The sequence below is a fragment of the Megascapheus bottae genome, unplaced genomic scaffold (genome assembly GCF_031878675.1).
Source record: "Megascapheus bottae isolate mThoBot1 unplaced genomic scaffold, mThoBot2.hap1 HAP1_SCAFFOLD_53, whole genome shotgun sequence".
NCBI classification, from domain to species: Eukaryota; Metazoa; Chordata; class Mammalia; order Rodentia; family Geomyidae; genus Megascapheus; species Megascapheus bottae.
The window spans coordinates 1,210,821-1,321,643 of record NW_028327559.1 but is presented as its reverse complement, the minus strand read 5'-3'; the positions used below and the strand labels follow the sequence as shown (position 1 = coordinate 1,321,643).

General features: G+C 43.2%; 1 protein-coding gene, 5 long non-coding RNA genes and 2 pseudogenes across 8 annotated transcripts; 4 read left to right on the top strand and 4 right to left on the bottom strand.

Moving 5' to 3' along the window:
• The first annotated feature begins 13,753 nt into the window (after positions 1–13,753).
• On the top strand, positions 13,754–16,336 carry LOC150039668 (uncharacterized). Its single transcript, XR_016534289.1, has 3 exons — positions 13,754–13,809; positions 15,498–15,551; positions 16,304–16,336. It is a non-coding gene; the product is annotated as an uncharacterized LOC150039668 (long non-coding RNA).
• Positions 16,337–18,024: 1,688 nt separating this feature from the next.
• Positions 18,025–22,127, top strand: LOC150039667 (uncharacterized). Its single transcript, XR_016534286.1, has 4 exons — positions 18,025–18,080; positions 18,873–18,929; positions 20,910–20,963; positions 22,074–22,127. It is a non-coding gene; the product is annotated as an uncharacterized LOC150039667 (long non-coding RNA).
• Positions 22,128–28,501: 6,374 nt separating this feature from the next.
• Positions 28,502–33,409, top strand: LOC150039666 (ral guanine nucleotide dissociation stimulator-like). Of its 2 annotated transcripts, none has more exons than XM_090327653.1 (10): positions 28,502–28,817; positions 29,475–29,690; positions 29,964–30,067; positions 30,474–30,534; positions 31,087–31,155; positions 31,541–31,630; positions 32,120–32,152; positions 32,403–32,524; positions 32,647–32,751; positions 33,035–33,409. In XM_090327653.1, the coding sequence occupies exons 1-10, from the start codon at positions 28,644–28,646 to the stop codon at positions 33,291–33,293; spliced, it is 1,233 nt and encodes a 410-aa protein (XP_090183779.1). In that variant the 5' UTR covers positions 28,502–28,643; the 3' UTR covers positions 33,294–33,409. The 2 variants fall into 2 exon arrangements, with proteins under 2 accessions (XP_090183779.1, XP_090183778.1); XM_090327652.1 differs by having other exon boundaries at positions 30,474–30,537.
• A 3,318-nt stretch (positions 33,410–36,727) lies between these two features.
• Positions 36,728–54,605, bottom strand: LOC150039665 (uridine phosphorylase 1-like; annotated as a pseudogene).
• A 6,804-nt stretch (positions 54,606–61,409) lies between these two features.
• On the bottom strand, positions 61,410–65,814 carry LOC150039664 (uncharacterized). The gene is made up of 3 exons (XR_016534271.1): positions 65,600–65,814; positions 63,954–63,968; positions 61,410–62,443 (listed from the first exon to the last, which is right to left on the bottom strand). It is a non-coding gene; the product is annotated as an uncharacterized LOC150039664 (long non-coding RNA).
• Positions 65,815–71,446: 5,632 nt separating this feature from the next.
• On the bottom strand, positions 71,447–82,542 carry LOC150039663 (uncharacterized). The gene is made up of 3 exons (XR_016534272.1): positions 82,383–82,542; positions 77,198–77,383; positions 71,447–71,483 (listed from the first exon to the last, which is right to left on the bottom strand). It is a non-coding gene; the product is annotated as an uncharacterized LOC150039663 (long non-coding RNA).
• A 5,906-nt stretch (positions 82,543–88,448) lies between these two features.
• Positions 88,449–103,024, top strand: LOC150039662 (SUN domain-containing protein 3-like; annotated as a pseudogene). The gene is made up of 7 exons (XR_016534270.1): positions 88,449–88,713; positions 91,148–91,209; positions 94,919–95,023; positions 97,213–97,253; positions 97,787–97,958; positions 99,380–99,464; positions 102,990–103,024. The product of XR_016534270.1 is annotated as an SUN domain-containing protein 3-like (transcript).
• On the bottom strand, positions 101,164–108,701 carry LOC150039661 (uncharacterized). Its single transcript, XR_016534274.1, has 6 exons — positions 108,644–108,701; positions 107,983–108,105; positions 107,796–107,898; positions 106,450–106,563; positions 101,799–102,130; positions 101,164–101,198 (listed from the first exon to the last, which is right to left on the bottom strand). It is a non-coding gene; the product is annotated as an uncharacterized LOC150039661 (long non-coding RNA).
• Positions 108,702–110,823: the final 2,122 nt, after the last annotated feature.

Genomic DNA, 110,823 nt, shown 5'->3' with positions numbered 1-110,823 from the left:
AACAGGCATTATCTTTGAGAGTGTTCTCTTGTCTTTCCCTTTCTCTCCCTCAGCATTATCTCTCCATCGTATGGTTTTGTATGGCTTTAATTGGAAGATGATGATGAGAAAAGTTGGTGGACATTAAGAAAGAGTTCACAGAAGGTCAAATAAAGAAAGATAAACTATTCAAGGAGCTATAATCTAATAGCTCCGGGTATCTCTATTACTCCCCACAGAATTGCAAGTGACTTTGATCTTCACAAATATTTGTCATTGCAGACCACTTTCTAAAAGAAAACAAAAGTATTCAAGGTTGTCCCCACTGTTGGGATTCTAAAATAGATCAAATGGAAAATTGTATTTCACTTTTATGTTTGACCTAAGCTCAGAAATGATGTTTAAGACTAAGTCACGAGTACCAACTTGTCTGCTTCATGGAGTGAAAGAATTTCCATTTCTTGGAAGGCTAATCTTTATATTAGCTCCTTCTGCAGAAAGTATTAAAATAGATCAATTTCAAACTGTATCCTCAAGTACAACAGAGTGAAGTCTATGAGATAGAAGGTAATTGAACCAAACACCAATTTGGGAAGTTCTTTCCACATTAACCTGTGGCCCGCTGATTTCTCTTCTTTGTCCTAATCCTGGGGTTAGAACTCAAGACCTGGGAGATATCTGTGAGCTTTTTGGCTCAAGGTTACTATTCTCCCTCTTGAGCCATAGCTTCACTTCTGGCTATTTTTGCTGGTTAATTGGAAATGAGAGTCTCATGAAGTTTCCTTCCTGGGCTAGCTTCAAACTGCTATCCTTCTATCTCAGTCTCTCAAGTAATTAGAATTGCCACTGCCCCCAGCCTAACTGGATGGATTGATTCTGGATGAAGACTGGTGTAAAAATAAATCATGAAAGGATGTGAGGGCAACCTCAGTGTGACCTGTCACTGCCTTGATCAGCAGGTCTGATTTGGCACATTTGGCTGGATAGGTATGTATCCCCTTCCCCCCTTATCACTCCAGGTGCTTCAGGTACATCCACAAATAAAGTACCTCATGGTAGGTCTGCTACAGTGTTTCCAAAGACAATTAGAGCACCAGGAACTTGGCTAATCCATGGACTGATCACTTCTTTAATTTTTCGAATATGATGGCATTACTGTGAGGCCACGGTATATGTGAGAAGAGCCTTCCTGAGGGAGTGCGTCACCAGCCATCAATTTCTCCTGAGGTTGAGATCTGAGGATCATGATTCAAAGCCAACCCACATGAGAAAGTCCATAAGACTCATCTCCAATTTACCACCAGAAAACTGGAATCAGAGCTGTGGTTCAAAGTGACAGAGCACAAGCCTTGAGCAAAAGAGCTCAGGACAGTGCCCAGACCCTGAGTTCAAGCCCAACAACGAGACCCAAAACACACACAGACACATACACACACACACACACGCAGGCAGGCATGCACACACACATGCACACAGAAAAACTTGCTTCTAGGGTAGGTTGAGGGAGGCTCTTCCTGTAAGATAGAGGTCTAAACTGTATAGCACATGCAGCTGAAGGAGCATGGGCTCTGCCCAGAGAAGGGCTCACTGACCTGTCCTTAATGATTCAAAGCCTCCCTGAATCCCCCCAATCGAATTCCTTGTATACTTGTACCACATTTGGAAGGTACTAGATGATCTATAAGCTCAGTAATTGTCTTAACTGTGCTCTGTTCGTCTGGAGAGGTGGGAGGAGAAAGACAGATGCAACACTTCTGTTCTAATCATTAAAGCTACCCAGTGATACTTTGTTCTTCAAAACAGATCTTCCTCTACCAGATCACTGAAGAGTCTTTGCACGTCATTAGATTGCTATCTTTGGTTGAGAAGAAATACTGTGGTGTGTGGATGTAGAAACTGCAGATGGGCTAACCAGGAAGCATGAAGCAGATGGGGCTAAGATCCAGCAGAGGCTCCTTGTTCTCTACAAGCTGGGTCGTGATGCATTGTGACAGGAACTCAGGCCCAGGTGCTGGTACCCCTAGGTAATAGTGCTGGCATTTCTCGAGGTGGCGGGGGCCATCTGTCTGTGGATGATTTGGGTGGCATATTTGGACAAGTAGCAAAGTGGGAGCTTGGATGATGAGAAATAGATGGTTGGTGAAATGAAGCTTTCACTTGGGAACCCAAAACCTTAATTTCTTAAACCTTGAGCCACATACTCTGCTTGAACTGTATGCCTTTTCTGGTAGATTTTTACTGAAGCTTATGGTACTGAAATTGAACTTAGTCACATTGCCTACTGTACTAGAAACCTGAAAATCTGCAGCTGACTTGAATTCTTTTTTCTATCATTTAGAAGACTTTTTCTTTTACTTTTTCTTTTTTTTGCCAGGCCTGGGGCTTGAACTGAGATCTGAGGATTGCAGTTTGAAATTAGTCTCTGCAAGCAAGTAAATGAGACTTTTTAGTTTTTGTGCTAGTGCAGGGGCTTGGACTCATGGCCTACTCTCTGTGTCTGAGCTTCTTTTGCTCAAGGCTAACACTTTACCATTTGAACCACAGCACCACTTCTGGCTTCTTTTGAATATTGTATTGGAGAGAAGAGTGGCATAGACTTTTCTGCCCTAATTGGGTTTGAACTGTGAGCCTACAGATTAGTAAACTAATCAGGAAGCCTACAGAGTGGGAGAAGATCTTCACCAACCAAACAACGGACAAAGGCCTCATATCTAAAATATATCAACAACTCAAAAAATTGAATCACTCCAAAACTAACCTCCAAAGTAACAACCATCCCATTAAAAAATGGGCCAAAGACTTAAAGAGAGTCTTCTCTGAAGAAGAAACAAAAATGGCCTATAGACACATGAAGAAATGTTCAACATCTCTGGTCATAAAAGAAATGCAAATCAAAACAACTCTAAGATTCCACCTCACTCCAGCTAGAATGGCCAGGATCAGGAAAAGGAATGACAACAGATGCTGGAGGGGATGTGGCCAGGAGGGATCACTACTACACTGTTGGTGGGAGTGCAAACTCATTCAACCACTATGGAAAGCAGTGTGGCAGTGCCTCAAAAGGCTAAACATAGAACTCCCCTATGACCCAGCAATTCCACTACTTGGCATTTACCCAACCACCCAGAAACAAGGACATACTAAACCCACTAGCACAACAATGTTCATTGCAGCACTATTCACCATAGCAAAGATATGGAACCAACCTAGATGTCCCTCAGTTGATGAGTGGATCAACAAGTTGTGGTATTTGTACACAATGGAATTCTATGCTGCTGTCAGAAAGAATGACATCGCCCCATTTGTTAGGAAATGGAAAGACTTAGAAAAAATCATATTAAGTGAAGTAAGCCAGACTCAAAGGAACTTAGGCTCAATGGTTTCCCTCATTTGTCATAATCAGTAGAAACCTTGGGCTCTACTAGCAGAGATTTGCAATAGAGCAAAATATTGATACATAAGAACATGTAATGTGAAGCTAATTGAAAGGACCTCCAGGATAGTGAAACAAAGGCCATATAATGAATGATTGTTGTCCTTAATGTACTATGTTGTCTCTCATCTCCTTTGCTGTCCCTTGGTTATCTCATATTGGTATAGTATCTCACTTTGTCATCTGATATATTGAATTTATTTGTATTTGGATATTTGAAATTTGATAGGGAAGGGGGGAAATCCAAGACGGGTGGGGGGTGTGGGGGGGGAGGGAAATGGGTACCAAGACATGTGAAAGGGTATCAATGTATGTGAATTAATGCACCTTCTATCTGGCAAATATCATGTAACCCTTTTACTAATTACAATAAAAAATTTTAAAAAAAGAGAAAGACACTGAGATAGCCTGCGAAAATCATAGTCTGAGTATTAAAAAGTAATGAAGATAAAATGCTTTTTCTTCTAATTTATACAAGACAATGTTCAGGGCAGGACATATGATTATTTTGTTTGCAGGTAGGCTAAAGTTCCTGGTGATCCAGCAGCATGATCAACAGGAGCAGAACTCAAAGGCACACCTGAGCTTGGAAAATGGGTGAAAATAAAGTGCACCTGTTAGAACTGTTTGTTTCATCTTCTTTAATAATATAGGCTCAAAATATTGAAGTCCTTCCCGATGGCATTAGTAATTAATGTATGCTTTGGTTTAAATACTGTATGATGGCCTTACTTATTATATGCCAGGCATTATTACCTGAAAAGAATATTAGATCCTGGCTAGGAGTATGGCCTGCTGGTAGAGTGATTGCCTACCATGCACAAAGACCTGGGTTCGATTTTTCGGTACCACATACAAAGAAAATATTTAGGCACAGTGCCTCACAACTGTAATCCTAACTACACAGGAGGCTGAGTTCTGAGGATCAGGGTTCCATTACTTTACATTTCAGTCAACACCCTTTTAATATCAACTCCTGAAAGCACAGTGTTTTCTTACAATAAGACAAAATGCATCAAAATCCTTAAGACATTAATATTTCTAAATTAAATAAATTTATATATGCATATATAAACTACATATGAAAGAGTAGAAAATATTACAAAGCAACCTATAATTATCTAGCAACACTCAATTTTCTAATCTTAAGCTATTCAGTCTTGTACAGGAGATTCTCATCAACAGTATAAGGAAAGAGGCAAAGTATACATATGTTTTTAAAGAAAAGATATAAGTAGTCTTTAAAAGCAATCTAAGACGTCTATGAAGAGCAAATAAATTTAAGTGAATTTGCATGGGCTTCATTATATAATATTAGAATAAAAATAACATTTACTTCTTTATACTCACAAGAAATAATCAAGTTATAGATTCTGAAATATGGTAGTTGAATAAATAATAAAATATATACAGTATATAATATGATACACATGTTAAAATCTGTTAAAGATTCCTTAGAATCTTAAAGGGAAACTGAAATATAAGGAGAAATAACCCATGTTCAAATGTTCAATGATATAATCGTGACAAGCAGTTAATTTTCATCAGGTTTATCTACACTTACGTTGCAATTTCTATACTTCTACATAGAAATAAGCAAACATATTTCACATTTTATGTAGGAATTGAAAGGATATAGATTAAAAAGGTTTTTGCAAAAATAACCAAAATATATTTATACACAGTGGAATTCTATGCTGCTGTCAGAAAGAATGACATCACCCCATATGTTAGGAAATGGAAAGACTTAGAAAAGATCATATTAAGTGAAGTAAGTGAGACTCAAAGGAACATAGGCTCAATGGTTTCCCTCATTTGTCATAATCAGTAGAAACCTTGGGCTCTCCTAGCAGAGATTTACAATAGAACAAAACCTAGATACATAAGGCCATATAGAATGTGCTAAATGAAAGGACCTCCAGGATATAGAAGCAAAAGCCATATAATGAGTGATTGTCCTTAATGTACTATGTTATCTCTCATCTCTTTTGCTGTCCCTTGGTTATCTCATATTACAGTATTTCACATTGTTAACTGATATATTGTACATATGCGTATTTGGTTATTTGAAGTCAGATAGGGAAGGGAGGAAAACAAGATGAGAGGCGGGGGGAGGGGGAGGGAAATGGGGACCAAGACATGAGAAAGGGTATCAATGTATGTGAAGTAATACACCTTCTATCTGGTGAATATAATGTAACCTTCTATTAATTACAATAAAATATATGAAAAAAAAGAATTCTTTTTTTTCCTAATTTAGTGTGGTGGCCAAAAGAAATTTAGTGTTTTGTTGTAAGATTCAGCAGGTTAAACATTCTGGTGACTCCGTTGTTTCTAGTTAGAGGATAAGACAAGTTAAAGGTGGTCTCTCTGTCTGTTTGTCTGTGTGTCTGTCTGTGTGTGTGTCTGTTTGTCTCTCTCTCTCTCTCTCTCTTTCTCCCACACTGTCTCTCTCTGTCTCTGTCTCTGTCTGTCTGTCTGTCTGTCTGCCTGTCTGTCTCTGTCTGTCTGTCTGTCTGTCTGTCTCTCTCTCCCTCCCTCTCTCTCTCTCTCTCTCTCTCTCTCTCTCTCTCTCTCTCTCTCTCTCTCTGTCTCTCTCTCTCTGTCTCTCTCTTTCTCTCAATGAATGAGTAAAGGCTGATCATTAGGAGCTTTTTAATTTGTTATGTATTTTCCTAAAATGCTTTGCTGATAAGGTGCGTTTTTGGCCCCAATCAAAAATTTGCCCAATTATGTGATGGATGTCTATCTCAAGCGATGATGATGATGATGAAAAGACCAGCAAATCTCTTCACGCCCATGTTCATCCTTGATGTGTCTCATTCCATTGCTGTGAGAAGGAGGCTGGCTAAAATAGAATGACTTACCTAGGTTTTCAGATGTTCATGGGAGACGTGACAGCTGAAGAAAGCTCCCTCATAGCATTTGTGATTTATTTAGTGAATGAGAAGTCTTTTACCATCAAGTCAGGGTTGGAATTTTATGTGAAAGGCAAATATTACTAAATAGCCAAAGCATGTCTGTGTGTTAGTTTCCACATATATTCTGTAGTTTAAGGTGAATAACTCATGAAGTACCAATCCTATTATGAATCAGAGAGGCTGGACAGACAGAGGAAGCAAGGAAGGGAGAGAGGAAGCAGAAATGTAGATAAATGATCAGCTCAATTTCCTTCATAGCAAGGGAAACGGAACATCAGGAAACCCACGAAAACAGTGTAAACAGTGCTTTAGAGTCATAGGAAAAGAACTCCTTGTGAATCTTACATAAGTTTTTATTTAGCACAGGTAATCATTTCATTGGAGGGAGAGGCCTCATTTCTAGGAAATACCCCCTTACATATGTAGTATATGTAGTGTTCATTTTCTGGGTATTATAGCAATTTGGGAAGAAAAAGTCTCTTTAGGAACTTCCATAGTATTTGACTGTGCATAATTTAATGGTTCATGTTGATAATGAGGAGCGGAATACACATACATTGACAGACGAGAGCCATTTGTTGTCAGATACTCAAATGTAGACAGATTTGTGTAGAAAGCTGTACAGAGACTAAGTACCATGTTTGTGGGAACCCTTTGGAAGGTCAGGGAAGTGAAATTTTTCTGTGCCATTCCGTGTTTTCACAAATTGGGTAAAGAATTGAGGCTCCTTTAAGGAGAGGGAATTCTCAATGTCCTGGTGAACAATGAAGTGTTCTCTGTTTCTGGCCTGCCACCCATTGGTCCAATCTGAGAGTAAGTCAGTAAAGACATCTAGGATTACTGAAGGTAATGAGGGAATAGAAGGAACAGAGGAAGCAAAATATTAGCTATGATCTCAGGTTGAGTTCCCTTGAAGAGTATTGTATTGAAATTCGTACAAGATGTCAAGAGGTACTATGGTAGGGGTACTGGGAAAAATTCTTCTACCTTGCATGAAACCGGTCCATATTTAATTTCCTGAACAGATTCAACTGTATTTCTGTGGTAAAATAAAAATACTGCTTTTCATTTGGTTCTGGTCTCTTAGTTCACACCGGAGTACCAGAGCAAAGAGCTACAGGGAACAGAGGAGCTGGAGATGGAGCTGTAGCTCAAGTGGCAGAACCTGTTCCTAGGATGAACGCAGTTATGGTTTTAGTACCGAGCCCACAGAAAAAGTTTGATTTCCTCTACAGTTTCCAACTCAATTTTCTGTGTCTTTTTTTTTTTTTACTTACATTTTAGGGATGACACAACGTTAACCGCCATTGCGGTTTGTGACTCGAGCATTAACATTTGGTGAGTTATCTGTCATCTGAATGTAAATTCATTTGTGGTGTGAGTTTAGTACACAGTCTATATGACAGCTGATCGTTGTCTTCATTATTCCTCCTCCTGTATTGAAACTAAATAGAAAATGACAGCATCTGGCAGCAGATACTTGGTCATGGTCTACTGTGAATTCAAACATAGCAACCGTATCTTTCTTTACCTATTCTCTACCTTATTTACTTATTGCCTACATGCAACTTTTACTGAGCCAATGGAGGTAAGAATCACAGTCAGGCACAGTGAGGTGGTTTCCGTGTTTCTGAGGTGAAAGAGCTGGTGGGCCTTTTTCATTCTCCAGAAATCTGATACTTGGACAGGCCCACTGACAGTTATGATGAGAGTCCAGCTTCTAAGCTGTTGTTCCTTGTCCTTTGGTGAGAAGCAGTTAAGAATACAGCCAAGTATGTGAAAAGAAGGAGGGAGAAGAGCAGACTTAGAAAGCTGAAAATCAGATTGTATAGTGGATTGATTTCTTCTGAAGTGAGTTACACGTACAAATGAACTAACACATACCAATAAACAGTGTGTTAGGTTTACTAAGAGAGAAAAATTCTTTGACCATGCATAAAAGCTTTCTTTTGTAGAGGTAAAAATATAAGTTCCTGCATACGAATTTCCTTTCTAGGGAAAAAATGGAAATACCTTGTTCCTTTAGCTAAATATGTAAAAGTTTCAATTTCTTCAAATTTGTCAGTGTTAGATTAACTTACTACCTTGAGTAAAAAAGTAAAACTATGATTGCACATGGTATTTGACTGTATATAATTGAATTCTCTTTAGCTTGGATAAGAATGACCCAACAGAATTTGGGACAGAAGAATTCAAGCAAAGGTCAGATATCTATAAATCGAAAAACATACATAAATATATATGTTATGAAACAGACTGATCATTTCTGGGTAGTTTCCAAATATTGTCAGTGTACCTTCTGTCTGTCATATTACTCCTTTTCATTTTGATGAGTAATTGAGAAATGAGTTGCACAAAATGTTTTGCTATTTTAGGTAGCAGTGAAGGAATACTCCTAAACCCCCCACTCAGATTGCCAGTGTATAAGATCCTACTACAACTGGTTGTGTTCCTTTGGTTTGGTGGCAATGACATACAATCCTTTGCATTTATTTCGTGCCATAACAGTTTCTTCACAGGTGAAGAAATACAAGTGTCAGATCAAAGTGACTACAAGTTTGTTCGGGCCTTTCCATATTTTATTGGCTATGTCCAGTTCTTTGATGGGTATACTCTTTCTCTATATCTATTCTTTTCATTGTGAACTTCATGCCAACTTTTCAAAACTGTGGTTCTAAGGTTTGTGACACTGTGAATACTTTATGGACACCATTTATATTGTATAGACAGATGACTCCACGGCGTTATGACAAGCTCCTTACTGCTCACACCTGTGAATACAGGGTTTGTGAATAAATTTATGTTTGCAATGAAAGAGCTAGGAGACTAAGAGAGAGAGTGTGTGTCCACATGTGTGCTTTAGGTAAAGGGGCTCCAAATCAGGTTTCCAGGATTAATCTGTTTTCTTGCTTATCATTGGGCCTCTGCTTCTTGATCCACACATGAAGTGCACCCTTTTGTTGATTCCGTGGAGATGTACTTCTGCAGAAAGGAATACCCTGGATGGCTTTCTATTGCTATCCTGTCTTATTTGCCCCGTCTGTAAACCAAAGGTCTGCACATCTATCTAAAATTCTGTTGAAAGCCTAATGGGAAGGGTCATTGATCAGGCAAGCCTAGGCATGAAGGATCAACATGCCATGATCATGGGAGTAGCAAGGACAGTGCTCTGAGTTCTGACTTCAGGAAAAGAAGGGTTGACAGAGATAGAAGACCTAGACACATAGTACATTTGACAGACCACCTGTGTAGAAAAACAAGGCCACAGTTTTCAAATCGAGTAGTGTTAGAACATTGTATCATTTCCTCCCACATTTTCCCACTTAATTTTTTTATGTTTTGATATGTCCACAACAAGGACAGCAACTTAACAACTGTTATTGTTCCTTCAAATGAAGACATAAGTAGTGTGCGAGCTGATTTTTTTTTTTTTTGGTCGTGACAAGGTATAGAGGGGTTACACTTACATTCGTCAGGTAATAGGAAGATTACTTGTCACAAACTGATTCCTCTTTTTCATGTTTTTCCCCATTTCTTTTCCTCACCCCCTCCCAATCATCTTGTCTTCCCTCCTTTCCTTTCCTATTTCAAATAACCAAATAAGAACATATACAATATACCAGATAATAAAGTCAGATACAGTCCCAATAGGAAATTAACCATAAAGAGGAAAAGGGAAAACAGAAATAACATAGTACCTTGAAAACAACAATCACACAAAATAAAGCTCTTGGTTCCATTTTTAAAGTTCCTTTCATTTAGTGTAAATTGATTTTTTTGTCATCAAGTGATAAATCAGAATTGGACAGTGGTCACTTTTGAGGATACAGAGGACTACCTATGAATATCATATGTAATCCAGATGTGTTTTGAAACTAAGCAGGATATGAAGAGCAGATCAAAAGAGAGTGGTTCATGGAGTGCTGTGATGTCAAGAACTAGCACCTAGAATCCCTAGGTGCCTGTCAGCTACTCACAATGAGCCAAGGTCGCAGGGAATCCTTTTCTGAAACAAAAAGGTACTCTCATTTGTCTGTAGTTCCCAGGAGGTAAGACACTGATAAAACACCAGCACAATGCAAGGGACATTTCACAATCCCTCTACCCACACTGGCAACGCCTTATCTCTGACTACTATTCCATCTTACACATCTGGAATATCAGCTTTACTACCACATCAAAGTTAGTGTGTTTTGCAATAGTATCAATTTTTTCCCATTTCCTTTAAGTAAGTTAAACTTTCTTTCTTGGTTTATCAGTCCTCTGATTGATCAATTACTTATCAGTTAACTTTCATATCTAATATAATCTCTAATACCTTTAGTATTTTTGTAGCTCTATGTCCTTAAATAAGATACACTGCTGCTGTCATTCTGGCCACTCAGCAGGCAGAGATCTGAGGATCACAGTTCAAAACCAGCCCTGGCCTGTGAGACTCTGTGAGTCTCTTACCTCCAATTAACCACTAGCCAAACCATAAGTGGTGCTGTGACTCTAGGGACAGGGTAGTAGTAGTCTTGAGCTGAAGAGCTCACGGAAAGAGCCGAGGCCTAGTGTTGAATCCACATGAATTGAAAAAAGTAAGATACACTTTTGATTTCAATTTTGTTTTTCGATTTCTTCAGACTAGGGTAGTAGCTCAGCATCCGAACTTCTGATAGAATATATATTCTTCAGCTAAAAGATGAAATGTTTTCAAGTGTCTTCTAAACAAATTTGGACTGTAGTAAACTTTGATATTTTTTGATTGATATTTTTTGTCTAACTGATCTTTCCTTACTAGCAATGGATAGAATGCATCTAATGTCATTCAAGTGTATGTCTCCTTGAAGATTTCATGCTGTTGGTTTTATAGAAGAGCAGTTTCCTGCACTATATACCTATATTGTTACAATGACTATTCATGGTTGTTGTTTTTTTGTCGGTCCTGGGGCTTGAACTCAAGGCCTGGGCAATGTGCTTGGACTTTCTCAAGGCTAGAGCTCTTCCATTTAAACCATAACACCATTTCTGGCTTTTTTCTATGTACATGGTACAGAGGAATCGAAACTGAGTCTTTCTGCATGCTTGGCCAGCACTCTACCAGTAGGCTAACCTCCCTTCCCCCCCTTTTAATACACTTATTTGAAATAGAGAAGAGAAGGGGAAAACAAGATGGGGTTTCTATTTTTGTTAGTTTTATATATTTTAACCTCCATAAAGAAAGTCTAGAGACAAGAACTTATGACTAATTTCCTTCTTTGGGAATAACACCTCAGAAAAGCAGAAATCAGGAGATATCTATGCTGCCATGGTTGTTTATTTGATATAGTTCACAAAATTTCCTGCCAGTCTTGATAGTTTTCCACTGTTTACTGTGCTGTTCTTTTAACTGCATAACAAGAATTTTCTGTCATTGCTTACATTTGATTGTTTTCCAGAAATAAATTCCTCCATTCCATACTCACTCATGAAATGCGAGTTTAGTGGGCAGTGTATCATTGAGTCAAGTTAAATTCATTATATTTAAACCATTAAAACCATTGGCATCTTTCATTAAAGAGAATAGTCCGTATCACCCAAATTCTGCTTGATCATAAGGGACATATTTCTCACATTTCTTTTTCTTTACTGTATCCTTGTTTCTTTCCTCCTTTGTTTTTTGGAGAAAGTGTAGAGAAAGTTTTATTCTCTTCTTCTTTGTGTATCTGGCCTATCAATTTACTCTTTACTACTGGCAGTAGTTAACTTAATGAACAACAGGAAGCATATGGTTAAAAGATTTAATAATCAGTAAAATCTGTGTGGGTGCAGAATTTACACTCTAACTTTCCAAGTGATACATGCCTTCATGTGCATATATGGTAATACTAAGAGACTGTTGTTAAGTAAGGGACAGTTCCACTATTAGTAATCATTAACAACATACTTTCATTCGAATCAAACTGATGACCTAGCTTCATTTATCTACTGATTTTAATTACTTATATGTATACTGAAGTATGAAGTATCAGCGTTATAGCAGTAGAGAAAATTGATCACTTCATGTATAAAGTAGGTAGCTATTTGACTGAAAATGTAGAGTATAGTTGTGCCTTATGATGAGACTTTCTTATCCTGGAAGAAGTGTCTGTAGAATGTTATGTGGGATCTAGCACTGAAATGTGAGTTCAAATCTAGGAAGACTCTCTGAATATATATATATATATATATATATATATATATCCACACATATTTCTAAAGGCAGCATGAAGGAAAGAAATATATTTGTGCGTACACCAACAGATGTCAAAATGTGAAATAAGAAGTATGGGAAGCAACTAAGACACAGGCATGACAGCCCAGCTACTGAGAGACAAATGTACATCTTTCTTCCTTCTTTGTAACAGCTAGGGTAAGGGAGGAACAGGTCATGAGGAGAATTTCTTCTAGTCATTATGTCAGCTACACTTCCCAAGATGTTACAAATGCAGTCAACTAAAGGATAGAATCCTTTCTGGAAGAAAGCAGTGGCATTCTAAATAGGAATATCGGCAGGAAACCCTATGAGATTCTTATCCAGTTTACTTCCCGAAAGCCAGAAGTATGGCTCAAGTGGTAGAGTATTCATCTTAATAGAAAAAGCTAAAGTAGAACACCCAGGCCCTAAGAGGAAACCCAATAGTACCTGCAGAGAAACATAATAAGAAAGAGAAAGAAGGAAGTCCACCTCCCTAGCAGAGACAGTCACATGCTTGATGTGAATGGATGGAAAGAGATATTCCAATATGGCACCCAAAAGGAAGCAAATGTAAATGTACTCCTATCTGGCAAAGAAAACTTGAAAGTATTACAACATGAAAGTCATTTCATTTTGCTAAAGACACTGTAATGATTAACAACAAAAGGCAACTAATCCTCAATGCACCCAATTTGACACAACAGACATCGCTGAACATAAATGAGTTGATGGATCCCAACCATGTTAGATCCTTTCCAAAGAATCCGCAAAAACCAGATTTAACTGAAGACCCAGAGCCAAAGGTAGCACATATCTGCAGAATATTCCATCCAGCAGTCCCAGAATAAGTATCATCCAGGCAACCCCAAGCTTTCCCCAAAGGAAATAATATTTAGAGCATAGAGGCAGCATTATTCTCTTTTTTCCTTTTCCTTTCTCTAATACTCCTCCGTAGTAATTCTTCAAAGAGGTTTCTTGGCAGAGTCTAAAGAAGTCTTAACAGGACATGTAAGAAAAGATAATATTACCATGTGCTATCATACTATGGTGGAATTCAACTAGAAATAGACATGGAAGTAAACAATAGAAGAAATTAAAATACATAGAAATGGAACAAAAATCTGAATATTTAATGGGTTATGGAACAAAGAAAGGAGGGACATGAAATCAAATGTAGAAAATCATTGGAGACTCTGACTATATATTTTGGTTTCATTCTTTAGCGATATTTTATCTGATACCTCAACTGAACTTGACAAAGGAACCAACAATGAAGGGTAAGGTCCAAATAAACATACAATGTCACCCATGTGTATTTATGCATATTTACATGTATGTAAATACAGTCATCCATGAAAGGACAGTCACAGAAAAGAAAGTAATTGAGATTAGGGACCCGTAAGTGTAGATGACAATTGAAGGTCTTTGATATTTTTCTAATTTACTTTGGCCATAATATCAGTAGTTCCTTTCTAAAATGTTAGCTATTTCTAAGAAGAAATATCAAGAATGTTTCTTGATGGTGATGAAAAGACCAGAGAATCTTTTCATGCCTTATTCATCCCTGATGTGTCTCCTTCAATTGCTGTGGGAAGGAGACTGGTTAAAATATAATGACTAGGATATCAGATGTTCATGGGAGACGTGACAGCTGAAGACACCTCCCTCATACCATTTGTGATTTATTTAGGGGATGAGAAGGCTTTTACCATCAAGTGAGGGTTAGAATTTTATGTGAATGTGAAATACTACTAAATAGTAAAAGCATGTCTGTGCGATCATTCCAACATATATTCTGGATATTAATGCGAATAACTCATGAAATACAAATCCTTTTTATCACTCAGAGAGGCTGGATGGATAGAGAACAATAGTGCCAGCATGGAGGGAAGAGAGAAAGCAGAAATGTAGGTGGTAGATCAGCTTGATTAATTCCATAGCAAGGGAAATGGAAGATAAGGAAACCCATAAAAACAGTGCTACCAGTGGTTTAGGAAAAGAATATTTCAGTCTTGCATAAGTGGTTGTTTAGCACAGGTGAACATTTCATTGACGTGAGAGGCCATATTTTTAGGAAAGCACACGAAATACCCCCTTGCATATACAGTATATGTAGAGTTAGTTTTCAGGCAGTTATAGCTATTTGGGGAGAAAAAATAGGTTTTGGAATTCTCACAGTATTTGACTGTGTGCAATTTAATTATTGATGTTGATAATAACTAGCAGGATGCACATGGATGCACACAAGACAGCCCTAAGTGGTCAGATACCCAAATGTCGACAGACTTGTGTAGAAAGCTGTACAGAGACTAAGCACCATGTTTGTGGGAACCATTTGGAAGGTCAGGGAAGTGCAATTTTTTGTGCCATTCTTTCTTTTTGCAAATTGGGCGAAGGATTGAGACTCCAGAGGAGAGGGAGTTCTCTCTGTCCTGGTTAGCAGTGGAGAGTTCTCTGTTTCTGGCCTGCCACCCATTGGTACTCTCTGCAAGTAAGTCAGTAAAGACATCCACGATTGTTGAAAATAAGAAGGGAATAGAAGGAACAGAGGAAGCAGAATATTGGCTGTGACCTCCGGGTTGAGCTCCCTTGAATTGCATTGCATTGAAAGTCATACAAGATGGCATTAGGTACTGTGGTAGGGGGAACAATTCTTCTATCTTGTGTGAAAACTTTACTTTTCTAAGTTCCATGTTTAAGTTCCTGAAGAGATTCAAATCCATTCTATTGTAAAATGGAAATACTGCTTTTCATTTAAGTACAGGTCTCCTACTTCACACCATAGTACCAGAGCAAATAGCTAGAGGGAACAGAAGAGCTGGAGATGGCGATGTAGCTCAAGTGGCAGAGCATGTTCCTCAGATGAACACAGTTATGGTTTTAGTACACAGCCTTGTAGAAACAGTTTGATTTCTTCTAAATGTTCCAACTGATTTTCTGTGGCTGATTTTCTATTATTTTTTAGAGATGACACAGCATTAACTGCCATTGCAGTTTGTGACCCAAGCATTAACATTTGGTGAGTTGAATTTTCTGTCATCTGAGTGTAAATTCACTTCTAGGGTGAGGTTAGTACCCAATCTATATGACAGCTGATCAGTGTCCTCATGTATCCTTCTCTTGTATTGAAACTAAATTGAAAATGATAGCGTCAGGCAGCAGAGACTTGGTCATGGTATACTGTGAAGTAAAACATAGTAACCGTATCCTTATTTACCTATTCTCTACCTTATTTACCTATTTCCTACATGCAACTTGTACTGAGACAATCGAGGAGAGAGTCCCAGTCAGGAACAATGAGGTGGTCTCAGTGTTTCTGAGGTGAAAATGTTGGTGGGCCTCTTTCCTTCTCTAGAAATCTGGTACTTAGTAGACAGGCTCATTTTCAGGTATGATGAGAGTCCAGCTTTTAGGCTGTTGTTTCTTGTCTTTTGGTGAGAAGCAGTTAAGAAATCAGCCAAGTTAGTGACAGGAAGGAGAGAGAAGAGCAGACTTAGAAAGCTGAAAATCAGATTGTATAATGGATTGAGTTCTTCTGAAGTGAGTTGCATGTACAATTAGACTACATGATACCAATAATCAGTGTGTTAGGTTTAGTAAGAGAGAAAAAGTCTTTGACCGTGCATAAAAGCTTTCTTTTGAAGTGATAAATATGTAAAAGTTTCCATTTCTACAAATTTGTTAGTGTTAGGTTAACTTACTACCTTAAGTAAAAAAGTAAAACTATGATTGCACTTGGTATTTGACTGTCTATAATTTAATGCTCTTTAGCTTGGATAAAAATGATCCAGCAGAATTTGGGACAGAAGAATTCAAGCAAAGGTCAGATAAACATATACATCAATGTGTATAAGTATATGTTAGGAAACATATTGATCATTTCTGGGAAATTTCCAAGTATTGTCAGTGTATCTTCTGTCTGTCATATTATTCCTTTTTCATTTTGATGAATAAATGAGAAATGAGTTGCACAAAAGTGTTTTGCTATTGTAGGGAGCAGTGTATTAGGTTTACTAAGAGAAAAAAATTCTTTGACCATGCATAAAAGATTTCTTTTGAAATGATAAAATGTAACTCCCCTACCCCAAATTAAATTCCTTTGTTCATTTAGCTAAATATGTAAAAGTTTTGATTTCTACAAATTTGTTAGTCTTAGATTAACTTACTACACTGAGTGAAAACGTAAAACTATGATTGCACATGGTATTTGATTATCTATAATTTAATTCTCTTTAGCTTGGATAAAAATGACCCACCAGATCTTGGGACGGAAGAATTCAAGCAAAGGTCAGATATCTACAAGTAGATAAACATACATAAATATAAATGTTATGAAACAGATTGATCATTTCTGGGTAGTTTCCAAATATTGTCAGTGTACCTTCTGTCTGTCAGATTGCCCCTTTTCCATTTTGATGAGTAAATGAGAAATGAGTTGCACAAAAGTGTTTTGCTATTGTAGGGAGCAGTGAAGGGAAACGCCTAAAACCCCCCACATTGCCAGTGTATGAGATCCTACTACAACTGGTTGTGTTCCTTTGGTCTGACGGCAAAGACACAGAATCCTATGCATTTATTTCCTGCCATAACAATTTCTTCACAGGTGAAGAAATACAAGTGTCAGATCCAAGTGGCTACATGTTTGTTCGGTCCTTTCCATATTCTGTTGGCTATGTCCAGTTCTTTGATGGCTATACACTTTCTGTAGGCCTAGACCTTAAATTATACATATTATTTTCATTGTGCATTAATGCCAGCTTTTCAAAACTGTGGTTGTAAGATTTGTGACAGTGCGAGTACTTTATGGGCACCATTTCTATTGGATAGACAGATGGCTCCACAGCATTATGTCAAGCTCCTTACTGCTCACATCTGTGAATACAGGTCTCGTGAATAAATTTATGCTTACAATGAAAGAGGTAGGAGACAGAGAGAGAGAGATCGATCATGTCCACACGTGTGTGGCAGAGTCGCAATACTCTGCTACTATGGCTTCAAGTCAGGGCTCCAGGAATATTTTACTTTCTTGTTTATCACTGAATCTCTTCTTCCTCATTCACACATGCAATGCATTTTGCTCATTCAGTGGAGATGGACTTCTGCCAGAAGGAATACTCTGGATGGCGTCATATTGCTGTCCTCGGCTGTTCACCCCCACTGTAGACAGAATCATACCTGTGAACCCAAGTCTACACATCCATCTACCATTCTGGTGAAATCCTAAGGGGAAGTGTCATTGAACAGGCAAGCCTTAGGTAGGAGGGATCACCATGCCATCACCATAGGAGTTGCAAGGACAGGGCTCTGAGTTCAGAGTTCAGTTCTGGAGAGAAGTTTTGGCAGAGACAGAGGAGATAGAGGCATAGTACCTTTGACAGAGCATCTGTGTAGCATGCACAAGCTATGGTTTTCTAACTTAATATTGTTATAAATACAACATTCCTTCCCACATTGTCCTACTTAATTTTTATATGTTTCAATTTGTCCACAGCAAAGGCAGCAACTTAACCACGGCTGTTGTTCATTCAAACGAAGACATCAGTACTGCGTGAGTTAATTTTTTTTTATTTTGGGGATCATGTATAGAGTGCTTACACTTATTTTCCTCAGATAGTAGGTGAATTTCTTCTCACACATTGATAGCCCTGTTTATGTTTTCATCCCATTTCCCTTCCCCTACACCTTTCCAATCAACTTGCTTTATCCCCTCCCTCTTCTATTTCAAATAAACATATGTAATGCTCCAGGTAAATTTTCAGATACAATAACAATATGAGATTAACAATTAAGGGGAAAAAGGAAAAGAGAAATAACATAGTACATTAAGAACAACTATCACACAAGGTAAAGCTCTTGTTTCTGTATTCTAGAATTTTTTTTCATTTACTGTAACTTGATTCATTTTTCATCTAATTGATAAATCATTTTGGAAAATGATGGCTTTTCAGAGCACAGAGGACTGCCTGTTCATATCACACATAATCATGACATGTTTTCAAACTAAGTAGAAAATGATAGAGCAGATCCAAAGACAGTGGTTCTTGGTGTGCTGTGAAGACAAATACTAGCACCCAAAACCCTTAGATTATCATATCTCATTATAGGCCCAAATTGTCACCATACCATGAACAAAGGAGTAGCAAGGACAGGGCTCTGGGGTGAGATCTCAGTAGTGGCAGGAGTGGCAGGGACAAAAATGGTAGAGATGAAGCTCTGTTGGCAGCATTTTTGTGTTGCATTCACAAGACCTTAGTTTCCTAACTTAGTGTTCTGGAAAAAATGCATGATTAATTCCCACATTTTCCCAGTTAATTATTGTGTGTTTTTAATATGTCTACAGTGAGGATAGTGGCTTAAGAGCTGTTATAGTTCATTCCAATGAAGACATCAGTAGTTGGTGAGTTGATTTTTTTTGTCATCTAAGTGATAACTCATGTTGCACAATGATATCTTCAGGGTACACAAGCACTGCTTATCGATATTGAATGTAATCATGATGTGTTTTGAAACTCAATAGAAATGATAGAACCTGTCCAAAGACACTTGCTCATGGTGTGCTATGAAGGCAACTACTAGCACCCAAAATTCTTAGATTATCACGGTGCCTGTCAGCTACTCCGAATGTGGCAAGGGACCTGGGAATCCTTTGCTGAAACCAAAAGTAGGCCTAGCACCAGTAGCTAAGAGGTGATCCTTCCTTCTTTTGAATGCTTAAACCCTGAAAGGCCCACATTCATACTGAAGGGGAGCCTTACTTCTAGACTGCTTTTTCTTATTCCTATCTGAATAGCAGGAGCAGCAGCAGGGAATATTAGATGATATGAAGTCTTGAGTTCTTCTGAAGTGAGTTGAACGTGAACAAGACGTCATTATCTACTAGAGTAGGTAGATTTGTTGGGTTATGGTATACTTTTCTTTCTCCTTCTCTCTCACTTTTTATTTTTTATTTTTATTTTTTGGTAATCCATTGGCTTGAACTGGGTGCTGTCCCTAAGTTCTTCAGCTCAGGGCTATTAGTGCTCTACCGCTTGTGCCACAGCGCCACCTTGGGTTTTCTGGTGGTAAATTGGACAAAAGAGTCATGGATTTTCATGGCTGGGTTGGCTTTGAACCATGGTGCTCAGATCTCAGCCCCTGAGAGATTTGTGGATCACTTTCTTTTCTAATACCATTGAAGCGTTGGAGAAAGACTCAGTCATGACAATATGCTTCAAGTACATTGTTAACATTAGTAACATATTCCCCTAGAAAACATGACGTTTCCAACTTGTGAGTCTGTAATTGATTGGACCAAAGGAGCAGATCCGATGTGCAGAAAAGTAAAAGAAACAAAAATAGAGGCTACCGAGTCTGCACAGAACTGCATGTATAAGATCAAGATCATGCATGCATCCCTGATAGTTCAGAGCCCTGTCATTGTGAAATTAGTGTCTAAAATGGCACTGTGTCTTGCTCTGCCACCATGCAAGACTTGTTCTTATCCAAGTCTGTTACACACTGAAAAGGCTCGATCTTGTGCCACACATAGTATTCGAGCAAGGTAGATATTTATAATGATGGCAATAAAAAGTTGGCACAAGGAGTGGAGAACCTGGAACTTAACTAGGAAGAAAGAGGAAATTTGGACTGAGAAAACAGAGGGCCATTAGGGAGAAAACACAAAAAGCTAAGAGCACTGCTTTCACTTAGTTGTAAGTCATGAACATAAAGATTTTGTTCTATCTAATCGTCTCAGATTAAATTTTTCCCTTCCCCTAATACTCACACTTATTTGCATGGAAAAGTGGTTGATAAGTTTCAAAGTGATGGATTGACATGGGAATAAATGTTCAATAGAGGGACTACACAAAAGTTCCTTGCTCCAACAGTCACTCTGATGATTTCCCCAGGATGTGAATGGAGGACACTGAAGTTTTCAGATCAGAAATGAGTCTGTAGCTACTTTTTCTCATCTAACTGTAGTTACTTGGAAAAACTGGAGGTTTTGATTAGATGTGAGGAAGGTCATGGATAGTCGACGAGCCCGCCTTCCCCTTAGTGATTTGAGGCCCAATTTCTTTGGTGGCTTGGTGAGTAATGTGGTTGTTTTCTCTTTTGGAGATGACCTTGCACCTGTCCTCCTTAATGACACACTGAACTAGAAACACACTCACTCCCAGAATGCCAGTCATGCTAACTGTCATTTTTGTGTCATCAAGTGTATTTCTTCATGGTCTGAAACTGTAAGGTTGCATTTATTTCAAATCAACGTGAGAAGAGAACCAGTTATAGGGAAAAAACAGTGCATGAATGTAGGACCTGCATCAGAATTTGACCCAGAATTTGAACTCCTCCGTATTCATGTGATATGTGACCATAGGTGTTTTTGTTACTTTAGCACAACTGCACATGATCCTTGTCCAGCACCTGATGATGGCAATGTGACAGAAAGGTAAGATATAAACCAAGACAAGTGTAGAAGTGGAAGTTTATGTTTATATTTTATATATATATATGTGTACAGACACATGTACTCATAAGTATGCACATACACATGGCTGGAGCTGAGCACTTGGACACAAAGAAACACCAACACCATGAAAGGACTGGTGGCAGGCGTGATGCAGCACATGGCAGAAAGTAAAGATCCTGTGTTGGAACACCAGTGCTGCTAGGAAAATGAAAGAAGCATACATCAGGAAGGGTCAGCCTGTCACACATGCCTCTCACATGGCTGTGTGGTGAGTGGAAGTTGGATGTGATCTCATTTAGAGGCCTGCTTGGGAAGGCACTTATCTCAAGCCGTATCATTTTTATTCTAATTAAATGGTGACCCAATTCACTTATCTTCTGATTTTAGCTACTAATATGTATGGTGTCATATGAAGTAGCAATATGACATGAGCAGTGAAAATCGATTGGTTCATATGTAATCAGTTTTTTGACTGAAAGTTTATGCTAAAAAAGAATCCTTTGTGGAGCAAAGTCGAGGATCACACATAAGCTCTTCTTTAACCAGTCCTAGGTCATCTTGTGAGCCTGTCTGCCTAATTCCACATTATGGTGAGAGTTTTATGAATATGACGATACTTTTTCTTCCTATGGCATTTTGTCATCAGAGTCATGTAGTTTGGTTTCTCTTCAGATTGTATAAATCTTTCACTTTTTAATAAAGATACTTTTATAATACTATTTTCTGAGGTCCTCATTGCTAGCCTATAAAGTCCTATTGTAGTAAAAATAAGAAGTTCAACAATACATCTTTCGGCATTTTGCTGCTGCTGTTAATCCATGGTCTCAAGGTACTCTGAGCTCTCCTGGAATGATCTTTCTTCTCCTGCGTTCAGTGTGCATTGATTACAGGCATGCAGAACTATAACCAGGCTGAAATCTTCTGTCTTCACAGGCCTGATATGATCAATTAGAATCATTTTCTAGAACAGATGACATGGTAGATTGCTACGTGTAAAGTTTAGAAGATCAGCTTGCTAGTTAAACATTAATTATAACTAACTTGACCCAAACTGACATGGTTTCTTTTGCATTCCTTTTTATTCTTTAGCAAAACTGAAGTAGAAACCAAAAGAGTACCTACAAGTGGATTACCAATTAAAATGTAAGATAGAAAGTACAGTGTGTGTGTGTGTGTGTGTGTGTGTGTGTGTGTGTGTGTGTGTGTGTGTAAAGAAGCAAACATGGAGATCACTGTATTGGCATCCAAGTGTCCATAGATTTCTTTCAACACTGTTCTTAAAGTCTTCTCACAATTAAGATTTTTTAACAACTGCTCTTTGAATTTCAAATATAGGAGATTATAAATGAGCAAGGCACATTGAAAAGTTTGGGTGCTGAATAAAAAAATACAACGAAAATAGGACTTGGTTTTAATCCTTGCTCCGATGGGGGTAATCAACCCTTTCCAACATTTTTGAGACTCACCAAACTCACATTTCTGAGTTCAGGTTTGTAATCAGAATAAAGGAAAGGTAAGAGCTCTGGATATAATTTTTTCTAGTTTTCCTTAGCTAGATAGTCCCTTTCCTTTGAGTATCTGTGACTACTTTTTATCAAGACTTAGACATCTGAGAATGTGGTAGAGCCAGAAAGAAAAAACAGGGTGCACATACCAACATCTATAAGTAGATGATAGAAGAAAGATGGCCTTCCATTCTGTGATGTCACGATATCACCTTCTTTAGGAGTTAACCTAAATTTGGGAGTTTTACTCTGTGAATTAAGAGAATATTTTATGTGGTTTTTAATATAAACTATATGACTCACCAATGTGATTGGTAAAAACTAATCTTCAAAGTCTACGTAATGGCTTTGAATAGCACTGAATTTTGTTTTCTTTTGTCATGATTGAAGTTTCTCTTCCCCAGACTACCAAGTATTTATTGGAATATAAAGAATAATTTATGAATAGATCTACTGAGCAAAGATTAATCTTTTTCTTTGTTGCAAAACCCTAAGTCCACTGGAGTGAAGCTCTAGGAGAATTAGAATGCAAGAGCTCATCAGCTTCTGTTGCAACTATAAAGAAAATGACACAGCAGCATGAATGATGAAGAACTTAAAAGGAAATGCAGTAGTTTTTTTTAAAACCCTATTTTAAAATTTTACCTGTGTGATTTCACCAGTGGAGAATAAAATTCTTGGGATGAAAGCTTGCAAAGTGAAATGTTATATGGTTCACGTTTTGTAAGAAGAGACTGCATTTCTGATCTGCTTTTTAAAGATTCAGATAGCATTTTTGAAAAGTTCCTCTTCATTCTGAGGTTGAAGGTGGAGCCCTTGTGCTGTGTCCAAGGGGTGTTCTCTGAGAATTGCATGAACAAGCAATTCTCACAAGGACATAGGACAGTCCAGAAAAGAAATGTTGCTTATATTTTTTAACTCCTAGTTTACCACCTTCCACATCTTGTATACCTGGGTAAAAGGGAACTTTGTGGCCATGGAACAATCAGCCCTTTGAGCCCTGGAAGTTGAAGGTTTTTTTTTCCCCAATGGCCTCTAGTTTTAGTCATTTCTGGAGGATAAGAGGAAATGGTCCCTGCGCATGCATGTTTCTATAGCATGATCCTGATGTGGTGTCAGTTTCACAATCTGTATAATCAGGGGATTTGAGCCTGTTGCTGTTTACAGTTCCTTTTCCCTAGAACATTCTTTGAATTTAAGGTGAGTTTCTTTGTTTTGGTGCTGGCACTAGGATTTAAACTTAGGGACCTAGCTCTGTTCCTTGTAGTTCTACCCCTTGAGCCACAGCTCCACATCTGAATTTTGGTGGTTAAAGAGTCTCACAGACTTTCCTGTCCCATGCTAGCTTCCAACCTCCATCTTCAGATCTCAATCTCCTGAGTAGCTAGGATTACAGGTGTAAGCCTCTGGTAAGGTGAATTCCTCTTTGTCTCCTTACCTCCCTCCCTCCCTCCATTCCTTCCCTCTATTCCTCCTTCCCTTCTCCCCCCCTTTATTTCTTCCTTCTTTCTGTTTTCCCTCCAGATCAACTTGCCTTGTGAAGATCTAGGTATGAAAGCAAGGAAAGAAAGGTGACAATGGGAAGGAGATAAAAAAAATTCACAGCAATCAAATCCCTACTGTGTTGCCAGAACTTCACAAATAACATCTCATTGTTTTTCTTACCGGACCCTATGAGGGATCTGATTATTGGCACTGTTTATTTTTAATGTATAGAGACACGGTAGGTCAGTAGTATGATATAATTTGTGCAAAGACAGGCACTGAAGTAGTAGAGTTGGGTTTTGGACATTCGTCAATCCAATTCTAAATTTGTGTTTTTGTTCCATTGCAAATAAGGCTTTGTGTATATTTGCAACAGAAGATGTAGCCAATCATCTCCACCCCCTCTTGGGGTAAACGGAGGATCTAAATTAATAAAACATAGCATGGATTTAAATTATGTGAAGATGTTCTTTATCCAACAGTATCCTATTTTTGCCATGAGCATGATAAAGATAATTAACAGACTGTTTTAACAAGTGGCACTGTCATGCTATGCATTGATTTTCTCAGTATTTCACATACTTGAGAAACATTCAGGAATTACTTTTAATATTACTTGCAAATATCTTTGCTTACTTAGTTTATACAGCATTCCTTTTGATATCATGTCATAATTAGACATATCTTCTCTAATTCGAATCAAAGAAGTATCTGAAATACCTTCTAACATTTTTATGTTTCTGAAAAACTTTATACTTTGTGATATTGTTAACTGTTATTATTTAGTAATAGTCTGTATGCTAGATATAATGTAAACCATTTGGATTCCTTGAAGATGAAAATAAGCAAATTTTATTTTATTTAATGATTACAATTTTGAAAGAAATCACAATTCTTATCTTCTTTCTCCATTTTGTGTTTGTCCAGCTCTTTCTTTTTTGTTGTTTTTCTTGCTACTGTAGGTCAAACTTTTCATCTGTATTGGGGAATAAACTTTTTCTTAGCAGTTTTTTTGGCCGATATAAATCTCATGGTATTTTTGAAGGTTTGCTGCCATGTTAGTTGTATTTCTTTTCCAGGTCACAATGAGGTACTGGTCAGAAAAATAAAGGGTAATTTGTTAGACTGTGTTCTAATAAAGTAAGACTTCTGAGCAAGACACCAGTGGCTGACATATGAAATCCTACCTACTCACTATGCTGAGACCTGGAGGATCAGTTTGAAGCTAGTCCAAACAGAAAATTCTTCATTTCCAATTAACCAGCAAAATGTTGGACTGGTGGTGTGGCTCAGGTGATGGAGTTCCATCACCAGTACCAGAACAAAAACCCAAACGATGATGTTGATGATGATGATGATGATGATAAATTATATGGCAGACAGCATCATAATGATTTCTACTCATAAGACATTCTGAGATGAGATACTTACTATTTATGAAGTTTCAAGCATTTATTCAGTTCAGTGTGGTGATCGTATTGTTCTTGCTGTGTGGGCGGGAGTGAGTAACTTCACTTTTGAATCATAGTGAAACAATGAAGGCTTTAAAGATAGGGCATGTGAATAGTAGGTGCTATTTTGGCTCTGAAAAAAATATACCAGTGAACTCTGCTGCCATTGCAAAGGCACCTGGTGAGAAACACCTGGTGCTTTTCTTTTCTATTATTAAAGAACTTGATGTCAGAAAATAAAATGAAATAAAATGCTGCCAGTGACACTTTCTGAAAAGATGGGTATCAAATCTTTGGCTTACGGAATTCATAAGGACTTTGAGATAATAGATTATATTACTTATGAGTGTTTCCTTCTTACAGTGGTATGTGTGGCTATTTATAATGATTCTGTCATAAAATATTTTATATGGACTCTGTACTATACTTCAGCAACAAATAGTAATTAATACTTTGGCTGATGTCTTTCAAAGTATTTCCCATGTGCATACATAAACATATAAATACTTTTCTAACACAACAACCCTGCTAACCAGATTACTTTTAGGACTTGTGCATATGAATGTTTTGGCGAATATTGCTTTTGCACATGTAAATAGGAAGTGTGAATTTTTTTCATATAGTTATTCTTTTGAAAAAACGTCATGCTAGTAGCCACAGAGCTCTGTAATTTATTGAGTCTTGGACTACTCAGCTATTACAAATTGCACTGTGATGAACATATCTGGCTCGTCATTCATCTCTGACACCTCTTGATTCTCCCTCCACAGCACTGTGGGTATGTTCTTGGACTGTCCTGTCCACGTCAGAATATTAGCATCCCTCGCTTCTACCAAAAGATGAGAGGAACCCTGACATCTCCCTGTGCCTCCAGACAACCCAAATTTCCCCCTCCTTCCCATGTTGCTAAGGATCCCCTTGGGAATCCGAAGCTTCTCTCTGGCGAGCGATGGACCCAGAATAAATTCAGTCAAGAAAGGATTCTTACACAGTTTGCTACTGTTTTGTAACTAGCCAATTCTAAGGTACATTAGTCCTCAGTTTCTTTAGCTGTTAACTGGGAAGATGATCTACCACATGGAGTTTTAGGGAAAATTATACACAAGACATTACAATGCCTCACACCTGGAAAGCACTCAGTTAGTATCGTACCTACCCAAATTGAAAGAATCATTTAGGGTCTCAACTTATTTCTGTCCTTGTAGGCTCTCTAAAAGAGGCATGCCAGCAATAAGAGTTGTCTTCAAGTTTTTTGTTTTCAGCTGTGTGGAAGGGATATTTAGGGAGGTAGAAATTTATAGTTATGCACGAGACATCATCATAGTCAGTATTTGAGTTATGTGGAACAGTATGTCAGGCAATGTGGGGAAAAATACTGAGATGCCTAATATGCTATGCATTTTATATCTCATACAGTTTATATTTCAATTTTTATATTTGGCAGCATGTTAGTAAAGTGATGTGATGTATATAATTTGTAAATAAAAACACACTGTGCTTTCTTGCCCCAAGTTATTTCTTTGCTCATGGGTGTGAGAACAGCATTCATTTTGGAGACCACTTGCTGGGAAGATAGAAATTCTTTTTTTATTTTGGAACAGAGGAAAGGAGTTGTAAATTTCACTGCCATTCAGAGTGCCTACAATTCATTGTGTATTATTTCAACATCATATGCATGAAGTTCATCATTCTTGGGGTTTTCAATAACCGCAGAGTTATGCTTTAAGTGTTCCCACCCCAGTCTTTCTTTCAAGATTGATTAAAATAGGAAGGAAAGTGAAATGTTTCCTATGTTGTGGATTTCCTTTCCTTCTGCTTTGAAAATGGGAAATCAAATATAATATGTTGTCCCTTTTGCAATGTCAACAACAAATATCTCGAGAAATACTGCCCTAGTTAATTAAGTCTTTTCCTGGTCCCTCTGTTCAATCCTCTTTGAAATAAGGTGCCTAAGAGATGTGGACTTGCTATAGACTTCAAACCTGCAACCTAATAACAGGTTTTAGGAGCTGCTGGAGGGAGTGAGCTGTGTATTTGGCAGTGTATACCATGTACATTTTCAGTTCTGTGTGTATGTGTGCATTCATATTTGACTAAGAGGAGCACCACTGGGACATGAACTCAGGACCTTGAGCTCTCACTTGGCTATTTCAACTATTTCATGCTCTACCACTTGAGCCACATCTCCACTTCTGAATTTTTTCTTTTTGCTGATTAATTAGAAATTAACATTTCATGAACTTTTCTGCCTTGTCCCCAGCTTATGCTATTTATTATTTTTATTGATGATGATGATGATTTTAGAAAATACTTGGTTGGAACTTATACCTTTATATTTGCTCAGCTTGCTTGCACATCTGGTGCTCAAGTATTTGATCCAAACCTCCAGACCAATATCTATTTTTATTCTGATATAATCAAAGAGAGAAGAGAGTCTCTCATCTCCCAGACAAACCCAAAATTTGAAGAAATAAATGAACAATAAGGTAGAAAGTTAATGAAACAGGACTGTTTCATCCAAATTAATTGTCCCCGCCCTTTCATGTCCAGTGTAGCTACCCTACCTACTATGTAGAAAATATTTTGTGAATAATTTCTATGCCTGCAAGCAAAACAGTGCACATGCTTTTCATTTATTTATTTATTTATTTATTTATTTATTTATTTATTTATTATTGTAATTAGTAAAAGGGTTACATGATATTTGCCAGATAGAAGGTACATTAATTCACATACAGTGATACCCTTTCACATGTCTTGGTACCCATTACCCTACCCCTCACACCCCCCACCCATCTTGGTTTTCCCCCCTTCCCTATCAAATTTCAAATACCCAAATACAAACAAATTCAATATATCAGATAATAAAGTGAGAGACTATAACAATATGAGATAACCAAGGGACAGCAAAGGAGATGAGAGACAACGTAGTACATTAAGGACAAAATCGTTCGTTATATGGCTTTTCTTTCAATGTCCTGGAGGTCCTTTCAATTAGCTTCATATTATATGGCCTTATGTATCAAGATTTTGCTCTATTGCAGATCTCTGCTAGTAGAGCCCAAGAGCAGGATGCCGAAGGTTTCAGGGAGGTTGTTTATCCACTACCTGGCAACGATCAAGGCCATGGCCTGTCGATCTCTGAGGATACCAGGGCTACACTGCTCAGTGCTGCAGAGCTAGAGCCATACTCTGTACCCCTGGCTAGAGAGGCACACATGGGAACTGAGACAGACCCAGCTCCCTGGGAATCCCTCACAGTGGGGGATTTTCAGATTTCCTCCAGGGGGCCATCCAGGATTTCTTTGTTGAAGTTAGAAGAAATGAGTACAGCACACTTGGTAGAGTGGCTGCCTGACCAGAAGGCCGAACAGTTCGCAATCATGGCTGTGGTGAGTAGCTTGGCATGCAGTCTTTCCCTCTCTCCTCTACTGCCCACACCACCATTTCCCTGGGCAGAGGACATTTGTACTGCACATTCCAGCTTGGTGAGTGCAAAACCCAGGACCAGGTCTGGGTTCACCAAGTCAAGCCATCTTGATTTCTTGAGGGACAATTGGAATCACTGAGGGTCCAGGGATCCTGATGGCTCAGTTAGTAACAAGGACAAGCAGACAGAAGCCCAGGTGCCTTGATCTGTCCACTGGCCTTTGCATCCTTAACCCTCAGTGGGGGCCTGGGGACTGTTGAGATCCCATGGCATTCACAGGACATGCCACAGGGTGAAGGCCAATGCCTGTGGACCGCAGACAGAAAGGAAGTGTGGTGGGGAAAGCAAATGTGCCCTGCCTGGGACATGCAGGCTGAGGCACCTCATGATTGGCAGAATGAAATTGGTCCATCCCTGCCCTCCTCTCTAGGCCCTCATGCTCTTTTTAGGGACACACATATGCCAGGGGCTCTCAGAGGTCCAGGAAGGAGCATGGAGACACACCTAGACATGCACCTCTGCTTCCTGAGACCCAGTGCCTAGACCTGCCTCACATGCCAGGCAGAGGCTCTGGAGGCCTCAGGCAGAGTCCCACTGACCATTTCTTTTCCCTTTCCAGAGGCTCTTCAAAGAGCTCAAACCTTATCATTGTTTGAGCTACGTGTATTCCGACCCGGATAAGAAGTGTCAGGAGCTCCTGGCACCTACAGTGCTCGCAATTTTACAGTTTTGTGAACGAATAAAAACATGTGTAATAACAACATCGGTGTTGGACCACAGCGCCGAGGCAGCAGACAGGGCAGAGGTCTTGGAGCACTGGATTGAGGTGGCATTGGTATGCTGCAGGAGGGGCCTGGGACCCTTCTTCCCTCTCCCATCCCAACCAGCAGGCTGCCTGCTCACTCACAGCTGCTGCCTGAGTCCCCAAACCCCTCCTCAGGCTCTGCCCAGCTTCCTGCCATGTGGCCTCCTGCTCTGCTTCCTCTAGGATGGAGTCATCTCCCCAGGCTCCCTAGCATTCATCCCAGTAACCAAGGTGGAGCCCTAGGGTCAAAGCAGGACCCGGGGGGCTGCTCCAGGGCTCACCTCACACATTCCTCATCTCTAGGAGAGCCACCACCTCAAAAATGCCATCTCCGTGTGTGCCATCTTATCTGCCCTGCAGAGCAGTGCCCTGCAAGGCCTGAAGCAAACATGGAGAGCTGTTTCCAGGTGGGTGTGCCTTGTTCCTGGGTAAGTGAAGTTTGGTCAGCCTAACACCCCTCCTCCAGGAGCCCTGGGACACTGCAGCTGCACAACTCAGATATGAGGGGACTTGATAGGACTTGCCTGCTAGGATCAGCTTCCTCTCCAGGCACACAAGACCCAAGGCCACAGGGGACTCTTGACACATTGAGGCCATCCAGTCTTTAGAAGCTCTTCCAAAGGAAACCACTCTGGTCTTTGGCCCCTAGCCTCACAATGCTCTGCTCAACTCCAGGTGACCTAAGTGTCATTGTGGAGCCACATGCAAAGCTCTTCTCCATTAGGGTGAAATCTGCCTCAACTTGAAAATCCACTGCCTCTCTTCCTCTCCCTCCCTCTACCATCTCTCACCTTGTCTCTGCCCCTCCTCCAGGGGGAGCCTTGAGGTATGGCAGGAGCTGAGGAAGATCTATTCGATGGAGAAACACTACAAGGTGGTATGAGCCCAGGAAGAAGTTTACTCCAGAGGAGGGAGGGCGAGGAAATCCTCCCTGATGGGGTTTCCAAAAGTTCTAGTAGGCATCATGTGGGAATTTAGGATGAGTCATGGGAAGGCTGGAAGCATGGGTTCTGTGCTGGGGTAAAGGGCAGATTATGTGGAGAACCAGTGACTCCCCCTTGCTTGGCAGTCCAGTGGAGTGAGTGCAGGCCAGGAGGCATCCTGGGTGTGTGAGGAGGGGAGGAACTGTCAGGATGGGGAATCTCCAGCTTCCTCCTTGTGGCAGGTCTGTGATGGGGCTGCCTCCTCTCCACCCAGCCAGCCTCACACCCAGAATCTCAGAACCAGACCAAATAGCACCATCCTCTTGGGCTGCTGCAAATGTCCACACTCAACCTTGCAGACAGGCCTTCCCATATGCTCTGATATGCCCAGGAAGAGTGATGATGGTCACTGGGAACCTGACATCCTACGACCCCAGGAAAGCAGGGAAGGTGGAGGGTTGAGTGAGCTGACAGTCTTCTAACTGCATGCTATATCCTACCAGGGCCCACAGTCCACACGGATGGCCTTCTGGAGCAAACTCAAGAGAGGACTGGGAACGCAGAAGGAACTGGTGAGTGTGCATGCCTGAGGCAAGAGACTCCCCAGCAGGAGAGGACAGGGCTCCCACAGCCACACACAGTGATGAACCCCCTTCATTCCTGACCTCTGCCCATTCCTGCATATTGCAGGAAAGAGCTGCATCCAACAGACTGTCTCGCATGGAGCTGAGAAATTGCCCATCTGTCAAGTGTGCCAGCCTAGGATTGAACCAGACCCAGACTGATCCCCACTTGCAGGGCTGAGGGCTTGGGTAGGAGTGGAGGGTGGATCCTTGGGGAAGGAGCCTGTTATGCCCTAAGAAGTTCTCCTGGCTGGCACCATGGCACTGGGGTAAGTCCGGTGGGACTAAGCAGGAGCCTAAGTGAACTCTTATTTTTCACCACCCAATACCATAGGACTACTCCGAGGGCACAGTCCCTTACCTCGGCACCATCCTCAACCACTTGGCATCACTACACCACCATAAGGACAAGGACTCCAAGAATGTGAGTGAGCCAGGGGACCAGGCATGGGGAATCAGATAGGAGAAGAAGAGCCTCTGGATGCCCCTGGAGCTCCAGCAAGAGGCCGAGTTCTCCCCAGCTTCAGGCATCCAAGCAGCACAGCAGAGCTATCTTCTGATGCTCCTGGCAAACAGCTAGCCTTCAGTGCTGCTGATGACTTGGGGCCATTTCTCCGTGGGTAGTAGGGCAGGGTGGGAGTGTGACAGCAGGTCCTCAAGGTGACCTAGCATGTGGGAAGAGCCCGTGCTTGTCCCTAGGAGCCTCAGTCTCTGCAGGGTGCATTGAGAGTTGAGAAGAACAGTCAGATCCCTGTCCTCAGGCCCCCTGTCCCTGCCCTAGACTGAGAGCAACCCTAGTCCAGGTATGGACCCATGCTGCCCTCTGCTGACCTACCTCGGTAGGTGCAAAGTGGCAAGGCAGCCTTGAGCTGCAAGCACCATTTGCTAAGCACAGTGGCTCTCTGGTTTGCAGGGCAAGTGGATACACATGCAAAGAAGAAGAGAGGTGAGGAGATGAAGCCTCCCAGCACAGGGAGGCCAGCTGTGCAGGGCCCTTGGGTCCTTCTTCTTCTCTGAAGGTGGAGGACCGGAGAAGGGGGCATGTGGGGGGAGCTGTGGGATGGGCCCTGGATCATAGCAGGCAATGAGCAAGAGACAGAGCCAGATTGAAGAGCGACCCAGGTAAGGCCCCACATAGGTAGCCTGGTGCCCCTCCACTGTGCAGGCCAGTGAGCATCCTGTTCTCTTTCCCCCAGGAATATAAAGTCCTGGCCTTGATCAAAGAACTCCAGGGCGCGTGTCAGGAGCTCCACGTAGTTCCTGAGGAGAAGTTTGTGACATGGTTCACAAACCTGAAGCGCCTGAGTCCATCTGAATGGTGAGCTGGGGCACACAGAGGGGGCAGCACACATGGGGCCTATGGAACCCCAAGTTCCCAGGGGACTTGGGATGGAGCCCCAGTGTTGGCCCTGCTGTGCTCACAACTCCTACCTGTCTTAGCGACAAGCTGTGCCAGGAGCTGGAGCCTCCCAGGTGGGCCAGTTTCCTGTGCAGGAAGAGCAGGAAGAGTAAGAAGAGCTTGGTCCAGAGGAAGCCCTCAAAAGAGTAAGCAGAGGGACCCACAGGGCAAGGGACTCCCAGGCTGTGAGTGGTGGGAGAGTGAGCCCCAGAAGCTGGGGCTGCATCCCGCCCGCTTCCACACAGCCACCTTGGGACTGAGCTGTGTGGCCTCAGCTCTGCCCACATCCCTTTCTTCCTTGGTTCCCATGGTGGTTCCCATTCCCAGAGCAGAATCATGAAAACTGCCTCAGGCTCAGGGCACACTGTGGTCTGGGGCAAGCATGAGTGCCCAGGGAGGCCCTAGGATTAAGGCAGGCCCTCCATTCAGTCACCAGACTTCAAGCAAGACATTCAGCAGCCATAGCAGCTCCCAATTGAATACCAGCGAAGAAGTTAGCATCAGAAGTATTAGCCACGAAACCTCTGGACATTTGGGCTTCTCAACCAGGCCTTCCATACTTTATCGTCGTGGATACCATTCTACTCCCAACATCAGCAACTCTAAGATTGACTTCCAATATGAGGTGATCTTGGGGTTCTTGAGCCCTCAGCCCTCCAGGAGAACTGGGCACGAAGGAATTTATTAGGTTGTTGCCAGTTCAACCTTTGGAGTGGACTTCAACCAAGCTAGTAGCACTATCTGATGCTTTGGGGAAAATTGCCAACTTTTCTGGGTTATTACAATTAAAACTTTAAGTGGAAACACTGAGTCCATGAATACCATTTCTCTAGGAGAGCAAGTTTGTTGTGGTTATTCGGAAGATGTATTTTATGAGGAAGTCTTTTCTGCTTTTGAGAGGTCATTTATTGTAGAATGGGGAAGATCATTTTTCCCCGGCCCATGTCAGGCATGCTGACCTTGCACAGAGTCTGAATCCAAGGTGATGCCTTGAGCCTGTGTCTCTCACCGCCTTGGGCCAGACTTTCAGGTGTTCTCATGGACCATTCCAGGATCTATGAAATCTGAGTGTTGAAATATCATCTTTGCTGCAGTCACTGGCTGTGTGGGAAGCCCCTGAGTTCCTTCTGTGCAGGCAGGGAGGCCACCCTCCGGTGTTGGGAGAGGCTGGATAGCACCATGCCCCTCTGCAGGAAAAAGGAGTCCACACTAGAACCGGGGCAGTGCTCCAGCCAGGGGCCCACTGCTGAGCTGCAAGAAGTGGTAAACTAAGACAATTCAAAATCACAATTTTTCCAAACCAGGTATATTCCTCAAACACTAAGTACACCGATGTAGGAAAATGAGCCGATAGAGCACAGAGAGAGCATAAAGTCACATGCCCATGCCACTCAAACATTCTCTTTGCAGGGCTGGGAGTTTGGCTTAGTGGTAGGGTGCTTGTCTGGCATGCCATTCTTCAGTACCACATACATTCAAAAAGCCGGAAGTGGTGCTGTGGCTCAGGTGGCCGAGCTCTAGCCTCGAGCCACATCCTGACTGCATAGTGGAAGAAGGGGAAGTCCCACCCCACCCCCCAGGTGATGGGCCTCCCTGATGTCTAAGAGTCAGGGGTAGGGACCTGGATGGTAGGTTACTGGACCTGTCAGTCTTGTGTCTTGAACCTGGGACTCTCCAGGGTCCTGTGACCTTGTCCTCTGACCTGAACCTATTTCTTGATCAGACAGCTCAGCAGCCATTAAGCCAGGTCTCATGTACTGTACCCCACCTCCTGGCTCTCCTCAAATCAACAAGGTGTCCCACTTCAACTCTCTACTGGGTTGATGTGCGTGGTTGCTATTGGTTTTCTGCTCTTTCCTCTTTTATGGCACGGTTTTCATACAGTGTTAAGTATACCAGCTGTTAAGTATACCAGCTAGCAAAGCTGCTGTTCATTTTGACAGGAATCTGCCTGCAGATGCCAGCTTTTTCATTAAAGACTCTCAATTTGATCTCTCCAAATGTCGTGTGTAGGGCTGGGGGTTTGGCCTAGTGGTAGAGTGCTTGCAGATCATGCCCGAAGACCGGGTTTAATGCCTTCGTACCACATACATAGAAAAAACCCAGAAGTGGTTCTGTGGCTCAAGTGGGAGAGCTCTAGCCTTAAGAAAGCCCAAGCCAAAAATGTGATTTGTAAGCTGGGAATGTGGCTTAGCATGATAGAGTGCTTACCTAGCATGCATGATGCCCCACATAATGCACCACATTAACAGAAAAGGCTGGAAGTGCTACCCTTGAGCACATGCTGCTCAGGAACAGGGCTTAGGCCCTGAGTTCAAGCCCCAGGACTGACAAAAAATAGGACAAACAGAAAGTGGCTTCTCTGCATCTTGCCTACTGGATGAACCTTACAACATTAGCCCCCCCTACTACCTGGTCACAGAACACATGCAGCCTCTCTCATTCTAGATCCTTTCTAGATCCTCACTTAAGACAATGTATTTTGTCTATGGATGCAAATTTTCCTTGGGAGTTAATATTTAAAGGGAAGAGAAATCAAGACAAAACCTTACCAATCTTTGAATCTGAACATAATTTTCCTTTGTCCTGACAGTACTATACTATATTCACCACTGTAATTATATTTATATTAAAAGAGTGCCATCTGGACCCTTAGCTGCCAATGAACATTCTTAGGTTACCACATTCAGGACAAACTTTATTTCTAATTCAGAGCCCAGGTGTAGAATAAAAGAGTTCCTCAACTCCACATATTCATTTACTCAGGATAGGCACTGATTTGGCTTAAGACTTTTTTTCCTCTTGGAAAATATCCTATCTGAAAATATTCATAGAGGAAATAAAGCTACTGGTTTTTGTTTTGATTTGTGTGCTGCAGGGGATAAGGAGATGCATTCCCTTAATAGTTCTATCAGTAGAAGCTAAAGATCCTGGAGATACAAATAAAGGGGGAAATGTAGCAGAGCCTTCTGAATAAGGACACGGCAACCAGGCCAGGATGCAAATGCTGCTGTCTTCATCTAGGAGATGCTACTGTGGGCTACAGTCCCTACCAACCTTTCACACCTTTCTTGAGGTCTTCCCTATACTCTGGTGAGGTGGCCATTGGTGTCTTCATCTTGTGTGTCCCTGCCAGTTCACACACCTTTCCAGGAGCTGAAGTGCTTTAGCAGATGACCCATTCATTTGTCAGGCCAAGGAGGGAAGTGTTGCAAAGGCTGAGGGAACTTCCTGCACAGCCCTTCCTTCCCATTCACACTGTGGCTCTGCCGTCTGCACATAGTGTACTAAAGCCCAGACAAGTTGCCTTACCTCCACGTTGTATCCTTGTTCCCCCATTATCAGTATGAGTGAATCATTGTAGAGTCCTGTACAAATTGGAAAAATCAAGGATCTAGTCTTTCTTTGAGGTATGTGTGTGTATGTGTGTGTGTGTTTGTGTGTGCTGGTCTTAGCCTTGAACTCAGAGCCTAGGCACTGTTCCTTTTTTTGAAACACTGCTCAAAGTTCCGGGTTTTCTTCGTGGCTAATTGGAAATGTCTCACCTGCCCAGGCTGGCTGGAAACCAAGATCCTCACAACTAAGTCAGCCTCCTGACTTGTTAGAGTGACACATGTGAAAGAGGCACCAGACACAAGCTAAATCTGAATAGCAGGTACATTTGATTCTTGCATAGTCTGGGAGAGTATATTCAGCCTGCCCACAGAGGATGTATCTTAGACGACCATGCCCTCACTCTTGGTACTGGGGTGGCCCTCTCTGCACTCTGGCTGTCACTGTCCCGTGATTGCTGCTCATACATCTTCCCCTTCACAAAGTGACCTTCCAGCATTTGTCAGATGTCCACCCATCTTTCAATAGGACCCCACACATGAACTTCTTTCTTCACGCCAGACATGAGAACTGAGAGGTCTTGTGTCTGGGACGCAAGAATTTAAGACGATTGCCTTCCCATAACATTTGGGTCTCTGTCTCCTATTTCACTGGGAGGTCATGAACTGAATGCAACTGCTCTACAGGGAAGAAGGGAAAGGAAATCCTGTTCATTCGTGTCTAGTATCTCATGGAATCTATGGAGCAAGTCATCAGTGGGGAATAAATGAGCACATAAAGCCATCTATCTGACATGTAAATAATTTTCTTTATGTTACATACCATAATCATTAATCAAAGTAGGATATGAAATAGAAATTGAACAGTCAGGTAATCCCATGTATGGAGACAGTAATTTGGAACCAGAAATTGAGGGATTTGGAGACCTGAAGGATCACACTTTGAGGGAGCCTGGAAAAAAACTGTAGTGAGACCTTGTCTCCATGAAAAACCAAGTTGAGTAGGGTCTTGGATGTCTGCTCTGAGGGTAGAATGTGATCTCAGCCTCCTAAAGCATGGGCCACCAGCCCACACTCCAAATCACCCAAAAGGAGACTTTGCACATCCGTTTGGATGGACAGACCTGGGGACAGCTTGTCTCTGAGCCTCAGGCTTTTCCCAGACTCTTCTTGATGAAGTAGCTCACCAGCCGCTGTGGCCTCTGCTGGTACTCTGCAAGCACCTCCTGAGGGCTGCTGATCTGGTCCCCCTGCAGGCGGTCCAGGAGGGTGACACACACCACTGCAGCTGCCAAACACAAAGACCATGTCAACCCCAAGTGCCATATCTCTAGCTTCATTCACAAGAATCAGACCAAGCAGGGAGCAGGGAGCCTCAGCCTGTGCATGCCCTAGGCAAGTCTGCTCTGTCCACTCTGACTCAGGAGAGGATGGGGGATGAAGCAAGCAGGGAAAGCAGCATGGTTGGCTCAGGAACTCTAGAAGCTCTGCCCTTACAAACAGCACCTTGTCCTCGGTCTCACCCACCTCTTTCCTCGCTTCTACTGGAAAAGTCCTACTAGGCCTGGGGCAGTGGCTTACACCTGTCATCCTAGCTACTTGAGAGATGGAGATGAGGAGAAAAATGGTTCAGAGCCAACAGGGTACATTACAAGATCCAATCTCAACCAACAAGTTGTGGGGTTTCACGGCTACACTCCCAGTTACAAGATAGGTAGAGATGGCAATGCAAAGTGGCCTGGCCAAACTGCAGACTCTATCTGAAATATACACACAGCAAGAAAAAGGACGGGAGCATGGCTCACTTGGCAGTGCCCCTACCTGGCAAGATAAGGCATGAAACTCTGAGTTCATACCTTAGCCTATCACAAGGAAATAAGTTCATGCCTGAGCCAATTCCAAGGCAGGCTCTCACCTGTTCTGTACAGCCTAGAAGGCTAAGGTGATTTGACCAAGGGAATTCTGGGAGGGAAGCTGTTCTAGAAGAACTCCACATTCAAAGGCCAGAGAGCACTGAAAGCCAAGCCATTGGCAGGCTCAGGGCCCCTTACTGGCCAGCAAGCCAGCATCGAAGCTGTATGATCCCCTTTCCATCAGACATTCACTGCGCTATGTGGAGACTACGGGGACACCAATGATGCTGTCTTGATCACACAGCGTTTTCCCCAAGGGTGCAAGGGTATCAGCTGGGTGTGACACTGACCTGTGAGCCCACTGATAAAAGCCAAAAGCATAGGTTGTGGTGGGGTAGGAAGCGGTGGCCTGGACATCAAGATTGGCCAGGAGAGCAGAGATGGAGGAAGAAGGATGCCCAGAGGCCATCCTGTGCCTGCTTACCTCGTAGGCCACACATACTGCACATGGCTGCAAACACTGAAGATTCCATCTCGATGTTTCGGATGCCAGCTGCGTGGGCAGCGTGAAGGTAGGCCTGCTTGTCCTTTTCCGTGTAGGAGCAGAGGGCACCATCCAGGCGGCCTTGTCCTGCAGCACAGACATGGAGACTCTGTATTGTCAGCTGTGACCACATGGTGGCGCTTCTCTTTATATCTTACCCAGTGTGTCTGATCTGTGATCAGAGACACAATACAGCATCTTCAGCAATTTGCTTTTTCATTAAATCCTTCATCTTCTTTGTTGCTGTTATTGTTTTACCATTCCTGAGGCTTGAACTCAGAGCCTGGATGCTGTCCCTGGGTCTCTTTATGCTCAAGGAAAGTACTCTACCACTCTCTACCACTTGAGCCACAGTGCCACTTGCAGCTTTCTCTGGGTAGTTTATTGGACATAAGTGTCTCATGGACTTTGTTACCTGGGCTGGCTTCAAACTACAAGCCTCAGATCCAAGCCTGTTAAGTATCTAGGATTACATGCATAAGCCTCCAGTGCCTGGCTACCTTCTTTTGTTTTTAAAAGGAAAACAAAAACACTAAATAGTGTGAACTCTGCGTGTGTGTGTGTGTGTGTGTGTGTGAGAGAGAGAGAGAGAGAGAGAGAGAGAGAGAGAGAGAGAGAGAGAGAGAGAGAGAGAGACAGAGAGAGAGAGAGAGAGAGACAGAGAGAGAGGAGTATAAGGCCTGAACTCAAGGCCTGGATGCTGTCCCTGAAATTTTTCACTCAAGGCTAGCTCTCTACCACTTTGGCCAAGCTCTACTTCCAGTCTTGTGCTGTTTAATTGGAGGTATGAGTCACATGGACTTTCCTGTTGCATTGGCTTCACATGAAGTCTTCAGATCTCAGAATCCTGAGTAGCAAGAATTATAGATATACACTCCCCATGTCTACTTGGCAAGTTTTGGGGGCTCATTGAAGGATCTTTCCCTTAGTTTGTAACCGTCTGTCTTTCTTTCTTGGGTTGTTCTGTGGCTTTTTCATTGGGTTCCAAATCTTGCAGGAAAAGGGAAAAGCAAGGGAAATGTGTGGAGGACTGGAGAAAATAAAAAGGGAACCAGATGAGGGAGCAAGGGTGAATAAATGCAACAGTGGTACTCAAGAGACACTGTGTAGAACATGAAAAAAAGGAACCAGGCAAATAAGGCACCAAGTGTGAGCTCCACAAGACACACTTCTGTGTGTGCAAGGAGTGTGTCCTTTCTGGTACCAATCTCTGCACACCAGCCAAGAGGACAGACTAGACAAACATGACAGAAGATTCCTATCCATGCTCCATTAACACTCTTCAACAAAGCCAAGGTGGGACTCGATGCTGGGTAGATCAATGATGCCACTACAGGGAGCTCTGTGACCTCCCCAGAGCTAAGGCCCCCTCTATCGTCCTTACCTGAGCCCCAGAAGTGACAATTCGTATGATGGTGACATTGGAACACCTGGCATGGTAGAGCAGCTTGATGAGCTCATGCAGCATGATGGGGATGGAGGGAATGCCCATGCCATGCTAAAACCAGAGAAAAATGCCAAAGCTGAGTCCAGGGTGGTACCTTAGTGCATACACACACACACATGTCACTCCTTGACCAGACAAGATGCAAAACACCAGTAATCTCAGCACCCTGGAGGCAGAGGCAAGAGCCTGGGCTACTTAGTGAGATACTATCACACACACACACACACACACACACACACACACACACACACACACACACACACACACACACAGATGTCATCCTTCAACAGAAGATAAGCTCTGTGTTCATAGTCAACAAGAAGGACCAGTTCCATATCATCAAATATATAGCAGATAAGCAAGAGATCAAATTAAGGCCATATTCACATAATTTTTTGAGGGGGCAGTACTATGGATTGAACTAGGGGTCTTGCATAGCTAAGCAGAAACTATACTTGTTAAGTCATTTCACTAGCCATTGGTTATAGGTCTTGCCATATGCCTGACCCAGCCTGCACTGTGATCCTCCTATTGGGCTTCCTGGCCTTACAGGTATGACCAACTGCGCACCACCATACTTGGCTACTACTGGTAGATATGTAGTCTTCAAAACTGGGGATGTGGAGCGGGAGGCCGGGGAGAGGTCAGCAAGACTGGTCTGAACTTGAACTGTGATACATCGCTCCCCATCTCCAAGAAGCAAGGACTACATACAGACTTGAGACACTGTGCCCGGCTTCACATGATTTTTGCTACAGTATATTGCTTTAATTACTCTATTTTTTTGGTCAGCTATTTCTGTGCCTAGGTTATGTATCATATAGTAAAAAGAACTGGTACTGAATTCACATCTGCCATTTTCGCACCTTGAGGTCTCTGTACATCCTCTCTCCCATCTTTCAAAGATGACCATCTCCTTCCTGCAGAATGACCTAGCTACTCCCAGAGGCTGTGTAGCAGAGCCCTAGGGGAAAAGGTCCCCTTTTAAGAATTCCAGCCGGGGGGCTGGGAGTTTAGCCTGGTGGTAGAGTACTTGCCTAGCATGCACAAAGACTGGGGTTCAATTCCTCAGTACCATATATACATTAAAAAAAAAAAAAGCCAGGGGCCGGGAGTTTGGCCTAGTGGTAGAGTGCTTGCCTAGCATGCACGAAGACCCGTGTTTGATTCCTCGGTACCACATACATAGAAAAAAGCCAGAAGTGGTGCTGAGGCTCAAGTGGTAGAATGCTAGCCTTGAGAAAGTCCAAGAACAGTGCTCAGGCCCTGAGCCCAAGCCCAAGACTGGCAAAAAAAAAAAAAGAAAAGCCAGAAACGGTGCTGTGGCTCAAGTCGTAGAGCTCTAGCCTTGAGAAAGCCCAAGTGCTCAGGCCCTGAGGTCAAAAAAGCTCCAGAACAGTGCCCAATTCCAGAGTTCAAGCCCCAGGGCTGGCAAAAAAAAATTGTCTCAGCTGGGTAGTAGTGGTTTATACCTGTAACATGAACTACTCAGGAGGCTGAGATCACAGTTCAAAGTTAGTCAGAGCAGGAAGCTCTATAAAAGAGTGAAACTATGGATCAAGCTGTAGAGTGTTAGCCTTGAACAGAAAAGCTAAGGGACACAGGCTCCAAGTTTAAGACCTAGTACTGTCTTCCCACCCCAACACATACACATAAACACACACACACACACACACACACACACACACACACAGTTGTTATGAAGTAAGTCACTCACTCACTCACTGTGTGATGGAAGAGAAGACTGGAGACCTGGTACCTTAGCTCCCCTTACCCCCTGGTCCATGCAAGGCAGTTTCTCCTTTGTTTTGCTGGGCTCCCAGGCTGCCTGCCCCAGCCCCTATCACACAAGCACTATGTGCACAGCTGTGCAGTATTTGCATAGTATTTGTATCTGTATGCTTAGGTGCTCCAGGAGACAGAATCTTAAAGTCACAATCCTGGTCTCATCTATCCCCCCCAGCCCCACCCCAGCTGCACCCAGCTCACCTGGCTCCCACTACTAACAGTCAGCAGGTGTTAGGGTGCCAGATGTCTGTGGGTACAGAGGGTGGGGGCTGGGACCCCAGAGCCTAGAGACCCAGCCCAAGGACACAGCCAGTACTCACACTCACAGACAGCACTGGTCCAACTTTGTACATGGCGTAGCGGTCAGTCCCTGCACAAATGTTGGGAAAGTCTTCTCCTGGATGGTCAAGGCCCAGCTCTGTGGCCACATACCTGATGAAGGCACTCATCCTGGAGGGGCTTCCACCAACACACACAAACTGCAACCAGAGAACAAGGACCCCCCTCAGCACACTGCTGTCAGCAGAGGTCTTCAAGACCAAGACTCCTCACCAGGAATATCTGGCTTATTCAAGAACCTCATCAAAATGCAAATTCCATGGTTCTGCCTCACCTACCATATTGAGGAGAAAGGAGGGATAACTGGCTTTACTGAATTTCCTGGTGAGATTCAGAAGCTCTGGTCTGGGACTCATTGCTCATTATGGGGTAACACAAAACAATGCAACTAGCTCTCCACATGCAGAGATCCAGGCCTCTGCTGCCTTTGTGAAGGCAATTCCAGGCACCATGTGTGCTTGGCCTCCTGCACCATGCCAAAGACTGCAGAAAGCCTGGGATTGGGCTGAGAATGGGAAGTCTTCACTCACCTCCAACTCTTCCTGTGACTAGGGTCCCATACCAAATCTGCAAAATGAGCCACTGGTCACCTGAGTGCCAAAAGGCCAATTCACGGAAAGAGTTGGGGAGGTTTAGGTTACTGTGGGTGGCTCCATCAGAGAAGTAAAAGCTTCAACTTGTGATGTATCGAGCAAGAAAACATTTGAAAAAAATATACATATATAGGGGCCGGGAGTTTGGCCTAGTGGTAGAGTGCTTGCCTAGCATGCACGAAGACCCGGGTTCAATTCCTCGGTACCACATACATAGAAAAAAGCTGGAAGTGGTGCTGAGGCTCGAGTGGTAGAGCTCTAGCCCTGAGAAAGTCCAAGGACAGGGTTCATGCCCTGAGCCCAAGCCCAGGACTGGCAAAATAAATAAATAAATAAATAAATAAATAAATAAATAAATAAATAAATAAGATGGGATATGCTTTAAAAAATATATATATATACACACACAAACACACATATACACATATGTGTGTAATAAAAAGAGAGAGCAGTAGTTTTAGAGAATCTGAAGATAAAAGAAAGGGATTATTCTTTAAACATGAGATCTCCACAGGCTGGAATGTAATCATTATAGATGATGTTAATGAATGAAGACCCAGAAGCCATGTGCCAGTGGCTCATGCCTGTAATCCTAGACCCTCAAAGAGGATGAGACCTGACGACTGCGGTTTGAAGCCAGCCTTAGGCAGAAAAATCCAAGAGACTCTTTAAACAACGAAGATCTAGAAGTAGTGCTGTGACTCAAATAATACAACATCAGCCTTCAGCAAAACAGAGCACAAGCCCCTGAGTTCAAGCCCCAATAGTGAACAGAAAACAAAACACTAATTAGAGCACCTGGAAAGTTTCCTGGAGTTGGACACCAACACGGTACCTGGAACAGTACTCAATGTTAGAAGTGACCTAGCCCTGGGTCAGCACCTCTGGATGCAACTATAAGTTGGATGGCTTGTCATTCTTCTGATTTGCCATTCCATGCATTAAGTCAGCTTTCCCCATGGGGACTAGAGATTTGCAAAGTTCTATGTGAGCAGGAAAGTATTCATGGCTAACCACAATTGAATGTTCATTTCCCAGTAGCTAGAAGACAAGATTGTGAATGTTCCCAAACCAAAAAACAATTTAAAAAAAAGTTACAGATATACTACCTTGATCCAATCATTATACATTGTAGAATTATACTGTAGTACTACACTGTACCCCATAAATACATACTGTCTTCATGTGTCAAGTAAAAATAAACTTAGCTGGGTGCTGGTAGTTCATACGTGTACTCTTTCCTACTTATAAGGCTGACATCTGATGACAGAAGTTTGAAGCCAACGCAGGCAGAAAAGTCTGTGAGATTTATCATCTCCAATTATCCAGAAAAAAGGCTATACATGAAACTGTGGCTCAAATGGTAGAGCCTCAGTCTTGAGTGGAAAATACAAGCAAGCGCACAAAGCCCTGAGTTTCAAGCCACAGAACTCCCCCCAACAAATAAATAAATTTAAGAATATTTTTAAGCCTATTAGACTAAATCAACCATAAGGAACTGAAGATTTTGTAGAAAAATATAGACTCAATGCTATACTTTGCGATGTAAGTCCTGAGAGATCATTAAATTAACAAAATATGAATATATATCTTAAATTATCATTGTAATACAAATTGTCTAAATAACTATCCCTGCTTTTCCTGGAATTTTTGTTGTTGTTGATTGTGTGGGGCTTGAACTCTGGACTTAGGCGCTGTCCCTGAGCTCCTCAGCTCAAGGCTACCAACCTACCTCTTGAGTCACAGCCCCACTTCAGTTTTCTAGTGGTTAATTGGCGATAAGAATCTCACAGAGTTTCCTTCCCAGACTGACTTTGAACCTCAATCCTTAGATCTCAGCCTCCTGAGTAGCCAGGATTATAGGCATGAGGCATCAGTACCAGGCATGTTACTTTCATTCATTCATTTATATTTGAGATGACAGTATCCTAATGTTCCCTAGGTTGGCTCTACACTCCTGGCTCAAGCAATGCTTCTGAGAACCCCAAAGTAACTGGCCCTGCTGTGTAAGTCTTTCGGCTTGATTCAGGAAATTTCCTGTCTGTACAGTTACCAAAGATATAAAAGATCAAGCAAGTCCATGCAACACTACTTAGTTTCCTTTACCTGTTAGTTCATATACTTGGAAATTTGTAAAAATCTAATAAACACATAATGACAGGTGCCTGCCCCCTCCCTACTACCCTAAGCAGGCCTGTCTGCATCACATAGGAGGTTACTGTACAGCAAATTCCTAGAATTAAAGCCTGGATTTTTACCTTTACATCGCCAAACATAGCTGGTGCTGAGGCTGAAATGGTACAGAACATCTTCCTTCATGGTTGCTAGGTTTGGATTGGAAAGCTGAATGAGGCAGTCACTGTCACTGTTAGAAACAAGAAATTGAGTTTAGAGATTGTGGTGATATTGGCTGATTATTATTGTTCCTTGTAAGGCACAATCAGAACCCAGCGATAAGACACTCCTCAGCTGTCAAGGTCTCCACTAGCCCATCTCCTCCCTCTTTTAACTCCTCTTTGCTCTGACAGCCCCTGTTCAAAGGAAACCAGCAAAAGTTCAGAAGATCCCACCACACGACAGACATCACAGTGTTGAATCATCCATACACAGTTGCTGTATATAGCTGGTTGCTATCCAAATCAAGTGCATTTAATACATAAACCTGATGATATTTTGGTGCTACCATTAGCAAACAGGAATAGAAAAAAAAATCACCCCTACCACCCAAAGATAACCTTTCTAGTTCACATAGCTCTAACTCCTTTTTCTTGTCTTATTGCTAGCACTTCTCAGTCGACTGGGAATGGTGAGAGAAGATGTCTCTTCATTTACTTTTTATCGCTGTGGCTTACAGTGCATTGCTTTAATAAGAGCTGACAAACTTTAATGTGGCTTATACCTTTACCGGCCATTAAGTTTCTGCCACAAATCATTCCAGTCAGCTATCCACTCAGGAAAGCAACACAAACAATGACTATGTAATCATGCGCTGATGAATTCTAGTTACAAAACCAGGTACCTCAGGTGGAGGCAATTCCATTACCAGCCTGTCAAGCTCCCTGAGAACCAGAGTTGACATGGCTTCATCAACAATGCCTGTCTTCTGATTACCAGAGTCTCTGAAACTTAGTCTCTGAACGCAGAAGAATGAGAGTTTTCTTTATACTCCTCCATCTAACTTTATACGTAGAACTAAAGACCACTCATGAGAAAAGAAAAAGTAGAGAGCAAATGTCTCTGCTGCCTGTGATTGGAAATAAATAATCCAGACTCGGTTTCACTAGACAGTGGTGTGAAAGTGCTAGGCATTCAGTAAAGCAATACTTTGAATTTGAACTTGGATCTTTTCTGAAGGCAATTATACAGACTGCAACCCTTCCTAGCAAGGCTATGCAGCCTCCACAGCTCTTGGTCAAGGACACCATCACAAGGGGAACTCTATGACACTGAACAATCTGCTGTTTGTTAACTTAGACAGAACTGCAGTTTATGATATTTTCAGTCTGCACTACGTTTGTGGGAGTGTAACCCAGTCCTAAGTCAAGGAGTACCTGGACTATTACACAAAGTGACTTTCCTCAGAGATCCAGCTCCTTCTCTCCCGAGGATGCTTGTTATCCCCTATGTACATTTTATCACAACCACAACAATGCAAAAGGTGGGTGCTCTGCTCAGGGCTGGAATCCTAGCTACTCAGGAAGCTGAGAATTTAGGATTACAGATTAAAGCCAGCCTGAACAGGAAAGTCCATGAAACTCTCATCACCAATTAACAGTAAACATCCAGTGAAGAGGTGGCTCAAATAATAGGATGCCAGCCTTGAGAAAAAGCTAAAGGGGCAGAACCCAGGCCCTGAGTGCAAGCCCTAGTATTGGCATCAGAGGTCAAGGCTACAGTTTATTTTATCTGCAAATATGCAAAACAACATTGAATTGGCTCTGCTCAGTTTTCTAGACTATTTCATCTATTCTTGGGTTATTTCAGTCAGCATTAACAGCAAACGCTAAGGGCCCTTCTTGCTCCTTCTGCCTACATCGAGTTGCTTTCTCTCCTATTTCTCAAGTTCCCCTTCTGACCTTCACCCACCAGAGTGGAGTCCAGATTAATTCAACCATGTTAACATTGTCGAGGCAGCTACAGAATAGAAAGTATAAAAAACTAGAGAGACAGTGGGACCCAGTGGCTCACACCGGTAATTACAGTTCTTGAGATCTGACTATTACAGTTTCAAGTCAGCCAGGGCAGATAAATCTGAGAAACTCTTATCCACAATTAACCAGCAAAAAGTCAGAAGCAGAGGTATGGTTCAAATAATAGAGCACTAACCTTGAGTGAAAAAGCTAAGTGAGGGTACAAGCCACCAAGTGCAGGCCCCAACTCTGGCAAACAAACAGAACTAAAGAGACTAAAGATTTATACAAAGCATGCAGGGTTGGCGACTGCTCCCAGATAAGTGTGAAGGGATACTGCAGCATGAGCTGATGGATTAAAATACCCACAGTGACCACTCCAAACTCATTTTAATAAGGAGTAAGGGAATGGAACATTTGTTTTTAAGGGCCCAAGTCCAAAAGTATATGTTGTTAGGACCAGTCCAGAAAGCTTTTTTGATCTCTAGAGAATTCTGAAATGCGGACCATTATAAAACAACCTGTGCAGAGAATAGTTCTTTTCATGACAACTGGCTTTGATATGGAGGTGGTACTCTAGTTTCTCTCAGAATTTCAGGAACAAAATCCAAAACCAAACAGTTGATGGATGTGCCCGGAAATGGTGCAACAGGATGCCATGAAGACAACTCAGCCACATCTTTCAAAACAGAAAACCTTTCTTCACTGCAAGCACAGAAGGAAACAGTGTAACTATGAGATCACCACAGTTTCTAACTATGCAATTTTGACCCTTACCATAAGGAATTGTACTAGGCTCTCACATACTGTTTTATGTGTGTGTTCCAGTACTGGAGCTTGAACCCAGGGCTTAGGCCCTCTCACCGGCCTTTTTCTGCTCAAGGCTGGCATTCTACCAGTTAAGCCACACCTCCACTTCTGCCTTTTTGCTGCTTAATGGAGATAAGAGTCTCATAGACTTTTCTGCCTGGGCTAGTAACTTCTTGATTATCTACAATTACAGATGTGAGCCTTGGGTGCCCAGCTGTCAAATACTTTTGGAAGGATTTCAAGATGATGAGGCAAGAGACAAAATTTTCCCCCTCTATACACAATTTCAGGGAATTTATCTCTATACTCATTTAACAAATATTCACTGAGAATCTCCTGTTTAAGCCCCAGAAGCAAGGCAGGGCGCCACCTCACACACCCATCAGAAGTGATGGACAACTAGAGAAGGAAGAAAAGTAAAAAGGTCAATAGACTCAGGTCTAGGTAGGGAGTCTAGGAGTATGGGCCAGCATACAGCACATGCATAGCATGCTCAAAGCCCAGTGTGAAGAAGTTCACACCTGTAATCCTAGCTACCTCGGGGGGGAGGGAGAGGGTTGCTTCAGTAAAGTGGCTACTCATAGCAGAACACACATATTTAGGCACTGAACTGCCTCATCTTCTGAGACCACAAGTCCTGAAAGTAGAGGGCAGAGGTGCCAAGATCTAAGCTAGAGGTCTTCGCCCTCCAGTTCCTTAATCCCTTAGCCTCTGTCATTTGACTTCAATGAGTTAACATAGGTCAAGTTCTCAGTGAAGCAAATGGCTTAAAGCATTGCAATCTTAAAGACCCTCCATATGTCCAGCCAACAAGGATCAATCCTACTTGTGATGATTTTCAAGTTTCTTTTCTTCAACTTTTGCAGCCGCCATCTCTCCCAGGAAAACCTGAAAGAAAAGCATTGCACAGAATAGTTAAGCCACCAGGATTGTGTGCAGCCAAGCTAATACCTAAAACATTGATACAGTTGGACACCAGTGGCTCACACCTGTAATTCTAGCTACACAGGAGGCTGAGACCTGTGTGGGCTGTGATTGAAAGCCAGCTCGGGGAAAGAAGGTCCGCGAAACTTTTATCTCCAATTAATCACTAAAAATCCTGAAGTGGACCTGTGGCTCAAATAATACATGCCAGCCTTGAGGGGAAAAGCTAAGGAAGACTGTACTGAGTCCTTGAGTTCCAGCTCTAATACCGGAAGGAGGAAAAGGGAAGGAAGAAGAGAAAGAGGGAAAGAAATAGAGACAGAAAGGAAAAAAAGGAAGATAGAAGAGAAAAGACAAGATCACTCATTGTAGGCCAAAGCTTTGTTCCTGGATCTCAGCCAATAGTCCCATAATCCAGTTCACCCCTTGTATCTCACCGCTGTCTTAACGTCAGAAAGTCCTTTTGAGTGAGTTTGATTTTTAATAGTTATGAATCATATTATGTTGGCCATTTTCAGTAAATTCTGAAAACCAGAGAAATGATAGTTGTTTGGGTCCAGAGGAAAATTTCCCTAGCAATCACTACTTGCCTATCTTCATCTGGTTCTTGATACTCCTGGCACTTGTAAAACTCTTCTCTGAACATGTCAGCCATTAAAACCCTGCCAGGGGAACTTTCAAAAGCAGAGTTTGTTGTAATTGTTGTTGCGGCAGTGCTGAGGATTGAGCCCAGGCCTCACCCTGCTAGGCAGCTGTTCTCTCTCTGGACTACATCCCCAGCCTGAGAATAACTTCTAGAAGCACAGCCCTTCATCCTGTAACATCAGGGAACAACAGCCAAGCACAGCGCAGAGAAAGACCATTTATGATCACTCAGAAGAGCAAAAGAAGCAGCTTTTGCTACTGTTGAGGGAAGGAGGGTACTGGAGGCAGTGGGTGGGGGCAGAGGCCCTGTGCTGACCCTCAAGAAAGTGTCCCAACCTGGAGTTTGGCCTAGTGGTAGAGTGCTTGTCTAGCATGCACGAAGACCAGGGTTCGATTCCTCAGTACCACATAATATAGAAAAAGGCTAGAAATGGTGCTATGGTTCCAGTGGTAGAGCCTTAGCCTTGAGAAAGCCCAAGGACAGTGCTCAGGCTCTGAGTTCAAGGCCCATAACTTGCAAAAAAGAAAAGAAAGTGACCAAGGTTGTACCTTCAAGCTTTCTCCATTACCCACTGATCAGATGCACAGAGACTCTGGCTCCCAGGAACCATTAGGAACTATGCAGTCCACATGGTCAGATGGACTGGGTGTCTCTATGTCCTGCCACTCCTATGGCTGAGACTTGGGCTACACAAACTGGTCTCTGTTAGTGGTCTCTGATCTCTGAGCTGATTTCTCGCCACTCCCTGCCCTACCTTCGAAACCCGTCATGCAGCTAGCGCCAGACCAAAATTTACAAGCATTTTAACAGGTGAGGGCCTTGAGCAAACACCACCTGCTCTCTTGCTAGTTTCCTCCCTACCTCTAATCTGTGGCCCCGCCATTTTGCACATTACCTCTGTCAGTTACTTTCCTACCAATCTCCACCAGATACAACCAGCATTCTCATCGATCACTACACATCTCCTAATCTGTGAGTGAGAGAGGACATCACTAGCTTTGGCTGGTGTTCCCCCCAAACTGCCTGTGCTGGTGTTGAGCCATCTCTGTCAATTTCTATTCACTGAGAAAAGAAGGGTTTGGGAACTCTGGAGAGTGATAGTCCGAAGGGATCCCCAAGACAGACAGGTGGTCAGAGAAGCTAATTTCTTGGTCCTGGCCTCAAGGCTGCTGGTGCTTTCCTGAGTCTACTTCCTCCTTCCCCTGGTATTCATAGGACTTGAAGGCTTCTCCTTCTGACCTTCCTCCCTTTATCTCAGCCCTGTGCTTAGCCATACTTTATTATTTTTATTATTATTATTATTATTATCTTGCCAGTCCTGGGGTTTGAACTCAGGACCTGGGCACTGTCCCTGAGCTTCTCTTGTTCAAGGCTAACCTTCTACCACTTGAGCCATAGTACCATTTTGGGCTTTTTCTGTGTATGTGGTACTGAGGTATGGAACCCAGGGCTTCATGCATGCTAGGCAAACACTCTACCACTAAGCCACATTCCCAGCCCCAGACAGGCTTTATTTAACAACTTCACAGGCAAGGACCGTTGAAGACTTCTGAAATCTTGGTTGAAAAAGGACGAAGGGTGACTACGTGCACTGGAGGAGGTAGGGATGATGGTCTGGCTTTACCAGTGGGGGCTTTTAAGAAATATAAAAACCAGAGGAAAGAGAAGAAAGATGTCACCTCTTAGGCCAACTGGAGCCTCAAGGGATGACAACCGTGAACTGATTAACACACCCAGTGAACTCACCTATCCCCAAAGGCTACCTGGTACTCTCTGAGTTCATAGTCCAGGTAGAATAGGGCCAGTAGTGTAAGAACCCTCTTGTGCAAGCGAGAATGAGGTAGTAACAAGAGCCCTGCCTACCTGTCCATTTGCAAGCTGAGAATATGCTGCTCAGGAAAAACAAATATCCACTGCCCCCCCCCACCTTTAAAGTCTTGATTTTTCTGAGCACTCGCATCTCGTGCTTGTAATATTAGCAACTCAGGAAACTGACGTCTAAGAGTCTCAGTTCAAAGGCATACCAATCTAAAAGATTCTTACCTCCATTTTTAACAAGCAAAAAGCTTAAAGTGGAGCTGGGGTGCAAGTGATAGAAAGCTAGCCTTGGGAAGAAAAAGCTTAGGTACAGTTCCCTGGTCCTTTAATTCAGTATTGCCATAGGCGTGCACATGCATGTACACCCACACACACACCAGTGGGATCTTAGCATGTTGTCGTGAAGGAGGAATGGACCCTTCATGATTCCTGCCTAGAAACCAGACTGGAAAAGAGATGGTGGGGGTGGCAGAGCTAAGGTCTAGTACAAGGAGATGAAAATGCAACTATACTTTGGGCCTTACTTGAAATTCTGATTCAAATTATACTTTCAACCAGGTACTGGGGGCTCATGCTTGCAATCCTTGCTATTCAAGAGGCTGAGATCTGAGGATCCACAGTTCCAGCCCAGCCAGGATAGGAAAGTCTGTGAGACTCTTATGTCTAATTAACAACCAGAGAACCAGAAGTGGGCAATGGCTCAAAAGGGTAGAGGGTTTAGCTTTGAGAAAGACAAAAACAAAGGCTGAGTTCAAGCCTCAAGGTTGAGCAAAATAAACAAATAAAATCAATGACACAATAGATAAATAAATAACATTTCCAATTGCTTTGCCAAAAACACCAAGCTTGAAGCCCCTTATGACAAAACTAAACTAAAACTAATGAGGTTTGAGGTGACTCTACAAATGGAAACCACAAACTGTCACCATGGAAAGATCTTATTCCATAACAAGCCCTTGGTACCTACCTAGCATCCACCCAGATGTCAGATTACCTGGCAGACTGAAACCTTAGCATCTTCTCTTGGTTTATCTCTTCAAGGCTATCACTTTTGAAAGTCACACAGCTGAGCAACATATTATTAGCTTCCCACTGGCTTAGTGAAGACGACATCCCTGATAATGTGGGTTATAATCACAGTTGCCTGGCTTTCTTCAAAAACTTCTGAAGGCTACTTAGCTTAAAATACTGGTTCTTGACTGGAAGTGATGGCTATGGGATGGATAGTGAAAGCTGGTAGAAAAGCCTTGAAATCCCCATCTCATTCTAACCGTTTGCCCACTGACCTGTGAAGCAGATCCTACTCAGTAGTATATGTAGACACATTGATCATTTTGTCCAATACTTCATGTCAGTTTTTTGTTTTGTTTTTTTTTTCCACTTCTGGGACTCTAGGCAACTCTGGGCCTGGGCACTTTCCTTAGACTTTCTCAAGGCTAGCACTCTACCACTTGAGCCACAGCACCATTTCTGGCTTTTTCTCTGTATGTGATACCAAGGAATGAACCCAGGGCTTTGTGCCTGCTAGGCAAGCACTGCTACTAGGCCATGCTCCCAGACCCTGACACTATGCCTGTTGGAGCTACTCTGTTTCTTCTACCACACCCTGAGCTTTCTGAACAGTTAAGTTCTCACAAGCCCAGGCCAAACCAGGAAGTCAGGAAATTGCATACAACTATGAGTAATTCAGCAATTCCCTAGTTAAAGCATTGTTCGTGTGCAAACCTCAAGGCAGGATGCTTGTGCACAAGAAGGAACATCTTTGGAAACCATGTGCATGACCATAGGACAATCACCAAACTAATTAGCCTATGCTGACACTCAATTACAATGAGCAGTAACTTTTGAACAATAAGCTGCAGGCTAATCTTTCTATGGGCAAACTCAAATCCCAATAAAGAGCTGAACCCCAATGGCTAGCAACAATAAACCTGGCTAATCAGGAGACTGAGATATGAGAAACTCAGTTAAAATCCAACCTAGACAGAAAACTCTTATCTCCAATTAACCACCAAAAGGCCAGAAGTGGAGCTGTGACTTGTGACTGAAGTAAATCTGTGAAAGAGGAAGAAAGGGAGAGAGTTTGTCACTGGTGGCTCACACTGTAAACCTAGCTACTCAAGAACCTGAGATCTGAGGAACAGGATTCAAAGCCAGCCCAGGCACAGAAGTCTGTGAGACTCTAATCTCCAATTAACATTACACAAAAAACACAAAAGTGATGCTGTGGCTCAAGTGGTAGAGTGCTAGCCTTGAGCTGAAGAGCTCAGGGACAGAACCCAAGCCCCAAGTTCAAGACCCACAACTGACCAAAAAAAAAAAAAAAGAGGAAGGGTGGAGGATAGGAAGGAAGAGCAGGTATCAGTGTTTCCTTTTATGGCATAGAAAAACTTGGAAGTTTCACTTTCTGTTTTTTATTTGGCTTGCATTTTATACTTTTTTTTTTGCCAGTCCTGAAGCTTGAACTCAGAACCTGGGCACCGTCCTTGAGTTTTTTGTTTTTTGTTTTTTTTTTTTTTTTTGTGGGTAATGGGGCTTGAATGGGGCCTGGGCGCTGTCCCTGAGCTCTAAAGCTCAAGACTACCGCCCAATCTTGAACCAAGCCCCACTTGCTATTTTCTAGAGGTTAACTGGAGATAAGAGATTCAGGTCTTTTTGTGCCTGGACTGGCTTTGAACCATCATCCTCAGATCTCAGCCTCCTGAGTAGTGAGGATTACAGGAGTGAGCCATCGTGCTGCCTGGCTTTTTGTTTTTTGTTGTTTTGCCAGTCCTGGGCTTGAGCTCAGGGACTGAGCACAGTCCTTGGGTTTTCTCAAGGCTAGAACCCTACCATTTGAGCCACAACACCACTTCGGCTTTTTCTATGTATGTGGTACCAAGGAATCAAACCCAGGTTTTTGTGAATGCTTGGCAAGCATGCTACCTCTAGGCCGAATTCACAGCCCTGTCCTTGAGCAAGCTTGCTTGCTTGCTTTTCTGTGGGTCATGGGGCTTGAACTCTGCTGCTGGACGCTGTCACTGAGCTTTTCAGCTCAAGGCTACCACTCTACCCTTTGAGCCACAGCCCCACTTCCAACTTTTTCTGTGTATATGGTATGGAGGAATTGAAACCAGGACTTAATGCATGTTAGGAAAGCACTCTATCACTAGGCCACATTCCTGGCCCTAAGGCTTTTTAATTCAACCACTTCAGCTTTTTTGAGGGGAGGAGGGAGTTTACTGCAGGTGAATCTTACAGACTTTGATGCCTTGAGCTGCCTTCAAACCACTGTCCTCAGATCTCAGTCTACTGAGTAACTAAGATGATGGGGAGAAGGAGAGGCAGAGAAGGGTTGCAAAATCCTTGTGAGGGGGGACCTGCTAGCATGAAGGGGGGTGTTGAACTCGCCCCCCACGTGGGTGAGAAGCACCTGTGGACTCTGGGCGACCTGGTCCTGAACTGTGCACCCACCACGGAATGCAACACCAGCCAGCTCATCCACTCCCCTGAAGCTGTACCCAGCCAGCCCCGCACCACCTCCCCGACCACGCACCACCCAGCCCGGCCCCGCTCCACCCTCCCGGTCCTGCTCCACCTCCCCGACCCCGCACCACCTCCCCGGCCCCGCACCACCTCCCCGGCCCCGCACCACCTCCCCGGCCCCGCACCACCTCCCCGGCCCCGCACCACCCTCCCGGCCCCGCTCCCAGCACATCCTCCACTCCAGCTCCATCTGGTGAACTTGAACCACAGCTCACTTACAGCCAACCGGCGCCTTGTCCGGGCCAGTGACAGGCCGGGATGTCCGCACTAAAGGCTGGGCCCGAGTCCCGACCGCTCACCGCTCAGACCTGGCCGCCGCCCGCGGGGGGATCTGCTACACCGCACGTCCGCACCAGGACGCGCCGCGGGAACTGGCTCCGGGGGCGAGGCAGGGGCGGCGCGGGGGTCCGGAGGGGCGGGGCCCGGGCCTGGCGGGGCGGCGCCGGGGTCCCGAGAGGCGGCGCCGGGGTCCCGAGAGGCGGCGCCTGGGTCCGGAGGGGCGGCGCGTGGAGCCGGGTGGTTCCGCCCGGAGCCGCGCGCGGTCACCGCAAGACCGGAATCTCCGATCCCAGCCCGGCGCCCCGCCCGGCCCGGTGTCCCCGCCCGAGGACAGTCACCCCGCGCAGACTGGGGCCCGGCCCCACCCCGGCGGCCTGCGGGCTCCGCTGACCGCGCCCGGCCAGCCCCGCAGGACGCGCCCGCCCCACCTCCGGTCCCCGGACACTCCCGGAAAGGTTGCTGGAGTGCTGTGCGCCGCTGGTTTCTTCTCCCAGGTCAGGTGGGCTGTTCTGCCACCCCGTTACTCACGGAACCACCGGTACTGCGGGGGACAGCGTGCCCGCGGGTCCTACCCACGGAAAACTGGTCTGGACCGTGTTCTTTTGCTTCCCAAGGTCACCCGCCACTGACCGGGCCCCAGGCTGTCCCTCTGTCTTGTCTGTCGGCTTGTCCTGTCTGACTCTCTGGAGGTGGCCTTCTCAGGGGGGGACCCGCACAAAGGGAGGACAGTGTGAACGGATTAGGAACCCGAGGCTGGACCATGGTCAGTCATGGGTCAGTTTCTAGATTCTCCTTCCTGACCCTGGAAGTTCCCCAGTCGTTGGAAGAAACTCAGGAGAGAGCTTGTAGGATAAGGGGAAGTGACTCAGTCAGTCAGTCACCTACCCTGCCAAACTGTCCCTCCAGCCCTGAGGGGCACCACCCGCTCCACCCCCCCCCCCCCACACACACCCGGGGCCTCCCCAGCACCTGCTTCCTCTCTCTGGTTTCCTTTGCCAGCTTTCCTAGCTGGCATTGGCCTGAGGACAACCAAGAAGTCGAAGAAAGAAGCAGGCAGCCTGGGGAGCTGCCAGGTGCAAACTTACTTGCTTTGCTCTTGATCTGGGGTTCTGAGAATAGCCTTTCAGCCTCTAGCTGCCTATGGCGATTGTGTGTGTGTGTGTGTGTGTGTGTGTGTGTGTGTGTGTGTGTGTGTGTGTGTGTGTCTTGCAGAGGAGGAGGGGGGGATGTCTGAGGCCCTGGACACTGTCCCTAACCTTTTTCCTCAAGGCTGGCACTCTTACCACCTGAACCAGAGATCTACTTCCCAACTTTTGCTAGTTAATTGGAGATAAAAGTGGTAGGATCATTCTGCCTTGTGCTGATTTTGAGCATGGATCCTCGGATCTTAACCTCCCAAGAAGCTAGGATTACAGGTATAAGCTGTCACCAACTGGCCTAAAGGATTTGTTTTTTCCCCTAAGAAGCTGCAAGTGAATTCTGGAGTGAAACAAGATCAAGATTTATTTGTCAGGTAAAATTTTGCAGATATACCTGGGCACTGGTGGCTCACACCTGTAATCCTAGCTACTCAGGAAGCTGAGATCTGAGGATCATGGCTCAAAGCCATGCAGGACAGCAGAGTCTCCAATTAAGCACCAAAAAAATGAGAAGTGGCACTGTGGCTCAAAATAGTAAAGCACCAACCTAGAGCAAAAGAGCTCAGGGACAGCACCTAGGCCCTGAATTCCTGCCCCCCCCCCAAAAAAAAATTGTTTTCAGATGTCACAAACAAGAAATGTATTTTATCAGGCCATTTTTATGCCTCACCTGAAAATCCTACACTGTCTTAACTTCCAGAGAGATCAAAGTCAGATCACTGAGGCTGCCACTCTGCCTGGTTAGGCCCAAGCTCTGACACACACGGAGGGCAAGAGCCCTCCAGGCCCATCCAAGCCTGGTCACATCGGGAAATAACACTCCCTTGCAAGTTAGGTAAAAACAGCCCCAGAACTAGGCTGGGTAGCAAGATAAGGCGATGGGGAAATTATACTATTTTTACCAAGCATCTAAAGGGCAAGACTCAGAAATTAAAGCCTGGAAAAAGCACAACCAATCATATTTCCTTTTTGATGTAAAATTGCAAGGATAGAGACTTTGAGGAGCCATCTAAATCTACCTTTTCCTTTGAAATGTTAAGGGGAATAAAGAAGGAGGAATTTGTAGATTCTTTAGGAAAGAGAATAAAGAGGCTACACTGATTGGCAAAAGAAAGCCTTGAAGGTGACTTGTTTGTTGGTTAGGCCTCCGCCACCAATAATTAGACAAGATATAAAGTATTAGTTCTCAGTCTAGTGCTGGTGGGTTATGCCTGTATTCCTAGAAGGCTAAACTGAGGGTGAAGGCCAGCTTGAGAAAGAAGAGTCTGTGAGGCTCTCCAATTAACTAACAAAAAGGAAGAAGTAGAGCTTTGGCTCAAGTGGCAGAGTGCCAGCCCTGAGCAAACAGATAAATAGGTAGATAGATAGATAGATAGATAGATAGATAGATAGATAGATTAAATGGGGCCCTGAGTTGAAGTCACAGAACTGGCACAAAACAAAACAAAAACAAGCAAGCAAACAAACAAAACTCTATGCTTCCTTCCTGGATTCCAAGAGAGTTGAAAACTGATTGTAAAGGAAATAGCTTAAAGACAGGAAAATACAGCTTCTAGTTACTTTGTTGGCCCAGGCAAATAGTGCTTTTTAGAAAAGAAATTTTTGTTGTTTATTAACTTTTAGCAAAGGTACTTCCTAAGTGCCTGACACAGCTGAGCACCCAGGACAGAGCACCCACCAAGCCACAGAGACTTACTATTCTGGAGGTTTCTTCCCTCATTGAGGAAATAACTGCTCCCTGGGAACTCTTCCCTAAACCAGAGCTGAGATAATGAGCCAGCAGCCTCTGCTCTGGCTAGGATTGCTTAATAATGAAGCATCTTTCATCCCCTTGCCCTAATTCTCTATTTCAATGTAAAGCTCAAGTTTGAACCTGGGAAAATGGGCTGACATGCTCCCTTAGCTTCTACCTAAAATTTTCTCTGTGCTTCACCAAGATTGTCTATTTAGTATCTTGGGGCAAGTGTCTGGACCTCACCTGTGCATTCCTATAGTTAAGCGTGGGGCTTAAGATCCAGGGTTCACCCTCCCCTACTTTTCACCCTTTGCTGACCCAGGCTCTTCCTTTACTTCAGCTTTCCACATACTCTTCTACTGGAGTGTTTTTATCCTAAATACTCTCTCAAGCTAAAAGTCTTCATGACTTCAGGAAAAATGGGAGTTCATTTCCTAAGGGGACTTTTCCTTGTGTGAGGACACTGGTGTCCTTCGGTGATCTAAGACCTTGACAAGTTCCCACAGCCTGAGCTCAGCCTTCTGTTCTACTAGAGGGAGACAATGCTGTTCCAAAGGATAGTTACGGTCAGATAGGGCTTTACTTTTTCCTGGGTCCTGAAATTAGGGCCTCACATTCGTAGCTTGGCTTTTTAACTCTAGCATTTCCACTTCTGGCTTTTTGCTAGTTAATTGAGGATAAAAGTCTTGGAGAGTTGTCTCTCCAGACTGGCTTCAAACTAGGATCCTCAGATCGCAGCCTCCTCAGCATGTAAGATTTCAACCATGATCCACTAGTGTCCAGTTCAGATTGCTATGAGGTGGTAAAACAGAGAAGCCACATTTTTTTTTGCCAGTCCTAGGCTTAGGTTCAGGGCCTAAGCACTGTCCTTGGATTTTTTCAAGGCTGGAGCTCTCCTTGTACTCCACTTCTGGAGGTAGAGCCAGCACTACTTCTGGCTTTTTTCTTATGTATATGGTACCGAGGAATTGAACCCCGGTCTTCGTGCATGCAAGGCATGCACTCTACTACTAGGCCAAACTCCCAGCTGGAAGCCACATTTTGAGAAGTCAGATCTTGGAGTCTTTATTAAAAGGCCAGTAACTGCACGGTGGACTTCTGTTTCAAAATACCAGCAGCCGGTAAATGCACTTAACATTTAGGAAACTGAACCATAAAGGTTAGAAGTAAAAGAAAGAACAACAATACCAACAAATCAATTCAGCTCCAGTGGAGAGCTTAAGTGGGACGTCATGGTGACTACAGAAGGAGCCAGGAGACAGGACAGGAACATGGAGACACATGGCATTGTGAAATGCTGGTCTAGGCCTAAATAGGGTCAGGTCAGGGGGCAGGTTCACAGGAAACTCCAGGTTTAGTAACGTCTCAGCCATGTGCCTGCCCTGCCTCCAGGAACTCAAGTATGCCTGGAGGTAGAGGGCTTCACCTTTCCCCACCATGAAGACAAGATTCCAGACTTTACCATCCACCATGTGGCCAAGATGGCACTGGCCAGACTCGATCACACTATTTCAAGATGTGATGTTTAAAATGTTATCAGTGAGTTCTTGTCAAATTACACCTTCCCCGTCACTCAGTCCTAATATAGATTAATTCAATCTTACATCTGTATTGTCATAGATATTCCTGGAAGGTATGGTGAGATAAACTACCATTCAGGGATAAGTGCTGAAAACCAGCTAAGGAAAAAGTATTTGATGAGGGCATTGATGGTCAATGAGAAAGTCACACCAGGTCCTCTCAGCACTCTCTGCCTCCTGGTCTTCTTTTCCGCACACACCACGTATCCACAAAGCACTCTTACTGAAGTTTTGCTGACTATGCAAATGCCTTTTCCTTCCTCATTAGGTACAACTTGAAGGTCATCTCCAAGAGTTATCTTCCCTGCTCCTAAGAATAGCCACTGCTCATCCTTGAAACTAGTTCATGGTGCCATGTCAAAATTGTACAACATGAAGTTATAAGAAGTAAAGCACATCAAGGTTTTGGGGGGTTTTTTGGTTAGGTTTTATTTGTTTTTGGTCCTGGTCCCAGGGCTTGAACTCAGGGTCTGAGTGCTGTCCCCAAGCTTCTTTGGCTCCATGCTGGTGCTCTACCACTTGAGCCACAAAATCACTAACAGGCTTTTTCTGAGTAGTTTATTGGAGATGAGTATCTCACAGTCTTTATTGCCCAGGCTGGCTTTGAACAACCAAGCATAGATCTCGGCCTTCTGATTAGCTAGGTTTATAGGTGTAATCCTATAGCCACCAGCACCTGGCATACAAGACCAGTTCTGGCTCCTACCTGCATTCTGGCTACACAGGAGGTTGAGATTTGATCATAGTTTAAATCCCAGGCAGAAAAATCCAGGAGACTCTTAGCTTCAATTATTCAGCTCAAATGCAGAAGTGCAGCTTTGGCTCAACTAAATTGTGAGCCCTAATTGTGAGCATGAAAACCCAGGCAAGGGCTAGAGTTCAAGCCCCAGTACCATAGAAAAACATAGTCATTGGAGATGTCCTGGTAAGAGTAGTAGTGGGACATCAGCCCCTCTCTGTTCTTGCTCTGCTTCTTGCACATGCTCCACCACACACTTCTGTCACATGCCCAGAAGCAATAGGCCAAAACACATGCTCACTCTCGCTGTCTGTCTCTGTCTCTCTGTCTCTCTCTGTCTCTGTCTCTGTCTGTCTGTGTCTGTCTGTCTGTCTGTTTCTCTCTCTCTCTCTCTCTCTCTCTCTCTCTCTCTCTCTCTCTCTCTCTCTCTCTCTCTGCAGTACTGAACTCACCTCTCAAGCTTGTTAGGGAGAAGCTCTACCATTAGCCAAGCCCTTAGTAAAACTTTGGCTCTTATAAGTTGATCATCTCAGGCATTTTTTAAGGTTTGGAAAGCTGAGTAATGCAAAGCTTCTACTCTACAGTCTTGATGAACTGATTCCAAAGGTTTGGATTTGGTTCCTCTTGTAGATTCTTACAGATTTTGTACCAAGACAATAATGTCATTTGCAAACAAACAGTTCTGTCTTTCCCATTTGTACAGTTGTTTTCTTGACATGTTGCAGTGACTAGGCCTTCAAGTACTATGCTGAGTAAGAGTGGTGAGAATGGTTGTAATTGGTAATCCTTCCCTTGCTCTTAATGATAGGAAAACACAGCATTCGATCTTTACCATTGAGAATGTTAGGTGGGTGCTAGTGGTTCTAAATCTACTCTAATGGCCTAATTTTACTCAGGAGGCTGAGAAATAAGGATCACAGTTCAAAGGTAGCCCAGATAGACAAATCTAAGAGACTCTCCAATTAACCAGCAAAAAGCCAGAAGTGGAGGTGTGGCTTAAGGAATAAAATACCAGCCTTGAGTGGAAAATCTAAAAAACACCACCTATACTCTCAGTTCAAACCGCAGGATCTACACAAAAGATTTAAAGAAAAGAAAAACAACTATGGCTACTTTAGTTGAGGCCAAGATTATTTTTGTTTGTATTTATTTATTGGTGCCAATAGTGGTGCTTGGATTCACATTCTTGCTTAGCTTTTTCCTTCATGGCTAGATCTCTATCACTTCAGCTCCACCTTCACTTCTGCTTTATTCTGGTTAACTGTAGGTAAGAGTTACATAGACTTTTCTGCCTGGACTGCCTTGGAACTGCCATCTTCATAACCTCAACTTCCTGAATAACTAGGATTGCAGGTGTGAGCTAGTAGCTACCAGTGAAGATTCGATCACTAGTTCTAACTTTAAATTTTGTCCTCTCCACAAATTATAGATTTCTATTGCTATAATAACCTTTAAAAAATAAAGAACTGAACATTAATGATATCTCTTCCTATAAAATTTAACAAGGAAGGAGTATTTGGGAATGAGGTAACATTTCAACCAAGGAGGACAAAGGAGAGAATAGAGAAAGGAGAGGAAATATATTGTGTGGTATATCATTTTTTATTTCACATGTACAGCCATTCCCATTCTTTACATGTTGCATACATATTCCTCCACGGTAGTCTCATGTGATCATACAATGGACATGTAAACATTCCATTAACTAGCTCAGTTGGAGTTCGAATATGAAACTTAAGTGTTAGCTGAGCAAGTGCATGATAAGTTCATTCCAAGAAAGAAGGTACAAATGTCTGTGACCTTCTCTGGCTCCCTAAAAAAAATTATCTGTCCAAAAACTTATTAATGAATTAAAGGTATAAAATGTTTAAATATATTTTAATGCAAATGTCTAATACATAAACAATAGCCTTTCTAAAACTAGAGCATTCAGCTGATCATTTCTAAGCTTTGTTCAAGTCTATGAAGTATATCTTCACTGAAAGGATATAAAATAACAAATCTTTCCTAGTCTAGACTTCTGTTATGCTCACAGAATTGGCAAAAAATTTAAACCAGTAAGTGTTACATTTTCTAGTAAGCGTTGAAAATTCCAAGGCATAATATTTGTAATACAAACTATATCATCATGTTTTAATTGGTTTAAAACTGAAAAATCTTTCTACAAAGACCATAGGGCCAAACAACAGGAAAAAAAAATGCTGAGGCTTGTTCTGTGAGTTTCTTCCCGTTCAGAACCTCCGACAAGGCCCCCATATGGTGGTGAACCCAAGAGGCGCTCATCCAAGAATGGCCAGGGAAGTGACTGTCCCCAGAGGTTGCCAGGTCCCAGAGACCGTGGTGGGACCACCTACTGACCCCGTGTTGTACCCCAGAGAGATGGGAGGGAAAAATAAAAAACAGTGTTTTCCCTACCTGTGCCTCAGTGATAGTAACTACACTGTGAGATATGTGGTTCTGTAAGAGTCTATACTAATAAAATATAACCGGTGCCTTATAGATACAGCTGCGACCTAGTCACACCACCGTGAACTACTACTAAAAGGGCGATCCTGATGGGACATCTGGGCTTATTTGAGCTCCGCGGGAGTCCAGTCAGATGGAGATGCTGCTGGGCCTGCAATGTTAAGTACACACAGAACAGATAGGTAAGCATGACAATTTTGAACAGAAAGTTTTAACTTACTCATTTTAAATATAAGAGTGAATGTATTTCTGACATTATGCCTGAGGATTAAAACTGAAGTCTGCACAGAATGGGAGTCCCATCGAATGGGAAAGCCTGTGACTCAACTTTGACTTTGGGAGGCAAGGACAGAGCACTCTCTTGGGGACTTTCTGTGCTTCACTGGCCCAGGCTGAAAAGGTCTCAGCTGACACAGAGACCCAAGCGAACTAAGCAGTGAAGCACCCCCACCAGCCCACTCAGCCTGAGTGATCAGCATCTCACTGTCTTCCCCCACGACGCCTCCCCTTCACTAATGTGGACCCCCAGAGAAGCACAAACTGAATCCAGCTGAGCACCAGCTGCTCACACCTACAGTCCTAGCTAGTCAGGAGGCTAAGCTCTGAGGATCCGGGTTGGAGATAGCCCAGGCAGCCAAATCTGAGAGAATCTTATCTGTAATTAACCAGTAAAATGCTAGAAGAATAGGGGGCATGGCTCAAGCAGCAAAGGGCTAGCTGTGAGTGATAAAAACAGTGACAGTAAGACCCTGAGCTCAAGCCTCAGTACTAGCACAAAACAAACAACCAATTAAGCTAGGCTTGATGGCTCAGTCCTTTAATCCTAGTTAATTGAGAGGCAGAGCTTGGAAGATCATAGTTGGAGGCCAGTCCCAATGGAAAAAATTAGTGCAACCCCCATTTCAACCAATAAAAAGCTGAGTACCGTGGTAAGAGCTTGTTGTTCCAGCTAAACAAGAAGATGGCAGTCCATAGTGGCCAAGGAACAAGCACAAGACCCTTTTGGGAAAAAAATACCTAAATCACAAAGGACTGGTGGCATGGCTCAAGTGGTAGAGTTCCTGTCAAACAAGGGCAAGGCCCCAGATTCAAGCAACAGTACTACCTAAACAAAACCCCACCCCAAAGTAAAAATACATCACCAACATGATCCAGATACTAAGTATCTCCCAAAGGACCTGGATGTCCGTAGCTGTAGAGAGAAATGCACTATGCAGTGCCATGCATAGTAGACAAACCATGGAATCCACTCAAGTGTCAATCGACAGATGAACAGAGACAATGGAGTGAATGTTCCTACAGTGGAATACTACTCAGCAATGAAAGAAGGCACTTTTGGGCAACATGGATGAACCAGAAAGGCATTAAGTAAAGTGAAATCAACCAGGCTGAGAAGGACAAATCCTGCAGGACCTTCTCCTAAGTGAGATCAGAAAAGGCCAAATAAGCAGCAGAGAGAAGAACAGGGTTGGGGGTAGAGGTCAGAAAGATCTAATGGAGGATGAGTGGTGAGTACAGAGTGACTGGACGCTGCACATTTCCCCAGTGTGCGTGGCATGGCTGGGGTGAGTCTCCAGACGGAAGGACCAGGTCCACCGAGTCTCTTTGTGACATTTAGACTTTAAACTCCCAAGCAGCTCATTTTCTCTACAAACACTCACTTGGAAGAGCAGATTCTGAAATAAAGAATAAGGACATTGGTTTTTCAGTTTCATGAAATAGACTAAATATCCAAAGAATGTGAAATTACTTAACATAATAAGAACTAAATCCACAACACTCAAAACAAAAGAAGTCATAAAGCACTTTGAACCTAAAATTCAAAAGGCCATTTTCCTAATGTTGTTCTGGGTTTTGGTTGTGCCTGTGCTGCAGCTTGCATTCAGGGCCTGGGAGCTATCCCTTGACTTTTTTCACCCAAAAGGCACTCTACCACTTGAGCCACAGCTCCACTTCTGTGTGTGTGTGTGTGTTTCACTGGAGATAAGAGTCTTACCAACGTTCCTGCCCTATTCTTGTTAGCTTCAACCTGCAGTACTCATATCTCAGCCTCCTGAGGAGCCAGGGGTCGGCGACATGGGTCACCAATGTCCTTGGTGGGTTTGTTGTTGTTGATGTTGTTTGAGATAGGGTCTCACTATATAGTCCAAAGCTGCTTTAAACTTTTGATTCTCCTACCTCACCTTCCTGAGGGCTGGGATGACAGGTATCTACCACTGTGGCTAGCTAAAAGGACAGGGTTATAATGGCAGATTTTATTCACCAAAACAGCAAGCAGCTGGAGTAGAGATCTACTCACAAGAAAGGAAACAAACAAGCAAACAAAAGAATTCTCATCAAAGAAATGAAGCCCCATGAGTAAAACAAGTTGTCCAGAAATTAATACAACTATAAAAACTAAACACTAAATATATGCATACATGAAACATATGCATGTGCCTATACTCCCAGCTACCCAGGAGTCAGAGATCCAGAGGATGGTGGTTTGAGGCCAACAAGCCAGGCCTGGTGGCTGTAATGCCAATAGAGAGAAGCATAGGCAGAAGGAACGAGGGGTCAGCAGAGCCCTATACAAAAATTCAAAACACTATTGGAAAGACACTAGCTAAAGCACAAAGGACTAGGTTGTGACTTAAGTAGTAAAGCATCTGCCTGTGAGTACAAGGCCCTGAGTTCAAACTCTAGTAACTCTCTACCCTGTACCCCAAAAAATGTATACTGTGACTGGCCCTCGTGCCTCATCCCTGTAACCCCAGCTACTCAGGAGGCTGAGACCTGGGGATTGCTGTTTGAAGACAGCTTGGGCAGAAAAGTTCATGAGACTTATCTGTAAGTTAGCACTGAGAAGAGCCAGAAGTGGAACTGTGGCTCAAGTGGCCCAGTGCTGGCGTTGAGCAAAAGCAGCTCAAGAACAGCACCCAGGCCTTCAGTTCAAGCCCTAGGGCTTGCATAAATAAATACATACCAATGTATTATCTTGAATATCTCATTATAAAGAAAGTTATAATGGAACATATTCAAGACTTCAGAAATGTTTATACTGGAGCAATTTTAAGTTTGAATGCAGTCTGTATGAGGAGATAGGCCCAACTGCTTCTGTGGAAGTCTGTGGAAGTCCAGCAGGGTAAGAACTCTGTGCAGAAGACTAAAACTGATATTGCTGGATACATTCTTTGTACTAAATGAAGTATCAAGACTTTGGACAAGCAAAAATGAGAAGCCTCAAAAATCATGACTTTTGCTTTCTGATAAAGAGGAAAAGGCAAAATCTTGTGTTAAGGGAGGCTCAATTCAGAGTGCTCCTCACCGTGAGCTTTCTCAGAGCCTTCAGGAGCCTCTGGGTCCTGTGCTGCGTCTGCATCCTTGGGCTCTTCCGAGTCCTGTGTGGACTGGGAGGATGTGGATTCCCTGGAGGTCTTTGAGGTCTTCATGTCCGTGTCTGTTCTGTGTTGCTGCAACCACTCATCCCTATAGCCATTGCTGATAAGCTTGGAGAAGTTTGTTGGTGAATTGGTTTTTTGACCAGGCTTCAAAAAAGATAAAAGTGAATATTAAATATTAACACAAACCTTGATAGCTGGGTACGAATGGCTTACACTTACAATCCTGGCTAATCAGGAGGCTGAGAGCTGAGGCCTGAGACTCAAAGCCAGTAGAGGCAGAAAAACCTTCTAGACTCATCTCCAATAGCCAGTAAAAAGCCAGAGATGGAGATGCGCACATGCACACACATACACACACACACACACACACAGATCAGAAACAGAACAGTATTCAGGGAACAAAGTAATAAGTTGGATGCACAGCTGTCTTAAATACAAGACAGCTATACTGTTCTCCCTCCCTGGATTTATCTTTCCATCTATCCATCCATCATCTACCTGCCAATCATTTTTCTTTCTTGGTTTTCTCCCTCTCATTCAGTCTAGCTCAGTGTTCTCAAGGCATTCATGACAATGTAATCATTGTTTATTGCCCATTAGATGAGAAGCTATCTGAAGAATTAGGCAATTCATGATATTTATTCTCGCACTAAACCAGTATTCTGTGCATAAGGAGATAAAGGAGTCCTTAGGGTTCTCTTCAGCGGGGACGTGTGGAGTGGGGGGGAGATGTGTGTGTTGGGGGAAAAGGACAGGATGAGGCCTCCTTCTGGAGCAAGGGGGCCAGGTAGGCCTGGTGGCTGGGAGGGCGGGCTGTGGGTGGGGACTGTCACTCAAGGAAGAAGGGGAGCAGCAGCTCGCCTCCTGGCCAGCTCAGGCCACTCTGGAACATACATGGGAGGGAAGGACAGTCTGCTTCCCGCGGAGTCTTTGGAGCCCATTGGCGTCCCCGCTTTGCTGGGGTATTTTGAGTGGATGGCGGGCAGCTTCACCTGTGTGGCAAAATACAACACATATGCGGAGTGAGAAGACTACACAACAAATGTAGGACCTCTGCTGGGAAAACAAACAGCCACAACACGTGTAGGTCAACAATCCTCCCATTCAGTAGAAAAGCTTTGTAAAGAGAACTTCTAAACATGGGCCCCTGGCAAACCAGGCACCCGCAGCTCACAGCTGAGATCCCAGCCCTCAAGGAGGCTGAAATCTGAGGATCGAAGGGGAAAACCAGCCTGGGCCAACAAATCAGAGGCAATCCTATCTCCAGTTAACCGTGAAAAGCCAGAAGTGGAGCTGTGCCTCAACAATGGAGTGCCATCCTTACGCACAAAATCTGGTGAGAGCATAATGTCCTGAGTTCAAGCCCCCGTAAAACACACACACACACACACACACACACACACACACACACACACACACACACGAAGTCACTCTCTCCATATAGACAATTATGAACATCAGATGAATGGAGAAGCAGGCTACCCCTTGATCCACAATGAAATACAATCCACCAATACAAAGGAATGGAGTTCTGACTCCCCAGCAGCTGGCTATGTCTAAAATGCACCAGGGAAGAAAGGACCATAACTCGGGGATACCATAATTTGACACTCTGGAAAGACTACAGGGAGTTTGGCTTAGTGGTAGAGTGCTTGCCTAGTATGCACAAAGACCTGGGTTCAATTCCTTGGTACCACATACATAGAAAAAAGCTGGAAGTTGTGCTGTGGCTCAAGTAGAAAAAAAAAAGTCTAAGGACAGTGTTCAGACCCTGAGTTCAAGCCCCACAACTGGCAAAAAAAAGGAAGAAAAGCAGACAGGTACTTGCAGGAGCTGTGAGTTAGGAGGAGTTAACACCAAAGGAGCTGAGGGAAAAAATAAATGGAATGTCTCTGTACCTCAGTGGCTGTGGTAGCTTTGTAATGTATGCCTTGTACCACTTGTAGAGCAGGTGAGCTTTAAGTATATTATGATATCTTATTTTAAAAGAAAAAAATTGCATTTTATTTAAATTATATCTTATTTACAAAGAAAAAGACTATCGCTTTTATAACAGCAATAAAAGAAAAACAGAAATAAGTAGTAGGAGCCTGGCATCCATGGTTCACACCTGTAATCCTAGCTACTCAGGAGACTGAAATCTGAGAATCAAAGTTCAAAGCCAGCCAAGACAAAACCATTCTGTGAGACTTTCATCTCCAGTTAACTAGCAAAACATCAGAAGTGTGGCTTAAGTGGTGGAATGCCAGTCAAGCACAGTAAGCTTAAGGGATAGTGCCTAGGTCCTGAGTTCATGCCCTATTACCTGTCACGAGAAATAATGTTTTTAGTAAAATAAAAGATCCCTCCCAACTCCCACTCACCCTGGAAGTGAGCAAGAAACCCAGGAATGCTGCGTGAGGAGTCTTCCCTAAGAACAGGCCATTGTGTACCACACCCCAAAGACAGCCTGGGTGTGACAGGAAAGTGCTGGCTCCCGTTCCTCCCTCAGAGGCAGCAGCCAGTTAGCTGGGTGATTTGATTCTCATGTTCAGGTTCTCACTATCTAGGCCAAGATGCCTTGCAGACACAGCCCAACACTGTGTTCCTTCTGCTAGACAATGTTGATGTCCCCAAGACTGTCATCCTGTCTCCTCGACAGGGTGAAGTAGACAGGCTGGCTACTAAGTGGATCATTCATTTGATTTGGGGGTGATACAGCATTTAACACTTTTACATCTCTCTAGCTTTGTGCTGTAATGGTAGTTAGCATCTCCCCTCTGCCCCCAATTATTTATAGCTTACCCCTTACGCTAAGAAACAGGCCTGGGCTTTAGTCCATTTACAGTACTTACACAAGTGACCCAAAGCCCAAGTCACCACTTGCCATGGAGGACAGCTTGATAAGCAAATGGCTTGTTCCAGCCAAGAGATGCTGACCTCGGCACTCACCCCAGCCCCCAAGTGTCAACAGGGAGGTTCCTTTCCACACCAGGACACAGAGATGCCAGGCATGGGAGCCGGGGACGAATATATCTCTCTCTTCACAATTCAAGTAGTGGATAGTGTTCACTCTTCATTCTCACTCTCAAAAGCATCATCGCTATTTTTAATACACATGTCATTGTTTCACAGATCTGACTGGGTGAGGCAACGAGACGAATTTCAGACCTTGCCACACCCAGTGGTACAGAGCCCTCAAAGTCCTGGGAGCTGCTAAGAGGAGGCCGGGGGATGAAAAGACTTTTAATCAAGAAATCACACTCATCTACCAATCAAAGTGTTTGGGGGGTTCACTTTGGAGGGACAAATGCACCCTTGGAATGGGTCTTTTATCACAGAGACATCTCAATTTAACTATAACTAAAACATGTGAAGATAGAATACAAAACCTGGCACTGGAAACTCACACTTGAAACCATAGCTCTCAGGAGACTTGAGATTTGAGGATCACAGTTTGAAGCCAGGCCCAACAGAAAAGCTGGTAAGACTCTTATCTTCAATTAACCAGCAAAAAGCAAGAACTGGAGCTGTGGCTCAAGTAGTAGCATGTAGGTCTTGAATGAAAAAGCTAAGAGAGAACACAGGCCTGAGTTCAAGCCCCAGTATGGGCACAAATAGAAAAAGATAATAAATGTATATTAAATTCCCTTTCTATAAGCGCTGGGTGACACATGTTATGCCAGTTTCTTCTAGGTAAGCATTCACTCGTTAAAACCACCTTAAAATGCAAAAACAAGCCAGGCACTGGTAGTTCATGCCTGTAATCCTAGCTACTCAGTAAGCTGAGATCTGAGGATTGTAGTTCAATGCCAACAAGGCAGGAAAGTTGGTAAGACTTTTATCTCCAATAAGCTACTTAGAAAAAAGCTGGCTCAAGTGGTAGAGTGCTAGTCTTGAGCACAACAAAGCTCTGGAAAAGTGCTCAGGCCTGAGTTCAAGTCCCAAGTCTGGAAAAAAAAGGCGCAAAAATAGTCAGGAGCCAGTGACTCACACATGTAATCCTAGCTATTCAGGAGGCTGAGATCTGAGGATCTCTGTTCAAAGCCAGCCTGAGCAGAAAAGTCCTTGTGAAACTCTTATCTACAATTAACCACTCAAGAAATGGAAGAGGAGCTATGGCTCAAAGTAGTAGAGCACTAGCCTTGAGCAAAAGAGCTCAGGGACAGCACCTAGGCCCTGAGTTCAAGCTCTGTGATTGACGACAACAACAACAACAAAAAGTAAAAATTCTGGATTGTTGGACAACTGGATTCTGCTTATTATATAACTTATTATTATCCAATAAAATAGCCTGTACAAAAAAAAATGAAACAAACAAACCTGTGCTCTTCCCTATAAAACCACTAATCAGAAAAAGAAACAGACAACCAGACTGTGCCTGCTCACATTGTAGGAGATCCACAATTAAAATACAGACCATATCCGGCAATGTCATGGGCATCAAAGAGACACACCAGCAACAGCCAACAGACACACTGCACGGTCATTCAGGAAGCCACGGAAGGAAAACAACCCTGGATGACAGACGGATGAGCTTCTGTCACCTTTTTTTTCTCTTCTAGTTCCTCGGCCTCTCTTTGCCAAACCGTTTTCATGTCAAAATCGAAGGGGCCTCTTCTAGATTCATAGCTTCCATTGGTGTGATTGGGACTGAATTCTTCATACACCATGTAATCTGGCATGGAGACCATGGGGACTCTGCAAGAACAGTGGTGTCAGTTACAGCCTGCGCTCGTGGGGCCCCCTTCTCCCCTCTCCCCAATTTCTCTTGGCTTCCCTGAAGACACTGGTAGGCCCTGCCATGGGAAGCAAAAAGCTCCACCCCTTTCCAGTGCCAGCCTTGCAGATCATCACCAGAACATCATCTACTCCTTCGTCTTCTTCAATGAGCTAAATGCTCCCCTAAATATGTATCATTTACAATGATCATTTCAGTCTGCTTGTTTTCTATGACATGGCCATTTACAGTGTGGGCACTTGAACTTCCAACTGAGCTTTGGGACCAGTGACAGGAAGGGGTCAACCCCAGAGTCTCCGGCCCCCTTTCTACCAGGTTCTAATCCACTCAGCTTCTTTTTCTTTCTTTCTGAACTTAGCACAAAGAATTTTTTTAAGAAAAGGTTGGAGGAATGGCTCTGTTGGTAGAGCACTAGACAATGAGCAAGAGCATCAGGTACCAAGTTCAAGTCTCGGTCTTGGACCTTAAAAAAAAAAAGCAAGGGAAAAGTCTAATATTACATGCCTCAGGCATGTAAAAAATTTATGTTCATTTTCCAGCCAGAAATGAAAACAAAGGGTTGAAGCCCTGGCTCAGTTGGTGGAGTGCCGGCCAATGAGTGAAAGCATCAAGTACCAAGTTAAAGTACCAGTCGAGGACCTTTAAAAAAAAAGAGGGGGGGAAGGAAATAAAGAGAAACAAAAGCTGAGCATTGAGGCATATACTCTTAGCTACTTGAGGCTTAAAATGACATTTACTGTGGTTTTATCTTACAGGCAAAAATAAATTAATAAAAAGCCAGAAAAGTGCCTGAAATGAATTTTCAATTTATGCCAAATTAACTACCCAAAAAACTGGAAGTAGAGCTGTGGCTCAAGGGGTAAAGCACCAGCCTTGAGTGATGCTGCTCTGGAACAGCACTCTCGCTTAATTTAATGAATTTCAACTTGAGCTATTTTGTCCCCCAAAAGAACAACGCATAGCTGCTTCCAGATACTCACTCGCGCTGCTGGGCAGTAGCAGGTTTGCTGTGGTGGATATACCAGTCTGGCAGGGAATAGGCCCTGGAGAACCTGTCGTGCTCCCAGGACCCAGGTGTGTCAGCAAATCTCGAAAAGAAAGGGACAGAGCTATGTGTGACCCAAATGTCCTGTGTGGCATCACTAGCCCACATCAAGGGGAACTGTGCCATTGCCCTGGGTGGCCTCTGGGCCCGGCACTACCCCAGCATCTCTGATACTCCCCTGCCTAGGCACAGGTAGACAACTGAGGGTCCTGGTTGGGCCTCAGACAGGGCCATGGTTCATGAACCTCCCTCCCTCCCTCTCTAGCATGGATCTGGCATGGGGTCTCCACCAGACATCATCACTTCTGGGGGCCCATCCTTCCATTCCTCCAGTTCTTACTGCTCCCCTACCTTTGGCCACTCCTCCAGGCCATTCCCCACAACTCACTGTCCTCCTTCTCCAGCCTGCTTCCAGGAAAATCTGCTCTCTCCAGCATCCCAAATGGTGAGTCCCCAGGAGGGATTTAATCATTTAGTTTGGAGCTAATCTGAGAGGCATAGCGCACAGGCTCTGTTCTACAAACTCAGGCCAGCGCCACAACACACATGCCCAGCTTTCTGACCCCGATCCCTTCCCTCCTAGATGTCAAAGGGCAGCTAGTAGAGCTGGAGGTATGGCTCAGTGGTAAGAGTGCCTGCTTCACAAATACAAGGCCCCGGATTCAAAACCCCAGTACCACAGATGTTTAATCTCCCATTTTGCAGCTTGAAAACCTTTTTCATGGTTAAATACTTTAAACTTAGAGAAAACATAGAAGAATAATATGAGTTCTTCTACACCTTCCAACCAGACTCTCTCTTGATGATATTTCATGACACTTGGTTTCTTCTCTCCCTCCCTGTCTCTGTCTCTCATTACTGTCACTTATTATACTTCACACTGCTGGACATGTGTTGCAGAAGGCCACACTTCCACCTCTGGGCTTCATGTCATCACACTGTGATGACACAAATCAAAACTTGGGCAGTGATGTAATACCCCCATTTCAGTTTAGATCTTACCAAATTTGGCCAATCTTTCCACTTTTTTTTTCCAATAGCAGGCGAAAGTGGATCTTAGAAAGTGAGATCTAGCCCTTGTCCCACCTATTATAGGCCTCAAGAGGATTGATCTTCTTATAGTTCCTTATACTTCTGATCAAATTCAGGTTTTAAGTGCCACCATTGATGAATGGGCTATTTTAAATTGTATGTTTACAGGAAAAATAGATAATCATTATCCTAAGAGTCCTTTTTTACAGTTTTTTAAAGAACATCCCGTGGTTTTTCCAGTAGTTACAGCAAAACAACCTATTATTGGAGCAGTTAATATTTTTACCGATGGCTCTAAGAATGGATTAGGGGCCTATTTAATTGAAGGACAGCAACCAGTTTTATGTCACTTTCAACCTGGATCAGCACAGAAGGTGGAGTTACAAGCTGTTATTGCTGTATTTCAGAATTGTTCCTTTCCTTTTAATATTATTTCTGATTCCCTTTATGTAGTAAATGCCTTGAAAAGTTTAGAACTTGCTGGGGTTATCAGCAAAAGTAGTAGTGTTTATAAATTATTTGCACAATTGCAGGAATTAATTTGTGCCCGCAAAGCTCCATTTTTTCCAGTTCATATACGTGCTCATACAGGATTACCCGGACCAATTAGTTTGGGTAATGATGTAGTGGATAAGTGCACACGTGTGCAAATGGCCTTTACTGTTTTTACCCCGGAACGACAAGCTCAGGAATTTCATAGTCATTTTCATGTTAATGCCCGTACTTTACAATCTAAGTTTAAGTTAACCCGGCAAGCGGCCAGACAAATTGTGTTAAATTGTCCAAAATGTGTTACCCACCTACCGGTTGCGTCATTGGGTGTTAATCCTCGTGGTCTTCTTCCTTTAAAAATTTGGCAAATGGATGTTACCCATGTTATGGAGTTTGGAAAGTTGAAATTTTTACATGTCTCGATTGATACATGTTCAGGAATTATTCATGCCACTCCTTTAAGTGGAGAGACAACTCATCATGTAATCACTCATTGCCTGGAAGCTTGGGCTTCCTGGGGCATGCCTTATCTATTAAAAACTGATAATGGCCCTGCTTATACTAGCAGACAATTCCTTCAATTTTGCCAAACCATGGGAGTACAGTTGTCACATGGACTGCCTTATAATCCTCAAGGACAAGGTATCGTGGAACGTGCTCACCGCACTTTAAAGATTTATTTACAAAAACAAAAGGAGGGAATTGGACATAAGAGGACACCTAAAGAGAGAATTTCCTTAGTCCTCTTTACCTTAAATTTTTTAAATTTGGATATTCAAGGCCATTCTGCCGCTGATAGACATGTTTCACCAGCTATAGGATTGCATAAAGGATTTGTAAAATGGAAGGATGTATTAACTGGCCAATGGAATGGGCCAGACCCCGTGCTCTCTTGGGTACGAGGAGCTGTTTGTGTGTTTCCACAGAAATCACAAGATCCTATTTGGGTGCCGGAACGTTTGGTGAGGAAAGTGCAGAAGGATGAGCGTCATGAAAATCCTGTCGATGCTGCTGCTACTGATGATGCTGTTGTGGCCACTGATGGAGACTCGAGTACTGTGGGCAATAATGAAGACGTTTCCCCTGCCTATGCCAGTGACTAGTACTTCCAAAGTATATCCATATATATTCACAACTAACAGTTCCTTGAAATTACCTTCTATTCCTTATGATTCTGGACGTGGAAATTTTTCCTTAAGTTTGAATTTAACTCGAATCTTGTGTTTTACTTTATCTATGAATTTGAGTGCCTGTATAATTCTTCATCGACAAAATATGGGAATGTTTTATCCCCAGCCAAATGGTGATTTGACAACAGTTTCTACGCTAACTCAAAAGGCAGGATTGGTGGGATATTCGGGGTATGTTCCATCTTATGGAGATCATGTGAAAATTGGGGAAATTCAATATGGATCTACAAAAAGTTTTCCTTTATTGTTTCCAAAATGTACTAGCGGTGCTTGGTGGCCCTGGGAGTGGACAGGTTGTCAGAGTTCTAGATATGCTCATGTTGCTTCTGGTTTTCGTTCTTCTCCTGCTATTGCTGATTTTGGGAATTTTACCCATGCTCCATGTAGACGTGATTATGTTTTTCAAAGAGCAGATGAAGATACTGAGAATCCTTTTGATGTTTGGCTAATTTGTGGGAAATATGCTTGTAGTGTTAGTAATGCTTTGGCTTTTATTAATGGAGGAGAGTTTAGGCATTGTAATAGTACCATTAAAAGTGATTTTATGATGGTCTGTCCCGGTTCAGGACCATGTTGCCCCAGTTCAACTTCATGTTCTTGTACAACTAAGGCATCAACTCCATGTCATTGTACAACTATGGCACCAAGAAATAATGTTACCCTAGGTTATTGTGCATTTAATGGTAGTTATGGCCCTACCCCTGTATGTGTATGGTTTCCTTTTATGTTTGTTATTTTTAATTCATTTGATGTTGTTGATGGGATTATAAATTGTTCCTCTACTGTATGTTATTTAAGTCAGTGCTGGAATGTTAGTGAGTTTGATTCTGCTGTGGTTATGCGTATGCCTACCTTTATTCCTATTCCAGTAGAAGCTTCTGAAGAGAATTTAATAGTGAAATTGAAAAGAAGATCAAAACGTGATTTTGGAGTGACTGCTTTGATTATTTTGGTGTCTTCGTTGATTGCAACTGCTGTTGCATCTGCTGCCGCTATGGTTACCTCCATTCAGACTGCGACTGCTGTAAATACACTTTCTGAAGCGGTTTCACAAGCTATGGATACTGAAGTGCAAGTGAATCAGCATTTAGCCCGAGGACTTATGATTTTAAATCAAAGAGTGGACTTATTGCAAGAACAAATGGATTATATGTTTCAATTTGCTCAATTAACATGTGTGGGAACCACATCTGGTTTATGTATTACTTCTTTGGATTATTATAATCTTTCCTATGCTGCAAATCTATCCCGGGAATTGGGTCGTATGCTTCAAGGATCTTGGACTCAAGAGTTTGAAAATCTTACTAATCAATTACGGCATGAAATTATGATTGTTAATTCCACCCGTGTAAACATTGCTACTGTGGGAGAGTTGGTAGATTGGATTTCTCAATCCCTTGGTTGGGTTAAAGAATGGGCTGGGAGCGTGTCCTTAATTGTTATATTATGTGTTGGATTAGGATTGTTGTGTTGGTTTGTTTTGGTTTTGCGCAGACAAATTATCAGACAAAGAAAACGTGATCACATGGTCATTAAACAAGCTCTTATGGCTCTTCAGCAACAAGAATCCCCCCAAGTGTGGCTGGGTATGCTGGATCAGTAGTCAAAGACGGGTAAGAGTAGAGATTGGTCTTGGTATCAACCTAAGACAGACTCCGATGCTCGAGTATCGGATGTTGAAGACGGGTAAGAACCAAGAGGCATCTCTCCAACCTAAGACAGGCATGATCCCTTACCCTCAGTATGAGAAAATAGGGAAGGCGTTTGGAGATCTGGCCAGTCTCTGAATTCCTACTCGAATTCTCTATACTTTCAGCCAAAAGAAAAAAGGGGGAGATGTAGAGAGCTATTACATTCGCCATTACAAGATGGCGCTGGCATCCGCCTTGTGGTTGCGCCACTGAGTTGTTTGTCTGAAAGTTTCCAGGAAAAGATGTGATTGTTCTTGAGCTTTATGCATGATTGGAAGTATGTGTAATGCCAGATTGCTACTTGTTTAGTATGTGCTATAGAGGTGTACTTATATTATTGGCTATAGAATTGTAAGAAAGCAAATGTGATTGGATGATGGGCCTATAAAAGCCCAGGGTTTTGAGGAAGTCAGGGTCGACCCGGCATAGCTGTAAGCTTGCTGAATAAACTGCTGCTCGAGAAGAAGTCTCACTCGTTGCGTCTTCCTTGCTGGCCGAGGGGACAGCGACAGATTTGTGTCACTACTGGTGCTTGAACTCAGGGCTCACATTGTTGTTTAGGGCTGCCACTTTACCGTTTTGAGCTATACCTCCACTTCTGCCTTTGTGATGGTTAATTGGAATTAAGAGTCTCAGATTTGTCTGCTCAGACTGGCTTTGAACCATGATCTTCAGATAGGAATACAATCATGAGCCACTAGCACCCCGCTTGGTCTAGATTTTTTTTTAATGTTAAAACGATGACCATGGGACTGGGAGTTTGGCCTAGTGGTAAAGTGCTTGCCTAGCACACACAAAGACCCAGGTTCGATTCCTTAGTACCCACATACATTTAAAAAAAAAAGCCAGAAGTGGTGCTGTGATAGAGCTCTAGCTTTGAGAAAGCCCGACTGGCAAAAAGGGAAAATGATGGCTAGCTTGTCTCCCCTGTGGCATTGCCAACACAGGTAATGGCAACCCGAGGAGGGATAATTATCTGGATGTCATCTACCCCAAAGGCAGGCTATGAGATTTCAGGGGTGCTGTCCCTTACCTCTCTGAATGATGATATCTATTGAACTCAGTATGTTCCTATTTTTAAGATTGTCAAATGCTTTGTGAAAAAAATAGATCTTGTATAAAATTTGATTCTCATCAGTGATCACACACATCCCCCTATACTTATGAGCCTCAATTCCCAATGGCCTTAGGCAAATGTTAAGAATGTTTTATCAAAGATTCTTGGAAGGATTGGGGTTTGAATTTAGGAGCTGGGCACTTTTGAGGCAGGTGCTCTACCACCTGAGCCACGCCCCCAACTGCTAGAGCAATATTTTTATACAGATGAGATGATGGAGCACGCGGGGGCTTACGAGGTCTGCCGCCTTGCTTTGCAAGCTTCACATATTCTGAGTCGGTTTCTTTTATCAAGTACCTTCGCATCCCAGGCAAGTACTCATTGTGTGAGTCGTCCAATTTGCTGAGCCCTGGAATCTGAGATGCTGGAGGGGCATCCACAGCCTTCTCAGAGCGCTTCACGGGGAGATGGTAATACCATTCTAGATAGAAGCAAGGCCAGTTCACTGCCATGCTGGGCTGCAGGATTGGCCACATGGGGAGAACCTAGGTGCTTCCCAGTCTATCTGCTGTGGACGTCACCAGGCAAGCCACACAGCACCTGAGCCAGGCAGGAAGCCCCTGAATGCCCAAGACAAAGCATGGCACCATTGCAGGGCAAAGAGTCTCCAAACCCCCTGAGTATACCAGCCATCAATGCCAATGTGAGGAACAGCAACCTTGGCCCCACCCTGTCAGCTTTGCTGCAGCTGACTTCTTCTCCAAAACCAAAACCAGCCTCATCCACCAGTGTGAGCTTCAGGGAACTCTCCAAGCCCTATGTCTTTTTAAAATAAAATTCTTAACTGTTTTTCTTGTCATTCTGGGAAATAGGAAAAATCCCACGTTATTTAAAATATGACAGATAAACCAATGGAACAGATGGATAAATGTGACCTGCAATTTTTGTGTGAGCTGCAATTTTTGTATGTGCTGCTATTGGGGCTGGAACTCAGAGCCAGGGTGCTATCCCTTAGCTTTTTCACTCAAGGAGGGTGGTGTTCTACTATCTGAGCCACAGCTGTACTTCTGGCTTTTCTGGTTAACTGGATACTTTCCTGCCCAGACTGGCTTCAAACTGGTCCTTAGATATCAGTCTCTTGAATAGGTATGATTATGGATGAAAGCCACGATACCCAGCCATGGGCTATGATTTGACAAACTTACAGCATTGAAACACTGAGATAAGCCAGGTACTGGTGGCTCACACTTGTAATTCTAGCAACTCACGAGGCTGAGATCTGAGGATCATAGTTCAAAGCCAGCCCAGGCAGGGAGGCTTGTGAGACTCTCATCTCCAATTAACTACCAAATAAGCAGGAGATGGCTCTGTGGCTCAAGTGGTAGAGAGTTAGCCTTGAGCAAAAAGCGGGATGACCCTGAACGCAAGCCTCATTACTGGTACAAAAAAGAACAAGAAAAGGAGGAAGAGGAGGAGGAAACCCCTGAGATATAAATTATGGTACAGAAACCACAACCTGCTGTAACAGATGTACCCGTTTTATGAGAGCAGCAGGAAGCAGGTCAGGGAGAGAGCCACAACTCCTCACCTGTACTGGGAAGGCACCAGCCAGCCCACCTCCCATGCTGGCCAGCTCCCACACCAGCTCCCATCAGTGGCTTTACTATACTGTGGAGACCACAGTGAGAGGTGAAAGGTGCCAGGGCCTCAGTGTTTACTGAAGAGAGCAAGGAGAGAGGGTGAGGCATTTACTTGCCCGAACTCCCCACAGGTTAGGAATAACATTTTAAAGATTCCAAAGGACTGTTTTATGGAAAAGATTGAGTCGAAGCATGATAATTGTGAATGGAAGGATTTCTCTCATCTAGAAGAAACTGGGTGCAATAGCTCAGAGGAAACACAAAAGACAGGAAATGGAGGCAAGTATGGGCCCCATGCTGAGAGAAGAAGCTGAGCACGGGACTGATGAGGTGAGGCAGCTCTCCAAAAGGTGCTTAGGATAGATGTTGCAGCCCACCTGGGGACCAGCAACAAGATTCCCTGGAGGTATTTAGTCACAGGCTAGGGAGCTTATATCAAGAGCTAGGGAGAGCCGGGCACTGGTGGCTTATGCCTGTAACCCTAGCTGCTCAGGAGGTTGAGATCTGAGGATTGTAGTTCAAAGTCCCTATGAGACTCATCTCCAGGCAGCCACCAGGAAACTGGAGGCGCTACTGTGGCTGAAGCCGTAGGGCACTAACCTTGAGCAAAAGAGCACAGGAGGGGCCGGGAGTTTGGCCTAGTGGTAACGTGCTTGCCTAGCATGCACAAAGACCTGGGTTCGATTCCTCAGTACCACACACATAGAAAAAAAGCCGAAAATGGTGCTGAGGCTCAAAGGTAGAGCTCTAGCCTTGAGAAAGTCCAAAGACAGTGCACAGGCCCTGAGCTTAAACCCAGGACTGGCAAAAAAAAAAAAAAAAAAAAAAAAAAAGCACAGGGACAGTGCCCAGGCCCTCAGTTCAAACCCCACAGCTGGAAAAAAAAAACAAGAGCTAGATGTGTTGGAAAAAATCCAGAGGCCTAGAGTTGTTAGTACTTATTTATGACCCCATAGGGAGAAGAGAGGTAGGCACTTAGGCTATGAGTGTTTCAGGTAATTCTTTCCATCTGAAATTAGGAAGATACTCAAAATAAGAACCACACACACACTGTTTTATGACATACAATCTACGGAAAACAAAATGCAAAAGGTACAGCTTCATAACATAATTATTGGGCATAGTTAATAGCACCTATCAGTATGTACAAACACAGATTCATAACATTTACAGTCTGATGCAATGCCCGGTTTGTGATAGATGAGATTATATGTTTGTGTGTGTGTGTGTGTGTGTGTGTGTGTGTGTGTGTGTGTGTGTGTGTTATTCGGCTGGACCACAGTACCTACATAATAGACATTATTCTAGATGCTTTTGTGAAGATGATTTTGAGATGAGATTTGCACTTAACTCAGATGGCCTCAAAATAGGCATGAGCCTCATGTAATCAGTTGAAGGTCTAATGAATAAAGAATGCAGTCCTCCAGGAAAGAGTAAATTCTCCCTCCAGATGGACTTTAGATTTGAAATGAAACCTGATCTCCTCCTCTGGCCTCTAGCTCACCAGACTTCATATTTGTTATCCCCTAGCCATGTAAACCAAGTCCTTAAAATAAATTCTGTGTGTGTGTGTGTGTGTGTGTGTGTGTGTGTGTGTGCACATGTATGCATGTGCTGGCTGACCAGAGTTCTTTGGAAGCAGCGTATTAAATGCACTAAGTCACCATAGCACAAAACAAGTCATTCTGTGAAAGTTTTAGACATCCAATTTGTACTTGGAACTTCAACTGCATGAAGTTTTAACCCAGAAAATATTTAAATGACTGAAGAATATTAACCAGCTAAATCATCGCCTTCCCTTAAAAAAAAGAAGGAAGAAAAAAGAAGAAGAAAGTTTAGACAATGGCACAAAAGATCACAGAGAATCAATTTAAGGATTAGGAATCAGGGTTCAGCAGCTCAACTATTTCTTCCTTTAGAAGGGCATTCAGTTTGTACTTTATTTTTCCTCTCTCTGTTTTGCTTACTAATTAATCCACAGAGAACAGTGTGCTTCTACCCGCTCATTACTGGAAGATTTGGACAGGCACTGAATTCTAATCTATTGCTAAATGCATGCAGTAGAAGAGCTCAGAAAGTGAGGGTTCTGGTTTGAATGAACCAGCTCTTGCCACCTAACAGACAGAAAGACAGAAACAGAAAGAGACAGAGACAGAGAGACAAAGAGTCAAAGAAACAGAGATGAGATGGTTAAAAGGATCTTTTAGCTTTTATCTCAAAATTTGTTTAACATTAGATCATTTACTATATGACTGTTTTTCTTTCTATGATTTTTCCCTGCATGCTCATAGGCTGTAGTAGTAGTTTCATTTTCCTTTGTGTGTGTGTGTGTGTGTGTGTGTGTGTGTGTGTGTGTGTGTGTGTGTGTACTGGAGCCTGAATTTGCAGTCTAGGTGCTATCTTTAGCTCTTTTGCTTAGGGTTGGCACTTTACCAGTTCATACACACCTCTACTTCCTCTTTGTGCTGGCTAATTGGAGTTAAGAGTCACACACCTGCCTGTGATCCTCAGATCTCAGCCTCCTGAGTAGTTAGAATTACAGATGTGAGCCACCGGTGCCTGGCTTCCCTGATCTTATCAAGGAAGAAATACAGACTGTTGAGAATGAAAGTCAAACTTGAGATCACCTAGCTCGTCAGGTGCTCAAAGGGGACCAGGCTGCTGTTTCTAGTCTGTGAAGCCTCAACTAATAAGCTACTTGCTTGGTGTAGAATGCTCCAAACCAAATGCTTCAGTTTCCTAGTGAAAAAGTGGGGTGATGGGGCTGAGAGTGTGGCCTAGTGGTAGAGTGCTTGCCTAGCATGCAAGCAGCCCTGGGTTCGATTCCTTAACCAGAAGTGGTATTGTGGCTCAAGTGGTAGAGTGCTAGCCTTGAGAAAGCTCAAGGACAGTGCCCAGTCCCTGAGTTCAAGTCCCAGGACAGGCAAAAGTAAAAATGGGGTGATGATTCCTGACAGCGCCTAATGAGGTTAGATGTGGGAGTGTGTATAAAGTACTGGGCACAGTGCCTGGCACTTGTTAGAATCCATCAATGGCATTCCTGTAGATGAGGCCTCGACCTATGACATCAGGTGGCTCACACCTATAATCCTAGCAACTGAATTCTGGACATCCCAGTTTGAAGTCAACCTAGGCAAAACAAGAAAAGGCTTTGACTTCAAGCCCTATGAGAAAGACAGAGAGAGGGGGTGGGGGGGGGAGAGAGAATGAGAATCACAGGAAGGCCCAAAGGTTAGAGCAGGAGATGTGGAACAGGCCAGACCTGATGAACAATGCACTACCCACAACTGGATTTCCAGCACAGCCATGGCACCACCCTGACAGAGGCTGACTGTGCAGTTAAGAATGGACGGGCCACACTTCATTTTATTTCTGAACACACTGGGTGGATGTGATTGGCTCCAACTGATCCCTCTCAGCTTAGCCCTCTTCCCTACTCTCCATCTGCAACCCTTCTCACCACACAGAATAAAAACAAAAGCAACCAATAAAAAAACGGCATATGGAGACTCTTTCCTTTCTCTTCTTCTCACCTACACATTGGGTACATAAGAAGTCATGAACTTCCGCTGAATTAGCTTTTCTCATACCCTGCTGTTTCAAGCAAGAAACATTTGGTGGAGTCCTAACTTAGAAGCAAAAGCTAGGGAGCCAGCGGGGCTGTGCGACTGAGAAAGTTCCTTATTCAATATTCAGAATACACTGGGTTAATTCATGACCAAACATTTCCGGAAGGTTCCTATCCACAACACCGCACCAAAAAGAGAGGGGGGCGGCCGGGATCGTTCCCAGGGTGTCACGCCCCAACAACCCCGCAATCCTCAGGCAATCCGCAGTCACCGCAGGGAGCGTAGCGGTGAGCGGTGCTCTGTACTTCCTTGCTGGTATTCCTCATGGCCGGGCGCTGTGAGCACTTTCAGAGGAGCCCAGGGTGCTAGGGTTAGCTGGTAGCTGCAGCCACAAAGGCGAAGTCCGCGCCCCCTCCCGGTCTTCCCGCCTGCACCTGACACACCTGCACGCGCCTCCGGACCTGCGAGCGCGGGCACATCCACGCGTGGCACACTCTGGAGGCACAGCAGGGGCACATCAGGCGGGGGGCGCAGCGGGCGCGGCGGGGAGGGGGCGCAGCGGGCACGGGGACATCAGGCCGGGGCGCAGCGGGCAGTGGACAGCGGACAGACACAGAGGGCAGGGGGCACAGCGGGCAGGGGCACAGCGGGCAGGGGCACAGCGTGCACAGGAAGCAAGGGCGCAGTGGGCACAGCAGGCCGGGGAGCAGCGGACAGCGGACAGACACAGAGGGCAGGGGCACAGCAGGCAGGGGCGCAGCGGGCAGGGGCGCGGGACCCACGCTCAGCCGGACACACTGCTGGCTGGGTCACATGCACGCCGGGTACACGGCAGGGGACGGGGCACGATGGGCAAATAGCTGGGGCCGTGCACGCGGAGTAGGCAGCAGGTGTACCGAGGTACAGCCTGAGGTCTCCACCGATTCAGCAGTGCCAGGGATCTCCTGCTCGCCGAGGGTCTCCGGGGTGCGACCAAGGGCGCGGCGGGAGTTCTGTCAGCCAATAGGGGCAGCCTTAGGCAAGCCAGTAAGCCAATCAGAGCCGGGGCATAGCGCGCAGGCGCAACCAGTCAACTGCCGGGCGCCCTGGCGAGCCCAGGGCGGTGCTGGGGGCGTGGCGAGGCCTGAAGGGGCGGGTACGGGGGCGGGCCCGGCGAGGCTCAGGAGGCGGGGCCCAGGGGAGGGGCGCGGTGGGGGTGTGTGTGCGGTGGGGGATGCAGGGCTAGCTCCCGCCACTCTTCCCCGCCATCCCGCACCGGCAAAGCAATCCGGAAAAGCTGGGAGCGTCTACCACCTCGTTCTCCAAGACACAGTCCCACCTTAAAAAAGAAAACTGCTAGTACCTGAAAATATTAATTAGAGTCGCGCACGTGCTTGATAGGGTGAATATGCAATAAGAGCTTTGGCAGAATTCATTCAGTAGGAGACACTTTTGTCACCCAGAAAGCTTCATATCATCCTGGCTAAATAGTGGGCACAATTACTCTCTGCTAACTCCCTGTGAGAGTGAGGGATACCTTATAATTTTCAAAGAAACACACAAGACCATGTCTTCAATTCTTGGTACTGCAGTATGTGTGTGTGCGTGTTTGTGAAAGAGAATAGGACATCAATTCATTTCCAACCATTGAGATTTCTCTTTCTAAATTTTTTTCTTTTTTTCATAAAGACATCTTAGCCAGGCACCTGTGGTGTGCACCTATAATATTAGTTACCGAGGTGATTCAAATCTCGTCCAGACACACAAGTCTCCACCTAAGCACAAAACAAAACAAAACCGCAAAGCTGGTGGTATGATTCACATTATATAGGCTCTGCTGTGAGTTCATGACCCAGTATCAGGACAACAAAATGACTTTTTAGCTTACATAGATATTTGACCACATAAGCTATATGAAGTGCTGCTTCAGTTATGCAAGTACCACTTTGGAAATGCAAATAATACTAAAACAAGCAGATTTTTTTATTCAAAAAGTTACTGTCTCAAGGAATAAATACAAATCAGAAAACAGTACAATTAGGACAATAGAATATGGAGGACAACAGGTTAGAGTAATATATAAAACATTTTAATGGGTTGAAAACAAAGCTGTAAGAACTGCTTTCACAAAGAAGTACTCCTTTCAAGAGTGAGAAAAAGAATCAACTTAGGTTTGAAATCATATATACAGTCCTCTCAGCAGTTCCAGTAAATGCAGTGGTGTGTAAAACAACATTTGCAATACTTATGCACATAACTAAAACAAGCAGATTTTTGTATAACAAAAATGAATACTGCCTTATTTGATTCAGCTGTAATATAATATGGTGAGGAATTCCAAGGATCTAGCTGGCCCAGTTATGTATGTCATCAGAACTTCATACAGCAACGCAATGTATTTGTTTCTTTCTATACAGAGAAACACTTAGGTTATCACTCACACAACAGAGTGCTTTGTATCACCTGATGAGCAGTTTAGTGTATTTGAAAACAGTTGATCAAAGTAACTGGGAATGCAGGATTCACCCAAGCTGATCAGCTTCCATACTAATTGAAATCCTGACAAAAAAGCATTACTTACTAGAAACATTTGACTTTTGAAGGCTATTGAATTATAAGAATTTGTAGATCAAATAAGAATTTAAGTAACGGGCCATAATGAAAACAGGACACAAGGACAATCTAGTTATGATGAGAAAATCTCAGTTTCTTATCTGGCACTGATGGCTTAGGCCTGTAATCCTACTTACTCAGAATGCTGAGATCTGAGGATTGCAGTTTGAAGCCAGTCCAGGCAGTAAAGTCCATGAGTCTTTTATTTCCAAATAATCACCAAAAAGCATTAAGGAGGGCTGTGGCTTAAGCAGTAGAGTGCTAGCCTCAAGCAAAAAAGTTCAGGGATAGTACCCAGGCCCTGAGTTCAAGACTCAGGAGACACACACACACACACACACACACCCCTCAATGTCTTTCTGAGATTTGATAAATAAGAGTCTCTTGGGTTTATCTGTCTAAGATGGCTTGGAACTATATATATTCCTTAATCTCAGTCTCTTAAGTAGCTAGGAATTACAGGTGTGAACCACTGATGCCTGGCTTGCTGATAACTTATACTTCTTTCATCTTTTTATACTATTGATGTCATGCTTTATTAAGTTTTTATCTTTAAATAATTATACAAAAGAGTTCCAGGGGCCAGGAGTGTGGCCTAGCGGCAGAGTGCTTGCCTAACATGCATGAAGATCCAAGTTCTATTCCTTGGTATCACATATATAGAAAAAGGCAGAAGTGGTGCTATGGCTCAAGTGGTAGAGCACTAGCCTTGAGAAAGTCCAAGGATAGTGCGCAGGGCCTGAGGTCAAGCCCCAGCGTGGGTTAAAAAAAAACATAAAAAAGAATTCCAATTTGACAGGTTGATTTATGAGTACAATGCATCTTCCAAGCTCCCATTTCTTCCAATCCCATACATCCACTCAAGATATCTGGTTGCATTTTTACATGTGTACATGAATATTGTAGTATATCTTTTCATATTGTATATCCACTGACAAAATTGTTGTAGATTTAAGTATTTTCATCCTTTTATCTTCTAACTTGTATGCTAGAGTTAAAAGTAGTTTATCTACCAACTTTAGGATTATAGGTGTGAGCCATGGCACATGGTCTTTTGTATCACTTTTTTTTGTTATGGCAGTAGGGTTTAAATTCAGGGTCTCATGTTCTTTTTTGTTGAAAGCTAGTGCTCTACTTGATCCACTTCTACTTCTAGTTTTTTGCTACTTAATTAGAGATAAGAGTCTCTTGTCTTTGTCTTCCTGTACTGACTTCAAACCATGATCCTAAGATCTCAGCCTCCAAAGCAGCTTGGATTACAGGTGTGAGTGGCTAGCTTCCTTTTCCTCTCCTATAAGGCAAATCATAACAAGCTATTACACATGGTGACATCTTTAGCTTTTCATGTCCAAGAATGTTTTTTTTGCCAGTCCTGGGCCTTGAATTCAAGGCCTGGACACTCTCCTTGGGCTTTCTCAAGGCTAGCGCTCTACCAATTGAACCACAGCACCACTTCCAGCTTCTTTCTATGTATATGGTATCGAGGAACTGAACTCGGGTCTTTGGGCAGGCTAGGCAAGCACTCTACCACTAGGCCAAACTCCTGGCCAGAATGTTTTTATCTCATTATTCTGAAGGACAACTTTGCCTGGTAAAGTGTTCTGGGTTAATCACTATTTTTCTTTTTTACTACTTTGAATGTATGATCTCACTATCCCTAAGCCTGTAAACTTTCTGCAGAGAAATCTGCTGATGTCTCACATGGTCCTGTGACTTATCACAGTGACTGTATGTGATGTCACTTCTCTTCCTGCTTTCAAAATTTCCTGTTTTGAAAATTTGATATCTCTGTGTAATCTCGGTTGAGTTAATCTTAGTTGATGGCTTTTCATCTCCTCAGCCTAATTTTCACAAACATGGGAGGTTTTCAGCCATTTTTTTAAAAAAAAATAATGTATCTGTCACTTCTTTTGCTTAGAATTTTCACAATATAGTAATGTATACATTTGTTCATTAATTCTATTGGGGTCTTCAGGTCCTGTATTCTTTCTTCACACTTTTCTTTTTGTTACTTTTTTCTCTTCTAACTGGCTAGCTCTAATGACTTCTCTCTGAATTCATTGACTTTCTTTTGTATTCACATTTGCAATTTCAGTCTGTTGTTGTAGTGCTCTGTGGAATCTCTCAGCCCAGCAATGTATCCTTTTGTTCAAAGATTTGTGATTGGTTCATTTTTCACTGGAATTTTACAACTTTCTACCTGGATCCTAAAGCTCCCCAAAGGTACTTTTCCCCATGATGTCTACTAATTACTGTTTCTGGAAGTGGGGAGGATTTGAGATGAGGACCCTCTATTACTGTCTTTCTAATGTCCCTCCAAATGTTGCACACTTTAAAACAGATCAAAGTAACATGACATCAGGTGCTAAGATAAAATAATTACCAGCAGGGTGCTGTAATCCTAGCTACTCAGGAGGCTGAGATCTGAGGATTTTGGTTCAAAGTCTGCCCAGGTACAAAAGTCCAGGAGACTTATCTCCAAATAACACCAGAAAACTTGAAAGTGGCACTGTTTAACATGGTAGAACACTAGCCTTGAGCTGAAGAGCTCAGGGACAGCACCCAGGTCCAGATTTCAAGCCCTACAACCAACAAAACAAAAACAAAAACAAAAAAAATTGGGCAGGTGGAGGTGGCTCACACCTGTAATCCTAGCTACTCAGGAGGCTGAGATCTGAAGATCAAGCTTCAAAGCCAGCCTAGGCACAAAAGGACCAAAGACTCTTATCTCCAGTTAACCTCCAGAAAACAGGAAGTGGTTCTTGGCTTAAGGGTAGGGCGGTATCCTTGAGGGGCAGAGCTCAGGCACAGCGCCCAGGCCCAGAGTTCAAGCCCCATAACCCACAAAAAATATATATGTTTATATCACCCTCCAATTTTACACCCCAAACAACCCAGCTATTCCTTCAATCTTGTCATTCTGTTTTTAGTCACCTAGGAACAACCTTTGTACATAGATGGACAAATAGGTTTATGTATATGTAAATAGACAATACATGAAATATATATACTATATAGTATTATATTGCATATATTGTATGTGCAAAACACATAAAATACAATGTTTACATATGTGTGTAATATATAATAAAATACTATAGAGCAAGGAAAATGACTAAATTAGATTAATATATCTTGATATGTCAAAAATAGCATATCATGTTTGAAGCATGAAAAGTATTACACTGAATACATATTTATGAGTGGTAAAATATTTTTCAAATGATGGAAGTGGAATGTATCGATTTTCAGGTTGTAATTTTCTAGGAAAAAAGGGAGATGTGGGCGGGGAGTGTGACCTAGTGGTAGAGTGCTTACCTAGCATGCACAAACACCTGGGTTCAATTCCTTGGTACCAAATACATAGAAAAAGCTGGAAGTGGTACTGTAGCTCAAGTGGTAGAGCTCTAGCCTTAAGAAAGCCCAAGAACAGTGCTCAGGCCCTGAGTTCAAGCCCCACAACTGGAAAAAAAAGCAGGGGGGGGGATGTGACACTGGGAAGTATTGGGGTATATTTCTGATGCTTTATTATTGCTATTTTCCAAAATAGCATTGGAGCAAGCACACAGATAAAATATACCCAGCGTAGCTATAGAAAAGCAGCAGGCCCAGTGGGTTTAAAATAACTTGAAGGGAAGGAGCTGAGAGGTGGGTTTGTGTATATCCCCTGCTGGGCCTGCTGGGGGATCTGTCATTATGAGGTGTCACCAAGAGTGATGCAACAGAAGGGTCTGAGGCTTTTCAGAATCTTCCCACTCCCATACTCTCTCTTGTAGGAGAAACACCCACACAATAAGATACAAATAAAAAATGGTTACGCGCAGCTTCAAGTCTTCCATGAAATAGGGGAAGAGCATTCCACTAGCTCTTTACTCTGGCCAGGACAAAATGAGTGGAAGGCCAAAGCTCAGGAGGGTTACCCGTTTTTTCCCGAGTTGCTCAGAAGAACCCAGCAGCACTTCCAGTATTGACAACTTGCTGTCAGAGCAGGAACTCCCTGATGCAAACGGGTATGGTCTTCTGAAACAGCTGTAGTTGGTTAGAAGGATCCCATCATTAAGACAGGTCTCTGTAAAATGATGAGAAAAGAAAATTTCCTAACACTTCCCTTGGATTCTTTCTAATTGCAGCACTTCCGGTGGCATACCTTCTTCTTTCTATGTCACTGATGTTTAGGTTAATTACAGTAGACTGGGGACAGAGTATAAAAAAAGAAACCCTCCTTTGGTTTTTGTTTCTGTGCTGGTACCGGTGCTTGAATTAAGAGCTTATCCCTTAGCTTTTTTCATCAAAGCTGGCACTCTTATCACTTGAGTCACATCTTCCAGCTTTTTTGTTGGTTACTTGGAGTCTCACAGATTTTCCTTTCCTGAGCTAGTTTCAAACCTTAATCTTCAGCCCTTAGCCTCCTAAATTGCTAAGATTATAGATAAGAGCCACCAGTGCATACATGGCATCCTTCTTAAAGAGCAGTATTGAAAACCTGAGGGATCATTCAAGTTTTCTTCAAAGGGCCAGCAGATGCACTTTGAGGAGTGCGCTTGATATTAGATTCTTAGCACCTGTATTATACAATTGCATAGGAATTGTATAAACGGCCTCATAATGAATACGCATTTTGAGCTAATAACTAAATTTGCCTTGACAAGGTGTTACCTGAAAGCAGACAGGGCTAATTGTTGACTTAGCTATCGACCACTTTACCAAGGAGATCATTGGAAAATAATAGCATAGCCATCTCAATAGTAACAGTGAAGCACTTGTGTAGACACAAAAATATCAAGAAAAATTAAGGTTGCTGTAGAGTTGTTGGAATAATCATGTTCACCCTTAAAAGGCAGAGTCTTGAGACTGGGTGAAGGCCCATGAGGTTTTTTTTGGGGGGGGGGAGATGGGGGAGGGTAGAGAGAGACAGACAATGATAAGTAGAGGTACAGAGAGTGAAAAGACAGAAACTAACCTTTAGTAGATAAAGTAATATAATCATTAATCATGTTCATTTAATTCAGCCCACCAAGAAAGGCCATATCTAGGTGCTGGTGGCTCACACCTGTAATGCTAGCTATTCAAGCAGCTGAGATCTGATTGTTACAGTTTGAAGCCAGCCTGGGCAGAAAACTGTAAGAAATGATCTCCAGTTAACCAGCAAACAACAACAACAACAAAAAAAATCCCAAACCAGAAATGGAGGTGTGTTTCTAGTGGTAGAGCACCAGCCTTGAGTAAAAAAAGCCAAGTGAGAGCTTGGATAGGCTGTGAGTTTTAAGACCCAGTACCAGCACCCAAACACAAAGAGTCTGCAATAATTTCTAAATGAGATTCTTTAGACAGTGAACCTTTCACCACGCTCCACGTGACCACTACTGTTGAAATGGAGTGTGGTTTTAAGCAGTACTTCCACAGGTAGGTAAGTGGGTTAGGGAAGTCTCTGCTGTAGTAATGGCCCATTATCCTGGCTGGTCGTGCTCAAGGTTGCTTTATGCAGGATACATTAGGCTCAATATGAGATCACTGAAGTGTCCCGGTGACGCTGAGCTGGAGTTTTCCCAAGATTTCTTTGCCATTACAATTTGAGACATGAAGAAAGTTAAATCCATACATCTACCCAAGTAAGTTAGTTACAAACATCTATGGAAGTCATCTCTTTACTGATAGTTTTACATCATTTTATTTTTAAGTTATTTTTGTAGTTGGTCATGGTGGCTCATGCTTGTAATCGTAGCTGCTCTGGAGGCTGAGATCTGAGGATTTCCATTCAAAGCCAGCCTGGGCACAAATGTCCATGAGACTCTTATCGCCAATTAACCTCTAGAAAATGGGAAGTGGGGCTGAGGCTCAAAGGATAGGGCTTAAACTCAGGGCCAGGGCCCCTCACGCTTGTTTTGATTTTTCACTCAAGTCTGGTGGTCTACCATATGAATGATACCTTCACTTCTAGCATTTTGCTAGTTCATTGGAGATGAGTCTCACCGGTTTTTCTACCTGGTCTGGTTTCAAACTGAGAGCCTCAAATCTCAGCCTCCCGAGTAGTTAGGATTATAAACATGAGCCACCAGCTCCTTGCTTTTGCCATAGTTCTTTAGCTTGATACTTAATTTCTACCAAAACCTTTTTTTTCCCTTTTGCTCAATCTATGTTTGAGACTTCCAGATTATGTACTTCCATTTTCTTCTTATAAATATTTAAGCAATATATATTAAGCATCTATAGTTTCAGAGTTCTCTCTCCCTTTTTTCTCTCTCTCTGTACAACCATGAAAACTTTTCTCTCAATTTTGAAGATAATAGGTTAGAAATTAAGTGAATTTATAGACTCAATCTAGAATAATCAAGAGCAAGAATAAGCAAGTTTGTGGACTTGAGTGCAATAATAAAGTCCAAGTTAAAGGTTAATAGTAATGGATTACAATGTTTAATTTCTTTTTATGGTTTTTGCTTTTGCTAGGTTAGCTCGATCATGGAAGACTATCTTAACTCTCGTGTTTACATTGACTTTTCTTCTTTTTGGTAAGTTTTCCCACTAATGACAAAAGAGATTATAACAATGCTTCCAGTTGGGGATAAGAGGACTACAGAAAGCACCAAAAGTAGAATTGCATATTCTCAAAGTATTTTCATCATTTATCTGTTATGAAATCAGTACAAGCTTTCTTTAGAAAAATTTTAAAGTGTTCCTTTCTCTGAATTGTACACTGAAATCACAGAAGTTGCATTAAACTTAAGAATCCCTAATATATCACATTTTACCCTCTAAAATTTTTTTTGTTGGTCATGGGACTTGAACTCTGTTACTTCGTATAAATTTGAGTGGCTCAGACAGGGAGATTTTGAAAATTGAAACCTTTTTTTAATGGTTGAACTCAGGACCCACATTTTTCAGGGCCAATGCTCTACTACCTGAGCCATGCCTCCAATCTATTTGGCCATTGTTTTTCTTTTTGTTTTCTGTACTGTTCTTTGTTTTCCACTGTTTATTTTCAAGGCGAGGTCCCACTTAACACCAGGATCAACCTGGACTGTTATCCTTGTGACACTGGAAATGACAGGCTCCCACCACTGTATCCAGCCATTGATAGAGATGAGGTCTCCTAAACTTTATTATCCAGACTAGTCTCTAATCGCCTTAACCTAGTCCTTAATCTCTACCTCCCAAGTAGCCAGGATTACAGGTGTGAGCTAGTGTCCGCATTCACTGCTGAATGTCCTGTTTATGACTTCTGACCTGAGTATAGTGACATGATCCTGCTGTCCCACTGTCCACTTTAGTGACTTGTTCAGGAGTACCATGCATTTGGCAGTAGATCTGTTCATGTTCAGGACTTTTCTTTTTTAAAAATGTTTGCCGGTCACAGGGCTTGAACTCAAGTCCTAGGCTCTGACCCTAAGCTTCTTTTACTCAAGGCTAGTGCCCTATCACTTGAGCCACAGCTCTACTTCTGGCTCTTTTGGTAGTTGATTGGAGAAAAGAGTCTTATAGACTTTCCTGCCTGGGCTGGCTTTGAACTACAATCCTCAGATCTCAGCCTCCTGATCAGCTAGGATTACAGGCATGAGCCATCAGTATCTGGCTAGGACTTTTCTTATTCTGGTAAATAGACCTCAAATTCCCTTGACATCCATGTTAGTCACTTTTACATTACTGTAAATAACAAGTTTATTTTGGGCCTCATAGTTTTGAGAGAGTTCAGTCTAATTATTTAGTCCATTGCTTTTGTGTTTTCTCTCTTTCTTCTAGAGGACATGTGTGTCACCCCAGGCTACAGCACTTGTGATGGACCACAGGTCTCTTAGCCTTGGCTTGGCTTTCTTCTTTCTGTTCCTCAGACTTAAAAAAATTAATAGTTCCTTCCTCAAGTTCATGGACCCTTTCATTTCAAATCTGCTGTTGACCAGAGTTTCAGATTATTTTTTGCCAGTTGGGCTTGAACTCAGGGCCTGGACACTGTCCTTGCTCAAGGCTAGCACTCTGCCACTTGAGCCACAGTGCCCCTTCCAGCCTTTTCCGTGTATGTGGCTATGGAGGAATTGAACCCAGGGCTTTGTTTATGCAAGATGAGCACTCTACCACTAGGCCATGGTCCCAGCCCAGAATTTTTTTTACTTGTATTTCATTGTTATGGTATGTATAGAAGGGTTGCAGTTATATTTACCAAGTAGTGGGTACATTACTTCTTGAACATTCATACCCCTTCCCATGTTTTTCTCCTAATTTCCCCTCCCCCACCCCTCCCAATCATCTTGTTTTCCCTCTTCCCTTCCCTATTTCAAATGAACAATATACCAGGTAGCAAAGTCAGATACAGTAACAGCATGCGATAAGCCATCAGGGGAGAAATACGAGAAGTAACTTCACATAGTACCTTAAGAACAACAATCACAAAGATAAAACCTCTTTCCATATCCTGGAGTTCATTTCACTTACCCTCATCCTATACAGCCATATGCACATAGCTTCTGAGCTGTTGTGGTCCAGAGTTTCAGAATAGGAAAACTGAGGATCTTGTTAGTCTTTTTCTGTTGGCCTTTGAATAGAGGATTATTCTTGAGTGTCCCACCTCAACCATCTTTATCCTCCATGACGTCACTGGAGGACATACTACTTTTAGGAATGTCATCTGTCTCCGTGTAACATATTTTATAAATATTTACAAATGATTTTTTTCTTTATTTTGCAACTTCTCAAGGCTTTAGAATGTGAATAGGAGTTACATACAGTCTTTGCTGGGTCAAGATACTGTGTCAAAATGCCTTAGGCAGGGTAATTTATAAGCAACAGAAATTCATTACTCCCCAGTCTGAAAGCTAGACATCCAAGATCAAGGCAGATTCAGTTTCTGGGGAGAGTTTACTCTCTACCTGGACAACACCAACTTACAGCATAATTACAAGGTGGAAGGAGCAAGGCAACTTCCTTCAGTAACTTTTCTAAGAGTGACAATCTCATTCATGGAGGCAGACTTTGGGACCTACTTATACCCCCAAAGACCTCACCTCTTGTAACATTGGGTATGAGGTCCCAATATTAATTATGGGGGATACTAACAGTCCATCCACAGCCACATTGTTCAGAGAGGATCTCCTGTGATTGTTTCTGATAGAAAATATTTTTATTTTATTATTATTTTTTTTTTGCCAGTCCTGGGCTTGAGCTCAGGGCCTAAGCACTGTCCTTGGACTTTCTCAAAGCTGGAGCTCTACCAATTGAGCCTCAGCACCACTTCCAGCTTTTTTCTATGTATGTGATGCTGAGAAATTGAACCCAGGCCTTCGTGCATGCTAGGCAAGCACTCTACCACTAGGCCAAACTCCCGTCCCTGATAGAATACATTTTTAAAAATTAATCAAAAAAAATTTTTTTGTCAGTTGTGGGGCTTGAACTCTGGACCTGGGTGCCCAGAGTTTCAACTTGTTAGTTTTCAGAAGTGCTTTTCTATTCTGTCAGTACTTTCAAAAAAGTATTCTGGAGCCAGGTGCCAGTGGCTCATACCTGTAATCCTAGTTACTTAGGAGGCTGAGATCTGAGGATTGCAATTCAAAGCCAGCCCAGGCACTACAGTTTGTGAGACTCTTATCTCCAAGTAATCATTAGAAAACTGGAAGTGGTACTATGGGTCAAAGCAGTAGAGTGCTAAGCCTTGAGCTGAATAGCTCAGGGACAATGCCCAGGACCAGAGTTCAAGTCCCATGAACAACAAAATATTAATTAATAATAATAATAAAACAAAATAGCAAACTGACTTCAGCTAGGTTCCTGTAATCCTAGATTCTCAGGAGGCTGAGATCTAAGGTTTGTGGTTCAAAGACAACCTGGGCAGACAGCTTCTCCATGGTCTTATCAAACAGCAAAGTGAGTTGTGACTCAAGTAGTAATGTGCTGGCCTTGAGCAAAAGAACTAAGTAAGGAATTCCAGGTGGTGGTTTACCACCTAAGCCACAGTACCACCTCCAGCATTTTGCTGGTTTACTGGAGATAAGAGTCTCTCAGATTTTTCTGCCCTGCTGTCTCCAAACTGTGATTCTCAGATCTCAACCTTCTAACTAGCTTTGAATCTAAGTGTGATCTTAGTCCATTGTTTTATTTTTATATTTGCTGACAATTGATTTGGGCAATTTCTCATTAGCACAACTTTTTCCTACAGTTTTTCCCCTGAAAACAGACCTGTTTCATCTTTACAGTTAAGCTTTTTAATCAACTTTGGCCTTTTTTGTTTGACAGGATTTAGACATCATGAGTGGTTTAAAGAAACAGAATTTCCTCAAAAATCCAAAACAATTACATGCCATGATTGCAGAATACAGTTCACGGCTGCATCACTACCAGGTGATATTTCACTGTGACTCCTGGAAGCTTATTAGCATATCTTTCCAGCTAGCAGTATATTATTTTGGTTGTATATTGAGAATATCTAAACAGAAATAATTTATGGGTAGAAGCTCTATAAACATTCTCCATAGCCTCTGATCCCAGCAGGCACCCCACAAGAAACTCCAGCAAAAGGAAACCATTAAATGTATGTGTACACCACCACTCTACTCAGTGTGATCTTCCTCTTCACAGCAAAACTAGTTAGGTCTCAGGGAGCTCAGACTGAAGATATCATTTAATATCCCCTTGTGGCCCACCCAGCATTCCAGCCTTGTCCATTTCATGCTAGGCCTCTGGAAGTTAGGGGCAGAGGATGAAGGAGCAGCGGCCAAGGTCACCATGGCTCCAGAGGAAGGTGAGACAGACAGAAGGACCAGATGGAAGCCACACATTGACCTTTCAACACTCAGTGGCTCCATTCTTGGTTGCATAATACTTCATGCCCGTTCCCTTAGGGCCTCTGAAATTTCTATTTCCCAGAACAGCCAGAAACTGCTACATTCCAAAATCTCTTGCCACATGGAATCTCTAAAGGGAGAAGACTGCACAAATACATTCCCTGCAGGATTCCAGCCCAGTAAGGAACAGCCCCTGGGTGTTGGTCATTCCCACTCCTAAAGACACCGAAGGCCACATTATCCGCCCTAGGCCGTAACAGAAAAAGATAGCTCTTTTCTGACATCCATCTCAGCTCAAATCCACTTATAGTGACCAATACAGCAGCCTGGGGCTAGTTTCCCAACTATAATTGGTAGAAGCTGAAATCTAAACCCAGACTTGGCTGAGTTCACATCCTGCTGTGTCCAAGAACATACAGCTTAGCCTCCGTGGTCATAGACCATACCAATGAAGAGTTTAAATCCAAAGGTTTCCAATTTCTTGCTCCAGTATTGAATGGATTTACACCTAAAATCCTATCTTATGCAACAAACTTAATTTATTCACCCAGATGAACAGACCACAACCAGTATTACCTTTAAGATGAGTTTGTTTCATGAGTTTTGCTGAGAGGAAAGCAGTTAATAGCTGTGTGGTCAAATCTCATCTCATTGAGCTAGGGAATGGTGGCTCACACCTATAATGCTTGCTACTCAACAAACTGAGATCCAAGGATCAAGGCTTGAAGCCAGCCTAGGCAGACAAACTTAGACATACACCTCTCATTAACAAGTCAGAAGTGGAAGTATGGCTTGCTCAAGTAGGAAAAAAAAAACTTGAGTAAAAAATTAAGGGAGGGGCCAGGAGTTTAGCCTAGTGGTAGAGTGCTTGCCTAGCATGCACAAAGACCCAGGTTCAATTCCTCAGTACCACATACATAGAAAAAGCTAGAAGTGGTGCTGAGGCTCAAGTGGTAGAGCTCTAGCCTTGAGAAAACCCAAGGACAGAGCTCAGACCCTGGCCCAGGACTGGCAAAGAAAAAAAAAACCTAAGGGAGAATGAGTGAAAGGCCCTGTGTACTAGCACACAAAAAATTACATTAAATTAGAAGATATTAAATTGCTTAGCTGGAGAAAAGATAGGAGATTTTTTCTTGTATTTCACCCTGTTTCCATTATGACATTAGCACACGTTAGAAAACAGTTTCTGTAAAATACCCCTTTGTGCTATTCTGTTCAGGGCAGAATGAGCTTACAAGGAGCTGACATTGTTTGTTTGTTGTACTGGAATCCTGAGGCTTGAACTCTGGGCCTGGGTACTGTCCCTGATATTTTCTTTGTTCAAAGCTAGTGCTAACTACTTGAGACACACCTCCACTTCCAGCTTATGCTGGTAGATTGGAGATGAGTGTCAGGGACCTTCTTGCCCAGGCTGGCTTTGAACTCTGATCCTCAGATCTCAGCTTTCTGAGTAGCTAGGATTACTGGGCATAATTAGGATCTTAAGATGAAATCAATCTGTTTCAATGCCCATCTCCTGTGGTTCTTCCCTCCTTTTATTCCTTCAGCCTCAGACTTTGGTGGCTTTAGCATCTTGAGAAAGAAGGAAGGAGGTTGTCATCTTAGAGTTCACTTTGAATATCCTTCTCTATTCCAAAGATCAGGGCTTACCTCTGCGTTTTCAGATACAGTGAGTATAGGTCCTCTAAGGACAATATTCCTGAATTCAGAAGGATTTATCTTTTTTATTTCATTTTTTCTCCCCAGGCCAGATTTCGTATGCCTAAGGAGCAACTGGAACTTTTAAAGTGAGTGAGACTTTCTGCTGTATCATCTTGTGGTACTGTCAAAATGCTGCAACGGTTTGATAAAAATATAAAACTTAAGCGATTTCTCTGTAATAGCGTTTGCTCGCTTTTTCATGTCACTTAAGAGTCTTTCTGGGCATTTTCTCTTGCCCTCCTTAAAAAAGCAAATCTACTTAAAGTACCTATACCTGGGCATGATAGTATGTACCTATAATGCCATGATGCTGAGGCAAGAGGATCTTAAGTTTGAGGATTGGCTAGCAAGTGCCAGGCAACATGTAAGATTCTGTCTCAAAGCTCAAATTAATTAATTACTTGATTTAAGTAAAATAACATAGACATGTATACATACACATTAGAATGTTGTGTGTGTGTGTGTGTGTGTGTGTGTGTGTGTGTGTTATACAGCATAGTTAGGACCAGCTCTGTGTTCCTTTGCTTCTCTTCTTTGGCCATATTGTTTTATCTTTATTCTTTATGTTTTGAAATACACAGAAACCATTTTCTTTTATCTTGTGATTCTTTACAAACAGAAAGGAAAGCCAGACTTTGGAGAACAATTTCCGTGAGATTCTGTCTTTAATTGACCAAATTGGTGTTCTGAAGGCATTGCTTAGAGACATGAGGGATAGCTCACACAATTACAGCTGGACCACTGTTGGAGATATCTTAGAAGAACAGGACAGCCCAGAAGTGCTGGATGAGGCAAGCAGGCCTGGCTGTGGGAGGTGGGATGGCACTGGGATAGGGTGGTCTTGTGTGCCAGTCTTATTCTGTTGTCTGTGTGCAAAACTGAGTAGTCACTGGTGAGAAGCACTGGGTTTCTTTGGAATGCTTCCTTTCTCTTACTAAGCTTGTCCTGGAAACTCACTTCTTCAGAACTGTGCCCCAAAGATGACTTTATATCACAAAAGGACCTACTCCCCACCAAAGGTGTGATGCTCCTGTCCCCAGCTTTGGCACCCGCAGTGGAAGAGGAGAGTTAGGTTGTGGAATCAAGTTTTTTTCAGGACAGAGAAAAGCAAGGGACACTCATTAGGTTAAACTTAAATTAATAAAGAACCTTTCTTCCAAGTGTCATTTGGATATAGATTACTTGACAGCCATAAAAATTATTAATACAGCTGAGCATCAGTGGCTCCCACCTGTAAGCTTAACTACTCAGGAGGCGAGATCTGAGAAGCATGGTTCAAAGCCAGCCTGGACAAGAAACTCTTATCTCCAAATAACTATCAAAATGCTGGAAATGGGGCTGTGGCTCAAGCCTTGAAAAGCTCAGGGACAGTGCCCAGGCCATGAGTTCCAGCTCTAGGACTGGCATACACACACACACACACACACACACACACACACACACACACACACACACACACACCAGTACAGGCCCCAGGAAATCATACAAGGAACACATGAAGTTCAAAGATTGCTGTTCAAAGCCAGTCCAGGCCGAAAAGTCTGTGAAACTCTTATCTCTCACTATCCAGCAAAAAAGCTGGCTGTGAAGGTGTTTCTCAGCAGGTAGAGTACCAAATATGAGCAAAAATAGCTAAGAAAGAGAAGACACCTCTGAATTCAAGTCTCAATATCACTAAATACACACAATAAAAGAACCTGACATTAACTTAAATGGTTGAAAACCAACCTTCTACTTTCATTCCTTCTTCCCGCCTTCCCTTTTTCTCTCCTTCCTTTCCTTTCTTCCTCCCTCCCTCCCTCCCTTTCTCCCTTCCTTCCTTCTTTCCTTCATCCTCTCTTCCTTGCTTTCCTTTCTTTTCTCTCTCCCTCTCTTTCTTTCTCTTTTATGACACTAGAGGTTGAACTCAGGGCCTGTGTTTGCTCTAGATAATCAGTGTGGTGATTTGGAAGAGGCAGCAATGATCGCCATGCTTCTGGCAGTGTGGGGGGTGCTGGAGAGAGCTTTGGCTCCTCCTGTGTTCCCACACTGCTGTGAAGGGGACATTGCAAACCCAGCTGGAGAACCAGGCCAGGGCTCCCAGGGGAAGCACCCACACTGTTACTTTGCCACTTGCATTGGGGCCTAAGTCCAAGTCAATAATGTGAGTGTTGAAAATCCCAAGAAGTGGTTGGAAATTGTTAACTGAAAACTGTTCTGGCAATTATTGCAGGAAATGTCAAACTTGGTTCATTATGTGCTTAAAAAGCTGAGAGAGGACCAGGTGCAGATGGCTGATTACGCGCTGAAGTCGGCTGGTGAGTATGGAGAAATGAGACTGGCAAAACACATTTCAGAAAGAGCACTTCAATGTGGCTTACAATGTTTATTAGGAAACCATGATTCCTGATTCTTCATAGGGTCCCCAGAGGAGCAAACTTACTAAATCTAGGTGACAAAGAATTTACACAAGGTTGATGTTGCTGGCAGCAGTGGTGTGTGTGTGTGTGTGTGTGTGTGTGTGTGTGTGTGTGTGTGTGTGTGTGTGTGTGTCTGTCTGTACTGGGACATTAACTCAGGCCTGGGTTTTTTCACTCTACCTTAGTTTTTTCACTCTACCACTTGAGCCACACCTCCACTTGCTGCTTTTTGCTTGTTAAATGGAAAGAGAAGACTTCGCTGCCTGAGCTAGCTTCAAACCACTATCCAAAGATTTCAGCCTCCTGAGTAGCCAGGATTACAGGCTGAGCCAACAGAACTCAACTAGAAATGGTTACCTTGATTGTATTTTGAATGCAAATTTCAGAGAAGAGAAAACCTGCAATTTTCTTGTTGTCTTCAGTGAAACCAAGAAAGTTCAGAGGCAGCAATGAAGTTGGGAAGGCAGAAAATATTTTAAGCATAGCACATTTGGCCACATTTCAAAAAAATCAGCATATAAAACAAATCTCATTCATTATTAGTGATCAAATGGCACGGTTTAAAGGCCAATTACTATTCTAAGTATTTTCCGATTTAATTTTAATCTTCAAATAACCCTGTCTTTGTTTATGGGCATGATGTGCTTAATGATAATGTGGAAGGAAAGAGAAGATGCAGGGAGAGTGTGGAAGAGGACTTAGGACTAATTCCTTTATTTTTTTTAATTAATTAAATTTATTTATCTATTTATTTTGCCAGTCCTGGGCTTGAGCTCAGGGTCTGAGCACTGTCCTTGGACTTTCTCATGTTTAGAGCTCTACCACTTGAGCCTCAGCACCACTTCCGGCTTTTCCCCCCTATGTATGTGGTACCCAGGAATTGAACCCGGGTTTTCGTATATGCTAGGCAAACACTCTACCACTAGTGTCTGGGACCCAAGAAATTAGTCGATTGCCTTCCATAACATTTGGGTCTCCGTCTCCTGTTTCACTGGGAGGTCATGAACTGAATGGAACTGCTCTGAAGGGAAGAAGGGAAAGGAAATCCTCTCCATTCATGTCTAGTATCTCATGGAATCTTGCTCCATAGTAAGCCATCAGTGGGAATAAATGAACACATAAATCCATCCATCTGACATGGAAGTCATTTTCTTTGTGGTATATGTTCTCCCAAATTAATCAAAGTAGGATATGAAATAGAAATTGAACAGTCAGGTAATCCCATGTATGGAGACAGTAATTTGGAACCAGAGAATGAGGGATTTGGAGACCTGAAGGATCACACTTTGAGGGAGCCTGGAAAAAAACTGTAGTGAGACCTTGTCTCCATGAAAAACCAAGTTGAGTAGGGTCTTGGATGTCTGCTCTGAGGATAGAATGTGATCTCAGCCTCCTAAAGCATGGGCCACCAGCCCACACTCCAAATCACACAAAAGGAGACTTTGCACATCCGTTTGGATGGACAGACCTGGGGACAGCTTGTCTCTGAGCCTCAGGCTTTTCCCAGACTCTTCTTGATGAAGTAGCTCACCAGCCCCTGTGGCCTCTGCTGGTACTCAGCAAGCACCTCCTGAGGGCTGCTGATCTGGTCCCCCCGCAGGCGGTCCAGGAGGGTGATGCACACCACCACACCTGCCAAACACAAAGACCATGTCAACCCCAAGTGCCACATCTCTAGCTTCATTCACAAGAATCAGACCAAGCAGGGAGCAGGGAGCCTCAGCCTGTGCATGCCCTAGGCAAGTCTGCTCTGTCCACTCTGACTCAGGAGAGGATGGGGGATGAAGCAAGCAGGGAAAGCAGCATGGTTGGCTCAGGAACTCTAGAAGCTCTGCCCTTACAAACAGCACCTTGTCCTAGGTCTCGCCCACCTCTTTACTCACTTCTAACAGAAAAGTCCTACTAGGCCTGGGGCAGTGGCTTACACCTGTCATCCGAGCTACGTGGGAGATGGAGATGAGGAGAAAAATGGTTCAGAGCCAACAGGGTACATTACAAGATCCCATCTCAACCAACAAGTTGTGGGGTTTCACGGCTACACTCCCAGTTACAAGATAGGTAGAGATGGCAATGCAAAGTGGCTTGGCCACACAGCAAGAAAAAGGACAGGAGCATGGCTCACTTGGCAGTGCCCCTACATGGCAAGATAAGGCATGAAACTCTGAATTCATACCTTAGCCTATCACAAGGAAATAAGTTCATGCCTGAGCCAATTCCAAGGCAGGCTCTCACCTGTTCTGTACAGCCTAGAAGGCTAAGGTGATTTGACCAAGGGAATTCTGGGAGGGAAGCTGTTCTAGAAGAACTCCACATTCAAAGGCCAGAGAGCACTGAAGGCCAAGCCATTGGCAGGCTCAGGGCACCTTACTGGCCAGCAAGCCGGTATCACATCTATATAGTCCCCTTGCTCAGGTCTGCAGCACACTTCCGTAGCTTCTGCACCAGCTGCTCATCCAGGTTGGTACTTCGAATGACCCGTTTCCCCAGGACAAGCTGCTCAAACTCCAGCTTGAAGCAGGCATCCACTGCCTGCCTGGTAATGACCACGGCGCCAGGCTCCAGACCTGGTGAAGAAGCAGATGTTCACAGCTGTGCTGGAGGCTCAGGCAGGGCACAGCACAGATCAGGGAGAAAAGACCAGGATGCATCACAACTCGCAATCCTAACAACTTAGGAGAATGAGATAGGACGATCATCCTGCAAAGCCAGCTGGAGCAGATAACAAACTACAAGTGGAGGTGGGGCTCAAGTAGTAGATTGCCATCCTGAAGAAAATAAAAAGCCAAGTGAGAGTTCAAGGCCCGAGTTCAAGCTCCAGTACCAGAACAAAAGTAATTGAATGAATGAATGAATAAATGCTCTTTTAAATGATCAATTTACGTGCAAACCCTGAAGAAAACATACCAAAGCTCTAAGAAGTGTTGGAAATACCCAGGAATCTTTGAACATCTTCTCAGAAGTATGTCTTCTAATCCTTACTGTTTTCTTCATTGGGGAGTGGCACTGTGGCTCAAGGGTGATAACCTTGAGCTGAAGAGCTCAGGGCCCAGGCCCAGAGTTCAAGTCCCAGGACCAACAACACACACACACACACACACACACACACACACACACACACACACACACACAATGGAATATACTCTGGTTTCTCATTAGGTCATATAAATGTTTCACCTTTTATTATTTTCTTCATTGCCTGGCACTCCTCCATGTAGGTAGTCATCAGTGCTTAGTTCTTTATTAAGTCAGTGTTTGTAAGCCGAGTATCCTAAACTCCATGCATCCTAAAGCTACCTTCACTAGAGCCAACTTCTGACCAAGCTGCTTATCCTCGTGTCATTGTGTCCCAGGTTTTGAGCAAATCCTTCCAGACTATTTTCAAGTTCATAAGTGTGTTATTCTGTCCCTTGTTTTGTTCTGCAGTAATTTTATATGGGATCTAAACAGTGTTCTGGAATGAATGTATGTCTCTAACTTGAATTTTCAAATCCTACTCAGTCCCCAAGGCAAGGAGGGCTTTTGCAGTTTCTGGATGTGGGTAAGTGACAGAAAGTCAAGTCCTCATGAACAGGATTAATGCACTTATAGAAAAACAACTCCCAGGTGGGGCACCAGTGACGTCTGCATTCCTAGCTATTCAGGAGACCAAGGACTGAGAAGTTCTTTTGAAGTTCAAAATCAACCTGAGCAGGAAAGTCTGAGAGGTTCCATCTCCAATGAGCCCCAAGATGCCAAACTGGAGGTGTGGCTAGATTGATAGAGGGCCACCTCTCTGTGGGTTAAAAAAGAAAGCAGACTGAAAGCCAGGACTCTGAGTTCAAGCCCTAGTACTGACACAAAACAAAATGAAGACCAGAGAACCCAGCCCTGAATTGCCCCTCCAATTTTATGGTCATAGCAGGGAAAAGCCCATAAAGAAGGCACTGGATCTTCATCAGATGCTGATTCTCCTAGGGTCCAGCCTCCAGAAGTGAGAAATAAATGTCTATTATTTATAAGCCATGCGGACTTCAGTTTTCATAGCAATTCAAATAGAGTTCTTCCTCGTATTATTGTCTGTTTTCATCTTTTGTGCTCAAAGTTGCACTTGAACTCAAGCTCTCACTTGACTCTTCCACTCAAAATTCGTACTCTGCCACTTGATCCACACCCACACATCCCCCTTTTGGCTGGTTAATTGAAAATAAAGAGTCTTACACACATTTGTGTCCAACCTGGCATCAAATGTCATCCTCAGGATCTCAGCCTTCTGAGTCACTAGAATTATGGGTATGAGCCACCAGCACCCAGCACTCAATTTTGATTTTAATATCATGGTGAGAGGAGATATGATTCAAGAGACCTTTTCTCAAGATCTAGGGATATGCCAGTTATTTCCCCTGAATCATTAAAACAAGTCCACATATGATATGAAACATTAAAAACATAGATGAGTGCCAAGACCTTCTACTTTCCATCAAGTCTCACAGCCTTCGTGCCCCGGTAGCTTTGAACCATGATCCTCAGATCTCAGCTTCTTGAGGAGATAGGATTATAGCCATTGTGCCTGGTTTGATTGTCTTTTTTTTTGTGGATCCTGAGGCTTGAATTCTGCACCTGGATGGTGTCCTTGAGCTCTTCTGTCAAGGCTAGACTCTGCCATTTCATCCACAGCACCACTTCTGGTTTTCTGGTGGTTAATTAGAAATAAGAGCCTCTCATGGTCTTTTGTGCCCCAGCTGCCTTTCAACCTTGATCGTCAGATCTCAGCCCCTGAGTAGCTAGGATTATAAGATCACAGGAAAGAGCCAGCCACCAGCACCTGGCTCCATTTTTGCTTTTTGCTCCCACTTGCCCCCTTCACTCAAAACTGGTATTCTGTCACTCGATCCACACCCACACTTCCTCTTTTTTGCTGGTTAATTGAAAATCAAGAGTCCTACAGACATTTCTGCCCAAGTTTTACATGTGAGAATTCAATGGGTCACAGGTGGAATTAAGATTATTAAGCATATACAGACTTTCTTTTAAAAAAAATACATTTTTAATGGGTACCAAGACATGTGAAAGGGTATCAAAGTATGTGAATTAATGCACCTTCTACTTGGCAAATATCATGTAACCCTTTTACTAATTACAATTTTTAAAAACAGGGAAAATAAAAAAATACATTTTTCTCAAGAGCTTAACATAAGTGACCGTTATTATTCATGTATTATGGTTTTCTCTCAGGTGTTGCCCTTTGGTTAATCTCTTATTGTTCCATTATCCCACTTTGGTACCTAGTGCATTATATAGATGTTTACTTGTTTATTTGAAATAGGAGGGGAAAAATGAGGTGAGGAGGTGGGGGAGGGAAATGGGGACAAAAACATAAGAAGGGATATCAATGTGTGACAAGTAAAGCACCTTCGATCTGCAGAATTTAACTGTAACCCCTTTATATAATGAAATAAAAATAAATATAAAATAAAAAATACATTTGCCTAAAGAACAAAGCCTAACTACACCACCTGTACCTCATATAAGGCATGGTGGGACAAGACTGAAGTAAGTCAGTTTATATCGCTTTACCTCCAAGTCTCTCATCACTTGAGGGTCCTGTGTCATGTTGTGCTTCGGCCAGCAGGATGGCATTATCAAATGCCACTTCTCAAGCCTGGGCCATAACCATGAGACCAAATCGAAAGCTTCTCTTTATATCTTACCCAGTCTCAGATCTGTAATTAGTGTCAGAGACACAATACAGCATCTTCAGCCATTTGCTTTTTCATTAACTCCTTCACCTTCTTTGTTGCTGTTATTGTTTTACCATTTCTGACGCTTGAACTCAGAGCCTGCATGCTGTCCCTGCGTCAATTTATGCTCAAGGAAAGTACTCTACCACTTGAGCCACAGTGCCACTTGCAGATTTCTCTGAGTAGTTTATTGGACATAAGTGTCTCATGGACTTTGTTATCTGGGCTGGTTTCAAACTACAAGCCTCAGATCTGAGCCTCTTAAGTATCTAGGATTACATGCATAAGCCTCCAGTGCCTGGCTACCTTCTTTTGTTTTTAAAAAGAAAACGAAAAACACTAAGTGGTGGAATTCTGCTTGTGTGTGTGTGTGTGTGTGTGTGTGTGTGTGTGTGTGTGTGTGTGTGTGTGAAAGAGATAGAGAGAGAAACACAGAGGTGGGGGGAGAGGAGTATAAGGCCTGAACTCAAGGCCTGGATGCTGTCCCTGAAATTTTTCATCAAGGCTAGCTCTCTACCACTTTGGCCAAGCTCTACTTCCAGTCTCATGCTGTTTAATTGGAGGTATGAGTCACATGGACTTTCCTGCTTGGATTGGCTTCACATGAAGTCTTCAGATCTCAGAATCCTGAGTAACAAGAAGTACACATATATGGCACCCATGTCTACTTGCCAAGTTTTGGGGGGCTCATTTAAGGATATTTCCCTTAGATTGTATCCTTCTGTCTTTCCTTCCTGGGTTGCTTTGTGGCTTTTTCATCGTGGGTTCCAAATCTTGCAGGAACAGGGAAAAGCAAGGGAAATGTGTGGAGGACTGGAGAAAATAAAAAGGGAACCAGATGAGGGACCAAGGGTAAATAAATGCAGCAGTGGTACTCAAGAGACACTGTGTAGAACATGAAAAAAAGGAACCAGGCAAATAAGGCACCAAGTGTGAGCTCCACAAGACACACTTCTGTGTGTGCAAGGAGTGTGTCCTTTCTGGTACCAATCTCTGCACAACAGCCAGGAGGACAGGCTAGACAAACATGACAGAAGATTCCTATCCATGCTCCATTAACACTCTTCAACAAACCAAGGTGGGACTCGATGCTGGGTAGATCGATGATGCCATTACAGGGTGCTCTGTGACCTCCCCAGAGCTAAAACCCCCTCTATCGTCCTTACCTGAGCCCCAGAAGTGACGATTCGTATGATGGTGTCATTGGAACACCTGGCATGCTAGAGCAGCTTGATGAGCTCATGCAGCATGATGGGGATGGAGGGAATGCCCATGCCATGCTAAAACCAGAGAAAAATGCCAAAGCTGAGTCCAGGGTGGTACCTTAGTGCATTCACACACACACACATGTCACTCCTTGACCAGACAAGATGCAAAACACCAGTAATCTCAGCACCCTGGAGGCAGAGGCAAGAGCCTGGGCTACTTAATGGGATATTTTCACACACACACACACACACACACACACACACACACACACACACACACACACACACAGCAATGTCATCTTTCATCAGGAGATGACCTCTATGCCCACAGTCAAAAAGAAGGACCAGTTCCATATGACCAATTATATTGCATATAAGCGAGAGATCGAAATGAGGCTACATTCACATACCTTTTTGAGGGGGCAGTATTGGGCTTTGAATCGGGGCTCTGGCATGGCTAAGCAGGAACTCTCCTATTTGAGCCATTTCACTAGTCCCAGAAGCTGGGGCTGCAACCCACCCTCGTCCACACAGCCACCTTGCGATGGGGCTGTTGGCCTCAGCTCTGCCCACATCCCTTTCTTCCTTGGTTCCCATGGTGGTTCCCAGAGGATGGGCAAATGGGCTCCATGGAACTGAGCAGAATCATGAAAGCTGCCTCAGGCTCGGGGCACACTGGGCCCTGGGGCCAGCAAGCGAGTCCAGGGATGCCCTGGCTTTAAGGCAGGTGCTCCATTCAGTCACCAGGCTTCAACCAAATAGTTCAGCAGTCATGGTCTCTCCCAATTGAAGACCGATGAGGAAGACAGCATCAGAAATGTCAGCCATGAAACCTCTGGACATTTGGGCTTCACACCCAGGTCTTACACACTGTATCACCGATACAATTCTACACCAAACATCAGCAACTCTTAGATGGACTCCCACCATGAGGATATCTAGGGGTTATGAGTCCCCAGCACTCCAGGAGAGATGGACATGAAGTAATATATTAGGTTACACTCTCTTTATCTGAGCTGCCAGCTCAACCTTTGGGGTGGAGTTCAACCAAGAAAGTGTAACTGATGCTTTCTGGGCAAAGGGCATGTTTCCCCCTTTGGGGAGGGAGACAGGTGGGTGGGAGTTTTACTCAAATTTAATCTTCAAGTGGAAACACTGTGTGTCTGTGAAAGCCATTTCTCTAGGAGAGCAAGTTTGATGTGGGTATTTGTCCTATTCTAAGCTGAAACCTTCTCAGGCTTCGAGGTCATTTCTTCTACAATGAGAAGGAGCAGTTCTCCCCACTCCAAAGCAGCCATGCTGACCTTGTACAAATCCCGGGTTCCAGGGGATGCCGAGTCTGTGCCTTCCCAATCCGGAAGCACGAGTTGCAGGCTTCATCATGGACCATTTCACATCCCCTGTAATCTGAGTGTTATAAATCACATTGCTTGGCCCTGTACTTCACAAATACTGGGGCCAGAGTTGCAAACTTTGTTCTTATCAACCTACCTCAGATAGGACTGCAGTCAAACATGTGTTGAAGGGTTCCCGAGTCATCCAATAGAGAGCCTCTCATCCAGGGCTCATGATTATAGGAAATGATTGACTCCTCCCTTGTACAGGACAAGAGGTCTACAATAACACACCATCCCAAATATTCAGTTTTGTCTGGGTGTCCCTGTTTCTAGTGAACTCATCTTTCCTGAGCAGTCGCTTCTCCACATTGCAGCATGGACATTTTCAGGCAGCCATATAAATAATTCCAGCAGACCCCCAGGGAAAACAACTGTGCCACAATTCCAACAAGGGAGGTGAAAAAAAGGAGCTGAGCATATATTCCCTGATCTATGTAGAAATTATTTAGTAAGACTAGGAGGGAAATTAATTGAAACCTTTAGTAAGTGAGAATAATACTAGGCAAAGGAAGCAGGCAGCAGGAGAAGCAGTAAAGTTGTTAGAAAGCAGAGTGAGAAAGAAGACAAGTATTAGAAAAGATGCAGTGAAGCTAAAAGAAGAAACTCATGTGGCAGACAGCAATAGCAAAGTCATGATGAAGAATTTTAGAAGAATGAAAGATGAAGAAGCAGTGCAGTCATAAGACTCCGTCCATCCGCAATGTTATCAGAATGAAAAGTGTTCACGAGAGATTAAGAAAACAAGGAAGACAAACCTTGCTGCCCTTGGTGGTTTTGACCTTCAGTTTCTCACAGCTTAGTCTCCTATGTGGCTAGGATTACAGGACTGAGCACTGCTGCCTGGCTAAGCTTCACATTGTACAAAGGTTTTGGCTCTTTACTGATTGCCTTCCAGAGGCTCCAGACACCATCTCAGTGGGGTCAGCATTGATTTTTGTTTTTTTGCCAATCCTGGGCTTGAACACAGGGCTTGAGTACTGTCCTTGGACATTCTCCACACTAGCACTCTGCCGCTTCATCCAGAGCAGCCCTTCCAACTTTTTTTCTATGTAAGTGGGAACTAGGACTTGAATCTAGGCCTCTGTGCATGCTAGGCAAGCACTTTTCCTACTAGATCATGGTCCCAGCTAGGGGTCATGCTTCTGACCTGGGAAATGTAGTCAGGCTCTGTTACCTAAGATCATGATGGTCCATGCAAGGTTTCTGAAGGTCCAGTCACTAAAACAATGCTGGAATCCATCTAGGCATATGTGTGTTACACATCATGAAGACAATCAGAGTGATATTACAAATGCTCATTTAAATTTTTTGCCACTTTGGGGGGTTGAACTCAGGAGCTGAGCACTCTCCTTGGGCTTTCTCAAGTCACAGGACCACTTCTGGCATTTGCTCTCAGTGTGGCAGTGAGGAATCAAAGCCAGGACTTTGTGCATGCTAGAAAAACACTTTACCACTAGGCTGGACTCGGGCCCAATCATTATATATTTTTCATGAAATATATGTAAGTCCTTATTTCAAAAGATACATCTCTCCAGACAAAACAACCTTCTTATAAGTAGCCAAGTCTTGATCAGTAAAAGTGTTAGAGGGATTGTCTAGATATCACTGACATTAAGTATACTCAGTGGAAAACTTTAATTTTCTTTTTAGGGGTGGGTATTTTCTCTTACTTATTAGTTGTCCATCAGAAAATTCGATAGCTTGAACATGTTTTCCTTTGAAAAATAACTAAAAAAAGAGAGACAGAAAGAAAGGAACGAAGGGAGGAAGGAAGGAAGGAAGGAAGGAAAGAAGGAAGGAAGGAAGGAAGGAAGGAAGGAAGGAAGGAAGGAAGGAAGGAAGGAAGGAAGGAAGGAAGGAAGGAAGAGAAAGAAAGAAAGAAAGAAAGAAAGAAAGAAAGAAAGAAAGAAAGAAAGAAAGAAAGAAAGAAAGAAAAGAAAGAAAAGAAAGAAAGAAAAAGCAACCTTAGAATTGGATAACTTGGTCCTTTAGCTCCTGTCTCAACCCAGTTCAAAATGCTTGCATCTCCTGATGGCAGCATCCTCTGGGATCTGCAATTTGCCCCAGCACATTCACACCTCAGCAGGATCCCCTGGGTGGTTTTGGACTTCCTTAGGGATATTGGCTTGGTCTGTCCTCTGTTGCTGCTGTGCTTCCTATCACAGCGCCTTTTCCCTTGGGCATACTGGGAATCTTTGACCTTCTTGCACTGGTCACCCTGTGAGGCAGATGCTTACCACACTTCTTACAAAAAGTCTTTCTGGTTTCAGGATCATTGACCATCTTCGCAGCAGAGCCGTCAGAGCTTCTGAGAGCACAAAATGAGCCCCTTGGTGCTCTGAGGAAAAGCAGTGAAAATCTTTTCAAAGAACTATCACCAATTCTATTCACCTAGCTGCAAGTGACATGATGCCTCTTTTTCACTACTACATATTGTAGACGTGTAGTATGAGTGTAACACTTCATGGTATATATGTACCCTGTTACTGATGGTCCTTGGCAGGTATGTCCTATGTTTTCTTCCTCCACTCATCAGTTGTTGGGCTCTTAGGTTGACTCTACCAATTTGCTGTTTTGTACAGTACTTCAATGAACTTGAGTGTATGACTGTCCTGTGTACTTACACAATTTCTTTTATATACCCTGTAGTGGTAGGATTATAGGTGAGTATACATTTAGTTTTGGGGGAATCTTCCTATTGATTCCATAGTGGTTGCAATAGTTTCTATTGCCACCAAGAGCTTGACAGTTCCTCCCTCACTTCCCTTCCTGGCAGTATTTATTGCAGATTTCCTGTAACCCTAAATTTGACTGGATTGACATATTTGTTCAAGGCTGGAGCTCCACTGCTTTTCCACTTGCATCTCTTTGGTGGATATTTGGACATAAGAGTCTCATAGACTTTCCATCCCATGCTGGCTCAAACCTCAGATCT

What these genes read in the sequence shown, in the direction of transcription:
- LOC150039666 (XM_090327652.1), top strand. Translation starts at nt 28,644, where the DNA reads ATGGGAACTGAGACAGACCCAGCTCCCTGGGAATCCCTCACAGTGGGG. An exon ending in ACATGGAGAGCTGTTTCCAG is followed by an intron (nt 30,068 to 30,473) that starts GTGGGTGTGCCT and finishes CCCCTCCTCCAG; the next exon opens with GGGGAGCCTTGAGGTATGGC. An exon ending in ACATGCAAAGAAGAAGAGAG is followed by an intron (nt 32,153 to 32,402) that starts GTGAGGAGATGA and finishes TCTTTCCCCCAG; the next exon opens with GAATATAAAGTCCTGGCCTT.